Source organism: Trifolium pratense, linkage group LG7 (assembly GCF_020283565.1).
Source record: "Trifolium pratense cultivar HEN17-A07 linkage group LG7, ARS_RC_1.1, whole genome shotgun sequence".
Lineage (NCBI taxonomy): Eukaryota > Viridiplantae > Streptophyta > Magnoliopsida > Fabales > Fabaceae > Trifolium > Trifolium pratense.
Window position 1 is genome coordinate 5,120,330 of NC_060065.1, and position 123,122 is coordinate 5,243,451.

The 123,122-nt window shown below is 34.5% G+C and overlaps 11 protein-coding genes and 1 long non-coding RNA gene across 20 annotated transcripts; 7 read left to right on the forward strand and 5 right to left on the reverse strand.

The window, feature by feature from the left end:
- Positions 1-15,187: 15,187 nt before the first annotated feature.
- On the reverse strand, positions 15,188-18,528 carry LOC123899105 (stemmadenine O-acetyltransferase-like). 2 transcript variants are annotated; one of them, XM_045950163.1, is made up of 2 exons: positions 18,332-18,528; positions 15,188-18,143 (listed from the first exon to the last, which is right to left on the reverse strand). In XM_045950163.1, exons 1-2 carry the CDS (start codon positions 18,500-18,502, stop codon positions 16,941-16,943), a joined length of 1,374 nt encoding a protein of 457 aa, XP_045806119.1. In that variant the 5' UTR covers positions 18,503-18,528; the 3' UTR covers positions 15,188-16,940. The 2 variants fall into 2 exon arrangements, with proteins under 2 accessions (XP_045806119.1, XP_045806118.1); XM_045950162.1 differs by having other exon boundaries at positions 15,188-18,148; positions 18,331-18,527.
- Positions 18,529-45,745: 27,217 nt separating this feature from the next.
- LOC123899452 (EG45-like domain containing protein 2) lies at positions 45,746-52,001 on the reverse strand. Of its 7 annotated transcripts, none has more exons than XM_045950585.1 (6): positions 51,927-51,944; positions 51,583-51,676; positions 51,200-51,310; positions 47,137-47,262; positions 46,536-46,836; positions 45,746-46,008 (listed from the first exon to the last, which is right to left on the reverse strand). In XM_045950585.1, exons 3-6 carry the CDS (start codon positions 51,207-51,209, stop codon positions 46,002-46,004), a joined length of 444 nt encoding a protein of 147 aa, XP_045806541.1. In that variant the 5' UTR covers positions 51,210-51,310; positions 51,583-51,676; positions 51,927-51,944; the 3' UTR covers positions 45,746-46,001. The 7 variants fall into 7 exon arrangements, with proteins under 7 accessions (XP_045806541.1, XP_045806538.1, XP_045806542.1 ...); XM_045950582.1 differs by having other exon boundaries at positions 47,137-47,265; XM_045950586.1 differs by lacking the exon at positions 51,583-51,676 and having other exon boundaries at positions 51,927-52,001.
- Positions 52,002-53,466: 1,465 nt separating this feature from the next.
- Positions 53,467-61,134, forward strand: LOC123897658 (probable 1-deoxy-D-xylulose-5-phosphate synthase, chloroplastic). Of its 2 annotated transcripts, XM_045948375.1 has the most exons (10): positions 53,467-53,879; positions 54,542-54,661; positions 54,774-54,938; positions 55,136-55,286; positions 55,537-55,805; positions 56,480-56,762; positions 57,724-58,016; positions 59,784-60,062; positions 60,246-60,530; positions 60,715-61,134. In XM_045948375.1, the coding sequence occupies exons 1-10, from the start codon at positions 53,742-53,744 to the stop codon at positions 60,865-60,867; spliced, it is 2,136 nt and encodes a 711-aa protein (XP_045804331.1). In that variant the 5' UTR covers positions 53,467-53,741; the 3' UTR covers positions 60,868-61,134. The 2 variants fall into 2 exon arrangements, with proteins under 2 accessions (XP_045804331.1, XP_045804332.1); XM_045948376.1 differs by lacking the exon at positions 53,467-53,879 and having other exon boundaries at positions 54,829-54,938.
- Positions 61,135-63,206: 2,072 nt separating this feature from the next.
- On the forward strand, positions 63,207-67,617 carry LOC123895720 (probable boron transporter 7). The gene is made up of 12 exons (XM_045946207.1): positions 63,207-63,586; positions 63,710-63,985; positions 64,086-64,224; positions 64,310-64,475; positions 64,593-64,759; positions 65,039-65,212; positions 65,310-65,405; positions 65,504-65,620; positions 65,733-66,040; positions 66,124-66,388; positions 66,545-66,715; positions 66,984-67,617. The coding sequence occupies exons 1-11, from the start codon at positions 63,492-63,494 to the stop codon at positions 66,713-66,715; spliced, it is 1,974 nt and encodes a 657-aa protein (XP_045802163.1). The 5' UTR covers positions 63,207-63,491; the 3' UTR covers positions 66,984-67,617.
- A 3,057-nt stretch (positions 67,618-70,674) lies between these two features.
- Positions 70,675-75,626, reverse strand: LOC123894612 (potassium channel AKT1-like). Its single transcript, XM_045944659.1, has 12 exons — positions 75,382-75,626; positions 74,819-75,184; positions 74,683-74,740; positions 74,263-74,580; positions 73,737-73,982; positions 73,420-73,518; positions 72,778-72,810; positions 72,515-72,700; positions 71,998-72,192; positions 71,801-71,876; positions 71,047-71,655; positions 70,675-70,943 (listed from the first exon to the last, which is right to left on the reverse strand). The coding sequence occupies exons 1-12, from the start codon at positions 75,624-75,626 to the stop codon at positions 70,675-70,677; spliced, it is 2,700 nt and encodes an 899-aa protein (XP_045800615.1).
- Positions 75,627-76,131: 505 nt separating this feature from the next.
- Positions 76,132-79,442, forward strand: LOC123899008 (GTP-binding nuclear protein Ran/TC4). Its single transcript, XM_045950064.1, has 8 exons — positions 76,132-76,228; positions 76,316-76,385; positions 76,469-76,525; positions 76,627-76,744; positions 77,976-78,065; positions 78,175-78,354; positions 78,439-78,516; positions 79,209-79,442. Exons 1-8 carry the CDS (start codon positions 76,226-76,228, stop codon positions 79,276-79,278), a joined length of 666 nt encoding a protein of 221 aa, XP_045806020.1. The 5' UTR covers positions 76,132-76,225; the 3' UTR covers positions 79,279-79,442.
- A 4,608-nt stretch (positions 79,443-84,050) lies between these two features.
- On the reverse strand, positions 84,051-85,941 carry LOC123899010. Its single transcript, XR_006805490.1, has 2 exons — positions 85,522-85,941; positions 84,051-85,383 (listed from the first exon to the last, which is right to left on the reverse strand). It is a non-coding gene; the product is annotated as an uncharacterized LOC123899010 (long non-coding RNA).
- Positions 85,942-91,722: 5,781 nt separating this feature from the next.
- LOC123899007 (GTP-binding nuclear protein Ran1A) lies at positions 91,723-94,366 on the forward strand. Its single transcript, XM_045950063.1, has 8 exons — positions 91,723-91,880; positions 91,974-92,043; positions 92,145-92,201; positions 92,302-92,419; positions 92,947-93,036; positions 93,152-93,331; positions 93,463-93,540; positions 94,084-94,366. The coding sequence occupies exons 1-8, from the start codon at positions 91,878-91,880 to the stop codon at positions 94,151-94,153; spliced, it is 666 nt and encodes a 221-aa protein (XP_045806019.1). The 5' UTR covers positions 91,723-91,877; the 3' UTR covers positions 94,154-94,366.
- Positions 94,367-99,079: 4,713 nt separating this feature from the next.
- On the forward strand, positions 99,080-101,868 carry LOC123899005 (GTP-binding nuclear protein Ran-3-like). Its single transcript, XM_045950061.1, has 8 exons — positions 99,080-99,242; positions 99,324-99,393; positions 99,477-99,533; positions 99,640-99,757; positions 100,334-100,423; positions 100,542-100,721; positions 100,818-100,895; positions 101,584-101,868. The coding sequence occupies exons 1-8, from the start codon at positions 99,240-99,242 to the stop codon at positions 101,651-101,653; spliced, it is 666 nt and encodes a 221-aa protein (XP_045806017.1). The 5' UTR covers positions 99,080-99,239; the 3' UTR covers positions 101,654-101,868.
- Positions 101,869-102,384: 516 nt separating this feature from the next.
- On the reverse strand, positions 102,385-107,356 carry LOC123894613 (potassium channel AKT1-like). Its single transcript, XM_045944660.1, has 12 exons — positions 107,112-107,356; positions 106,549-106,914; positions 106,413-106,470; positions 105,993-106,310; positions 105,467-105,712; positions 105,150-105,248; positions 104,508-104,540; positions 104,245-104,430; positions 103,728-103,922; positions 103,531-103,606; positions 102,778-103,386; positions 102,385-102,674 (listed from the first exon to the last, which is right to left on the reverse strand). Exons 1-12 carry the CDS (start codon positions 107,354-107,356, stop codon positions 102,385-102,387), a joined length of 2,721 nt encoding a protein of 906 aa, XP_045800616.1.
- A 1,642-nt stretch (positions 107,357-108,998) lies between these two features.
- LOC123899009 (GTP-binding nuclear protein Ran/TC4) lies at positions 108,999-112,342 on the forward strand. The gene is made up of 8 exons (XM_045950065.1): positions 108,999-109,129; positions 109,217-109,286; positions 109,370-109,426; positions 109,528-109,645; positions 110,877-110,966; positions 111,076-111,255; positions 111,340-111,417; positions 112,109-112,342. The coding sequence occupies exons 1-8, from the start codon at positions 109,127-109,129 to the stop codon at positions 112,176-112,178; spliced, it is 666 nt and encodes a 221-aa protein (XP_045806021.1). The 5' UTR covers positions 108,999-109,126; the 3' UTR covers positions 112,179-112,342.
- A 4,849-nt stretch (positions 112,343-117,191) lies between these two features.
- LOC123899006 (GTP-binding nuclear protein Ran1A) lies at positions 117,192-119,844 on the forward strand. The gene is made up of 8 exons (XM_045950062.1): positions 117,192-117,350; positions 117,446-117,515; positions 117,617-117,673; positions 117,774-117,891; positions 118,429-118,518; positions 118,632-118,811; positions 118,941-119,018; positions 119,562-119,844. Exons 1-8 carry the CDS (start codon positions 117,348-117,350, stop codon positions 119,629-119,631), a joined length of 666 nt encoding a protein of 221 aa, XP_045806018.1. The 5' UTR covers positions 117,192-117,347; the 3' UTR covers positions 119,632-119,844.
- The last annotated feature ends 3,278 nt before the right edge of the window (positions 119,845-123,122 follow it).

A 123,122-nucleotide genomic window follows, 5' to 3' on the forward strand; every position in this document is an offset into this window, starting at 1 on the left:
CCTGACAATTCTTATTATTTTTATCTCACCATTTTTTTACGGGAGTTTTTCAGTTTTTCTCCCACCATATTCTTGTATTAAATTAATTAAATTTATCGAGTTGAACTACAAATTGAAAATTAACTTAATTAAATATTGGATTGAAGTCCATAAATCATGTTGAGTGAATCTAAAATAACAAAACATAAACAATAAATGATAAAATTATACTAAAGAAATGGTTGGACTCAAATAAAATATCATAAATAAATGGAAACAACACCATATACCTCTATATTGTAAAAAAAAAAAAAAAACTACATTTGTTGTCTTATTTGGTATAATGCACTTATTACATTGAAATAAAGAATTCCATTGAATCTCTCCTTTTATTTGTACATGAATTTTACTCTCTTATTATAAAAAAGAAAAAAAAATAAACACTTCCCCTTTCTTCTTTTAACTTAACTCATATTGATTATATGTTGGTTTCAAAAATATAACAAATTAATTCATATGGCTTAGTGGTAAATGTAATAAGAAGTGTAACTAAAATGTTAAAGGTTCGAATCCTACTAAGAAATATTTTAGCATTTTTCTACTAACTTTTTTTAATAAAGACACAAAATAACTCTGAATTGATTACGTGTCAAAAAATGAAAAGGGGTAAATTGAGAATTTCATATGTATGTTCTTTTCTTATATAGTAGATAGATAGTACATTTGGCCAACGATCTTATATATTGGGACGGAACGGAAGGAGTATCGACATTCAATTTGAATTGGATACTGAAGGTTATTTGGAATTATTTGCTTCCATTTAAATTGGATACTGAAGGTTATTTGGAATTGGAGGTTTAGCGGTTCCATTGATTTTGATATGTAATCAAATTTTCTAACTGTTGTTTTGTTCAACATGTAGATATTATGATGCTTATATCCACATTGAATTTTGTATGCATTATGTTACATGAATGTAGTAAAAAAAATTGATTAAATGAATATAGTAAATATTGTGTATTTGTATTGTAAGATTTTTTACTTACCTCGCAGCCAAACTCTGGAATATTAGGACGCCTTTTCCATGAGAACAGAGGGTTATAAACAAAAAAAATCAAGTTGTCTTATAATTGTTGGTATGTGACTGACACTATGGATACAAATTTCCTACTATAACTTTGTGGATGTAGTTAGAGTATGAAATCTAAATAGATAGTGGAGATATTTTTATTGTATGTATAATTTAAATTGTCAGATAGTGACTGAAATTAATTATTACGTAAAACTGTGATTTTTATAAAGTTAAAATATCTAACATGAATATTTAAGTTATTGAATGTCAAAATCAAGGGAGAGACGATAAGAACATAATAAGGGTTTAAAAGGTTCCGAGTTCAAGTCTTGGTAAAGGAATAAAATACTAATATTAACAACTAACTACTTTGACGTTTAAAAAAAAAAAGAAAGAAGAAGATTGATGTGATCCTAAAATTCTATCCCTTAACAAGAAGAATTATTTCGGTCATGGAATAAAAAGATCCAAAGTTGAAGATTATCATCCAAGCATGCGATAGTGGAAAATGAAGAGATCCTCCACTAAGCATATGAAAGTGGTGCACCAAGCAATAAAAGAGCACCACTATCTCTTCTTTTATTTTGCATTTTCCTTGTAATAATTCAGCCTCACTATCATGATAGTTAGTAGCTGAAATCCTTTTGTTTTCCTAGGAGTTACTTTTTGCTTATTACATCATTATAAGTCATTCCTATATATAGGAGGCATGTAACTCTTGCTAAAAAAGATTTGGATTGAGTAAAAATATGAGATTTATTCTCTTTGGTTCTCTGAACCTCATTTTTAGCTTATCGGCTTGCCGTGACGGCGAAACTTTCGTATCTTTGATACGAAAATTGAGGCTGAAATTGCGAAATTCCTTCGTTTAGACCACTTTTTATTTTTTTTGAATTTTTCATACATTTAAAAAAATCCCCGGCAACGGCGCCAATTTGATCGCTGTCGTACGAGGTCAAAAATAAGTTTTATAAAATATAGTACAAGGGAGTTAACCTTGGTCGTCTCACAAGGACCTCTAATTTAATAATTAGTAAAAATAAGAACAATGAATAACACAATTAAATATGGGGTTTTGGGTTTGTTGAGATCGAAAGAGTATTAGAAGTTCAATTGATAAAAAGACGATCAATCCATCGGTTTTAGGCAAACTTCGTTATGATTCTATCCTCGGTTCACATAAAATATTGTTTATATATTCATGCCTTGGTTGGTTTATAAGACCGATTATACAAGCGATAAACAGTTTATACGAATTCATTCGATTAAGCAAAGAATGTGTTCAACTAACCATGAGTAGTGAACAAGCGTCACTTAGAACACGGTTTGTATCATGACAGATTTCGACCAACCCTTTTTTGCTAAGCGCGAAAAAACCTATATCAATTCCTATTCGAACTAGTCATACAAGCGATGAATCAATCCGAAAAGTCTCAAAATATATAACTCAAAATAGAGATTAAGCATCACTATATTCGAGTTTCATAAATAAATAAAGAGCATGAATTGATAAGAGAAGACAATAAATAAATAAACTGAATTACTATTAAGAATTGAACCTCAAGAAGTCATGAACGATGTTCCCGTATACCAATGGATCAACCTAGGGTTGCTAGTTCTCCATGAGAATGTAGCAGCCTTTCTTTTCTCTTTTTTTTTGCGTGAAATCAGAATCCCCGAAACCCTAGTTGTGTTTTTGCTTAAGTACTCAGAGAAAATTGGGCTTAAAAAGCTACGGGTCGAAAAACATAAGTTTGACCCGAAATTACATTATTTTCATAAAGTCTGGAACATAAACGTAAATATTTGACACACTTGCGCTCCGAACTGGGTTTTGGCCTCAACATAAAAGTTGTAGCTCTTGATCTCAGCTTTCCAACGCATCTTCCGGCGCCTCAATCCGATATTCGTAGCTCCAGTTATGACCTGCGGACTGGAAGGGTGTCAAAGTGCTATTTATTCATAAATTAAGTGCGAAAATAAAATAAAGTTAGAAATAAACTTAAATATAAAAACACATTAAAATAGTAAAAATAGTAAATTAAACCATAGGAATACACTAGTACAATAGTAAAAGAATGTGCATTAAAATGCACTGATCAAATTTGATCGCTGTCGTTTCGCGATCAAAATAAGTTTTAATTAAGAAAAGTAGTAACAAGGTAGTTAACCTTGGTCGTCTCACAAGGACCTCTAATTTAATAATTAGTAAAAATAAGAACAATGAATAACACAATTAAATATGGGGTTTTGGGTTTGTTTAGATCGAAAGAGTAGTATTAGAAATTCAATTGATAAAAAGACGATCAATCCATTGGTTTTAGGAAAACTTCGTTATGATTCTATCCTCGGTTCACATAAAATATTGTTTATATATTCATGCCTTGGTTGGTTTATAAGACCGATTATACAAGCGATAAACAGTTTATACGAATTCATTCGATTAAGCAAAGAATGTGTTCAACTAACCATGAGTAGTGAACAAGCGTCACTTAGAACACGGTTTGTATCATGACAGATTTCGACCAACCCTTTTTTGCTAAGCGCGAAAAAAACCTATATCAATTCCTATTCGAACTAGTCATACAAGCGATGAATCAATCCGAAAAGTCTCATAATATATAACTCAAAATAGAGATTAAGCATCACTATATTCGAGTTTCATAAATAAATAAAGAGCATGAATTGATAAGAGAAGACAATAAATAAATAAACTGAATTACTATTAAGAATTGAACCTCAAGAAGTCATGAACGATGTTCCCGTATACCAATGGATCAACCTAGGGTTGCTAGTTCTCCATGAGAATGTAGCAGCCTTTCTTTTCTATTTTTTTGCGTGAAATCAGAATTCCCAAACCCTAGCTGCGTTTTTTGCTTAAGTACTCATAGAAAATTGGGCTTAAAAAGCTACGGGTCGAAAAACATAAGTTTGACCCGAAATTACATTATTTTCATAAAGTCTGGAACATAAACGTAAATATTTGACACACTTGCGCTCCGAACTGGGTTTTGGCCTCAACATGAAAGTTGTAGCTCTTGATCTCAGCTTTCCAACGCATCTTCCGGCGCCTCAATCCGATATTCGTAGCTCCAGTTATGACCTGCGGACTGGAAGGGTGTCAAAGTGCTATTTATTCATAAATTAAGTGCGAAAATAAAATAAAGTTAGAAATAAACTTAAATATAAAAACACATTAAAATAGTAAAAATAGTAAATTAAACCATAGGAATACACTAGTACAATAGTAAAAGAATGTGCATTAAAATGCACTGATCAGTGACGCTAATCTTTGACTTATCAACCGGAGCCTCCATAGCCGGTTGTGGCGTCCTCACGACTTATCAATCGGTTTTTCCATCCCGATTGTGGTGTCTTTCCACCACCTCTATCATCACAACTCTTGTTTTGTTCCAACCGCTCCACGATTCTCATCATTTGGTAATCAGAGCTCAGGTTCAAATCAGGTGTTATCTATCCTTTTCAATTTTGTTGTTGGTTTTATTTTCGTTTTTCATAGTTTGAAAAAAAAAGTGAAAAAAAACCGGAAAAAAAAAAAGATGGATGAAGAAATGCTGCAAGTCTTCACCAATGATTTAGAGAAGTTATTTCATAGTGAGTTTTAAAAAATTCATGAAAAGTTAGACCGCATAGAGAGGAAATATAGAAGAAATTATGATAAAAGAGATAGAGAAAAGGAAAGAGAAGATAGAAGAAAGAAAAGTGAGGAACAAATATAAAAAGTCATATGGCAAGTTTTGAAGTATTGTGGGAGGATCTCCTCAAAAATCTAGAGAAGAAGGATAAAGAAAATGAAGAAAAAAAAAGGTGTAAGGAGATACTTGAAAGTGAGGTGAAAGAAAAAGAGATAATTGTGAAAGAGGTGAACAATAAAGAAATTCATGAAGAAGAAGAGCAGATGGAAAATAAAGAAAAAATAGAGATCAATGAGAGGGAGAAAGAGAAAAGTGTTGAGAAGTTATGGCATGCAACTACACTAGTCCCTTCTTCTAAGTTGGTTTGTATGATTAAGTGTTGGGACTCTTCTAATCATATTGATTTGTCTAACATTTCTCGTTTATGTCATGAAGAGAACAAAGTAAATGAAGAAGAATTTCCTCAACCAGTGGAAACAAATTACAAGTCTTGGAAAGATCATTTTGTCTGTGAATCACAGTGTATAAAAGGGCAAACATATCTTTTAAATCAAAATGAAAACTTATCAAAGGTGAAAGTTATATGTGATGGATTCTTTAGATTTATTTTTGACCCAGGAGGTATTCAAGCTACAAATTCGAGGTCGAATTCTCTTGAAGAGGGAGGGAATGATGTGATCCTAAAATTCTATCCCTTAACAAGAAGAATTATTTCGGTCATGGAATAAAAAGATCCAAAGTTGAAGATTATCATCCAAGCATGCGATAGTGGAAAATGAAGAGATCCTCCACTAAGCATATGAAAGTGGTGCACCAAGCAATAAAAGAGCACCACTATCTCTTCTTTTATTTTGCATTTTCCTTGTAATAATTCAGCCTCACTATCATGATAGTTAGTAGCTGAAATCCTTTTGTTTTCTTAGGAGTTACTTTTTGCTTATTACATCATTATAAGTCATTCCTATATATAGGAGGCATGTAACTCTTGCTAAAAAAGATTTGGATTGAGTAAAAATATGAGATTTATTCTCTTTGGTTCTCTGAACCTCATTTTTAGCTTATCGGCTTGCCGTGACGCTAATCTTTGACTTATCAACCGGAGCCTCCATAGCCGGTTGTGGCGTCCTCACGACTTATCAATCGGTTTTTCCATCCCGATTGTGGCGTCTTTCCACCACCTCTATCATCACAACTCTTGTTTTGTTCCAACCGCTCCACGATTCTCATCAAAGATGATATACATTCTTGAGGGAGCCCTAAAATCCTAACCCAACATTATTATGAATATGTTTTAAAATTAAAGCAATCGCCGGTTGGTTCAGTGGTGATTGACGCTGAATTTAGTAGGGAGGACCATAATTTGATCCCCGCAACTGCGATCGAGAGGGAACTGGAACCACTTGATGTCAGAACTGACCCTTGAATCAGATTAAACTTATGGTGAAAAAAAAAACATTCATGATAACGTTCCTTTTTTTTTCTTAATTTTTTGGTGAAATCATAACATTCCATTTTAGACGGGTTAATTGAATGCAATAATGTATTACGATTTTTTTTTTTTACTAAATAAAAAATATTTATTCATTCAAATTGATAAGAGTACATCAATGCAATATAAATTCAAAATCACTAAAAACAAAAATGATCAATTTGCGAACAAACACGGACGAATTATATTGTTTTGTTTCCTTCAATTATTTTACATTGTCCGTTTGTGGACAAACAAAACAAGAGCAAATATGCAGGGGCTGAAGTTCGAATCCGATCATCTCATTTATCCAACTTAAGGGTAAAACTTCTAGCCAATGGACTAAAAAACAAGAGCCAATGCAATTATTGTTGTGAACTATTATAGCTAGCAATAATGTATTACGACTAATGTTAACAAATTTTCTTCAGTTTATGCGTTTGATACTCAATTGTTAGATGGTTTTGTAGGAGTGCAAGTGTTTAAGTCATTTTAAATTTTAATTAATGATTTGCAATTTTGAGAAGCTATAGTCACAAGAAAGGGCCATTAAAATTTCCTACCATTATTGGTATGAGTTATATATTATATATATTCTCTAGAGAAAGAAAAACATAAAAATATTTGTATGTAGAATATTTTTCTCTAACTCAATTAGTTTACTTCTCAATAAATAAACAAGAAAGTGGAAGCAAATTAATGTTCTTTTATTTTTTTTTAAACACAGGAAAAAAACATTTAATGTACTTATATATATATATATATATATATATATATATATATATATATATATATGGGGAGGGATCAAATTACACCGGTGTAACATTTGAGTAATGTAACACCGCTCAATAACGTTTTAATGAATACAAATTTTACAAAATCCACCGTTTGATTGAAAGTTTATATCTTATAGACCGTCCATGTTAAATTTTACAAAAATCTAAAATCGTTTGATATGTTATTGAGATCGATGAAGATTAATGATTTATGCGATTTTATTGAATACCGTTAATCTTGATCTATCTTAAAAATATATCAAACGATTTTAGATTTTTATACAATTCAACATGAATGATCTATACGATATAAGTTTTTCATCCAACGGTGGATTTTGTAAAATTTGTATTCGTTAAAGCGTTATTGAGCGGTGTAATATTACTCAAATGTTTCACTGGTTTAATTTGATCCATTCCCTATATATATATATATATATATATATATATATATGGGGTTTTCTAACTTAGACCCTAGTTAGGTCTAAGTTAGCAAGGTGCACCTTTTCAATTGAACCAAAATACTCATTCTTTTTAATTAATTAACCAAAATACCCATTAGTAGACGCAGATCCAGTGTCGCGCGCGTACCGAAGGACCATGGTTACAGACCATTGATTTCCATCAGACAGCCAAGATCTGATCTCATCAAGACTGTCTGATCAATCAGACAGCCCAGATCATCCTGATCCATCAGATTCCAGCGCCTGCGCCACACTGGATTACAACCTGGAGAGAGAAAAATTTGCTTTTTAAAAGTAGGACACGTGTCACACAATGGTTGGCTGGGCGTGATTTTTGTTCATTTAATACTTTGAACTCAATTATTTCGTTGTAAATTAATTTTTTATTTTTTTATTTTTATACCAAAATTCATAATTTTTTTTTGTCTACAAATAGAGACTTGGTTCGTTTGATTTGGACACCAAAAAAAAAACGCAATTTTTCACTACCTTAATCTCATTTTTTGTCTACTAAATACGTTACTTGTGTGTTGTAATTTAACACGCACCACTCAACCAACTCACTGAAACCATTATACCAGGAAAATAATAGATAATATTCTGGAAGTTTTGGTATATTTTATGAAATTTTTGGAGACCTGAAACTATTTTTAGTTAATTAAATGAGATAAAACGGTAATTAAAAACTAATGTTTGCTTCTGAAACCATTTTACTGGTAGAATGGTTGCACATAGTTATATTCTGAAACCATTTTACTGGTAGAATGGTTTCAATGAGTAATTTGTTAATTATGTTTGCTTCTGAAACCATTTATCTGGTACAATGGTTTCAGAGAGTTGTAATCTGAAACCATTTTGCTGGTAGAATGGTTTCAGTAAGTTGATTATTAGTTATTTGCTTCTGAAACCATTTAGCTTGTAGAATGGTTGCACATAGTTGTATTCTGAAACCATTTTACTGGTAGAATGGTTTCAGTGAGTAATTTATTAATTGTGTTTGCTTCTGAAACCATTTATCTGGTACAATGGTTTCAGAGAGTTGTAATCTGAAACCATTTTGCTGGTAGAATGGTTTCAGTGAGTTGATGTAAGGTAGTGAAAAATGAGATTAAGGTAGTGAAAAATTGGGTTTTTTTTTCTGTGTCCAAATCAAACGAACCAAGTCTCTATTTGTAGAGAAAAAAAAATTATGAATTTTGGTATAAAAAAAATAAATAAAAAATTAATTTACAACGAAATAATTGAGTTCAAAATATTAAATGGAAAAAAATCACGCCCAGCCAATCAGACAGCGACACGTGTCCTGCTTTTAAAAAGTAGATTCTTCTCTCCAGGGTGTAATCCAGTGTGGTGCACGCGCTGGAATCTGATGGATTCGGATGATCTGGGATGTCTGATTGATCAGACAGTCTTGATGAGATCAGATCTTGGCTGTCTGATGGAAATCAACAGCCTGTAACCATGGTACTGCGGTACGCGCGCGACACTGGATCCGCGTCCATTGATGGTAATTTGGTTAATTAATTAAAAAGAATGGGTATTTTGGTCCAACTGAAAAGGTGCACCTTGCTAACTTAGACCCAACTGGGTCTAAGTTAGCAGCCCCCTATATATATATATATATATATATATATATATATATATATATATATATATATATATATATATATATATATATATATATATATATATATATATATTTAAAATAATTAAAGAGTGATGAAGAAAATATGTGTGGTTGTGGAAGAGGGTGATGTTTTGCTTTGTATGCCATGCCTTGCTTTCACAAAGAGGGCATTGTTGTTGCAGGCTGGAATCTGGAAGGATAAGAGAAGATAAGAGAAGTTATATGGAATCTGGAATTGTTGTAGTACATCCCAAGATCATTGAATTTTTTTAATTTAATGGTCATTTTCATTATGGACCAATACACCCATTACGAATTATATTGTTTTGTTTTCTTCCAGTTTTGTTTCCTTCAATTATTATACATTACCCTTTTGAGGATTATATCTATATATATAAATCCTAGATAGTTGTCCAATTGTCTATCTAAACCCTAATCCACAAACCAATCAAAACCTTTCATTTAGCCACATCACTTACATCCATTTAATGTGTGGTACTAATTATAATTATAATTATAATAATAATAATTATTATTATTATTATTATTATTATTATTATTATTATTATTATTATTATTATTATTATTATTATTATTATTATTATTATTATTATTGTTTTGGGTTTTTATCCATTTTAATTTTTTTTAATTTTATTATTTTGTGTATTTTATTGTTTTTTGTTCAAAATAGTTAATGTTCAAAATTTGTCTATTCTTTGTGTATATAAGGAGTTGGTCGATTGTTAGGACTACTTCCTAATGTTAGTAAAAAAAAAATACTAATGGTTGGTATGCACCGCATGATTTTTATCATATTCGATTTTGAGTATGAGTTAAGTTGGTTTATCGTTGCTCCAACGAGTTTCAAATTAATATAAATGACAAATTCAATAATAAAGTAGTTTATCCAACTCATAATCATGCCTTATTCAACGTCAATTGTTTTTCATGGTCAATTATATGTTGTCATTTCCAAAGTTATTTTAAAGAATGAGTTAAAGATATTGCTAATCAATGTTAACGAAGAAAATACCAAAGTAACTTCAAATGTGATGTATAAATAAATAAGTTTTTTAAATGTATAAACACATATTTAACATCTATATCACATTTAGATAACTTTTATTGTTACTATTATTTTGATAATACCAATTATTTCAATTTTAAATTACTACTTATACAAATAATTTTTTGACATTATAATATAAAATAGAGCATAAGACCCGTGCATTGCACGGGTAAGCGTCTAGTTTATATGGTATATAGTGTACATCAGTAGATCATTGAATCTTTTTAATTTAATGGTTATGACACATTTGTTCATTCGAAAAACGGACCATATAATTGTTTTGTTTCCTTCAAATAAAACAAGAGTGCATGCAAGGCACCAACCACCACTTCAAAGCTGAAAACACAGATCCTTATATAATTGTATGGGAAATGCTAAGCAGCACCTTTAAAATATATTTGATAAGCATATTAATAAAAAAGAAATTATCTTCAAATTTATGCATTTTTTTTTGGTATAGTATCTTGAAATTTATACATTTAATATCTTAAAAATATAAAAATTCTTTCCTCAACATTAATTTTATTTTTAATTGTATTTTTTTGTATGTTTAACAAGTATTATAAAACGCCATTTAGCATGATCCTAAATATATTTAACAAAAGATTTTGTGCTTGATGTATAGTGTATACAAGTCTATGTTCTTTTATTAAATTTTAAATTAGACAAGATAATATCTGATTTTAGTTGACACTTTTTATTTATTTTTGACTAATGTTAGTTGACACTTGACAATTTAGATTTTTTTATAAATAAAAAATAATAATTGTTATAAATATAATAATATCATATAGTTAATTGATAGATATTAAAATAGCTTATTTAATTCTTCTTCAATGTATTATTGGTCAAAAAAGAATAAGAAAATATGAGAAGTTTTCTAATTTAAAATTTTATGCATTATTATTGCATATAATTGTATGAAGCCTTTTTAGAGGCGGCACATCAACAAAATCGAGACATAAGAGCAATTTAGAGTTCGCTTATAGAAATGTCGTAAAATAAATTATAACCTTTAACTTCTAAACTTTTGCATAGGTCATGTACATTCAAATTATTTCTAATGTAGTTGAAACATACATCTTTTTTTTTACAAAACATACCAAATCCATGGTTTAAATAGAAGGAAAACTTCCGATCAAATTGACGTGTTCCACAATCATCACACTGCAATGACCACATTTATTCCATAAAGCAATCTTTAAACTTCAATCCTTAAAAAGGTGAAAAATGGATATTGAAAATAGAATAACATTCGTATATATACTTAAAAAGATAAATATATATATAGTGGCTGACTTAATTACTTGTTGAGAATATATATACACATAATTTGCTAAAATATCTATATATAGAAAACATACAAAATAATTTAAATACAAAAAATGAGAGAGCATAACTAAACAAAAAGTATGTGATACGGGTGAATAGATATTAGTTATATAAGGATCAGTGTTACATTAAGAAACATTCCAACAGTCATAAGATTTAATTGTAATGAGTGTAATTAGTTATCATTGCATTATATTTTTACAAATTAACTATGCAAAGGTTAATTCATATCATAAGAAATTAGAACTCTTTATGCAAAAACTACAATAACACATGGAGTTTTATTCTTTTCATTTTAGTGTGCCGTTTCTTTTGCAGATAATCAAAAATCACATTGTATTACGATCAACTTGGAGTTGGAGGCTTTTGCTTGGTTGCCGATCTCCGCAGCCACATAGCATTGTATTATTTTATAGAAGTAGTATTCTCTCCGATCCTTATTATAAGGAATACTTTAAAAAAATTACACAGATCAAGAAAGCACATTTAACATAGTTATTTTCGTTTAATACTCTTATATATTTAAATTTATTTCATGTATACCCTTATTTAATTACTCTTTATTCGATTAACTTACTTATTTTTAAATTCTCTCTCATAATAAATAAGGGCATACGTGATATTGAACATTTAAAACATTTGAAAATTGGTCAAAATTTCTTATAAAAAAAACCAATTTTTTTTTTCTTTCAAAGTGTTCCTTATAAAAAGGACCAGAGGGAGTATATGAAAAAGAAAAGACAAGAGGAGGAATACCTAATGATCGGAGTCTGGGACGAGTTGCATACACAGACATGCAACTGTTGTGTGAATATATGCCTTGACAGGAACACTGTGGTTTTGATGATTGACAAAAGAAGTGTAAGAATGACAAGGATGCAAAAAGCGGAAAAGAGAATCTAGCTTTCAAGACTTGGTTTATAGAACTATTGGATTATGTAATCCATATTTTTTTAAGATCCTTATGTGAGTAGTAAAAATAGCTCTCAAAATAATATATCACACACTCACTATAATTTTTATTTAAATGTGATTTTGAATAAAAATATTTTTGCATAAATTGTGTTTTGGAAATTGCATATTTTTTTATCTCGTTAAATATTTTAGAACATGCTTTTGAACAAGGTCATAATTATATTTTAGCAATGGACTTGCTCTTTTAGCTTGTCAATTATATTTATGCATTCAACTTGTTTCAGTATGATCTCTTTCTAGGCTTTGGCTAACATGGAAGACTTATTAGAATTTTAGAGGCCTATACTCAACCACAAAAGCTAGCTTGAGAGTTGAGGTTTGCACTACATTTATAAAGACTATCTTTGCCATATCTCTAGCCAATGTGGGACTTCTAACACACCCCCTCACGTCCAGAACTGAACAAGCTGGAACGTGGGATCAACAACAACGGGTGGCCCAAATATGGGAGGTCTCCACAACAAACAACAAATGGATCTAGGATAGGCTCTGATACCATATTAGAATTTTAGAGGCCTATACTCAACCACAAAAGCTAGCTTGAGAGTTGAGGTTTGCACTACATTTATAAAGACTATCTTTGCCATATCTCTAGCCAATGTGGGACTTCTAACAAGACTTCATCAAGTCTTCCATGGTGCACAAGTTGCCCATATTATTATAACGAATACGAATTTTACAAAATCGATCGTTGGATTGAAAGTTTATATGCAACATGTCTTTTTCATTGAAATACATTGTTGAAATTACTATTTTCATTTTATAACTTTTGTACTTAGTGATAAATATCGAGGTGTATTGAATTGGGATTTCGATGGATTATTTTAGTAAAAAAATCTTGAAGATTTTAAAAGATTTTGTGGGATTGTATTGACTTTGTGGGATTTTAATGACATTTTCAACAATCACGATTTTCAACAATCAAGACTTTAAAGAATTTATTACACAGATTTTCTAGATTTCAGAGTACTTTATAGATTTTTATGATTTCAAATAATTCAGTGATTTGTTTTCTAAAAAAAAAGTTATTGATTTCCTAAAATAACATACAATAATAATAACAATTAATCAATATAACAAAATAAAACCAATGAATCAAGAAAACAAAACAAATAAAAAAAAATTACGTTAAATTGTTACAAAAAAAAAAGTTATGTTGAAGAATTTGAAAAAAAAAAAACATAACAGATGGAAAAAAAAATTATGTTAAATTGTTACAAGAAAAAAAGTTATGTTGAAGAATTTTGAGAGTGGTATATGTATGATGATGATTGAACAATACACCAAATTTTTTTTTCATGGCATACGTTGAGGAAATTTTTGATCCGACGCATATATAATTCATTCCACTTGTAAGAGAAGAAACTCTGTAAAATTATATTAGATGTTTATAATTACATGTATGGACAATATAGCAAGTTGTAAGAGAAGAACATATTTTGAACTGATGAGTTCCGACGGCAGTGGAGAAAAAAAAGTCGGTGGGAGAGCATGAACAATCTCAGGGTTTGGAGTGGGATTGTTTGAGGAGTGTGGTATTTATACTTTCAACTAAAAAGTCTCATGAAATCCATCAAAATCGGTAGGCTTTTGAATACCAATTGACATTCTATAAATGACAAGAAATCTCAATTGAATACCAACGAATTTTATTGCCCTAAAAAAAATCGTAATTATCTTAATTGAATACCACAAGATTTACTTAACTTTTGTAAAAGTCTTTATTGAATACCACAAAACTTTTTTATAATAAAAAAGTTTTTTAAAATCCTTTAAAATATCAATCCAATACATCCTCTGAGAGTCTGTTTGATATGGTCAAAACAAAGTAAGAGGAAAAAAATTACTCAAATAAATACCATCAATTTTGTCATAAACCTCTGTCTTTTCATTTATTATTTATTATTAAATAAATGAAAATAAATTTTAAAGATGGGTCCACTTGCATATACAAAGGCAACTTATTAGATTTTTTAGATAAGTGTAATCACCCATCACTGTCACACTGCTCGTGGTTCAATTTGGTTTTGGATGACTACATAAAAAAATATGATCCAATCCAATCTAATTTTGTGCGGTTTAATTTGAATCGATTTTTTGCAAAGTGTTTGTTTCGGATATTAAGAAAATATATGAACTTCTAAAAATATACGGATATTAAGAAAAGTCGTTTAGTAATAACTTTGTTTGACTTGTGTGAGATTATTACTAATTTACCCTTTATATTTAATGCATTAAATGTTGTTTTTTCATATTCGAATGTAACTTAGTGGTATTAATGAATGATATATTTCGGGAAAAAAAAAATTGCATCTAAAAATTTGTAGAGGGTCTTATATTTAGGGACACTTTTCAAAGATTAAATAAAAAATGACCATTGATCAAGGGCTAAGACTTTGATGACCACCAAACAACCAAAAAATACTTGAAGTTCTAAAATTTGAACGAATTATTTAAGATTTTTTTAGGGGACGGAAATCTTGGGTGGAAAAAATATACACTTTAGAATGACTATTAAAGTAGAGTTTTTTTTTTTTTTTTGTCTCCGTCGCGCGCCCATACATACAGAGCCTAATAAGGTTTGGCTTGAAGAAACACACCCGCAACTTGTAATAATATTCAGTTTACTTTAAAAAAATGTACCTTAGACAACTTTTTGTATTTTTACATGAAATTATAAAAATTAAACCTGTTAGTTTCCACACTTTTTGTATTATTAAGCAAAAATGATGGTGAATAACAACAATGAGAGCTGGTAATTAACTAAGAATATTATCAATAAAACAAATGGAAAATTCTAATTACTAATTTGCGTAGAAATAAAATCTCAAAGTTAACTTGGTATATACTATAATACTAGCATCGTTCCTTGTTGACCATGAAGTAGATGAATTAAAGCCACTAAGTTCCACTAAAAAGGAGCCACCGAACATAACAATTCACATCAAACACACATCATTTGATATTTCTGAAGGAAAAATTAGGCATGACTTGAAACAAATAAGTAACAAAGACAAACAGCAATTTCGAAAATTCAGTTGGACACAATGAAAAAAGAGAAATGATATTCGAACATCTAATTTTTTGACAACATTTGACAACAATAATAAAAAAGTATTATTTTCACATGACAACAGGTTAATTTTGTAATTTTTGTATGTTGGCAAGGGTAACTTGATAATTTCAAGGACAAAATATTCTCTCTCTCTTATCTCTTCACAACCCATCGTCTTCCTCCTTCTTTTCTTCACCATTGTCGCACTGCTCTCTCTCATTCCATAAAAATCGGACACACATCAATATTGAAGAAACTGACTGTGAACATGATATATCCGACCATGTTCTGTTTTGTTGAAGACGACAACGATGACAGTGGCGGCCGGAAGAGAATGTATGTTTCACAACGGCGACCGACGGGGGCTTCGGTGACAGTGATGCTCTGATCTGAATGAGAGGGAAACAAAACCCATTGTTCCTCAACAACAACAATCCAGAGATGTGTTTCCTCAATCATAGTACAAATTTTGATGGGGCTTATTTCAATATTTCAATTGAAGAGTAAGTGAATTTGGGAGGAGTCATTATGCTTTCAATGTTGCTCACTGCTATTGTTATATTCTTTTGTGTTGGTGTTGGGTTGTGTTTTAATTTTGTTGAATCTTGCTTATTTGGATGTCATTATGCAGGTTCACTTAGGAAATGGAAGAACAATGACATTTGTCAAAGGAAAGTATTAGTATGTGCATCATAAGTGAAGAATGTTTGGATTGGTTTTGATTCACATAGCTTGATAATCTTCTGCATAATTTTTAACAGACCAAGATTTCACAAGACAAAAGAGATATGCTTTGACACCACTATGAAGAATTTGAAGTTCTTTCATTGGCAAAGGACAAATACACCACTATGGAGCATTTGAAGTTTTCCCATTGGCAAATGACAAATTTTGAAATTAGTTCATTGTGTTTAAGATTGTTAGGGAAGCAAGATAAATATATGGCAGGAACCATGGCTAAGACATTGACACAAATACAATGATTCATATACAATACTAACCTCTTGCATCAAAGTTACACTTCAAGTCTTCAACATCTTCAATATGCTAACATCAACTGAGATTTTTCACTCAACATAGTTCTTCACTAAAAGCTATAGGTGAATAGAGTGGAACATAGTTGACAGATCTATGAGAGATGAGTTAAATGAGAGAGCAAAGAGCTGATTAGGAAAGGGGAAAAATGGGTGAGCGGGAACAAAGAGAGGGAATGCTTAACACATTGGGATTTTTTTACTTAAAGAAAATGAAAACTCAAACAAAAAAATGAGAGAGAAAATAATATTTTTTATTATTGTTGTCCAATGTTGTTCAAAAAATGTTGTCCATATATCATTTCTCATGAAAAAATTACTTAACTATCCAACATTTTAAACTATATAAAATAGTAAAGAGAGATTACTTTTGTCAAATCAGAAAAGATGCGCATTACTAATTTGAGCCATCAAGTTTTTAATATACTTATAAATATTATAGCTTTGAAGTTGAAATAAGAGTTGTTGTAGGATTAAGCACAGCATAGTGAAGCAGCTCCTGATTTTGTTGAAACAATTTCATCTCATCTTCAACAAGAGTAACGAAAGCTTCAATTCCACCACCATTTTTTGTATCCATCAAATAAATAAAATTACTCGCCAAATTAATATGCACACTACAACACCACACAGGTTTCCCCCACCCAAAATCAAACTCAAGCACTGGAAATTTACACCAACTCGAACTGTTGTAAATTACCAAACTACCCTCATTCTCATTGTTCCTTTTCAAAATCTCAACCCTCTCTTTCAAATTCTCCACCACAACCTTAAACCCACCTTCTTCTTTAAACCTCTCTACTTTATTCTCTATAAAGTCCATTACACCCTTCCTCATTCTTTTCACCATCTCATCTAATGCCACGTGGCTTTCTTCTTCAACCGTCACCCAAAACGGCCAAGCTAAGGTCCCAACTACATTCTCTGGTATGTTCATCCGTGTACGGAGGTTCATTGCTTGGAACAAAATCGACGACGTCGTTTTGGAACCAGAAACTGCTGTTGATGCCGAAAGAGCACATTTCCAAATCAGAGCTAGAACAACCTCTACCCTAGAAGGATGAAATTCAAATTTGTTTTTGATTTTTATCTTTAGTTCTTCTATTTTGGATGCTTTGAAAATGAATCTTCTAGTAGTGAATTTTGCATCGGAAGTTTTAACGGAACCAGAAGACATGCCGGGAATTTCTCTCGGAGGAAAAAGAGCAGCGGCGACGGTTAAATCAGGGAGTGGAACAATTTCATTTCCGGTGGTGATTGCTGTCCAAGTGTTGAGAAAACTGATTACTGTGTTGGTGTCAGCGATCCTGTGTGTGATGGAGATGGTAATTGCGGTGGAACCGCAACTGAACAAGGTGAATCGGAGTAGTAACAACATATTTTGTTTCTCCTCAGTGGTTGGGGGGAAGCATTCTAGTGTTTTGAAATTAGGATTGGTGAGAATTTCGAAGAGAGTGGTGGTTGTTTGTGATTCGATGAAGAAAACGCCGTTGTCGTTACAGTGAATGGTGGTGTCGTCATGTAGACGGCCGGCGAAAGGGTAAAAATGGGATAATGTTTGAGAAAGTGAGTTTTGAAGAATTTTTGATTTATTGGAAAAATCAGAAAAATGGTGGTTATGATTATTGTTATTGTTATTGTTATTTGGGTCATGCTAACCGGTGCCCCGGGGCACTGGTTAAGGAAACAAAAATTAGAAAGTTTTGAAAAGTAAATAACACTTTTTAACCTTTTGAGAAGTTGACTGCACAAACTCCAATGCCAAATTACTATTTTTGCATCCTTAACTAGTGTCCGGGGGCACTGTTTAGCATTTTCCTTGTTATTTGGGTAGAAGAAAGTGCCGTTGATATGATTATTAGGACAAACTTGATCTAGTAATGAGACTTTGAAAGTTTGAAGATGTGATGGTGTAGGTTTTGAGGGTTTTATGAGTATTGTGTTTAATTTCTCGAGCTTAATCTCCATTGTTTTGTTTTGTGTTGAAGCATCATTCATCTTGCTTTGGTTTGGAGCACTGTCGCTTGGGAATTAAAAACTATAAAATATAGGACATGCAATCTAGTAAGTTGGATGGATTCAATGGTCAAGATTTTCTGAACTGTGTGTTACTGCGGCAATATATTACAGCAGTTAATCTAAATCCCAATAATTGGGACTGTTGTAATGGATACTATATTACTATTTAACTAGAACTTTGACTCAAGCGGTGCATGGAACCGCATGAGTCTAATTAGGTGTAATATGTAACACTAAAAAATAAAATACAAAAATTCCAAGAGCATTTTCAACAAGAGTAGTATAGGGAATTTCATGGACTAATTATTCTATATTTGTTTATGTGCTTATTTTATATTTTATATATTTTTTAAATAATTTTGGAACCTCATCGTTTTGTTTACTTATTAAAAAAAAGAGAAGTGCTATATGGTGCGAAACCATATTTGACGAATATTCACGAACTTTGCTATACCATTCATATAAACGTCAATTTAGTAGCTCATGTTTTAAAAATCATTATTAATTAAACTTTTTCAAGTAACTCATGTTTGCCACAAACTTCATTCCTTTTTATCTGTCATAATTTGACACTCACCGCTTCATCAGTATCAAACCCATTGACTCAGTAAATGAAAGAACGAGAATCAAATGTTTTTGTTGATTTTAATTTGTATACTAAGAGGGTGAAAAGTGTACTCCAACAAAAGCACCGTCACATGAAGCATGAGATTGATGTGGCAGAAAACTGAAAAATTGTAGCCAAAAATGTCATTCGTAGGGTTTTCGCGAAATTGAATTCTCGTACCATATAGCATTTTTCTAAAAAAAATTGTTGATAACTAAAGGTTAAAAAATTGATGATAATTAAAGGTTAAAAAAAAAATTAAAGACATAATCAAGAACATTGTTCTGGACTGGGCCAAGGGCTGGCCCTATCCCTTCTGCCCGACATTTGGGGCACGGCCCAATAAGGGGAGACTTCCCCGACACGTCAGCCAATGACGTGTCCTGCTCGACATAATGGGTAAGCAGCACGTTTAACTCGTGCTCACCTATCCATGCATGTCGATCATTCCACCGTAGCTTAACAGCTAAGCAGCACGTTTAGCACGTGCTCCTTTATCCAGCCACAGCTGTCACGGAGCTTATCCCTTACCCGCGAATAGCGGAACAGCTCCAACCAAGATAGAGGCAAATAACGGCCTTCCCCTACGATACAGGGATTATCTTGGCAGTTGAGTCTATTGGGCCGGTTATCCCGGCCCATTAGACCAACCTTTGGCCCAGCGCTGGGGGCACTATATAAGCTCTCCTAGACAGGAGAGCCAGGTATTCTGATTCATTCTCACTATACTTTCTTTCTCTTCTTTTGTATCTCCCTTGTTCTCTTTGCTGACTTAGGCATCGGAGCACCTGCAGGTACAAACCCCCCCTTCGGTGTGGAAGCTTGCTCAACGGACCGGCCTCAACCTTTCTGATCAACAGGTTAGATCAGTGGCGCCGTCTGTGGGGACTGAGTTCCTCCCCTTCTTTAATCTTTCCTAAAGAAACAAAGATCAAAACCGATTCTCTCAACAACTTTCACCATGGCTAGTTCATCACAGCAACTCAACACCGATACCGGCGACGAGAACGTGCTCAACGTTCCACCCTCTCCGCCGCCGCAGCATAACACCGTCCTATCACCGGTGCGTGACGATACCACCGTACCACGCGGTCCAGAAACCGATCCCCGCGACGGACGGGAAACCTCACTCTCATCCGATGAAGAAGACGTCGAGGTCCTAACCGATCGTCGAATGGGCAAACGCCCGCAATTCAAACAAGAAACTCCGGCAAACAACGCTGGACAGCCCGCCATCTTGGCCAATTCCGAGATCACGGCCTTGATCGCTGCTCTGAAACAAACAACGGAGGCCATGCAGGCTCAAGGCCGTCGACTAGACGAACAAAGTGAAAGAATCACCGCGCTGGAAAGAAGCCGGCGCCGTAAAAAGACCAACTCTCCCCCGCGGAGACACCAGGCCGATCCTTCCCCTCCCCGTCCGGCCACCGTCAAACATCGACGCCCCGACCTAGAGAGGGTAGAAGTTACTCCTCGGAAGAAAGATCGTACTCCTCCTCATCGCGAGGGTAGGTCCCCTCCGGGCAAGAAAGGGAAGCATGAAGCCCCGCGCCGCCATTCACCTCAAGGGTTGGCGCAGATGTCCAAGCAAGGCGCGTCGGGCAGCTACCATCCCCGCAACTACAAATCTCGTAGTCCGACGCTGATGCCTGGCGATTATTCTCCCCGGTCTTCCGAGGACCATTCTCCCAACGGGAGTGACGAGGGTGATCCCCGATGCCCCCTGTCCACAAACATTCTGAGGAAGCGTGTTCCAAAGGGCTTCGAGAGACCTCCTACGCTCCCCGCGTACGATGGTTTGACCGACCCCGACGATCACATAGCTAATGTCAACGCTAACCTGGATTTCAGGAACATTAGCGGTGCCATCAGGTGCAGAATTTTCCCGACCACGCTGAGGAAGGGAGCGATGGCATGGTACCAAAGCCTGCCCCCTCAATCTATCGACTCGTGGAAGGATCTTACAGACCAGTTCTGTAGACACTTCACTGCTTCCCGCAAGCACCCAAAAACTGTGCACGCCTTAGAGGCCATCTACCAGTCCGAGGAAGAAACTCTCCGCAATTTCGTCGAGAGGTTCAATAAGGAGGCTGTGCAGGTCGAAACAACCGACGATATGAAGAAGTATTTGCTGCAGAGGGGCCTTCGCCCGGGCAGCGATTTTGCCAAGGCTGTTGGCATAGAAAAACCACCCACCTGGGACGACCTCCTCCTAAAAGCTCAAAAGTACATTGAGTACGAGGAAGTCCAGGCAGCTGATGTCGCCCGTCTTGCCCGACCTGGAAGCAGCCACCCTGCCCGCGAGTCCTCCCATAGGAACGATGACAGGGGTGGCGACAGGGGAAGCGATAGAGGCGGCGACAGGGGTGGCGAGAGGGGCAGAGACAGAAGGAGGGGCGAAAGACGAGAGCCTCGTGGCCCTCCAAGCGCATTCAGCACCTACACCCCCCTCGTCAAATCTCGGGGAGAAATATTTGCTGAAGTTCACATCTCCGAGTTTAACAGAGCAGGTGTGAAGCAACCAAAGCCAACCCCTCTGAAGCCTGGCCAAGACAAGAATAGGTATTGCAGATACCACAAGAGTTATGGTCACAGGACCGACGACTGCATCCAGCTGAAGGATGCTATTGAAATAATGATAAGGAGTGGACACCTGAGAGAGTTCATCAAAAGAAACAATGACCCTCGACCAGAGGTCGCGGAGACACGCGCAGTCGAGGAGGTACCTCCACAACCAGCCGGGCAGAACAACGCCAAGCAGATAGCTATGAGCGTATCCCGGCCAGAAGATTTTGCTATCCCCAGCGATTTTGGGGACACCTATACTGGTCCTACGCTTAGCACGTGGGACTATTTCACAGACTCATTCGTCATATCCGGTGGTCATATGGACAAGCACACCGTCGGATCAATAAAAAGAAAATTCGAGGATCTCATCAACACGTCCTCGAATATGAACGCAACACTGGACAAGGCGAAGGGGCGGTCAATGCCTTTAGCCTTCTATCGCGAGGAGCTGCCCGGTGGGTCAGCCAATTTCCAAATTCCCCTCCTCGTCCGGGCAGACATGGCCAACATGGACGTTCGTCGGGTCCTCATCGATCCGGGGAGCTCCTGCGACATTATGTACGCCAGTTTGTTCAGGACCTTACAGCTGGACGAGACACACCTCACCCCGTACTTGGGCTCAGATCTCACAGGATTCAACGGGGCAACCACTAGGCCTTGGGGCTATGTCGACCTCATAGTCACTTTTGGCTCCGAGGAAACTGCCAAGTCGATCAGGGTCAAATTCTTGGTCGTAGACTGCCCCTGCCTCTACCAGTGCATCATCGGCAGGACGGCCACAGCAGACCTGATCGCTGTCCCTTCCACCGCCCACCTGAAGATGAAGTATTACACTCATAAGGGGCAGGTTGCTACTTTACACGGGGACATTGAAGCCGCAAGGAGGTGCTTTGACGCAGCATCCAAAGGCAACAATTTCATTGGCAAAGCGCCTGAACTAAAGAAGCCAAAGCCTTCCTCGGAAACACCACCAAAGCCGTCCCCGGAAGCACAACCAAGTATGCCCGGCCCAAATGTGAGTTCTGTGGATCTTGATAGCCGCACCTCCAAGAAAGAACACAAGGAGGAGAAAAAACTGAAGAAGGAGGAGAAGGAGGACGACGAGGCGAGCAAAGAGCATTATCGCCCCATTCCAGATGGCGACTTTGAGATAGTCCAGTTTGGCGAGGATCCAGAAAAAGGAGTCAAGATTGGGACAGGGCTCCCCGAGTTGGCGAGGAAGCAGCTGAAAGCCTGCCTTAGAGAAAATGCTGACTTGTTTGCATGGCACGCTGCCGACATGCCCGGGCTGGATCCAAACATCGCTTGTCATCAACTTACTGTCGACTCACTTGCTAGTGCCGTAGTGCAACGTAGGCGTAGGCAGTCTCCCGAAAAAGCGGAGGCTGCTGAAAAAGCTGTAAAAGACCTCCTAGAGGCAAATTTTATTTCTGAAGCCAGATACACTACCTGGTTGTCTAACGTTGTACTTGTGAAAAAATCTAATGGAAAATGGAGAATGTGTGTTGATTATACCGATCTCAATAGGGCTTGCCCTAAAGATTCTTATCCTTTACCTTGCATTGATAAATTAGTCGATAATTCTTCTGGCTTTAAATTATTGTCTTTTATGGATGCATATTCAGGATACAATCAAATCCCAATGGCTGTGGCCGACAGGGGAAAAACAGCTTTCATGACCGAGTCGGGCAACTATTACTACAACGTAATGCCCTTCGGTCTAAAAAACGCTGGTGCTACATACCAGCGGATGATGAACAAAGTATTCCGGGGAGAAATAGGCGACATGCTCGAAGTCTACATGGACGACATGATCGTAAAATCCCATGAGGAAATCGACCATACCGCCCACTTACGTAAGGTCTTCGAGCAGGCCAGAAAACACAACATGCGATTCAACCCAGAAAAGTGCACCTTCGGGGTACGAGCAGGAAAGTTCCTCGGATTCTACCTAACAGGACGAGTGCGAGCAGGCCCTCCAACATCTAAAGAAGGCCCTGTCCGAACCCCCAGTCCTCTCGCGCCCGGATGTCGAGGAAGTGTTATACATCTACCTCTCCGTCGCATCTGAAGCCGTCAGCGCAGCCCTTGTCCGTGAAACAACGGAAGGACAAAAACCAGTATACTTTACAAGCAAGGCTCTCCAGGGGCCCGAACTCAGATATACACAAATCGAGAAGGTGGCCCTTGCCTTGATCAACGCAGCAAGAAGACTACGTCACTACTTTCTAGCACACACAATCGTAGTCCGAACCGACCAACCAATCAAGTCATTGCTTGGTCGGCCAGATATGGCGGGCAGGATGCTCAAATGGTCCCTCGAGCTTTCCGAATTCGACATTCGTTACGAAAGCAGAAAAGCACTAAAATCACAAGTCTTAGCAGACTTCGTGGCCGAAATGACGAGTCCATCCTCCACGACAAGCGAGGCAGACAAATGGACAATATTCGTCGACGGAGCATCAAGCGCCACGGGAGCAGGAGCAGGAATCATCCTGGAAAACAAGAACGGGATCATCATCGAGGTATCCCTAGCACTATCCTTCCCGACATCGAACAACCAGGCAGAATACGAAGCCTTCCTAGCAGGACTACGGTTGGCCGAGGACATGGAGGCAAAAGAAATTAAAATCTTCACAGATTCACAACTTGTTGCCTCACAAGTATTAGGAGAGTATCAAGCCAAAAATGATAACCTCTCCGAGTATTTAGCATTAGTGAAGGAAAAAATCACTAAGTTCGAGTCCGTGGAAGTGCAACACGTTCCACGCGAGCATAACAAACGGGCAGACATACTGTCCAAACTGGCGAGCACAAAAAAGAAAGGCGGAAACAAGTCCGTCATTCAAGAAATACTCCCTCGACCAAGCATCGAGAAGACGACCAACGTCCTCGACATAAATGTCATTGGCAACAAAAATTGATGGATGACCCCCGTTTACAACTTCCTCGCAAATGGAACTCTCCCTGACAATCAGAAAGAAGCTGCAATAATAAGACGTCGAGCACGCGCATATGTCATCCTCGACGGAAAGTTATACAGACGAGGGTTCTCAATCCCACTCCTAAAATGCGTCGACGAAGAAACAGTCGACTACATCCTGCGCGAGGTACACGAGGGGATCAACGCCCAGCACCTGGGAGGAAGATCGCTGGCCAGGAAAGCTCTTCGAGCAGGATACTACTGGCCCACCATGCAGCAAGACGCAAAGGACCATGTGAAAAAATGCGACAAATGTCAACGACATGGGGACATGCACCTAGCTCCTCCCCACGAACTCAAATCTCTGTCGTCGCCATGGCCCTTCGCTTGGTGGGGCATGGACATACTTGGCCCCTTCACAAAGGGACTCCATCAAAACAAATTCTTAATAGTTGCCGTGGACTACTTCACCAAATGGGTAGAGGCTGAACCCCTCTCCGACATAACGTCGTTCAGGATACTCCGTTTCTTCAAACACGACGTACTCTGCCGATTTGGAATACCACAAGCCGTCGTCACAGACAACGGGACACAATTCACGGACAAAGGATTCCAAGACTTCCTCGCTGCCCTAGGGACCAAGCAACATTTCACTTCCGTGGAACATCCCCAAACTAACGGGCAAGCCGAGGCCGCCAACAGAGTAATCCTGCGCGGCCTACGACGAAGATTGGACCAAAATAAAAAGAAATGGGTCGAGGAGCTCGAAAGCGTCCTTTGGGCCTATCGCACAACACCACACTCCACAACCGGGGAGACTCCATTTAGAATGGTATATGGAACAGAAGCAGTCATCCCCGTGGAGGTGGGCGAGCCATCTCGCCGAACCGAGCAACCGCTCGAAGAGGAAATGAACGACGAAGCTCTCCGTGAAGAGCTTGATCTCGTCGAAGAGATCCGCACGGGGGCATCCCTTCGGGAAGCCACCCTTAAACAAAAAATAGCTGCCCGACATAACGTCAAAGTCATCAAAAGAGAATTTGAAGTGGGCAGCCTCGTCTTAAGACGAAATGCTAAGGACTCCCAGGATGGTAAACTGGCGGCCAACTGGGAAGGACCATATCGCGTCATCAACAAAACAGAAAATGGCGCGTATTATCTCGAGGATCTTCGAGGAAAGAATCTTCCTCGACCTTGGAACGCCCAAAAATTAAAACAATATTATAGCTAAGTTATTGCCAAAGTAAAAAACACTTCTAAAAGGCTGCTCGGATCCTCTAGCAACGAGCCCGACACCTCGACAACGGAAAGCACGCAGGCACACGTGCTCGATCCAATAATTGAAAAGGAGATACTCTGGCTCAGGAAGGGCAGAGCGTCTCCCCGACGAGGATGACCTTTGAGACAAGGTCCTCGTCTTCGTGCCAAGGCTTAACGCTCAGCTCGCGATGGGAAGTTCAAGCCGCGGGGGCGGGCACAACAACGTGTCGGCCTCCGTATTAGCCTCAGAAACAACTCTAGGCGCTTAGACAGTTCCCTAAACTGTCTAAGTTAAATCCGAGGACGACCTCCTCGACGAAACGCGCTCGAAAGAAAAAACTGGCAAATAAAGAAAATGGTTTTGTCGAGCAGGCATAAAACAATGTCGAGCAAGTACACAAACACCAAAACCAAAAATTTGTTAAGTGAAAAACGAGCAAGCATAAAGACATGCATAACACATTTCGAACAGGCATAACTTAGCAAAAACAAAGAGCAATAATTTAAACATACACACGAGGAGAATGAGATAGACGAGCAGGATTAATAAAACGAGCACTGTCATAAAAATACCGGGCATAAAAATCCACTCGTTCAAATATTACAAAACCGGGCACGCAGGCCCCCAAATATTGTTCAAAACAAAACAAAGAAAATTACAAGTTAACGGCGCGCAGGCCCAAACAAAAGAGTCGAGGAGGATCAGGTGCTCTCATCGTGACCCTCTGGGTTATCCTCTGGTGCCTTCTCCTCCCCGACGGCTTCCTCCTCAACGTCCTCCTCCTCCTCATTATCATCATCACCATCCTCATCATACTTCTCCTCCTCAAGTTCCATCTGCTTGTAATCTTCAGGAATAATAATCTGCCCATTCTCAACCCGTTTGAGCTTATGAATGCCATCAGTTATCAAGCCATGCTCGGCATTCACAACCTTGAGCTGGGCGATCGCATTCTTCCACTCATGCACCATGCTCGCCAACATCAAGCCTCCCAGCCTCTTGATTTCCTTAACCAGGTCTGCTCGACTTACCAGCCTGGAAGTTTCAACGGCCTCGTCGGCGGCTGGAGCAAGCTTGGACTGCAGGTCAGCTATCACCGCTTCCAAGTTCTTCTTCTCCTCGGCTCCCCGGGTCTCCACCTCCTCGAGCCTTTTCTTAGCAAGTTCCAGCTCGTCCCGGCTTACCCTAACATCTTCCAGCAGCTGGCCATAATTCTCTTGCTTCCCCCTCAGATCGATCAGCTCACCCTCCATCAGCACAATTTTTCCCTCCAGCTTGGCATTCCGGGTAGCCAGCTTTTCCACCTCATGAGTTGGCCCCCCTTCATTTAACACCAAGGCTGTCTCCGCCAGCCGGATGACAGCAGCAACATCCTCGTTGAGCTGGTTCTGTCGGGCAGATGAAGAAGAGCCCAGGATATAAGCCTTCTCAGACGCAGGCACCTGGAGGGGATTCTTATCAAAGAACTTCCGATTGCTCAAACACGCAGGGAGGACAAAGCCACCTTCCCCCTCCGACAAGTCGACGATAGGCGTCATCTGTTCCTCCCTCTGCCTCTTCACCCGGCCAGAACCGGTCCCAGCCGAGCTTCCCACTGGAGAAGATTGGGTAATGCTCCCCGAAGCAGTCTGCTCGGCAACTGAAAGGCTAGGCTTGGACTTCCTCGCCTTTTTCTTTGATTTCTCCCCCTTATGCTCAGCAGCTATTCTCATTAGCTCGGAAGCAAGATCAGCAATTCTACCTGCAAAGTCAGAAACGTGGTCAGAAATACGGGGAGAAATTCAAAACATCAAAAATGCTGAATATAGAACAAGTAAAAAACGGGCAGGAATTAAAATAGATACCCAACAAAGTGTCCTCGGCAGAGACAGTCTTGCACGACAATAATAATTTGGTATTAACATAACGAGGTTCGATCCTCGGTTTACCGTGCTTATCTAAAGCAACCTCCCCTAAACTAGTTACAACCTTACACGGCTTAAAGCCATCCACGTAGGCCTTAAGCTTCTCAAAGCCTGCCATCTCCGCCGGGGTCAGGTCCTCGACAGCCGTCAGATACTCGTCGGTTCGCAGTACAAAATGTTCCGACGACCACGACAGTGGGAATCGAAGAACCCACTCCATTACTTGCTCCCCTTCCTCGTCCAACTGAGGAGACCCATCCTCGAGGAACACGGGCTTTTCCATGTGCAGAGAGTCCAAAGCAAACTCCGTCACCGGCTTCACCACGTAGTACCTCTCCTTGAAACCCCGAGCAGACTCGACAAACATCTTAAAAATTTTGCTCGACTGGTGCTTCAAGGAAATCCAACCCTGTCGGTCCCCGACTTTCTGTCGTTGGATTTGGAAGATGTAGAAAAATAAGGCAACAGTAGCTTCCACCTCCAGATACCGACAAAGGATCCGGTACGCCCGGATGAACGCCAACGAGTTCGGGTGAAGCTGGGAAGGAGCCACCTTTAACCGGCCAAAAATCCCAGCTTCAAGGTTGTTGAAGGGCAGCCGAAATCCCAACTCCTTAAATGTCATCTCGTACATAGCAAATCTACCTCCTGTATATGACGAGCAAACCCGCTCCCCTTCGGCAGGTGCATGAACCTCCCAGTTTTCCGAACCAACCTCCTCGACGACAGTAAAGAGCCGCGGATCTTGGGCGGTAATCGTTGAAGCAATTCCCCGAGGCTCGGGCGCAACCCATGCCAGCTCTGGGTCAGTAATGGTGTCGACCAGCTTGTGTTTCGATGTTGCTTGGCTCCCCGTCACTTCCTCTACGTCGGACATTTTGAAAACCTGAAAAGCAGCGAAAAGACAGTGAATTCGACAGTTATCAAATCCACCCTTTCACCGCAATTCAAGTGAAAGGGCGTGAAAAAGGGCGAGGACGCTGTCCCCGACCAAAAGCCCTTATCAAAATGGCAAAACAAAGACAGAGGAAACGGGGAGAACCATTTAACAAAGCCTAAAAACGGGGAGAAGGTCCCCGACACAAGCTCAAAATGTTGCTCGACGCCTAGAAGCAAACTTAGTTTTGCATAAAAACCTAAAGTTAAAAACGGGGAGAAGCTCCCCGACACAGAGTTTCTATAAACTCATTTATCTACAGAAATTTCCCAGCGAAATAACGGGGAGAAGGTCCCCGACACAGAGTTTTTACAAACTCAACGAAAAAGCGGGGAAAAGGTCCCCGACATTTATACAATTCATAAAGACATTCGCGAAGGCGAAAACGGGGAGAAGGTCCCCGACACAAGGTTCAACTAACCTAGCTTTTTGCTACAATAAACGGGGAGAGGAAACAACATTCCCCCTCCCCGACACAAAACTCATAGAATTCCAGAAATCTATGAGTGTTCTTCGCGAAAACCCAGAAGATTCGTCATCTTCATCGCATCGTTCATCATTTTTCCAGAAGTAAAATCAAAGTTAATCAAAGTTCATCAAAGTTCTTCATTTTTCCAGAAAATGAAAACATCCGCAATCATAGCATAAAACCAAACGCTAAACACTCGATAGAAATGGAAACATAAACCCAAAAATGCTTAAAGGCACACGATGGCAGAGTTTGGCGTTGATTGAAACACCAAACCACATCAAAACCATGGAAACGCAGAGGAAATGGGTAAGTAAAAATCCAACACTCAAAACCCATAAAAGGGTAAGAATCTAGTAAACAAAGCAAAACTACAAACCCAGACACATTCAAAGGCAAAACAAAAGTTGAAATAGAGTAAAACACATTACCTGACTCAAGAAAAAGATGAGCCTTTGAGTGAAGAGGAAGATTGGAAAGAAGAACTCTGAAGATGGAGCAAATCTAGAGCAGCAGCAGTAACAACAAAGGAGAGAGGAAGTGAAAAGTTTAAAATGATCCTTCCTCCTCTATTTATAGACTTTTCCAATCCGGCACCTGCACCACGAGATGTTGCGCCCCATCACTTCGTAATCGTTGATCAAAATCCAACTGTTGCAATCAAGATCCATCTAAGGGCTCTGATTAAATCTCCCAAGAATCCAAGGGACGCGTTGATCCAACGGCCAAGAAGCCCCCTCGTAAAACGAGGCAGCTGCTGCCTGTTCCCAATGCCATCATTACTCTTTCCATCAACTCGCACACGTGTCAAGATCAGACGAAACGTCTGTCTTTTCACATCCCATCGAACAGACCACACGCCTCTCGAGGGGCTCATCGTTATCACCAACGTAATTATCTCCTCGACACCGCGATCAGGCGAAAATCACGGGCAATTGAAGCAATCTTCATAAATAGGCATGCCCGCAAAAACAGGCAGCATCAACTAGATGCAACATACACAATACTTCCTCGACAATTAGGCGAGGAACTAAAAAGCCAGTGACTTTCGGAAGTAAAATCTCTTCCCCGTAAGTTCCTCCTCGAACATCGTGGCACGCGCTACGGGTAAAGGGAAACTTCTCCCTTGGAAAATCTTCCTCGTCATACTACTGAGGAATTTATGAGCAACATACAAATGCGCTCCTCGCGCAAACAAGCAACAATCATAATCAATGAATTATGAACCCCTCCTAGGATTGACGGGGAAAACAACTCCTCGACATGCGGGCCTGGACCTTAAGTCATTACTCCTATGCCTAGGAGCAACGACTTGGGGGGCTCCTGTTCTGGACTGGGCCAAGGGCTGGCCCTATCCCTTCTGCCCGACATTTGGGGCACATCCCAATAAGGGGAGACTTCCCCGACACGTCAGCCAATGACGTGTCCTGCTCGACATAATGGGTAAGCAGCACGTTTAACTCGTGCTCACCTATCCATGCACGTCGATCATTCCACCGTAGCTTAACAGCTAAGCAGCACGTTTAGCACGTGCTCCTTTATCCAGCCACAGCTGTCACGGAGCTTATCCCTTACCCGCGAATAGCGGAACAGCTCCAACCAAGATAGAGGCAAATAACGGCCTTCCCCTACGATACAGGGATTATCTTGGCAGTTGAGTCTATTGGGCCGGTTATCCCGGCCCATTAGACCAACCTTTGGCCCAGCGCTGGGGGCACTATATAAGCTCTCCTAGACAGGAGAGCCAGGTATTCTGATTCATTCTCACTATACTTTCTTTCTCTTCTTTTGTATCTCCCTTGTTCTCTTTGCTGACTTAGGCATCGGAGCACCTGCAGGTACAAACCCCCCCTTCGGTGTGGAAGCTTGCTCAACGGACCGGCCTCAACCTTTCTGATCAACAGGTTAGATCAAACATAAACTTAAGTAGACATCCATAAATAAATAAAAATTGTGATTAATTCCGCCGTTCAAATTTATTGAAAACAGGGTTAACATATTAGGATTCCTAAATTCTTTCATAATTGAAGCACATGTTTTAGCGGTTAAAAGATTTTATTGTAAGTAAGGGATGCAGGTTCGATGACAAATCTGTATTTTTTTTTAATATAAAGCTGCAATAAAAAGAAAGAGAATATGAGAGGGGAAAAAATTTGGTTTAGGGTTAGCTTATGTTAGCAAGCTTATAATATAAGATATTATCGGTTTTTAATTGTTTAAATTGTGCAATAAAAATTGATGGTGCTTAATTGTCGTATGAAATCTTTCATATGAAAGTTGATGGAGCTTAACACTTTGTGGACATAATTTAAATCACAATTGGTCTGCTAGTGCATATTGTATCAATTGATCATTGGTTAATATTAAATCTGCAATGTTAAAATCAAAATAATGAATGTGATTAGTGACATGACTATGATTGTGTTTGGTTGTATTGCAAAAAAAAATTGATTTAGCAAAATTGAGTTTGATAATAACTTTACAAATTACACGTGATAATAACTTTTCAAATCTCACATGATAATTATTCTCTAAATTTATGACCCGGTAGAAAAAAAATCATTGATCAGGAAAGACATAAAAAATTTTCGTGATGAATAATATAGTCAACAATAATTTTGATATGATATACTTTTAAAATTGATGGTGCTTATCAATTATTGCACATAATTTTAATTACAATTGGTATACTTGCCATAGTGGTTGGAAATATTGCTTTGCACTGAAGGGTTGCGGGTTCGAATCCTGTTCAAGACAAAATTGTATTATTTTTTAATAAAAATTGCAAGATAAAATGGAGGGAAAACAAATTAGAGTTTAAAGTTTGCTTGTGTATACAAACTTATAATATAAAAGATGTTGTTTGTTAGTTTGAGTATGAATTATTCATTTAGAGCATCCACAATGGAGCATTCTAACTTTTAATAATAGTATCTAATATATATTCAATCCTTTTAATGAAGCATTTCTTAAAAAGTTCTAAAATAGGTCCATCAATAATTCCACATCATTACAATAACTTATTATTTAATTATATATTTTATAATATAAATTGATTGAATGATAAAATTACAAAATTAGTATGTACTATTTTTTTTATAATTCGAAAAATAATTAAAATTCAAAATTTAATTTAAAATAATATTGCCTAATTTTAAGAATTACATAATTAAAAAATAATTTAAAATAACATTACATAATTTTAAAAACAATTAATTTTGTTGATCATCATGCCCAAAACGTTGCCAAATATGCTCGACAAGATCATGTTGAAGTTGAAGATGAGCTCGCCTATCTTGAATTTGTACTCTTCTTTGAAGGTATGGTGCGAAATTTGGATGAGGACCATTATGTGTGTCACTTGTTGAAACATCATTGTTGGGGGCTGATCATAAGAATAATTAAAATGACCAGCATATGTGTGTCGTTCGTCTTCCACAATCATGCTATGCAATATAATGCATGCATATAATATATGTTTAATTGTATCCATATGCCAATTACGCACCGGGCCACATACAATTGCGAATCGAGATTGAAGCACTCCAAATGCACGCTCCACGTCCTTTCTTGTTGCTTCTTGATGTTGGGCAAACAATTTTCTTTTATCTCCTTGTGGCATTGGAATTGTCTTGACAAGTGTAGCCCATTGTGGATAAATATCATCGGCTAAATAATACCCCATATTATATTGGGTTCTATTTACCGAATATTGCACCAACGTCTATATGGTTGACATTAATTTGTTTTAGAGGCATGCCAATTCAAAAATTGTGTTTTTGTGATGTTGTTGGGCATAAATTTGGTATTTATTTATTAAATTCAAGTGGTGGGTCCAACAATTGTTCGAATGCTAAGTTATTATGCAATTAGCATTTGAATTACTTCGAAGTCTAAGCGTGTCGATTGAAAGGAGGATTCGAAAGAGGTTTCGAAGCAGCGTTAGTTGTATGTGTCAGAAAGTGTTTCGAAAGACTGATTGGATCAACAGGGTTAGCAAGTTTCGGCCCAAAGAACCAAGAAAAGGCCCAATAGAGGATTGGCGCTCTGAAGGAAGAAGATTCGAACGTGGAGAACGTGGGTATACGTGGCAAAGCATGGAGCGTTCAGATCATCTAGAGCGGTTATTGTTTAGTCATAGTATATATAGCAGTTCTTCATTAGAAATCAGGGTCACAAAATCTTATACAAAACTTCAAAAAAACATTAATTCAAATTGAATATATAAAATAAAGTGGGCCTATGAAAAGAATATTTTAATGAAAAAACGGTGGGTCAAAGAGAAGAGATATGGTTTTTATTTTAGAAGTAGTACCTAATAGGTATTTAAATGGGTGGTACTCCAATGATAATACCTAATAAGTACCATAAGTACCTAATAGGTACTACACCATTAGAGATATTCTCAGCTCATACTTTTATTTGTTCTTTCTTGTTTGGGCAAATATTTTCTTTTGATTTTTGTATTTAGATTTAACTTTTATGGTTTAAAACAATTCGATTTTAGGTTTAATCCTGTGCGAAGCACGGGTCACTCCCTAGTAATTAGTGCAAAGGGGGTTCAATGCATAAAATTGAGAGGGTTTTACATAAGCATTGCATTGCACATGTAGGAGTAAATTTAGAAATCCCTTCGCCAGGAGCTTATCATCAACTCTCAAGATTTTCCAAGGATGTCCAAGTTTAATTGGCTAATTAAGTTGCTTGATTATTGTCCCAAACTTCAAAGTCTTATCATTGATGAGGTTAGTAATGTTAGTTTTTTTTTTTTTTAATTCTACTTCACATGTAGAAATAAATTAAATTCATTCAACTGTGTATTGTTGTCAGGATACTATGCTCAACAAATTATGGGAAGAAGATTGGGAGGAACCACAAATTGTTTCAAAATGCCTTTTATCTCATCTAACAACATGTTCGCTTAGAAATTACAAAGGCATGAAATGTGAGCTTCACTTTGCAAAATATATTATGATGAATTTAAGAGTACTTAGCGCCATGACCATTCAAAGTTCCAAATTCGTAGATGCTGATACAAAGCTTCAAATGTCAAGGAAATTATCTTTGTGTTCAAAGAATTCACCAACTTGTAAACTTTTATTTATTTGAGTGATAGTAGATGTATATAGTTCCTAATCTTTAGAGAGACATATTGCACCATGATCATAAAGAAACAGATGATGCATAAACTAGCTCCTTTGAGTTACTTGCTATGCAAGCTATTAATTAGATCTTAGATTAGTTAGTTTTATTATCCTATATTGATGCCATAACACCATAAGGTCTTGTATAAATACAACTTAGATCTTCTTTGATCATTAATGAAAATGTATTGCTTTCACTCAAAAAAAAATTGTATACAATTCTGATTGCTTTCACTCAATTTTACTTAGTTCATAATCAGACATGTACTTTGTATCTTCTTTTAGTAGAATAGTCATAATTATGAGTTATTTATAAACAAGTGTTTCAATTCTTTTAGTAGATAGTCGTCTAACTTTCAATTCTTGATTTCAATTTTTTATTTCAATTTTTAACTTTATGAAATTTGCCGTTTATTCCGATAATACCAATGAAGAAGAGGTATCAAATGACATTAGTGTAGAAAATAATCGGTTCTCTAACTTAATCGGTTCTTTCATGCTGCTCATATGTGTTAGTCAAGTGACTCCAAACGACACAAGAGGGGGGTGAATTGTGTACTCAAAAAATGATTAAAATTAAGCACTTAAAATATTTTAACCAAATAAAAATAACTTGTAGCGAGAAATAAAAGAGATGAAAGGGTAATAAGAAAAACACAAAGAAATTATCCTGCTTCGGCCAAAAACAAAGGGCCTACTCCAGTCCCCAAGGAAAGCACCTTGAGATTTCACTAAACCAAGCTTTTATAACAGGATAAGCTAATAACCTTTACAATCGAGAACTCTCAACACAAACAATGGGATATCACCTCCCTTAATGCAAGAGCCTTTAAACCAAGAGATATCACCTCTCTTGAAAACCTTGGGATCACACCCAATACAAGTGGAATAAATTGAGTTACAAGATATTACACCATATGTGTAGATAAAACAAATTGAAGTACAAGTATTACAAGTAAACTATGTAGTATAAAAAAGCTCTCAAGTAGCAAGTGTAAAAATAATGAGAGTGATGAGTATTATTTGAAATAGTATTTTGATGCAAAATTTCGGTTCTTGTTTGAGCTGCCACAAAGCACCCATTTATATAGAAAAATATGAGTGAGGTGCAATGAAAAATAATTTAGCCGTTGGCCAATTAAATTTAGAAAATAGCCGTTAAAAAATCAATGCACAATTAGCAGGTGTGAACAATGTGATAATCCATTGCATGATCACTGAATATCATTGAAAACGAATTTCCATCCAATATGCCATATAAAAAATACATGCCTAAATAATATAATGCACAACGGCTAGAATTTGTTTAATGCAGATCATGGATTAATGCCATATACTATTTCCTCATTTGCTGATCATAATAATCAATTAGCATTAAAAGGAAAACGTTGAAACAAAGATTGGCTAATTGATTATTTTCATAAATGTTTTTGTAGCAAGGAAATTAAATCATGATCACGTTTATTAACAAGCTAGCAATTCCTTTGCTGTAATATAATTATGGCCTTGTTCAAAAACATGCTTAAAAATATTTTTAAAGAGATAAAAAGATATGCAATTTCCAAAGACAATTTATGCAAAATTAATTGTATGCAAAATCACAATTAAGTAAAAATTACTGTGAGTGTGTGTTATATTTTCATGAGAGCTATTTTTACTACTCACACAAGGATCCTAAAAATATCTGGATTACACTCAATAAGTCTATGACCGAAGTCATGAAAGCTTGATCCTCTATTCCGCTTTTTGCATCATTGTCATTATTCTTAGACTTCTTTTGTCAATCATCAAAACCACAATGTTCCTGTCAAGACATATATTCACAATATGGCTTGTTGTTGTGTGGGTTGTGTGGACCGAAAGAAACCACAGATTGTTCAGAGGTTCAGCAAACTCAGTACATCACATGTTGGACAAGATCAAGACTTTTTCGTATAGGTGGTTGAAAGCGACAAGTAGTACTTTAGCTTTGAATTGCCATAGCTGGTGGTCTAGTCCTTTGCTTTGTTTGGACCTTGTTTAGTTCCTTTCGGTTCATGTATCTTGACTTTTTGTAACCTTTCTTAGTCTTTTCAGGCACGTCTTGTGCTGAAAGAATGATTTGTTCATATTTACTTATATATATATATATATATATATATATATATATATATATATATATATATATATATATATATATATATATATATATATATATATATATATATATATATATATATATATATATATATCATTTTGCCTTGTTCAAAAAAAAAAACAAATTTTGAGTTGTTAGGTCAATTTTGAACCGACTTAACAAAAACACTTGTTAAACCGGTTCATAAAAAAGTCATGGTTAACAAAGAAATATAAACTTATTTGTTAAATCATTAAATGATGTACTAGTAATACTTTTGCAAATGGGCCGGTGCTATTATGCACATGTTACTTAAGTCTTTCATGGTGTACAAGTTATCAATATTATTGTAACGAATACGAATTTTATAAAATCGACCGTTGAATTGAAGTTTATATCGTATAAATGATCCATATTTTTTTAAAAAAAAATCGAAAGTCATTTGATATGTTATTGAGACCCATCAAAATTAACGGTTTATGGGTTTTTATTTAATACCGTTAATCTTGATTGATCTCAATAACCTATCAAATGATTCCCGATTTTTTTAAAAAAAAAATTATGGATAATCTAAACGATATAAATTTTCAATCCAACGGTCGATTTTATAAAATTCGTATTCGTTATAATAATATCGACAACTTATGCACCATGGAAGACTTGGTGAAGTCTTCCATGTCAGCCAAAGCCTTGCAAATGTGACCAAAAAGTGGGTCACAAGAATTATTCATAAGGTTTTTTTTTTTTTTAGGTAATTAAACCCTTAAAATCTTACACGTCACAACTCAAACATCATGAAAATGTTGGATAGTCAACTTAACTAAGTACTTTATCATATAAAAACTTATATATAAGTTGTTACTACAGTCTACAAGTATCAAACTTGCATATACGCTCTAGTGGGAGCTGCTTCATACTTTGAGTCATGTACTCATGATGAGATTTCTATCGTTCCTCTTTCTTTAGCCAATTCAATTTAAATACAAGCACAAGTAAATTTCAAATCCTCCTAAAATCAAAGGATGGATGGATTGGACCAAATTAAAGTCAAACCTTATGTAAAAATTACACACTTCAGAAACATAGAAGAGAACTTAAATAAAAACATAAGATCTGGTAACATCATGCACAGAAACATAGTATTCTTCAAAGTTATGGTCAATTGGCATCCTCTCATATCCAAATGTGGCGGTTCAGCTATGAATAGCGCTGGAAGTAGAATGAACGTCCACTCCAATTGGCTTTAGACGATTCTCGCTTTAGACAATTCTCCAACTCTTTCATCAGAAGTCCATGTGTTCCCTCTCTTCCGTCTGGATTTCACAGTCGTAATAAAAGCAACTTTTGCTATGTCACGGTGTATTATAGCATTATAGAATCCTCTATAAGGTTCCAAGCCATTGACAACTCTATATATACAGGCCACTTCACGGATCAAGGATCAAGTGAACTCTATTTTTTAGGATCAAGTGAGATGACCAACTGCTGCATTAATTTATATTGGCTTGTTTAACAATTAGCGAAGCAAAAAATGCAAGTTGGCACATATTATAGTCAAAACCAGTCATGCGCTGGTCTTCTAACATCAACACGATATGTATATGCTATATTTTTTTTTTAGGAAAATGTTGAAAGGCACGAGAGTTGTTGTCATGAAAATCCCGCGAGTGACTTGGCATCCTGATGGGGCCACTCTCTTAAATTCATCTTTAGACAAAATGCCCAAATTAACCCTAAATTGTTTGTCGAAAATACTCCTCTGCGTCCCTTCACCCTCCTTCCTTACCTTCAACTACGCCATGCCATCATTCCACAATCGTGAGGATCAAATCGAAATCGGAAATTGAAACCAAAGATTTCTGCAGAAGAGCAGATGACGAACACCAAAAAATCGCTTCTCAATCTCACCGTCGATGGCAAACATTCCACCGGAATTATTCACCGACATACTCTCCCTCTTACCAGTTCCATCTCTTCTCCGAGTCCAATCAACTTCAAAATCACTTCGTTCCTTAATCGATTGCATCAACTTCATCAACCTTCATCTCAAAAACTCTTTCAATTTCAATTTCAGCTTAATCCTCTGTCACAATTCCAATCTCTACCAAATCGATTTCCCTAACCTAACCACCGCCATTCAACTCAACCACCCTCTCATGTGTTACAGTAAGTAACCGTATAACTCTCTTCGGTTCAGTAACATTATATTACTCTCTTCTTTTTGTTTGCCTTTGATATTCTCTGATTTTTGTAGGTGATGGAGTTCGTCTATAAGTCAGTTGCTGCAAAACTCATTGTTGGCACTTGGCATTGTAAGCTAAATTGAACTTGGTGTGTTGGATTAAGTGTTAGATTAGATTTTGTGAAACAGGTTTTTTTTCTTCCTAATAACTTTCTTTTTAGGATCTTGTTAGAAGTGCTTGTCTAGCTTAGTTGGTTGCTTGAGAGTTGTTGTTCTTGGTTGGTTTTTTTCCAAGTGTGTGTGTTTGGATTCTGTTTTGTTACTCCTGCTGTATTATGCAGGTTCTGTTTGTTGCCTTGCCTTTATACTCAAGGTTTTATTCTAATAAAGTTTGTTGTTTCCGGATAAAAAAAAAATGTAAATATAGTTATAATAAGCTTGGTTGTTTTGCAATGTGCAGTAGGGTAAATGTGTGAAAGGGAAACAATGGAGATAGAGATAAAAGAACAATAATAACAACGAAGGCAACAATAGAGATTAAACGGCCACAATAGATATTAAGAATCGATGACACTGATGAATTAGTGTTTACTGTTGACAATGGTTGCTGTTTTGTAGCATGTATGGTTGTGTTTTGCAGGTTTTCTATGAATAGCAGTCTAGTACTTTAGCAGGATAAAATTGCAAGGGAAGGAGTTAAATAGGTAGCTACCATTAATAAACTACATCTCAAGATCAAAATAGTGCACAATGCTGAACAAAGACGGGGTGCTATGCTGATATGTGCGACTAGAGAGTCAACTGCAGAACAATTTCGGTTAAAATACTTCATCAACAAGGAATTGGCATTGAAGGCAGATAGAGTGAATCACAATTTAGATGCAAGTGATGTACGTAGAGGCATAATTGTAAAAAGTTATATTACATTGTTAATGTATGTACATTGTTGTAATATTTGAATATTGAATATATTGGAAGATTGATACTTTCGGAAATCAAGTTTCAATATGATTGGTAATCTGTGTTTGAAAATCAATTACATAAAAATGATCGAAATTAAAAAACCTATTGTATTAAAGCCAAAATGCTAGTTCAAGTATTGAAAAAGGAAAATTCTATGGTGCAGTCCTTATTTGGACTGTTTTGGTGTAGTCGTAATTTGGCCAATGAAAATGTAATGTTGACTCACTTTAAATTATATGGTACAAACCACTTATATGGTACTTGCCATGTATCTTTATATCTATTAATATTTCAACTAAATCCCTACCATATTAAAAGTTACAAAATTATTCCAATGTTTAAATTATTTTTAATTTTAATTGTGATTGTAAATCAATTAAAACAAAATTATAACTAAAATTAAAACAAAAAACAACAAAGTCACAAAATCAAAGCTCATCACACCAGAAGCTCATTATCATGTGATAATGGCGATCTAGTGTACAATTCAATATTTCAAGATCCCTCAATTTTTTATTAATGGTGAAATGTGATACAATTTATCGCTAGTAAATCAAGCTCTTGGCTTCTCTAGAAAGTATGTTTTTTAGTTTTTGCTTAGCCATGGTAAAAGCTAGATCCAGGCACTGTTTGGTAAGTCCAATAAGCTAGTTTATAGCTTATTGAACTAGCTTATAAGCTTGTTTGAAAAAAATGTGAAGTGTTTGGTAATGAGCTTCTCTGACTAGCTTATAGCGTTTTTTGATATGCTATTTCAAGTAGCGTATGAGTTTACAGCTTATAGTTTTTTCATTTTATTCCATATTTACCTTCATTAATTTTATTTATTTATTTTTTAAAAATTATAATAACTCCCCACTAACACTTAAAAAAAAAAAAAAACTACTCACTAACCATGTATTTTTATGTCATTTTGTACTTACAATAACTAAATTTGTCAAACACTTTAATTTTATTCTACTAGCTTTTCAGATATAAGCTACCAGAAATCAGCTATCAGCTATAAGCTAGTTTTTCAGCTATAAGTTAGCTTATCAGCTATCAGCTAGCTTATAACTTATTTTTACCAAACAGAGCTCCAATGTTCTTAAATTGGGTTCATTGAACGCTGAGTAGTTATTCATAGATCTATGTAGCACCAAACTTCATATCGAAGGCATGTTCTTAATTTTTAGGCTCACACGATGGAGAGGAAGAATAGGTGAAATTTGGGATTGAGGGTTTTCAATTTTATTTTTAATTTGGTCAAATAAAAAATATTATAAATTATATTGTCTGATTTGTATTAAATTGAAATAAAATATGTTTTTTGTTTGTAATCTGTAAATGAATATTTACTTGATGGGAGACTCATATGCAATAAATAAAAGTTTGTTAAAAAAAAAAACTCACCATAAACTTACGCTGATGTGACAATTAAATTGAATTCTATTATTAAAAAAAACTGCACCAAAACAATCCAAAAAAAATTACACCATAGAATCTCCCATGAAAAATTACAAAATTACAAAATGCTTAAAAACATAAATGACGTCTAGTAACATTAAAGCCAAAATGATATCAAAATCAAAACCAAACCATTCAATAATAAAGCTACACAAGCAGTTCATCCTGACAAACTCAGCCACAGCCCCGCAACTTACATACTGCCCCACAACAGAGAAGATGCAAATATGCAGGAAAATTACACAGTTGAAATAGTAGGACTTCCCCTACATTATGAATTCAAATTTTACCCTTTTCACACATGCTTGGGAGCACCCCCACATGAATAAAACTCATACATCTCCACTGCATCATGATAATGGGTGATCATTTATATGATATTGTGCCTGCAAAAAGAACACGTGAATGAAATAATTAGTGACTTATATTAAAACTTAAATAGTAGTATATTAAAACTTGACTATATTGGCAAAAAAAAAAATAATCAATACCCGTAAAAGTTCTGAATACGAAATATTACTGTTTATGCTTTGAGAATAGTTTGGAGCCTAAAACAATAAGTGAAGGCAACAAGATTATTGTAGCTAGTAATATAAGGAAAAAAGTAGTAAAGATAAATTATACTCACTGTTGAATTGAAAGAAATGCAGAGTAGTTGCAGTGGGTATGGAGAGGTTATTATGTGGCGAGAACCACAATGATGACAACAACGAGAACGACGACAACGGTGTCGGAGGCTACAATCGAGAGAACCAGAATGAAGATAGACAGCAATAATAACAACGAAGACGACAACCGCCACAATCGATATATCGAGTCGATGTCAGTGAGTTAAACTGTCAAAAATGGTTGCTGGCGGCAAGTCCTAACTGCGCGCGCTTTGGATTGATATAGGATTAGTGGGTAGTTTACATTCTTGAACATAATCACACTGACGCGCGCATGCCCGGTTTTGGGCCAGGGCAAGCAGGGCCCGAGCCTAGGGCCTCCAAAAAACTAGGGCTCAATTATTTTTTTTTGGCCTATCATGTTAAAATTAATTGGTTAAGTATTTGTGCTGAGATTTTGTACATGTGAAGTTATTGTAGCTCAGTTGGTTAGCATGCGGTTTTTTTGTATTGTGCGAATCTGGTGGGAGTGGGTTCAATTCTCAGCTTTGGCAGTTTTTGGTCGGCAATTTTTTGTTTGTTTTACTTAAATAGACCAGCTTTCAACAAATCACAATCAATACCACCATAAAAATTATAAATCAAACTAATTCAAAAATTATTTCATGATTTTTTCTATAAATAAAATAGGTGGATTCTAAGGTGAGGGCTCAATTAAGTCCCTCACCGGTGTACCATTAGTTTTGACCGTTAGATTAAAAAAAACCTACATGATCGTATTACTCATTACCGCACTGAATTTTTGTCTCTTGCATCCACAACCAAATTTCATCTCTTTCGCAGGTTTTGCCATGGAAAATAGTTTTTCTCATGAATTTTTTTTACACTGTCCATATGTAAATCGTTGTGTTATTATTCTTTCTTCTTCTCTCTTTTAATTCTTGTATACTTTACTCCATTAAAGGTAAGTTATTGGATCTAACTTCTTAATAAATTTCTCTCTGAAAATATCATATAGAAGTTAAATTATAAATAATCAAAGCTGTCACTTGATTAAAGGTTAATTACACAAATTGTAACAAAGAGATTGTCTAAGGAAAGTTCACGTAGGCCATGGAATTGTTTTGGACTTTTGGTGGTGGTTGAGATAATTAATTAAAGAACCCTAACTTTGTAATCATAATCTACATCATGGATGCTTCTAATATTTTCAATGTTTTAAGTGACAAAACACGAGAGGAAGAGAATCAAGAAGTCATTTCAACAAAATACAGAGATGGGTGTTAAGTGTTAACAAAAAAAAAAATAGAGATCGGTTCCTGGGAAGTGAGAAAGAAGTAGATGCATAAAGAGAGATACAATCTAGTGTGACATAGACTAATGAGATCATATAGACTTTTTTAATTCAATGGTATGATTTAATGGTACACCGGTGAGGGGCTTGATAGAGCCCCCACCCTAGAAGTCACCAATAAAATAACTTTATAACTCATAAATAAATTTACTACTTTATCTATATAAAAAAAAAAAACCACATTTTGTTATTTCTTTGAAAAATTTCTATGAAAATAGAGAATTAATTTATAAAATTAAATTGTATTTTTTATGAAAAAACACTATCAATTTTTTTTAGATCATCAAAACACTGTCAATTTTTTTAGATCATCAAGACACTATCAATTTTGTTATTTATTTTATTTGTTGTGTAAATGTTAATTTTATTTATTAATAATCGGTTAATCTTTTATTTATCGTTTCAATTTCAATGTTGCAGAATATAACTTTTTTTTATGTCAGTTACACATATAAATAATTATTTTTTATGTTATTAACATTATTTACAATTTAAACAAATGATGTTCTTTTTATAAAAAAAAAAATTGCATTTTTTATTATGGGTCATTTTTATTATTTGTCCCGGACCTCCAAAATCTCGGAGCCGGCCCTGGACGCGCGTGCAAAATTTTCTCTTCAATATTTTTTTATTTTATTTTTATATTAATATTAATAAAGGATAGCTATAACAAAAAATAAATGGGTGACAATGCACGTGTTCATGCAATTTCGTGGGATGCTTATCGCACCATATAGCACAGCTATTTTTTTTATTTAACACATATTTGAGTTGTATTTTATTACTATTATTTTACATTTTTTGACTGATTGGGTTCATACTTATGCGGTATTGGAAATTAGAGACTCCTTATATTCCAATTTAGTCACCTAGAAAAAAAGATTATAAATGGACGAATTGGGTATATTATTAAAAGTAAAATAAGGTGAGAGGTCCACGATTCAAACTCGACAAGAAAAAAAATACTAAAAATTATTTGTGTTTAAAATTATAAAATTAGGATATATATTATTTATCTTGTATATTTGAATTTTGTTATAGAATAAAACTCCATATACTGGAGATAAAAGAATTCTAAAAGCTATTTGTGCAGACAAAAATTGGTATTTTACTTTTTTGAATTTTCATTGTTTTTTCTTTGGTTTTTATTAGGGGATTACCCAATTCTTACCACCCTTCGTGTGTTAAACCTGACAAAATCTTACTTTAAGCTAAACAAAATTTGAATTGGGGTGTAGACCAAAAAATCTTGAACTGTTATATCGATGAGTTTCGTTATTTGAAATCTCTATTATTGTTGTCTTCATCATAGCTTTTTTTTTGTTTTTATATGAATAAACTATCAATTTAGTTTATGAATTATCACTCTTTCACCAATTTAATCCCTAAATTATTAAAATCAACTAAAAAAACATCACTATATTGTCCTCGTTCAATTTATAGACCCTAAACTACTATAATCAATTAAAATGACCCTAAATTGTTCATCTATTTGAGCGTTAAGTTGACCGTTAATAATCCGTAAACTATACAAATTTATTAACTTAGTCTATAAATTATCATAAAAAGCTAGCAATTAGTCCATAAACCTTCACTTTTGTTTTAAAACTATGAAAATATATTAACTGCATGCATCCATCACTTATTATAGAACCATATAACAAAAAAAAATTACAAGTACTAAGAAAGGTTGTTGAGTAATAGTTTTACATATTTACCCTTATAATTATTAATATTATAATAGATATACCAATATATTTACACTTTTCAGTGGTAAATTAAATAAGGAGATTTTTGTAAAGAAGTCATTAATGGGTATGAAGTTTTATAAATGATATTATATTAAGAGACAATAAAATTAAAGTTGAAAGTGGAGACAAAGGGAATATATAAATGTAATATATGGTTAGAATTCACCTTTTTTATTGTACAAGATTATTTTATATTTTTAACATATAATATATTTATTATCATGCATGACTTCAAGAGACATATAATATATGAAAAACAAATAATGAATTCTTCTTTTTTTTTTTTTTGACAAAAAGAATGAATGAATGAATGAATTCTTTTAGTATATTGATGGTATTTTACATGTAGGTGTTTGGTGGTGTTGTTGATCATCGATATGTATGACTTCAATGATCATATTTAATTTATTTTAAAAAAAAAATTAGTTCATACCACCAGAATATCACAAACACAACTACAAGATTTTTATAATACGGGTGAAAGTGTTATGTTTAACAATATGACTCTAAAAAATCATATTATATACATAAAAATAAAGAAAAATTAATTGCATATGATTTATTAATATTCAATTTTTTTATTTTTTTTTAATTTAAAATTCATAATACATTTGTGGTATCATGAATGAAGTTAGTAAGTGGTGTTGTTAGTGATCGGTATGCATGATTTTAACAGGCATAACCTTACATAAATACTATGGACAACTTGACAAAAAAGAGACTACGGACAGCCCTGTTTTATATTGCTTTTAGAAATTTTTATTTGCACCGTAATTTCGCAATAAGCGGCATCAATCATGATTTAGGATATTCAAATCAATAATTGCACAATAATTGATCTATTAGCATAAGCTTGGTTTAATATTGAAAAACTCACCAAACATAGTTTTCCAATACGAATCCAAACATAATTTTGCACTGATCGTGCTTACATTAATATAGACTATAGTATTCGGTTAGAACATGCACATAGTTAGTATTAGTCAATGTAATTAAAAAATAATGGCTAACTTTTTTTACTCAAAGGAAAAAAAAATAATGGTCAATCTGGAGAAGAGAGGAACAAAATCCACACATACAAATATTCATGATATACCATAACATGTTGGAAATTAAAATACCGATGCAAATTCCACTGCACCGATCACCACAGAAATTAATTTCTCAGCAATGCATTTGCTATGCTACAATTCCTATCTTCCCTTTGTATAACGCCATCTAAGGCTATTTGCACATTTCAAAATTTCAAACCCTGCATACAAAAAATCACCACATTTTAGTATTTAGCTACAAAAATATTTTAGTTTTCATAAACTCGTGAAGTGTCTGCAGTTAAATAATGACTGCAGTTGAATCTCAACTATTAAATCAGATCAATACATTTTACTGTGTTAAATTTGTGTTACATTTGTATCATTTGATTTCAATCAAAATGTGTATAATGTACTGATTGCATGACTGCATCATGTCTTGACTGCATGAAATCCATATCCGTCATTTTCACTCATAAATATAAACAGTTAATCATTGCATTATTTTATTTTTCAGCCAAAAAAAAAAGTCACAAGCCATTCAATTCAACATTTGAATTTTCAACAACTAACTAACCAACTTGATTTATTAATTATTAGTACCAATAGCTCACCGAAACAAAACCAACACGGAAAATAAGCAATAAATTAGTACTAGTATACTTGTATTCTATAAGAAAAAGTAAACTTAAATTAATTAGTCATTAAAAATAATCTATTAATTAATCATATATGGATGATAACTTACTGCTGGAATTCAATGTTAATCAAAGATGCAGAAACATTTGCAATGATCTGAAAGGCAGTAGTGGAGAGGACCATAGAAGTATCACTTGAAGAAGGCCTAGAAACAGAGGATTGTGCCCTATCAACAATCTTAATCTGAATTGTTTGACCTGGAATGCAAGTTCTAGGTACAGCTGCACTTATACATCTCACCTCATATAGCCTCCCACATGCTGCACCATTGTCCCATATACCTTCTCCTGCTGAACCAAACATGTTGCTCGACGGAAATTGTGATGCATCTCCCCCAAAACACGCCGTCGCTGTCTTGTCACAAAACAATAATTTTATTAATCAACCGTCACATTTCATGAGCTACATAAGTTACGAACATATTCAAATCAGTACAATAATTGTGTGAATGGTCCCCACAACTGTTGGGGCATACAACTATATTGTAGTGTATTAGACTCACATCATTTGTAACGGTTACATCAATTATGGGAACGATTAGATTCAGAGAGAGCAATTCTTTCTTTAAAATCTAACCGTTTGTATTATTGATGCGGCAGTTGCAGATGATGTGGAGATTGTTATTGTTGAGGTGGAGGAGGGGCACTTACGTAAAAAGGGAGGGCCATAATGGGAAGCAGTGCCAACGTCAGCTTGAGAGAAGTGGATGAACAGTGTTGAGAGGAGGATGATGATTAGGAATTGGAAGAAAAGATATTGAGACTTGGATATCATTGCTGCTGCATAAAGTAGTACAAATTAACAAGGCAAAATTAGTTTATTTATTAGCATAGTGTTTATGTAAAGTCAACGCAGAAAAATCTTTGGTCTGCTGGTGCCAACCTTGCTTTTATTTCTAGGGAAGAACTATCACACATGTCTATCGATATTATTCTGTCGACTTTTTCTAGTATTGTATGGGTGTAGAAGTTTATTAAAAATTCATTGAATATTGTATTAATTTTACGCTAATATCTAATTAAAATAGTTCATTCTTATTATTAAAATGAAGTAAAAATTAGAAAAATTAATTTATACATTACAGACGGGAAGATATCCTATTTACTACATCCAAAATAAAACTTCTGTTCACCAAAAGTATGACACAAGTGATAGATATTTGGATTCTTAACTATTTGGTCATGAGTTTGATCTGACCAGTGCCTGTGAAAAACATGTGTTGGGAGAGATCAATAACCTAAATGGATCTCAGTTATTTCGAGAGAATTAGTCTCTATAATTACGCGCGAAAGATACATTTATTTAAAAAATAAAAACTTTGTTCACACTTCACATCAAAATAGTCAGTCGTTCCAATTTTCCATAAGGAAATTCCTTGATGCCCTCGTCGGCGGTGGAATCAAACTAAATTGTCTTGTTATGCAACAGTGACAAAAATACTGAACACAAAAAGACAGGCAAGGGTCCAAATTATGGGTCTCAGTCTCAGATGCTGGCCACCGTCGTTGGTGGTTACTGGTTAGCACGTAGGATAGAAGTTAGCAACTCCATTTTAAGATTATAACTAATATTCAAACCTCTTTTATTGACATAACATATATTCAAACCTTATCATCAAAACAGAAAAATAAAATGAAATCTTCTAGAACAAATAATAATAATAATAATAAGGTTTAATTACTCTATTGGTCCCTTAAAGATATTTTAGGTCTCATAATGGTCCCTTAAAAAAAAACAGTCTAGATTGGTCCCTTATTAATATCACTGTTGCCACATTGGTCCTTTCCATCCATTTTTTCTTGAAGACGTTAACTATTGACAGGTGGCATTGGAGTTGAGATCCACTACAGTCATATATGCTTCATTTTTCCAATTGTTTTGATGGATGAGTGACACGTGGAATATAAACTAATCAACGGTTGAAATTAAAAAATGAAAACTAGATTGAAAGATCTATTCCCCTTCTTCTCACTTTGTTACTTTCTCCCTGTGATCTTCCTCTTCTCCATTGAAACTCAGTTACCTCTTCATCTCTATGTCACCACTTCAGATCTCCTTATGTGTCTCCCAAAGCCACGTTGTCTCATCTGTATCGACACTTTCCCCTTTCAGTTTGAAGATGGGTTGATTGAAATCGAAGATTGTCATTGAAGATGGAAGTTTGTTTGATAGAAATTGAAGATTATTTCAATTTTATGCTATAAATTTAGATTGTAATCTTCCCCTTTTGATTATTTTGAATCGTCTGAAATTTTTTATGCAGAAATAAAATTTGTACCAAATTTGTGTTATGTTGTAACCTTTCCACCTTTTGTGTTTTTTGTAACAATCTTGTACCTAGTGGTGATGGCGAATCTGAGATATGTGGTGGTGGTGTTGATGAATAACATGAAATTGGTGGTGGTGGTGGTGAAGAAGAAGAAGAATATGAAATTGGGTATTGATTTGAGATTTTTTGGGTATTGTTTGAAGGAGTGAAATGAAAGGGAAGGATTTGTGTTATTTGAAGGATCTTTGTTGAATTGGCAACTATGACAATTTTTTTTAAGATTTGGATATTTAGGAATTTATGAAGAAGATGATGAAGGATTTGATGAAGATGATGAGGAAAATTAGGGTTTTTGTTTCAACATTTTGGGATTTTGTGATAAGTTAAAATTTAGAAAGTTTAATTTTTTTCTTCTGGGTTTGTTTGAAGATGAAAGAAAATTCAGAAATGATTGATGAATATATGAATAATACGAAGATGAATGGAAGAAGAAGAAGAAATAGAAAAATAATTTAGTTGGTAATGGTACACCATTAGATCTCATGGAGATGCAAAATCCAATGGTTTCAATTTTTACAATAAGATCAAATGGTTACAATTAAAAGATTGATTGAGGTATATGGTGAACCGCCTATAATGTTGGTCCACTTAATACATTTTGGGTTAAAAATTTAACGGAAGGACCTTTTCGACTAACAGAGCTATCAATAAGGGACCAATCTGAACCTTTTTTTCTTTAAGGGACCAATATGAAACCAAAAATGTCTTTAAGGGATCATTTTACTAATTAAGCCTAATAATAATAATAATAATAATAATAATAATAATAAGTCAAATGTTTTAAATATCACACCGTTACCTAAAAAAATAGACATAAATTGATTATTTTTTTTTATCAAATAAATTGAAGGCTTAATTATTTTATTGGTCCATTAAAGACATTTTAAGTTTCGTAATGGTCCCTTAAAGAAAAAAGAGTCTGGATTGGTCCCTTATTAATATCACCGTTTGCCACATTGGTCCCTTTCGTTAATTTATTAACATCAAATATATTAGGTGAACCAACATTGTAGGTGGTCCACCATATACCTCAATACATTTTTTAATCCTAACCATCAAATCTTTTTGAAGAAAAATAAACCATTAGATTTTGTATGTCCACCGGATCTAACAGGGCACCATCATGTTCTTCATCTTTCATCATTTCTTCATCTTCTTCCTCTTATCCTTCTTCATCTTCAACGCCATTTTCACGACCTTCATAAAAAACTCAGATTTTTTCTTCAAAACCCAATTTTTTCTCATTCATCAACTTCATAACAATAATAAAAACACATAATTTTTTCTTCACTCTTCTTCCCTCAAACTCAGAAAATTAAAATCCAAACACACATAAATCAGAATAATTCAGATCTTTCGTGAAATTAAAATTCAAACACACATAAATCCAAACCCATATTTTTTTTCTTCTTCTTTTCACATAATAAAATCCAAACTCTCACAGAATAACGAATCTGGCTCAGATTTATGGCTTTGTAAAGTACTTCACGGTTTACATCTCAACCACTAAGTTATTGTAATTGATAACATCTCTCCTTTAGAAGCTTTCAAAATAATTTTTTCTTCTTCACATCACAGATCCGAAATTCACCACCATCACTCACTTGAGCAACCAAACAAACACAATTTCCATTGTTCTTTGAAAAAGAATTTCAAACACACAGAACATAATCAAAATAACAGATTGAGGAGTAGTGGTAGTATTGTTGATCAAGGTTTGATTTTGGTTCAGATCTGATTTTGATGATGAAGTGTCATGTTGTTGTTGTTGATTTTATTTATTTTTCCTGAAACTGATAATGTTGAAACGATGATGAAGAATGAGGGGAGGTAGAAGATGAAGCAAATCAGTTTGTGGTGATTCACACGGATAGATACAATGGACCTTCAAGATCTAACGGTGTCCTTTGTGACAAAAAGATCAAACGGTTAAAATTAAAATATAAAAGAGGTCTACGGTGGATCACTGTATATATTGGCTCACCGTAGATAGTCACAGTGCCACGTGTCAATGGTTAACGTTTTTTTGGAAAAAATGGACGGAGAGGACTATTATAGGTAACAGTGATATCAATAAGGGACCAATCTAGACCTTTTTTTTTCTTTAAGGGACCATTATGAAACCTAAAATATTTTTAAGTGACTATTTTACTAATTAAGCCTAAATTGAATTAGTTAGAGTTTTCTTTTTGAGTTTAATAGTTTTTTTTTTTTAATTAAAGAAATACAATCATTGTTACAAGTAAATATCTAAAACGATTAAGAGAATTAAAGAAAAATGATGAAGAGCATGTAAGATAAATTCAATTGATCTTATATTCCTGATAATAAATAAAGAACAAGATCAATAAATCAAATGCGGAAAATAAAGATTATGTAATTACCTCCAACCATTGTTTCAAAGTGAATTGCTCTTTGAGTCTTCCAAGCTCTTACTCTCTACCTGGGGCGTCTCCGAGTTTTAGGAGGCTCTGTGCAAAATATAAAAGTGGCACCTAAATAAAAAAAAAAAATTATCGATTTAAATTGCATATAATATAAAAAAAAACATTCTTGTAAACATATAAATTAAAAAGAACATCATAATCTAAGATTAAAATGGACTAGAACTATATTTACGAGTATAGATAACTAATATATTGATACTCATGTGATATTTATGAACATTAACAATATATAACTATTATTTTAGGGCCTAAAAATTAATCTATTAATATACATCTGATATTTTATAGGTATAAATAATATATAAGTAATATTATAGGACCTCAAAATTTTGAGTTGAGGCACTATGCCGTCGCACACCTCGCACATACCTCCAAGCCGCCTCTGCTCTCTACTATATAGATGGTGTATATTTTCTGAATAGTGAATTGAGAGAGTTTAGGATTAGGAACCAAAGACTACTTTATATGCTTGATTCTACCATCAAGAAATCATGAGTCATTACCACCCAAATAATGAGCATTAAAAACTGATAATGACCATTAAAAATTGAGATCTGTAAAATCATAACTCCTAAAACCTAGGAATCATACTTAATGTGGATTTTTTACTAATAATTAAAATATAAAAAAACGTTATGGTCTTACAGAGCATATATGGACGTACCTGATATGATGGTGGTGTTTAAATTGCAGAGAATTAAGAATGAGTACTACTAGCTAGCAACGATTGGCAGATAAATAACAATTGATCAAGAAGCGGATTAAGTAATTGAAAAGTGAAGCAATTGACTCCATTTATTATTTTCGTCATTGTTTATACGTCACTTTACATTGTGATTGTTTATACGTTACTTTACATTGTGGTTTTATTTATTGGCCAATTTTTTTAAGTAGGTTAGTGACTAAAAATTCTACTTTTAAGGTGAATAAGTAAAATGATCGAGGTTCAAACTTCATCTCCTACATATATAATATATTGTCTCTGCCAACTGATTAAACTTTACCTTGTGTTTTTTTTTTTTACTAATACATTGTGGTTTTGTTTAGTGTATTTTACATCAAATTATTTCTATTTTCTTGCTTCTACATGAATTTATTGATTTTTTCGCCAAGTAGTAGCTACTAGCTAGAAATTTGTGAATAACTAGTGGTCGTGGCTCAAACCTCAACTTTTATATATATAATGATTTTTTCACCAAGTAGTAGTTAGAAATTTGTGAATAAATAGTTTATGTGGCTCGAACCTCAATTTTTTTTTATCTATAATAATATATAATACAATGTTTTTATCAAACTAAGTTAAACTCTCGAAGATTACAAGATAAAAAATGGACAAAAATTGTAAAAAAAAAGGACAAAAGTATGCGATCTTTGTCAATACGGCATGCAAGAGATGTGTAAAAAGGGTTATATGTTGTTTGCTTGCACGAGATGAGTTGCTTGATTGAAAATTTGTTTGAGATCTTATCATAAATTTGGTTATTTAACTTTTCTTAATGCACTTTGTAAAATAAATATTTAATACATTTAAAAATTAGTTAAATTTTTTTATAGAATGAATAAAAAAGCAAATTTTCACTTTTAGATTTATTGAAAACTAATGTATTTGGTCTATAATTCATGGTCCAATACATTAGTTATTTAATTAATATAAAAAGTAAAAATTTACTTATAATTAAGGTCGGAGAAAATATGATATAAGTTAATCTAAAGAAAAATTGACAAAAGTTAATCTACAATATAAAATTTGCACTTTGTTGATTTTTTTTAAAATTTGAAAAATGTTAACTAGTGCGCACTAACTAAGATAACAAAAAATTATAAAATTATCTTAAAATTTGTGCATCAACATCTTAAAATTCTAAATTTTAATTTATTTATTTTTTCAAAATTATTATTTTATTTCTCTTTTTAGTTTTTTAACTAATGTCGGCACCCGTTAACAATACCCTTTTATTTTTTTTTGGCTTTCACCACCAGTTGAATCTGGTTCGGGGGTCAGTTCTTGCATCAAGTGGTTTCAGCCCCCTCCCGATCGTAGTTGCGGGGGATCGAACCGCGGTCCTCCCTACCAAGTTCAGCACCAATTACCACTGAACCAACTAACGATTGGTGTTAACAATACCCTTTTAATCCCACACCACTTTTCCGTTAATTTGAGGGGCTTTTTCGTCTTTATATTTCTTTCCTTTTCACTTTCTGTCATTGTTCCAAACGATGGAAAAGAATCTCCTTCCACCATCTTTCTCTCTGTCGTTAGTTTCTCTCCTTCCCTTTTCTTCTAAACCAAACACAATGTTAACGAGAGATGGCTTTAGCAAGAACGAGTGATCAGATTCTGGGTAATTTGTCGTGTCTACCGTTACTCCTGTCTCTTGCTCCATTTTCTAACAATTCAATTTATATTCGTAAATCATCATAATCATAATCAAAATTTAATCTTTTTTTATGAAGTTTGAAGATTTCAGTAACAATCTCAATGGGTACTGTTTCTGCTAGATACCCATTTCGAATCCCTTTCCATTCCCAATCCCTAAATCGCAGATTGGAATGTTCAATCTCCCAATTTCCCCTTCACTTCAACCTTTCCAGAATCACCTTATATTCTGCTTCTGAGGTACCTTTACATAATAACTCACTTAATATGGTTAATTTTAGACACATAAGTGATTATTAATTGCAAGTTTTAATGCCTTATACTTCTATGTCTTGTTTAGTAACTAAAATTTGAAAGGCCTTTTACTAGTTAGTAGTAATGTAGATTGGAATTAAAGGGTAGCTAGACGTTGATTTGTCTCGTAAGTATAGCTCAATTGGTAGCTGCAGGACGTTGATATGTAGGGGTCTGAGTTTGAACCTGGAATTTATAATTTCTGAACATTTAGCGCGTGTGAGTCTAGCTACTAGGCTACTCGACTAAAAAAATATAAAAGGAATTGATGACACATTTTGGAATGATAATAAGACACTAAGGAGTTGTATTGGATTGAGATTTTAAAAGACAACGTAAGAATTTAATGACCGATAAATTTTTGTAAAAGTCTTTTCTAATCAAGATTTTGTAGTTTGAATTTGAATGGATTTATCTCATAAGATTTCTTAGGATTTGAAATGGCTCCATGGATTCCTGATAGATCTTATTTTTACTATGTTATGTTATTTACTACCCTAGTGGAATGTTATATACAATAGAAGCTGATATGCAGTTCATTGCTGGATGACTGATGAGAGATATGTAGGCACTAGGTAGTATCTAATATATCATGATCATGGATGCAGGGATTAATTCATCGAATTTGTGCACGACCTGATATTGATGATTTCTACTGGGAGAAAGTTCCAACGCCTATTCTTGATACGGTTGAAAGCCCTCTTTGCTTGAAGAACTTATCTCTGAGGGTTAGTTGTAAACTCTTTAGCATTATTTTTAATCATATATTCTGTTTGCTTTCACCTCATTTGGAATTTGCAATCTTGGATTATCTCATTCGCTAACTAATTGTCTTTGCAGGAGTTGAAACAACTCGCTGCTGAAATCCGTTTAGATTTGTCTTCTATTATGTCAGGTACACCAATCTCACTAAATCCAAGTATGGCTGTGGTGGAGCTGACAGTTGCAATACATCATGTTTTTCATGCTCCAGTAGACAAGATATTGTGGGATGTCGGTGATCAAGTAAGATTTTACATATAAACAAAAATGGCAGTGCCCCCTTCTCATTTTAAACTTTCCTCTTTCAAGCAGAAAGTTGTTAACATGGTTCCACATTTTGCAACAAACCAATGAATGTTCCCTTTTCATGGAGTTCATTTTCTAAGAATTCAAAGAAAAACCTATTTCAGCTTATGTAACTATTCGTTATTTGTTTGCAGACATACGCTCATAAGATACTTACAGGAAGGAGATCACTCATGAAGACAATCAGACAAAAGAACGGCCTTTCTGGTTTTACTTCTCGATTTGAGAGTGAATATGACGCATTTGGTGCAGGTCATGGATGCAACAGCATATCTGCTGGACTTGGTAGTTTATATTTTTCTTCCTTGTTTCATCATTTTATATTTGTTTCTTGGAGGATTATTAAGGCTTTGCTAATGTTATTTTGATTGTCATTTACAGTTCTGACTCTTCTGAGTTCATATATGTGGGTTGAGACTTTCTTTCCGTAATAAATATGGCCACTTTACATTTTCCCTCTTAAAAGAACTTATGGAATTTTGATAGGTGAAATCTGAAATGTTCTCAAAGTCATACGGAGTATATTTTATTTCAGGAATGGCAGTTGCACGGGATATTAAAGGGAGACGAGAACGTGTAGTTGCAGTTATCAGCAATTGGACAACTATGTCTGGTCAGGTGTATGAAGCAATGAGCAATGCAGGATATTTGGACTCAAACATGGTGGTAATTTTGAATGATAGCCGCCACTCTTTACTCCCAAAAATTGAGGAGGGACAGAAAACCTCTGTCAATGCCCTATCTAGTACCCTTAGCAGGCTCCAATCCAGTAAATCTTTCCGGCGGTTTAGAGAAGCTGCTAAGGTATGCAGTATGAATTTTTTTTCTTTTCCTTTGCAGAAAAAAAATGCCAGATAGCTGTCAATTAGCAGGCAGTGTTTGTTGCTAGCATGCAGGGTCCATACGACAATGCCACATCATTGAACTTTATGAGTTTTCTATTAAAAGAAAGTCTGCATGCTATATAATGTACTACAAAACGGATACATGACGAGCATTATGAAATGATTTGAGGCCTGTCAAAAATATTTGCTGCTTTCCTTTTTAATTTAATAATGTGACTACTCAACCCTGTCTATGTGCGCATTAGGAAATACCCCCTCTGGTCAATTATAAGAGAATTTTTGAAGAATTTTCAGTCTTATTTATAAGTAAAGGTTACAAATTTTAAAGTATATTATTGCTTAAACGGCATGTCTACCCTCGTTTAAAATGACTTTTTGATTTTTCTTCTTATAATTGGGACTAGAGATGGTATAAATGTGGAAATCCCCCTCTCCCACCCAACCCAAAAAAATGCTTGGTTCTATATGCATCTTTGTTGTAAGTGTTTCCATGTTATGTCATTCAAAGTAATTGATCTGTCTAAAACGTATAACGGTTATCCTTCTTTGGCCTCCAGTCTCTATATCTTAATGCTTCATACTTCATATTCAAATTATATTTAAATGAGTGGCAAATTTTATGTTTTATCATAGGGTGTTACAAAACGTATAGGCATGGGCATGCATGAATTGGCAGCTAAAGTTGATGAATATGCTCGTGGTATGATGGGGCCACCAGGTTCTACTCTATTTGAAGAGCTTGGGTTGTATTACATAGGTCCAGTGGATGGACACAATATTGAAGATCTAATAAGTGTTCTTCAAGAAGTAGCTTCTCTGGATTCGATGGGTCCTGTCTTGGTTCATGTGATAACTGATGAAAATCAGGTTGATGAACAGAATAAAATAAGTTATATAACAGACAAGCAGATGGAAGGTATTACTTTAGCTATTCTGTTATAAGTGTATCATATGTTTTGTTCCGCTGCATGTTACTTCTTGTTGTAAAATGGCTTATCTTGTAAATAAAATGAGATTACAATTTTGGAGTCTGTTGATTTGCTTAAAAACTAGGAACTAGACAAGACAAGAATTTTTTGTATACCTGATTTTAAAATGGCCATGAGACAGAAGCAAGAAACTATGGGACACCTTTTTGTCTCAATGGCAACACTATGTCACAACCTAAAAGACAAAAATATTCATTTACTCCTCTCTATATACATTGCAATGTTTAGCACGACATAAATATTGTACAATATAAAGCATGTTGTAGTAAATTTTGGCTTATTTTGTTTGTATTGTTTATTTACCACCAAGCCATATACATGATGTTGACCTGTGCTTTGACTCAAGTGTCTGTTCTACCTGTAATGTGCTAGAGTCATCAAATGCGCCCTAGGTTTCCCCCATTGTCGTGTTTATTTCAGATGCTTAAGCCTTTCCGAAAATTAAATTAATCACTTCATTTATTGATTAGCTTATAAATAAACTATATACATGAACTTCATTTATTGATTAGCCTACTGGTTGGAGTCGACTGTATGGATAAATAAATGGGCACTGTTTTCAAAACACCAAATTTTAGTAAAACCATTTACACTAGTTATTTTTGAAAGTTTTCTCCTGACGTTTTCTTAGGTTTTTCTCTATCCATTTTTTTTAAAAAATCCCAAGCCTTTTCCTGATATGATATGAAACCAACACTGAATTTATTTGTCTTCTTATCTGGATTTTGATAGATATAAATAATATTTCCGGTAGGTGTAATCCCATGCTTTTGAGTCCCAGGAAATTATAGCTTAGCTTCTTTATGGCTCGACTTTCTCATTATTTTGAAAATTTGAATATGTTATTTCCCAATCATTTCTAATTAGTTCTGTATGTTAACTTTTCAGAATCTTTTAGTTCTGATTTGTTAGGCAATGCTGGTCGGCCTCAAACATATGGTGATTACTTTGTGGAGACCTTGGTTGCCGAAGCTGAGAAAGACAAAGATATTGTGGTTGTTCATGCAGGATTCACAACGGAGCCATCACTTGAACTGTTTCGGGAAAAATTTCCAGATAGGATTTTTAATGTGGGAATTGCTGAGCAACACGCAGTGACGTTTGCTTCTGGTTTGTCATGTGGTGGATTGAAGCCATTTTGCATTATACCTTCTTCTTTTCTACAGAGAGCCTATGACCAGGTCCAAACTTATTTCAGCTTAAGCTATCATGATAACCACTGTGTTGTAAATAAGAATTTCTCAGAGAACAGCATATCTTGAGTCAGGGCATAGCATAAAGCTCCTACAGCTTTTGTTTTAGGCCCCCACTTCATATATAAAAATTGTTCATTTTGTTAAGATTTTTTCTCTAAGAAATAGGCCTTTCATCTCATAATAAAAACCACTCGTTTATTTTAATTAGGTTTAGAAAGATCTATTTTAAAGTTTGTTTTAGGCCTAGATATGTATTGGGCCTAGGGGTGGCAAAGTGGGCATGCCCGCCCCGTTTAGGCCCGCCCCGTTTAAGCCCGCCCAAAAGCGGGGCGGGGCGGGGCGGGGCAACTTAGGTGTCCGGGCTCAACAACTCAGGCCCGCCCGTTTATTGGCTGGTTGGCGGGTTGGCGGGCCGGCCCGCCAAATACTTTTTTTTTTTTTTTAACTATTTGAATTATAACTTCACAATTCTTACCTCCTAGTTGATGTTAAAAAAAATACTACAAGAAACGTTAATAAGTAATTTCTTACAATTACCCTTAATTAAACTAATAGAAACATCAACTAAGTTAATAAATAATTCATTACAATATAAGATAAAAGGATAAATACTAGCAAGTGATAATTCCCATTTGAAACAAGCAAACAGCCTGTGATGCATCCAGTTCCACCAAAACATGGCTCAAAAAATTACAACTATGTCAATACCAAAAAGCCAAAGACCACAACATAGTTAAGGAAATTCAGGGACACAAAACATAAAAAACTAGCAGCAATTAATCAATCTCAAAAGCTCTCCATCACAAACACTTCATCAATTATCTTCATCATCATCTATGTCATAAACATATGATGCTTCAGTTGATGTCGTAGTGACAGAAGGGAGAAGGAAGAAGAACATAACAAAAGCGGTGGCTTGATGGAATAGAACGACGGTGGAGTGGATTGAGTATCACGGGGCGAAGTGGAAGAAGGGAGAAAACGGCGGATGAAATGAATGAAACCTAATTTTGGAAGAAGGGAGCATACGGTGGAAGTGAAATTTTATATGAGAGAACATTGGATTGAGATTTGGGCTTTCATTCCAAGCCCAATTTTCAATTAAAGCAAAAAATTATAAAAAAATTAAAAAGCCCGCGGGCTAACCCGCCCCGCCCCACCCCGCCCCGTTTTTTAGGCGGGTTAGGCGGGGGCGGGCCACCTTAAGGTAGCGAGCCGAAAACCTCAGCCCGGCCCACCAAAAAAGGCGGGTCAAACGGGTCGGCCCGGCGGGCCTGACCCGTTTTGCCACCCCTAATTGGGCCTACCCTGTTTATAGTGAAAATGAAGGAAAGTGGTAAAAATTCTACATACTCCCTCTAGTTTTAAATATAAGCAAAAAATAATTATAATAATGAATCTGGTCTATATTATAGACCAGATTCATTGATTATTCAATGAATCTGAAAAGTTATTTTTTGCTTATATTTGAAACCGGAGGGAGTATCTGATTAATACCTTAACTGCCAAATTGTAAGGGTTGAGAAGGATTGTACTTTAAAAACCTTAAGGGAGTCTGGGACTTGAGGATATCTGATGCTTTCATGAGAAAGTAATTAAGTATCTAATATCAATCATTTCGTGTTATTTAAATTTTCAATGTGAGTTGGTGGAAATGTGCCTACCTACTTTGTATACAGAATAGATAATTAGTGCACATTACATAATGGTTAAAGTAATTACGAATTCAAACATGTTATGTGTCATGTCTAGGTGGTTCATGATGTTGATCAACAGAAAATTCCAGTGCGTTTTGTCATTACAAGTGCAGGATTGGTGGGTTCTGATGGTCCCCTCCAGTGTGGAGCATTTGACATAACGTTCATGTCATGCCTACCAAACATGATTGTCATGGCACCATCTGATGAGGTTGAACTTGTGCACATGGTGGCTACTGCTGCTCGTATCAATGACCGTCCAGTTTGCTTTCGGTATCCTAGGGGTGCCTTGGTTGGGGAAGATCACACTATACATGATGGAATCCCGATTGAGGTAATTGGGCAATATTGTTTTCTTGATAATTTTGAGTTATGCTGCCACCTATTACTTTGAAAAGGGTAAACTAATTTCAAACTTAAGGAAGAGTCCTTCATTTTTTACCTTCCCCAAAAATTTGTCATAGTATTGTATCTCCCTTCTCTAATTTTAGAGAGATTGTAATTTATTCACTCACAGATTGGAAAGGGAAGAATTCTTGTTGAAGGTAAAGATGTTGCCTTACTGGGATATGGATCAATGGTTCAGAACTGTCTAAAGGCCCGTTCACTTCTTGCAAAACTTGGAGTTGAGGTGACTGTTGCTGATGCAAGGTTCTGCAAGCCCCTTGATATCAAGCTTCTAAGGCAGCTTTGTAAACATCATTCTTTTCTAATTACTGTCGAGGAAGGATCTATTGGAGGGTTTGGTTCCCATGTTGCTCAATTTATTGCTCTTGATGGACTTCTCGACGGAAGAATTAAGGTAATTAGTTTACGCTATGTGGCAAGGTTATACCTATGTTATGCTTTCAAGAATATTTGGGTTTTATGAATGTGTTATTGGTAATCATCGACATAACTTGTCTTGCAAGGTATATCTAAATTTTGTTTTTCTAGTGAGCGAGTTTCTGATATTTTGTTTCATTTTTCTGCATCAAATCTTCCAGTGGCGACCAATTGTCTTACCAGACAGTTATATTGAACATGCATCACCAAATCAACAGCTTGACCAAGCAGGGTTGACCGGACATCACATTGCTGCAGCAACATTGAGTTTGCTGGGCCGTACCCGTGAAGCTTTATCGTTTATGTGTTTGTGACGAAGACGCTTCATGTGTTGCAATCTTATGTAGTTTTGTTTTACATTTCTGGTGTAAAAAGAGATCATGGATGCCATTTTAATTTTAACTGTATATATTGTACAGAAATGAGTTATGAGTGTCAAATAGAAGGGAGGAAAAAGCTAATATAAACTGTGATAGTCTAACAAATCATGAGTATGAATGTGGATCTGGCAGCTCTGTTCAACTTATCTTGCTATGAGTCAGAGGAGTTAGAATCTTGCAATTTAAAAATTGTTTATCCAATTACGAAGTTGTTGTTTCTATAATAATAATTAGCGTCAAAGTAAATAGCTTCTTCTAGTTATTTGTCATTTTCTCATCTAAGGTTCCTAAGGTGGAAGAGTTAGTAGATTCAATCAAAAATATCTACTACTAATTTTCATGTTCACCTAATATAATTTCGGTTTTCGATTAAAAACAAGTCTCGCATGAACATGATATGTAAAAAGACATATTTTAGTGAAAAATAATGGTGGTCCTATAGAAAGACATAATGCTTAAAGTAGAATGTCAATATCTTACTTGATCACTTAAGCTAAGTCAAAACTATATCTATATTGTCATTTTAACCAGGTGTTACGAATGGAAGCACGATGCATTATTATGGGACATATATTATTGATATTCTTAATTTGAATAAATTATTAAATTAAAATATAAAAAGCTCCTAGTTTTCGCGTGACGGTGACACTCATTGCATGCAATGCAACGAATGTTTATTTCTACCATCTCAATTCTCAGAATTGAACTAATATAATGTAGTATAAGGGGTAGATATTTGAGTCTGTTAACTATTTAGTGTTGGGTTCGATCTCCGATCAGTGCGTATGGAGAAACATTTGTTGGAGAAGTCAACCCTTTAAATGAATTTCTGTTGCCTCGAGAGGATTAATCTCTGCAATTGCACGTGGATGATACATTTGATTTATAAAAAAAAAACTCTTAGAATTGAGCATTAATCTACCAAAAAATCAATAATAATGTTATAATATGCACGTTAAACACAAAAATAAAAAGACAATATAAGCTTTCCTAAAATAAAAAGACAAAAGTGATTTTCCATTGAGCAATGGTCATGGTCATTTCACTCATTTGACCTACCCTTTCCTTCCTTCCTTCCTATAGATTAGGAAAATGTAATGGATCTCCCTAAGTTTAGAATTATTATACCCCACAAATATCGGTTATTGTTTCCTAATTTTTGCATGCAACTAATGACACCCTAACCCTTCCCTCTCATTCATTCCTCCATCCTTTCTCTCTGTCTCTCTTAACACACACTCACCAACATATCTATCTAGAGAGAGATAGAGAGAAAGAAATAACATCACACAACACAACCCCCTCATTCTCTCCTCTCGAGGGGGTTCACCCGTCCGTGTGGTCCCTTTTTTTTTTCTTTTCCATTTTCAATTACACCATAATAACATAAACACAACATTATTTTTTTTTCTATATTATTATAAAAAATAAATAAAGTTATCACGGTTTGATTTTGGCACATTCAAGTGCATTCATTCTGCTGCTGCTGCTGCGTGAATAGCCAGCTTCTTTAGTGGTGCCTTTCCGTTTCCTCTGAAATGTAAGCACCTTTTTTGTATTTTTAATTATTACTGTATCTTTTCCTAGATTTGTTTCTTACAATAAAACACTAATTTCATTCCCAATATTTCCTACTACAGTATATTTTATTCCAGATTTAAATATGTTTCTTTTCCTGCAAATATAGTAGTACATAATTTGTTGTTTTGCTTTTAGTTACATTACAGTAAAAATATATATATATTTTTTTTATAATAAAAGGGGCATAAGCCCAACTAAAAGAAAATTACAGGGTGATTAAACGGGGGAGAGATACACCTCGACAATCATCAGCAAAAACCTGAATCAACTCTGTAGGAGGATGATCATAAATTATAGAGTCCACGGGGGACATACAGCCTATATTCGCTAAAATATCCACACACCGATTTGCTTCTCGATATATATGAATAATCTTAACATTCCACGAGTAATTCAACAATTCATTGATAATACAACCTATTCTTTTATTGTTTCTTCCTAATTTACCTTTTAATAATTTGGGAGTATTTATCAACCAATAAAACCAATTATATGCACGTCAAATAAAATTTGGTTATAAGTTAGTCGTGGGTATCACCTGCCCAAATGAATGAAATCTAAAAAACAATTTAAATGTTTCACTGTTTCTTCTTGGCTGTATACACACCAGTAACTCCACAAATCAAATAATGCATTTTGAAGATCACATGCATCCAACTGTTTTAAAGTGTCAATCTTGTCCCTTATGATTTGTTTTTACTTTTTTTCTATCAAACTTCATCAACGCGTTTTCATTCATTTCGTCCTTTCTTGTGAGAATAGTTCACTGATATATCTACGTACAAACAAATCTAATCTTGTCCCTTATGTATATGCTATTCTATGCATGCAAATCCACTTCATTATTAGTATAAAAGTGTAGTGTTCCTCTCTTTACACATTACATTTTCTGAGAATAGTTCACTGATATATCTAATCTCTGTATAATATACAATTTCCTCCTTCAGCTGTGGGAGGAAAAGGAAAAGGAAATAAACATGGGGGCACCGTTTGAAGGAATCACTGAAGATGTCAAAGGAAGAGCTAAATGCTATAAACAAGATTGGGTTTGCGGATTCTGTTCCGGCTTTAGGTAATTCACTCATGTTCATTTTCACACTGTCTAAGACTATATAATGTTTGTTTGTGTGTTGAATTCATCGCCAACATTTCTGATTGATATATGCTTCTTTTGATTGATTAATAATGATGACAGCATATTGGCTCCAACTTTCTACATTTTCTTTGCTTCCGCTCTTCCTGTTATTGCTTTTGGAGAGCAACTTAGTAGGGATACAGATGGAAGCTTGAGCACAGTAGAAACATTAGCATCTACCGCCATTTGTGGAATTATCCACTCAATTATAGGTGGCCAACCTTTGTTGATTTTAGGAGTTGCAGAACCAACTGTTATAATGTACACTTATCTCTACAGTTTCTGCAAAAGTACACCTGATTTGGGTCCCAAGCTCTTTCTAGCTTGGGCTGGTTGGTAAGCTCTTTCAGCATTATATGAATTTCTGTTTCTAGGGGTTTTTACATTTCCTGAATGACAAGTAAATCTAAGTTTCATGTTCATATCTGTGTTGCAGGGTTTGTGTTTGGACAGCACTCTTTTTAATTTTGCTTGCAATTTTTAATGCTTGCGATGTTATCTCTAGATTTACAAGAATTGCAGAAGAGTTATTCGGCATGCTGATCACTGTTCTTTTCTTTCAAGAGGCTATTAAGGTGTTTCATTGTTTCCTCTTTCAAGCAAACACAAAATAGACTGTGATTTTGGCAATCAAACTGACAAAAATTGTTTGAACCTCAGGGACTGATAGGCGAGTTCGGCACTCCCAAGGCTGAAAAACCTTCCTCAGAGGAACTTCAACCCCAATGGCGGTTTACAAATGGATTACTTGCAATCATTTTCGCTTTTGGACTAATTGTCACTGCACGAAAAAGCAGAACAGCAAGATCATGGCAATATGGAACAAGTAAATGATTCCAAATATCTCATACCGCATTAGACCTTAAGCAGATGGGTTTTTGTGTCGTTTACACTTGATTTATCTTATCACTCCATTGATCTTTATTCTTGAATTTCAATTCAGGGAAGCTACGAGGCTTTATTGCAGATTATGGTGTTGCAGTGATGGTAGTGTTGTGGACTGCAGTATCTTATTTAATGCCATCCTACGTTCCAGATAGTGTTCCTAGAAGGCTGTTTTGTCCACTTCCCTGGGAACCTGCTTCTCTTTATCACTGGACAGTAATGAAGGTACTGTTTGTTATTATACTCGTATTACAAAATTTTCCATCCAAAGTGCATTCTTTTGATGCCTAGTTGGCTCAGCAAGCTTCGCAATGTAAATTGTTTTCATAGTTTTGTCAATTTTGTCCATGTAATCTACACCTCTGTAGTGCCGACACTTCAATTCAAGGCGTATCCGGGGTTCGACATGTATCAGTGTTCAACACTGTGAACTATAACCTGTCATCATTTAATTTAGGCAAGTCCTAATATCCACATAAGTCTAACAGCTACTGCAAACTGCAGGATATGTCGAAGGTACCCTCGGTTTATATATATGTGGCAATTATTCCAGCTTTGATGATAGCAGGTTTATACTTTTTCGATCATAGTGTGGCTTCTAAGATGGCACAACAGAAAGAATTCAACCTTCAAAATCCATCTGCATACCATTATGATATTTTCCTACTTGGAATAATGGTATGCTATTTTGTTTTCTTCCTAGAATTTGGATTTATTTTATTCTATGTTGTTGATAAATTTGCTTGACATAATTATCTCTATGGTGAGTCGTTAGACTCTGATTTGTGGTCTCCTTGGCCTTCCTCCTTCAAATGGAGTCCTTCCACAGTCCCCCATGCATACGAAGAGTTTGGCGGTTCTTAAGAAGCAGGTAAGCATCAGCATATTTTCCATCAAGACTCTTGATTATTAATTTCTTCTTAAATTTCAACTCAACTTAGATCCTTGTGTTACCCCATTGATTTACAGCTAATCCGAAAGAGGGTTGTGCAAAGCGCCACAGAATGCATTCAACAACAGGGTACCAGCTCTGAATTATACGGAAAAATGCAAGCTGTGTTCCTTGAAATGAATGCAGCCCCTACTGTATGTATTGTTGGGCTGATAGCTTTGTTTTTGTGTTTTTGTGCATGCAGACATGAGACATGTTCAAGAGTGATGCTAATACATCTAGTGTTGGTTTTTAAAATTGTAACAGGATAAAGAATTAGAGAATTTGAGAGAAGTTGTAATGAGATCTAATACCAAGGCTCGTGCAATGGAACATTTTGATCCTGAGAAATACGTAGAGGCTTCTTTACCAGTCCGGGTTAATGAACAAAGACTGTCCAACTTATTGCAGTCCCTCCTGGTTGGTGTATCAATAGTAGGCATCTCCGTTATAAAAAAGATTCCAACTTCACTTTTATGGGGATATTTTGCATACATGGCAATTGATAGTCTTCCAGGGAACCAGTTCTGGGAAAGGATATTGCTCCTCTTCATTGCCCCAAGCCGCCGTTACAAGTAATTACACAACCTTGTGCATAAACTTGTTTTTTCAATGTAGAAGCTAGTTCACTATTAATTGTTGTTATTGTCTTGTGTAGAATTTTGCAAGGTTCACATGCCTCATTCGTGGAGTCAGTACCATTCAAGACCATCGCTGGATTTACAGCCATACAGTTGGCATATTTTCTGTTCTGTTTCGGGGTCACATGGATACCTGTTGGTGGAATATTGTTTCCGCTACCATTCTTCTTTCTCATAGTTCTAAGAGAGCACGTGCTACCAAAGCTATTCGATTATGACCATCTTCAGGAACTAGATGCTTCTGAGTACGAGGAAATTGTCGGTGCTCCACATCTTCTAGGGGTATGGATTATTATGACTATTCATATCTTGTTACGAGTGTATTGCAGAGAAAAGAGACCAAATATATATTTAAGCATTTATTCTTTCTTTGTACTTTTTGTTAAGTAGTAGTATATTCCAAGCTTTCCAACTTATGATCCGAATATGCTTGATCAGGGTAACCAGCCATCTGATGGTGATACCGATGGAAGCTCAGATGATTACTATGATGCAGAGTTATTGGATGAGATGACAACCAGCAGAGGAGAGTTGAAACTTAGAACTCTAACCATCAAGAATCCTCAAAACCGAAGTAACAGCTTACACATTAACAGCTTACGCATTTAAGTAAGTTACTTGTTGAATAAGTTTTTAGATTCATTTCAATTTACAATAGAGTTAAATATGTTTTTAGTCCCTACAAAATCACGAGCTTTTAAGTTTAGTCCCTAAAAAACATTATTCACTTTTAGTGTTTTATAGGGACTAATTCGAGGGACTAAAAATATCCATTTTTTGTTTTAAAAAAAAATGATCTTGTAGAGACTAAAAACATATTTAACCCTTTAGAATACACAATTTATATTTATTATGCTTGTCTTTTGAACTTGGACAGGTTTGACCTGAAGACCGAAAATTACAATTTTTTAGGATGCAAAAAGGGTTTGATTTGATTTAATAGTATGATCCTCTGAAGAGGATTGCTCTCATGATTCTTTTGTGACGAGTTAAGCTTGAAGATGATCTTCTTTGGAACAAGAAAGGATTCAATTGGTGAAAGAGAAGAATGGTCAATTACATCTTAGTTGTCTACAAAGTTAACAACAAAAAAAAATAGTCAGGTTGGGGTGGAAAAAAATAGTATGAGTGGGGCCGGCCCAGAGCATGTACAACCAGCTCTATGGTGCTGGGCCTCAAAAATTTGGGGCCCAATTCTCTTATTTTGAGGGCCAAATTTTTAGTAATAGCTATTAAATATTTGATAATACAATAATATTAATTATGAATGCAATGTCCGATTTTTCCATGAATATCTATACACCTGTAATTTCTTTAAGGAAAAAATTATGAGCCTGTAATAATTTTTCTGTTTCCAATTACCATAATCCCTATCAAGATAGAAGATGATATTGATAAGAATAGAACCTAAGCCTAACCTCGTCATTTGTCGATGTAGATTTAAGGGAAAAATTGGTTTTGTAAGTTAGAGTTTGAGTATTAAAAATAAGTAAAATAAGATCGAGAATTATCACAATCTAACTAGAGCATTTGTATTTCGGTCTAGTCCCACTACTTTTTAACATCCTCCAAGTTGTATTTCTTCTATTATCATTGATGAAATGAAATGAGTTTAGCTTGCTTCAAAACAAAAAAAAAGGATGGAACTTAAATATTATTCAAATGAATCCCAGATGCGATGTGGATATAGATTTTTATTCTTTCAAAAAAAATTATCAAGATATTTTCGAATAAAAAAAATCAAGATATAACATGACTTAAATATGTTAATTTTTTTTTTACTAAGTTCTTATATAGATGTTAACTTCTTTTTTTCTTCCTCAAAATATATAAAATAAGGGTCTTGCTAACGAGTGCCCCCGGGGCACTCTTTAAGCATTCCATTTAAAGAAACTTTTTATTCAAAAAGTTAAATACTACAATTTTCAATGCGTTGACTTTACGCATTCCGATAAAAATACTATAAAAAACTTACTATTTAAGGACTTAAAGAGTGCCCGGGGGCACTATTTAGCATTTGCCATAAAATATATATATCAACTCTTTCACCATCACTGATAACACTTCTTGATTGTAATGAACAAGGAAAGCAGAAGAGTGAATAAATTTACTCTCATCCTATGTTCAGCGAATGAAGGGATTACGGAGAAAAAAAACCAGTTACAATAGCGTAGAACCTGCTATTTATACATACACCTAACAAGAGTAAAGTAGTTATCTAGTTTTTCACACGATTGCTAAACAAAGTTTAAGACACTAAATTGACAGACACGTGTGATAATATAAACTTCTCTATTTTTTATTAGTCAAATTCCCTAAGAGTGTGTTTGGATGAGAGATTATAGAAATTCAAAGGATTTTAAATACCAGAGAATTCAATTCAATTGAATTCCCTTGATTTTTAAATTCTATTGTTTGGATAAAGTGGTGAAATTCCATCAATTGTAAAATTCTTTGTTTGGGTAATGTAATTAAATTTTTTTCACTTAATTATAAATTGACCCTAAACCCAAAAAAAGCGGCCAAAAACCTAAAATTAACCGCAAACCCTAAAACCACCTGAAACTCAAAAAATTGGCCGAAAACCCAAAAAATCGGCCCAAAACCTAAAATCGACCTGAAACTCCAAAAATCGGGCGCAAACCAAAAAATCGGCTCAAAACCTAAAATCCACTGTAAACACAAAAAATCAACAAAAAACCCTAAAATCGACAATAAACTCTAAAATCGGCCGAAAATCCAAAAAATCGACCCTAAACCCAAAAAATCGGCCGAAAAACCTAAAATCGGCCGAAAACCCAAAAAATGACTTTGGGTTTTTTCGGTATTTTTTTGGTGTTTCGGCCGATTTTATGTTTTCCGGCCGATTTTAGGGTTTATAGTCGACTTTTGGGATTTTGGCCGATTTTAGGTTTTCGGCCGAGTTTTTTGGGTTTAGGGTCGACTGTGGGTTTTTCGGCATATTTTTGGTTTTTCGGTCGTTTTTTGGGTTTTCGGTCGATTTTTTGGGTTTATGGCCAATTTTTGGATTTTCGGCCAATTTTTTGGGTTTATAGTCGATTTTAGACTTTATAGTCGATTTTTGGGATTTTGGCCGATTTTAGGTTTTTCTGCCGATTTTTTGGGTTTTCGGCCGATTTTAGGGTATATAGTCGATTTTTGGATTTTTGGCCGATTTTAGGTTTTTCGGCCGATTTTTTGGGTTTCGGCCGAGTTTAGGGTTTATACTAGTAAATTTTTGGAATTTTTGCTGATTTTTTGGGTTTTCGGCCGATTTTTGGGTTTATAGTCGATTTTAGGTTTTTTCTGCCGATTTTTTGGATTTTCGGCTGATTTTAGCGTTTATCGTCGATTTTAAGTTTTTCGGCCGTTTGTTTGGGTTTTCGGCCGATTTTTTGAGTTTTCGGCCGATTTTAGGGTTTATAGTCAATTTTGGGATTTTGGCCGATTTTTGGTTTTTCTGTCGATTTTTTGGGTTTTCGGCCGATTTTAGGTTTTTTCTGCCAAGTTTTTGGATTTTCGGCCGATTTTAGCGTTTATCGTTGATTTTAAGTTTTTCGTCTAATTTTAGGTTTTTCGATCGATTAGTAATTTTTAAAAGTTTGTAGAGAAGAATAAATTTTAAATTCTTTGGTTTTAGGTATCATTTTGAAATTCTCTAAATTTAACTTGAACAAAATATTTCATAAATTTCCATCATTTTAAAAATTCTTCAAATTTTCATCCAAACAATGGAATTCACCTCAAATCATTTGAATCCCCTCAAAACATTACTTTACCTCAAAAAATTCTCCATCCAAACACACTCTAATTTTATGGATTCTTCTCTTTCTTGTAAATATTTTTTACTAACCTATTGATTCCTAAACTACTATCACCGACTCGAGTGTTGGAGTCTATGACACCATCTCTCTCCGGGGAAGGACAACCACAATCCGCCGCAATGCACCCACACTAGTTTCAAATCAGATCCTCGTTCGAATCATTGATGTCATTTCTAGAAATCAAACATACATTAGCATTGATCGGGAGACTACTGTTCTAGTATACTTAAAAATTGTCACATTATTTGGAAAGCGATATTATGAGTAGTTTATAAACAACACTCCCACTTTTAAATCCAACTGGGCACCTATTGTAAAGGACAAAGTCGTGAAAAACTTATTACACTCAAAGCGGACAATATCTCGAAAGATGGTGTAACAAACTTTAAGTTGGAACAATTTTAAAATAATTAGAAAAATTGAAGATTTCTATTATGATACATGGACCAAGCTATACATAGTATTCATTTATTATTACAGTAAAATAAACACAAATTGTGTTTCCTATAAAATATACAACAAAAAATGCAAAGAATTGTGTTCTTATTGTGTTTCTATACTTTTCCTCTATACATACACTAATCTTACCTATGTCATTTTACAAGTATCTTTTTAACTAATAAGAAACTAAGATTGTGGGAAGAGGTTAAGAGGTGAGAATGTAAGACATCACTGCACAAAAATGGATACACGCGACGCGAAAAAGAAAAGTTTGACGAATAATTACTGTTTCCCTTTTCCTCTTCAGTCAGTGGCAATAATAAGGTGATCACCATCTCTTATAAGATCTATATCATCAATTTCAGCTCCTTCTTTGGTCAAAACTTTGGTGGGTGAGAAATCAAACATTTTGGCACCAATGTCTAGCAGTTCTTCAAGGGACTCAGGCACAAAAGTAAGCTTTCCACCATGTTTACCTATTTGAGGACAACTAAGTGTCACTCTAGCTATTAATCTTTTCATGTCTGCAGCTTTATCGGTGTTTCTTTCGTACGCCTCACGATCTTTTTTATCTGCATAGTTAAGATCAAAACACAACTGGTCAACCAGATAGCCAAAGAAAAAAAAAGTAGAATTTTATCCCAAGATGAATAATGAATGTGATATACTACTTACTACGATTAGCAGCAGAGATCATCCCGAAAATTGAATTATGATAGGTGTTGGCTCTTCGTCTTTGATGATCATCTAAACATGGCAACTCGTCTTGAATATGTGGTTGTAGCAAGCTTTCTTGGGATTGAAATCCAACAATATCAGGTATAACATGTTCACTATCAAAATTTCCTGTGTAAGGCACATCAGGCTTACCATTATCTGGTATTGGAATAGTAGATTCTTTTTGTTTGTTCTCTTTAATTTTCTGAAATATATTTTTAATTTCTTCGTGATCTTGTTGTTCGGCTAAATGCCTTGGACTCCAACCAGAATTATCTAGCTTATCAACTTCAGCTCCTAGGTCTACAAGTAGCTTCACAATCTCTACATTTCCTTCACTTACTGCTGTATGCAGGGCAGTGGTTCCACTTTTATCGGATTTTGTCACATCCACACCAAATTCTACGAGTTCCATGAGCAATTCAGTGTTATTTTTCTGAGCTGCAACACATGCTAAACGCGTTACATCAGTACAGAATATGTTTGCTCCATTGTCTATGAGAATTTTCTTGACAAATTGATGTCCCCCGCTCATTGCTTCCCATAATGGGATACTGCCTTTCAAATCTGTACAAATAAATGCATTGAATGGATAAAGCTGTTATTCACATGGTTTGAAAGGTATGTTGCTTATAAAAAAAAAACACAATTAAACTGTTATGGTTTGGAAGGTATTATCAAACTGTATTAAGTCATCTGTACTGAAAGGTACCTTTTCTATTTGGATCAGCACCAAACTGTAAAAGCAAAGTTACACAATTCTCGTCGCCATTAGAAGCTGCAATATGCTGTAACATTAGAATGTAACGTTGTGTAAGTGTCTAGTGGTATGTCTAATGACACTAAATATATAGATATAGTTATGTATGTTTGTGTATTTGTTCATTCAAGGAAAGAAAATCTACAAACCAATGCTGTCCTTCCAGTTCTGTCTGCTTCATTTGGATCTGAACCTTTCTTCAGCAACCGACGTAACAATATGTTGTCATTTCTGCTTACTGCAAAGCATGTGCTGATAGGCAGATCTGTTTTACCTTGAGCCAACATGGCCATTATTTCTGCAAAAATAGCATCCATCCCTTGAATATCGGAAGTTTCCAAATGCTGCAAAATAGTAGAAAACGCAAAAATCTTCCGCGAGTAAGTATGCAGTTTTTTTATCCGAAAAATAATGTTTCTTATCAATGATGATGATGACGATGATACAATTACAGTTCCAAAAGAAAACAATTATGAAGATATATCCTAAAAATGTAAAACTCACTAAGTTGAGATTTAGTATCTTAAGTCTTCATCAAATGTAAGAATAAGGAAATGTGAGGTTCTATGAACAAAATATTATGTGTGAGAAACTAAAATGTATTCAAATACCAAAATCACTTTTGGAAGAAAACACAAATCATAATTGCACAAAAAGAATATATACATTGAGAAAATTATTCATGATTATTGCCCCATCTCCAACACTTGAACGAACAAGGTTTAGAAATGCAGTACGCTCCAAGCGCAAAATTTGACTCAATCGATTAGTTCGAGATGAATATGGCTGCGGTATGTAACCTAGAACTCCTACTTCGCCAACTAACTGTCTTGCACTTATCTTACCAACGACCTGCAATTATAAGGCACATGTTTTGTTAATCATCATTTTGGTCAAAACAGGTTTCATGTTTAAGTTGTTAGACTTACCTGTTCTACTCCATTCACTTGTTTGATAAGTTCCTGTTAGTCAGAATAAAGTTAAGGTTCAGTTTAAATTTTCCCGCGCGCGTGTGTGTAGGACATTTGAGAAATACAAATTGCATATATAGTTGAAGGAGAATTAGACAGAAAAACAATCACAATATAATACAAATTTGTAAAATTGCATACATCTTTAACTTCATTTGCAACATGATATCAGTCCTTTCTTTTTCCCTCAAAGTTCAAAAGTCGCATTAAGATTTGACTAACTGAAGTCGATTCGGGGGGATTTGGTAACTGCTTTTTTCATTCACATAACTCAAACTAACTTGAGACATCATTACTTAAGAAAATTAACATAGAACTTCTGAAATATTGAAATGCATAAGCTAATATTAAACTGTTACTTTAAACACTTATAGTCATTCATTACACAATGTTCTTAATAATTCTATTTCCACAATTATTTGTGGAAAAGGCATTAAGAACTGAAGTTTGATGTTGGTGAAGTCTACAACAGTGATATGGAAACTACTTTAACTAAATTGAAAGTGATTTTCAAAGGAAAACAAATCAACAAGAGATTGTAGTAATGAATGATCTATAAAACAACATATATTCACAAATAAATGGGGTATAGTTTCTTACTGCACCACCGGTGACAAAGATATAAAAGTCCGTTGGTGCTTCATTCTCCAAAACAACATCTTCCTTCGGAGGAAAATACTCCGCCTTCACCTCCGTGACCTTCAAATTTCGATATATATGCACATTATAAATGATATCTTCATCATCTAATAGACAAAAAACTGACAACAATCATATCTACAACAAAATAGACATGTGGAGAAAGAATATCTCTCTTTTTTCTTTCTTTTTGGCTTCTCTTGAAACTTATTGATTACCACATACAATCTTATGCTTTGTTGAACCAAATCATAGGATAAGCTAAGAGAAAATATTACCAATTGAAAAATGAGGTCTGTTGACACTCCCGTAAACAAGTAAACTTTGTTCATCATTGGATAGAATAAGCAGTAGTAGACACTAGATCGAATCGCTTTTGGAAGGGAATCAATAATATCTTGGTGTTGCACTCCTTCTAAATCAGTTCTATACTTCATAAGCAACTGAGCAAGCATCTGTTCTTCCAACCGGGTAGGTATTTGATTTCGATGAGCAAATTTTGAGGCAGCTTTCACTGTTTCCCTCTGATATGCCACAAATCCAAGAATAAAGAAAAACTCCAAATATTAAGGTACCTCTTTGAAAGAAATGAAACACCAAATATAGAACTTAGTAACGCAATTAAGTGCATTGTTTTCTCAAACTTGCAATAATGCTGAGGAACATGGACATAAGTATATATGAACTTTACATGCTAGTATTTAGATTTGAAACTTTAAAGTAAGAATGAAAAAAGTTGACTTTGGGAAAAGAAAACTTATGAAATAAAGTTAGTTAGGAAGGTTTAAAGATGATTGTACTCACATATTTCCTAGTTCTGCTTGTGGATTGAACAACTAAATTTGTCATGTTTCCGATGACGTATGATGTAAGTGCCACATTAAAGAGGATATAGAAAATCACAAATACCATCTCCCTTGTATTTACAGCATGTAGATCACCATAACCAACTGTTGCTAGTGTGATTATTGCCCAGTATACTGATGTTACGTAGAGAGACATGATATTCTTGTCATCCACATCAGTAATAAGCCCAAGCCACGTTGTACTTCGGTCTTCGACAAAACGGTTGCCAAGAAAGAAGAAAATACAGGCACCGAAATGAATGTCAAATAGAGTAACCTACAAATTAAACACAAGAAAATGCTTGTTATAAAATCTTCCAGCCCCACCAGGAAATTAAGTATGCAAAACTAACTAGCATTTGTAATGTTGAATACTCACACACGTAAGCTTTGCACACCGCAACAAGAAGTAGTTATAAGTTTTGTCCTTTTCTAATCTGAACATTGAAATATTGATGAAGAAGAGTTATTTCCATGTTAACAAAAAATATAACAAGTTAATTAATCATGCTGACCTTGCAAACAAGGCACTGACTCTATGAAGACGCCAAAGGCGAAGCATACCGAAGTAGCCATAAATTTGGACGTCATGAGGCAATATTTGATGGACAAGTTCATAAGGAATCGTGGAAATGACGTCAAGCATAAACCATGATTTCAGATAACTCCTCGCAATTTGCCCACGATTATCCACAAGCACGCATGTAGAGTTGTCATAATACGCAACAAAGAAGGTTAAAACGATGTCAATGCAAAATAAAAAATTCACAGCATTATCAATAATCGAAAGAGGTAACAAAGGTTCATCCAAGAACCCAAATTCAAATGGTGACATCCATGCACTGTAGAAAACTAACAGCGCCAGAAGCAGCTGCCACGACCTGCATACAAAAAAAAATTAACTAACTAATCTCCCTAAAAAAGAAAACTAATTAGTAGCGTAGTGATTAGTCTTAACAGTTCCACACAAAGATACATTGTGATCGATAAATTAACGAAATGTTTAGTATCAATTAGTCTATACATTTTGATGCAGATATAAAAAAAATAAAGGGAAAGAGTGTGATTGATCATATACCTATAATGAGGGTTATGGGGGGAGATAACATTCCTGTGGAGTCTATTCCTCCTCCTGGTGGTTGGTGTGTAGGGGAAGGGAGGATAGGTAAAATCGGTGAGGCTGAATTGGCTGCAATTGTCCTGATCCACGGCAAAAACATTGCGCCGATCCGAGAGAAAACTATCTTCATTATCATTTTGCATCATGTTTAGAAGGATTCTGTCATCATCACCTAAGGCATTGTAGTTGCTTTCAGACATCATGTTTTTTGCACGTTTCAATGCAATTCTTCTTACACTTTCTTAATGTCACCTATCTAACTGTGATCGATCTCAATGTGATTAACCATCTTTTATTAATTCTATGAAAATTGAATCTCTCGTGTATCTGTACAAAAATAGAATCTGCCATGTAGTATTTTTCTTCTCTTTGACATTAATCAATAAGCTCCACAAAATTAATCGTTGCTTGAGGTTGTGTATTGATGATTTATCGATCATTTAAGTAATTAAAATATATCAAAGAAAATATGTACAGATTGATACGTGTCATCTGTGATCTGTGTGCTCAATCACACGATTACCAAACCTTTTATTTATATTATGAAATTAATTTTCAAATTAAAGATTTTTGTATAAGCAAAACGACACTTTTACCAATCGGCGAAAGAAGGTATTTATTGCGTGTGACTCGGCGTAGTGATTGAACGCGTGTGATTTATTTAATCGAAGGGCGGAGAAAGCTGCGTTAAAATGACGCTAGAAGAGGATTCACTCAAATTTGAAAACCCTTGAAATATAAACCCTCGTTCTCTTTCTTTTTCACTCTTCACTTTCTCTCATCAACTCAACGCGACGAAACCATGGTACGTTTTTTCTTCATCGTCTTCAATTTCTTCACGTTTCATCTTGATTTCAGAATTCGATGTAAATTGATTTTTCTTTTGGTGTAGGCTTTGCCAAATCAGCAAACCGTTGATTACCCGAGCTTCAAGCTTGTCATCGTCGGCGATGGTGGAACAGGTTTCAATTTCTTCTTCCTTTGTGTGAAATCTGTAACATATGAACACCGATTCGATACGATCTGATTTATCGATCATTTGCAGGAAAGACAACATTCGTCAAGAGGCATCTTACTGGAGAGTTTGAGAAGAAATATGAACGTGAGATTCATTTTTAATCTAATTTAGGGTTTTAAGTTCTTCTTGTTAATTAATAAGCGTTTAAGTGATTTATCTGTTGATTTGATTTGATTGTTAAACAGCAACCATTGGTGTGGAAGTGCATCCATTGGATTTCTTCACAAACTGTGGAAAGATTAGGTTCTACTGTTGGGATACTGCTGGACAAGAGAAGTTTGGTGGCCTCAGAGATGGATATTAGTAAGTAGCATTCTCATTTGTTTATTTTGCTCTCAATTTTTGTGTGTGATCTTTTACTAATTTGGTAATTAGGTTAATTTTATGTGCAACATTTTGTTTATAGAAGCAATTTCTGTTTACGCATCTATAGTTTTGGGTTCTCTGGTTGTCGGCGTTCATTGGTAATTTTGTAAAGAATTGAAAAATGGGAGTTTTTTGTTCTTTTATCATATTGTAATCTTGGCTCATAAACTGTTCATTGGCCTTGATGACCTGGGTTTAATTCAGAGTACTGTAGTTTTGCACGTCTTTTTTTTTTGTAGTTTTTATTCTTGTGGGAATGAGTTATTTAAGTAAGTGAGAATTCCAGTGTTAAAGAAAGGAATGAAAGATAAAGAATGTAACGAGTTATTTAGCTTGTGTGGTTTATTTAACACCTAAATCAAATTTGAAGTATTTGAGTAGTCTTGCGCTTTCACGTCAACTATGAACTATGTTGGTCATCAGTCATCCATGCCTGTTTTCTTATAGGATGACTTCCACACGAGACTGAGTTTATTCATCATATACACAAGACTGAGTTTATTCATCATATACACGAGTCCGAGTTTATTTATCATATTACTGCTCTGACAATAATATGAATTTGTACTGAGCATCTGCAATGCATGTGGGTGTTAAATGTAGAACGTGTTGCATGTCAATAAGCATAGGCTGTGTAGCTGTTTCTTGGTTGGTAACCTGTTTAATCAAATATCATGTATGGTTTATTTGACTCTTAAATCAAATTTAAAGTTTTTGAGTAGTCTTCTGTTTGCATGTTGTGAAATTTCATTTCAACTATGAATTAAATTGTTCATCAGTCATCTGTACCTGTTTTTTATGCCTATATTATAGGATGACTTGCACTCCAAACACTTCCTTTGTCATGTTGTGTTGACAACAAATGACTTTGCTCTGTTTATCTACAATAACTTTGTTGCATGTTAATAAGTGTAGGCTGTGTAGCTGTTTGTTGGTTATGTGTAGCTTGTTTGTTGGTTATGATACCTCTTAGTTTATCAGTATTGTAGGTATTGAATGTCAATTACTATCTTCTTTAGTCTTTATACCTGCGGGGCTGTCTTTTCTCTAGATGTAGGAACTCTAGCATTTTGCTAGTTTTTTTTTATGCTGTGATAAAAATAACCTTACTCTAGTTTATGTTATACTTGCTATGTATTGCTTTTAACCTGTCATATTTATATTGCAGCATCCACGGCCAATGTGCTATTATAATGTTTGATGTTACTGCTCGACTGACATACAAAAATGTTCCTACTTGGCACCGTGATCTTTGTCGGTTAGTAAATGAAGACTTTGAAACCTTTTTTAACACTTTGTTTGTAGTTATTCAGTACCATGTTCCTTATATTGTTTTATGGACACTTACTCTTGCAACTGACTTTCAGGGTCTGTGAAAACATCCCAATTGTTCTCTGCGGTAACAAGGTTGATGTAAAGAACAGGCAAGTGAAGGCAAAGCAGGTTACTTTCCACAGGAAGAAGAATTTGCAGTACTACGAGATATCAGCTAAGAGCAACTATAACTTTGAGAAGCCTTTCCTGTACCTTGCCAGGAAACTTGCAGGGTATGTGTCTACTTCTAGTTTCTACACAGACAAGAAGAATACATTGAAGTTTATTAATTATTTTTAACTTTTGTCAATTTGCAGCGATCCCAATCTGCACTTTGTTGAATCTCCTGCATTGGCTCCACCAGAAGTCCAAATTGATTTAGCGGCACAACAACTGTAAGCTATCTGGTGTCAACTTATTTAATTGTTTATCCTATGACCGTCATCATTGTCATGATAAAATATGTAGATTGTAATGTTGCCGAGTTGTGGTTTTGCAGTTTAAAATGTTTTTCTAAAATTAAGTTTTGTAGTTTAAAATGGTTTTCTAAAATTAAGTTGTCACAGTCATCATGGATATGAGAGCAGTATCAATATGTAGTTTTATTGGTCTTCATTAAACAACTATTTATCATACAAGAACTAATGTATAAACTGTTTTTATGGTCAAAGAGCTTATGGGTTTAAATGCTGCACATGCTCTGTATAAATTGTTTCTATATGCTGTTTTTAGGAGTTTATGAAAATATGGTGAAATTAACTTCATGGATGGCATGTCATTTAGCTATACATCATTGATTTTGTTTTTTTAGTTCAAATAAGCTCTTCATGCTGCCACTATACTTGTGTATGTGATTGTGTTTATAAAATATATTCAAACATTTGGAAATTATTATTTCATGCGCATCATCACTTTCCCTTCTCTTCACTATCATTTCCCTTTCCCTTTATCTGCATCACTTAGGAATATGGAATAGTATATACTATAAGACCATAATTTCCATTAGATTTTTATTTTTTTTGCAGTAATCTGTAATACTCTTCACGTTCATTTATCCTGAATTTCTCTTGTGTTGGTTCTTTTGCAGACATGAGAATGAGCTTGAACAAGCTGCTAATCAGCCACTTCCTGATGACGATGATGATGCATTTGAGTAGAACTTGTGTGTTTGGCGACCATCTAGGGTGTTTGCTTATTGCGTGTTTTTCAGCAGTTGTATTTCATATTTTTGGATTTTTGGATGTGAATTTGAGGATCTGAGTTCAACCAGTATGAAATGTTTTACTTGAATTGAAATTCTTATATATCCTGAATTTGAGTATCTGAATTCCCGCAGGAATTAAATCTACTATCATAGTCCTGTTTCATATTACTTATTTTGCATTTGATAATATGTCATTCACTTTTGTCTGCCTAATTTGGTGATTAAAAAAGTGTTGTTAGTTAAAGCAGTAAATGCAATAGGAAATTTCAGAAACCAAGATTACCAGTTTTTTTTAAAAAAATAATAAAAAATCAACTTGAAAGTTAGACAAAATGAACTAATGTTTCCACTTTTTCGATTATTTGCAAAAAATTGTTCATCTCAATTATAGAGCAACTCAACATGCCATAGAGCAGCTCTATCCCTTGATATTTTGGCAAGTCCGTAAGGAGAATGGATTTTCTCAATTTTTTGTCTCTTTATTTCTCTTAATTTTCATTTTTCAATCGTTGATCAATTTTACACTATTTCTTTTAAAATATGATAAATTATTGTTTATCCAAACTACTGTTCATCTTTGGCATGATAAAATATGTAGATTGTAACATACTAACATTGCAAAGTTGTGGTTTAGTAGTTTAAAATTATCTATAGTTAAGTTGTCACAACCATCATGGGTATTTGGGCAGTATACATTTTTATTTATGGGTTATTCTATGCTCAAAGAGCTAATGGGATTAATGTTGCATTTCCTCTGTAAGATATTTTGAGGAATTTATGAAAAGAAGTTTGTAAACAGCTTAAGAAGGCATACCATTAGCTATATCATTGGTTTAAGGTGTTCCTAAGTTCAAACAATCTTTTCAAGCTGTCACCATGAAAAATATTTATAAAAGAAAATACAAACATCATGAAAAATAATTTTGCGTTCATTATCCCTGTCATATCTTCCCGTCACTTCCTTTCAAGGTTGTCAGAATCGAGTTTTTACGTCAACTCATTTTGTCTAGGTGGAATTGAAACGTAAACTCGACTCGTACGTCATATATATCTCTGATATTAAGAATTTTATTTTTAGTCTAAAAATTTAAGTGTGGTGAATATTAATTAAAGAAAATATAAAAAATTAATATATTATTTATTTTCAATTAAAAAAAAATTAATTTTGAATATTAGATAATTCACATTCAATTGATTTTCTCTTATTTTCATGAATTAATTATGAATATAGTCATGTATTTCAATATTAAATATTGTTGGTGTTGGTTGAAAATATACGTGTAGAAAAATCCTGATTTTCTCAATAAATAGCACTAACAACTATGTACGCATCAATATCTCTTTCATTTTTTTTTCATGTACTACCTCCGTCCCTAATTATAAGACTTTGTTTGACAAAAATATATTATTCATTTGCCTTGTTTTGATCGTATTTTTTTAATAATATATAAATGTAAATATTAGCATATAAGATCTTGTTCAATATATTTTGATGAGTATTTTCAAAATATTAAATTTTTATAATTTTTACTAATGGACAATTAAAGATATTAGTGATCAAAATTGTGAATTGGCATACCTGCAGTGATCAAACAATGTCTTATAATTAGGGACGAATGTAGTATTAAATATGACTTTAAATCATGCATGTCATGTAAGAATGGGTGTGGTTAATATGCATGGTGCATAAGCCAGCCCAGCCCAGCCCACTAAAAAGAGCAGCCCAAAAATCACGCACCCCCCTTCGTGCATCCCCCATGCTACGTACACCCTACCACATTTCGTCCTGCACCCCTCCTCAAACCCAATATAATTGCTTTATACACCTCCACTCATTTCGTCCTGCACCCCTCCTCAAACCTAATATAATTGCTTTATACACCTCCACTCATTTCGTCCTACACCCCCCCCAAACCCAACATAATTGCTTCGTACACCCATCCCATTTCGTCCTACACCTCCCAAACCCAACATAATTTCTTCGTACACCCCATCCCATTTCGTCATACACCCCACAAGCCAACATAATTGCTTAGTAAACAAACATGAAGAGTTGGTGCTAATATGAATTTTGTTAATAATTTAACTTTTTTTTCTAACTTTACACTTCATTTTTTCATTTTTTTCTAACCTTACACTTCATACTTTCATACGTATTTATGGTTAACTTAGTTGTTACAAAAAATATGTAATTGTAAACTCTTCGTAAGTTTTACTATATTGTAAAGCAGACTCTGATACCTCTTAGAATTGAGAGTTATACCTAACCTTACAAAACTGGCTTATAATTGAAAACTAATTAAGAGTATTTTGAATCTTCGATAAAATATTTGAACACACTGAGTTTCTATCCAACAAAGCTAAAATAAAAAACCAGATTAACGGTAATTTAAACAGAGTAACACGTGACTAAGTTATATTGAAATGCAATGAGAAAAAAAGTATGCAAACATCATCACAAAAATGGTTGCCATTTTTAGAAATGAAATGATAAGAATAATAATAATCTTGATTAATATTGTTAACTAATTAATTAATTACCTCTGAAACAACTACCAGCAGCAACAATTAAACATCAACTCAATGGTTTCAGAGTACAACTCTCTGAAACCATTCTACCAGCTAAATGGTTTAGGAAGCAACAATTAATAATCAACTCACTGAAATCATTCTACCAGTAAAATGGTTTCAGAGTACAACTCTCTGAAACCATTCTACCAGCTAAATGGTTTAGGAAGTAACAATTAATAATCAACTCACCGAAACCATTCTACCAGTAAAATAGTTTCAGAGTACAACTCTCTGAAACCATTCTACCAGTAAAATGGTTTTTGAAGCAACAATTAAACATCAACTCTCTGAAACCATTCTACCAGCAAAATGGTTTCAGAGTACAACTCTCTGAAACCATTCTACCAGCTAAATCGTTTAGGAAACAACAATTAAGAATCAACTCATTGAAACCATTTTAAATGGTTTCAGAGTGCAAGTCTCTGAAACCATTCTACCAGCAAAATGGTTTTTGAAGCAACAATTAAACATCGACTTTCTGAAACCAATCTACCAACAAAATGGTTTCATAGATTAACTCTCTGAAACTCAATTAGTCATTCACTCCTCTTAAACAAAAGCCTACTACTCCTCTTATCCATACCCCAAGCTAATTAACTTGATTTAATTTAACAACAAAAGTACATATTCCTAAGAGGATATAAAATCGAAGAGAGTGAGGTATCTCCAACCGTTCCAAATAATTCAAAATACCCTAAATAAAATTCTGGAAATGTTTTATTAAAACTTGATATTTATAAAAGCATATTTACCTCATTTAATTAACTAAAAATAGTTCAAAGTCTCATAAAAATACCTAACGGGTCTCAAAATTCCCAGAAAATTATTCTCTACTTTTTATATAACAACGTGAAAAAATTGGAGCCTCCCTGATGCCACACGCGCCGAAGCTGCGACTGGGCGTAGCTGGAAGACACTGTTCATCTTCCTCACCCGTTTTTTCAAAACGGGTCGCGCGACCAGCGACCTAACCCGGTTCGTTCTCTCTCATTTCTCAACGAAAATCGATGTTCTTTATACTGTTTTGATCGTTATTCGATTTTGTAAAATGGTTATATGATGTTTTACTTAATAACAATGGTTTCAATGTATAACATCTTGGCACTAATGCCCATATGAAACCATTTAACTAAAATAATGGTTTCAGTGTATAACGCTATGAAACCATTTAACTAGACTAATGGTTTCAGTGTATAACATCTTGAAACCAAATAACAAGACTAATGGTTTCAGTGTATAACGCTATGAAACCATTTAACTAGAATAATGGTTTCAGTGTATAACAGTATGAAACCATTTAACTAGACAAATGGTTTCAGTGTATAACATCTTGAAACCAATTAAAAGGACTAGTGGTTTCAATGTATAACATTTTGACACTAATGCTCATATAAAACCATTTAACTATAATAATGGTTTCAGTGTATAACAGTATCAAACCATTTAACTAGACAAATGGTTTCAGTGTATAACATCTTGAAACCAATTAACAAGACTAATGGTTTCAGTGTATAACATCTTGACACTAATGCTCATATAAAACCATTTAACTATAATAATGGTTTCGGTGTATAACGCCATGAAACCATTTAACTAGACTAATGGTTTCAGTGTATAACGGTATGAAACCATTTTTACTGTGGAATGGTTTCAAAGAGTTGTTCTCCAAAAACATATTTAACCCTTAATAAAAATTGTGAAATAAATTTAAATTTTTAAGACGATATAAAACCGAAGAGAGTGAGGTATCCCCAACTGTGAATTCATGTGGAGAAGTATGATAATCCAAATTAAAAGCAAATAAGAACCATCAATTTCTATTTATCTACTAAAACCAATTTTTTTATAAAAGAATTACTGTCATTAACTAATTAAAATGTGCAACTAGAAAACTGATTTATGCAAAAATTGCGGCACCCTAAAATCAATTGAAGTAGCAGGAGAAGATTCAAATGGAACATGAGTATCTGTTTTCATTCATTCCATGAATATGTTGTTTAAATCTTGCAATTGAAGTTCTATGAGTAGAAAGTAATTGAGTGTCATACTTCATCTGTTATAGCAAGGCAATTTCGGCTGCAGCATGCTCCGGCAATAGTCTCAAGATCATCTTTTGTGAAAACTTTGCCAGTTGGATTGTGAGGAATGTTTAAATTCTTTGTTAGTATTTTGCAATTCAATAAATGAGACTATCTCTTTCAAACATTTTGACGCTCAACAACAAAATTTATACTAAATGGTTGTTATATAACATAATCACTTCATGCATCCAATCCAAAACAATTAAACAAGGTAAAAACAGCAATGAGACACCAAACTTCTCCCAAGGATTGCAAGGCATATGAGTAGCTGCCCTTTGGGAATACTTTGACAGCATAATACACATAATGGATAAACAGAAACTCTTGTGACATTCATAATTTGAACCAATGATGAGCTTAAACCATAACTTGATAGCACCAGTATTTCTTATTAACATGTTTTCATCAACATTGCACTTGAGCCATCCAAATTTTGGTTGTTTCCACTGTGTATTATGCTAATGTACTTGCGGTCTGCTGTTGTTCCTGTCGCGAATTTGCTGAACCGCGTCCCATTCATTCCACAAATGCATCGCTTTACCGCATAGTTGTTGCCCCGAATCTTTCACATTATTCCAAACCCAATTGTTTCTATTATTCCACAAGACCCACACTAGCATAGCGAATTTCCCAGCTGTATATGTTTGCCCTCATAATGACAAATATTCATAATAACATCTTTTGGCGCATTGTAGTGTTGAAACCGCGCCGAAATCATCACATCGAGTCCAGCAGCTTGCCACACTGTTTTGCTGTTATTACAGTAAAAAAACTAGGGCCTCTAAAAGAACTAGGGCCTCTGCTTCAAGAATTGAGTAAGCACTACTTATCCAATATGTTCCTGCACGCCTAAACAGTCCGCCGTCATCTCGGATGCACCATATACACTTTTTCAGCCATACAGTGTGTAGACCAGATAATACAACAAATCAATTTCCAACACATACAACTAAGAATTAATTTACCAAGAGATTTGCAGAGCTTAAAGTGGTGGATGTGATGAGATTCTGAAAATACCAAGCGTTTGATCATTCGAGAGATGAGCGGATACTGTAACTAACAGAACCACTAACATAGCTAAAGATCAAAGTCATGAACCTCTAAAACTAAACCCATATACAAAAAATTGAAAATAAATTTGTTAACCCCATCTGCAAAATCAAGTTTCAAGTAACAATTCATTCATTCGTTTATTCATCCTCAGCAGCAGCTTTAGAGGAAGGACCAGTATTCTTTGGAAGCAACAAGTTATGAATATTAGGCATAACACCACCATTAGCAATGGTAACATCACCAAGAAGCTTGCTCAATTATTCATCATTCCTAACAGCCAATTGAATAATATGACTTAGCAAAGTTCTACTTTTCTTGTTGTCCCTTGCAGCATTTCCAGCCAACTCCAAAACCTAGTCAAACTCAAATTAAACCAAATTCAAAATCAAATCCAAATTCAAACGAAATCGCATGTGAATTAGTAATTAGAATTTATTCAAGAACATGAATTTGATCTAAATTTGGGGAAAAACGAAAACTAATTGAATTACCTAGATCTTGATCCTGATACAACATGTATATGAAATTGAAGAGAATGAGAGGAATTGAACGGAAATTGATCTTGATCTTGATACACCTACGAGTACTTCATCTTCCTCATATTACAACCATCGCCGCCACCCTTTTTATCAAACTACTCATAACTAAAAAGAAGAACAGAACAAGAAAGAAAAGCGAGGACCACCGTCGAGAATCCACCGTACACCACCGATTACGAAGGGAGAAGACGACGGCGAGATTCAGAGAGAATCGCGATGTTGAGACCTTGAGAGAGCTTGAGACTGTGATCCTGTGTGACTCAGGGTCAGAGGTGAGACCTTCAGATCAATACACGTGTCATCACTATAATCATGATCGGATGGCTGTCATCACCTTATGCACTGTGCATAAAAATACCCTTATGGATATTAACTTTTGCCAAGATTCTCTAACCAATAATCACTCAACAATTATAAAAAAAAAAAAAAAATTAATCACTCTACTTTGTCTCCATTCAGCAAAAACACAAATATTTTATCACTAAAAAAAACCTCATCACAAAAAGAAAAACCAAGCTACCCAATTCGATTCTAATTCATACGTTTTTCATTGCCGTTCAAATTCGATTCTGAGACAAAAAAAAAAGCCTAGAAATCTAAAAAAAAAAAAAACCTGGGGGGTGCGCTAGAAATTGGGGGGCTAGAAAATGGGGGGGGCGCGTAGCAATTGGGGGGCGCGCGTAGCAATATGGGCTTTCAGGCCTAGTAGGCTAAAAATAAAAACAAAACGTGTGCATCAGCAGAAAGGGGGTGGGGATAGCGAGCCTTTGGGGGGGCTGGGGGGCGCGCGCGAGAAATTTCTGGGGGGCGCGCGAGTAATTCTGGGCTTATGCACCATGCATAAACATCCCCTTATGCATATTAACTTTTGCCGAGAATCTTGAGATGTTAATTTTGTTCAGTAATAGTAATAATAATGAAGGAATATTATTTCAATAATACAATAAATTCAATATTAAAAACACAATATTGATTTCAATAAACACATAAAACCATTTTATAATACAAATGGTTTCACTTTTTAACTCTCTGAAACCATTTAACCAGCATAATGGTTTCCAGGATTTTTAAAACCATAAAAACACAATATTGATTTCAATAAACACATAAAACCATTTTATAATACAAATGGTTTCACTTTTTAACTCTCTGAAACCATTTAACCAGCATAATGGTTTCCAGGATTTTTAAAACCATAAAAACACAATATTGATTTCAATAAACACATAAAACCAATTTATAATACAAATGGTTTCACTTTTTAACTCTCTGAAACCATTTAACCAGCATAATGGTTTCCAGGATTTTTAAAACCATAAAAACACAATATTGATTTCAATAAACACATAAAACCATTTTATAATACAAATGGTTTCACTTTTTAACTCTCTGAAACCATTTAACCAGCACAATGGTTTCCAGAATAATTGTAACAAAAATTCACTGTTCATCTTCTCTTACGCGAAACAGTGAAAACGTGATCACTGTTCATCCGCGATCACTGTTCATCTTCTTCACCATCTCTCACGAACTCACACCTTCTCTCACGAACTCCGATTCCAATTCATCTCAGAAATTGCAAAACTCCGATTCCGATTCCGATTCATCTCAGAAATTGCAATTCGTTCTCGTTTTCGTTCGATTCAAGAGAATCGATTTGTAAGATTCCGATTGGAAAACGAAGATAGCGAGAGCGAAGAAGATTGAAGAGCTTGCAGCGGTTACAGCGATGATGGTTTGGCATGATTTTAGTTTAAAACTAACTACTAAAATAATTAACCATACATAATACTCTGAAATTTATCCCTAATCAATAAAATAAAATTCAATCAATCAAAATTAAAAGCGTGATAAAAAAAATCTGAGGGGTGCGCTAGAAATCTAAAAAAAAAAAAAAAACCTAGGGGGGTGCGCTAGAAATTGGGGGGCTAGAAAATGGGGGGGGGGGGCGTAGCAATTGGGGGCGCGCGTAGCAATATGGGGGGCGCGCTAGAAATTGGGGCTAGAAAATGGGGGGGCGCGTAGCAGTTGGGGGGCGCGCGTAGCAATATGGGGGGTGCGCATAGCAATTATGCATGGTGCATAAGCTTGGGCTTATGCACCTTAACCGGACCCTGTAAGAATGACTATTATATATGATAGAAATATAAAGTGATTGTATTTTAAATTTTAACCTCCGTTATTTTATTTTACGAAACTCCTGTTATATTTATGTATCTATTATTTATTATAGGCTTAAATGCAGTTTTGGCCCCCCATGTTTTACAATTGCTTGATTTTGGTCCCCCACATTTTAATTGCTTGATTTTAACCCCCTAAGTTTCACAATTGCTTGATTTTAGCCCTCCAAGTTTCAATTGCTCGATTTTAGCCCCCCAAGTTTACCCCCTTTTGCATTTTCTAGCCCCCCGTTGAATATTTTGATTAAAAATTGGTTATGTGGCATTTTAAAATTAAATAAGTATTTAAAAATAAATAAATAAATTACAAATTGTTTTTTACAAACTAAATTATAATTTTTATTTTATTATATGTAGTTTGTAAAATAATTTTGTTATATAAAAAAGTAAAAAAAACATTTTATGAATTATTTTTTAAAAACTTTGTAAACTTTTTTTTAAATAAAAAATAATTATTAAACTTTTTATTAAAAAAACAATTTTTAATACATTTTTATAAAAGCAAATATTATTATTTTTTAATTTAAACATATTTTTAATTTTTTTTAAAATGTCACATAAGCAATTTATAGTCAAAAAAGTCAACGGGGGGCTAGCAAATGCAAAAGGGGGTAAACTTGGAGGGCCAAAATCGAGCAATTGAAACTTGGAGGGCTAAAATCAAGCAATTGTGAAACTTAGAGGGTTAAAATCAAGCAATTGAAATGTGGGGGGCCAAAATCAAGCAATTGTGAAACTTGAGGGGCCAAAACTGCATTTAAGCCTTTATTATATTTAGATTGCACAAAATTTTGTAATATTCTATTATTTTATCAAAATATAATTACTTATGTTTCGTGTGTCACATGTTTTCATATATTCTTTTGTATTTTGTTCAATTTCTTATTTTGGCACATACATAAAAATAAGACATATTTGTTGGAAACACACAAGTACTAAAAATTCTTATTTTTCTAACGTACTCCCTCCATTCCCTGCTATAAGTGAAAATTCACTTTTAGAATAATTGATGTATAATATAGACCATATACATTAATGGTTATTCATTGAACGAAAAAAACAGATGAAATATATTATTATTATAAAAATTAAAGTCTTTTGAGATTTTGAATCATTCAAGTAGGTAAAAACATGCGAATTTAAATAATTTTATTGTAGGTGAAAACGTGTGAGTTTAAATGATTTTACCGATTTTATACAGAGTGAAATTGTAAACTCGTTTTGACTTGTGATTTTACTCAAAACGAGTTTAACTTTGATTTAACACGCAGGTCATACATAAAAACGTAAAATCGATAGAATTTACATTTTAAAACGAGATTTTAGCAACATTTCTTCCTTTCTTCCTCTATTTGTTCCCTCAATCAGGAACATACAATAATATACTTAAAGACTATGACATTCTTGAGATTGCTCCCAGTTGTACACTTCTCATTGAATTGAAAGTGTTTCTTTTGAATTTCTTATGTTTTGGTGCTTTTGCGGGCATGAGAATGAGCTTCTTGAAGCTGCCAACCAACCCCTTTCATGATGATGCATTTGTGTAGGACCCTTCCATATGACCTTTTTCTTGAGTTTGTGTTGTGTATGCTATATTGTGTGTTTGATGTTGTACCATTGACATTTTTGGTTATGGACTTGGTGTTATGAATTTAATCATCTTGAGATTAAGATGTTTTCCTGTAACGCCTTACTTTATTTTAATAAAAATTGAATTAATAGTTTAATTGGTAATAATATTATATTTTATATGTAGGGTCAGAGCTCGAATTAAGGATTTTCCACTTACAGTTTATATGTAACTATTTTTCTTTTTAAAACGATGAAAAAATCCCTCGGTTGACGTCTCTATGATGTTCAAACAATCCAATTAGGACTTAGGAGATAACTCATTTATTACTCATCAAAAAGTTTTTAATTGAGAGGATTTTGTCTTAGGTTTTGAAGGTTGAATGTAATTCTCATAAGAATAAACATTTCGCCAAAGATGTGTTGGCTTCTCTTGTATTCGCCAATCAATAAAGAGTGTTGGTTTCTCCTCAGGTTGTGAGGTTTTTTTTTTTACAATGAGTTGTGGATCGAACCTAGTACCTATAACATACTACTCAAATCTCTCACCACTAGACCAAACCTAGTGGCTTAGGCCGTGAGCTTTTTTGTCTTGGCTTAATTTTACTAATATTATTGCTTTGTGTTAAAATAACACATATTTGCACACCCCGACTGCAATTAAGATGTGTCATATGAATTCTGATAATCACTATTGATGATGCTTGCCCAGGTCTTCCTATGTTTGGGATGCATTATGTTGCTTGATATTTGTAGGCGGTTTGTAGATCATACACCATGGAAATTGTGTAAAAAAATAAAACCTCGGTGAAATAATGCTACAAAATTTGGTTATTGAAATGTCATACAAAAATAATACCTTGGTGAAATGCTACAAAATTTGGTGTATACATCGTATGTATTATTATTAACCAAGTGTCTCTTCAAAGGGTAGATCATGTAGAAAAAGTGACACAAATGTTTCTTCTAATCTTCTTATTACTCTTACCCTCTTTACTGACCCTCTTGCATAATATTGCACGAGACCTTCTGAATTTGGATGGACCCTTGGACGTGATATGATAACTTTGATGGAGTTCATATCAGTGTGGCTTCTTTGCAAGGTGGTGGGTGAGGATCTACCTTATAGAGATGAGCTTGGCGAGAGGATATAAGTTCCTTATAGCTTAAGTAAATGTCCTGAATTCAATAATTGACTTAGAAAAGTAGCAAATTAAAACTCTTAACGGAGAAATTGCCATCCGGTTTAGGGATGATAAAAAAACCCAAATCCGAGAGACCCACCCGAACTCAAACTCAAGTCAACGAGCGAAATCCGATTTGACTGGGTTTGGGTTTGGGTTCGGGTGACACCCGATAATATGGGTGTGAGTTTGATATCAGTCAAACCCACACCCGAAACTCATACACCCACCCGAAATATTTTATAATTACCTAATTACCCCCATAGTCTCCCTCAATTTCCTTAGAAGACCTTAATTTTAGTTGTAATTTAATTTCTTGAAAGTCTATGTTGTAATTTCTTGAAAGTCTATGTTTGAATTTTCTTGGAAGACCTTAATTTTAGTTTTAATTTAATTCAAAGTCTATGTTGGATTTTAATATCTTAAATTTGTAAATTATTTTCAAATGTGTTGCGGGTTTGGGTTTGGGTGGAAAAAACCCGAACCCAATGGGTGTGGGCGTGGGTGTTGTTTTGCCACCCGAACAGCCTTTGGGTTTGGGTGATGATTTCGGGTGTGAGTTTGGTAAGTGTCAAACTCGCACCCATGGGCGCCCGTTGTCATCCCTAATCCGGTTAGGCTCTACCAGGCTCGAGCTGCAGTTGAGCGAGTACAAAGATACCAGGCTTAAAAATAAAATCAAGCTGCAGTTGAGCGAGCACAAAGATACCGAGAATTTTTTTTTTTTTTGAAAAAACTAAATTAACCCATTCAAATTGACATTAGAGAAAATCGAACATAAAACCTTAAGGGGCAGCACACTCCCAAGTCCCAAGTGGGTTTACAAAGATACCGAGATTAAAAAATAAAATAAACATATTGAGAAGATTATCATTTCGGTGTTACTCTGGTCTGGCGGTTCATTGGTTATTATCAAAGAAGAATACAAATCAAACCAATTGTTAGCTGTTTCAGTGATGATTGACGATGTACTTAGTAGTAAGGACCACAGTTTGATCCCCACAATTGTAATTGAGAGACGACTGGAATCATTTAGTGTTAGAACTATCCTCCTAACCAGATGAAACTGGTGGTGAAAGAAAAAAAAATACAAATCAAGAATGAGAACATGTTGACAATGACAAATGACACGAGAATATAGGGAAAAAAAAGTAATTAAAAAATCTAGAACATATTGGGTGGATGGGCTTTTTACATTGTGGCTTGTATGGAGCCCAATTAGACAGACACGTAATCGAAAGGCAAAAGAGCCGCGTCAGTTTCACGCTTTCAAAATCAAAACCCTTTCTAATATAAAAACCCTAATTCCCTTCGTTTATATTCACTCTCTCACACACACATCGCTCTTCTTCTTTCAAACAACGCTACTTTCTTTATGGTATGATCTCATTCTCATTCCGTTGATTTCACTTTTCTTTCTCATGTTCGATTAGCAATTCATCGTTTTTTTGTTCTCTCTCTCTCTCTATAGGCTTTGCCCAATCAGCAAACCGTTGATTACCCTAGCTTCAAGCTTGTCATCGTCGGAGATGGTGGAACAGGTCTGTTTTTCTTTCATCGCTTCTTTTTTCTTACTTTTTAGTCAATTTCTGAGAAATTTGAAGTTCGGTTAGATAGGATCTGATTTATCGATCATTTACAGGAAAGACAACATTTGTGAAGAGGCATCTTACTGGAGAATTTGAGAAGAAATATGAACGTGAGATTCATTTTTAATTTTATTTAGGGTTTTAAGCTATTCTTGTTAATTAATAAGGGTTTAAGTAATTTATCTGTTGATTTGATTTGATTGTAAACAGCAACCATTGGTGTGGAAGTGCATCCATTGGATTTCTTCACAAACTGTGGCAAAATTAGGTTCTACTGTTGGGATACTGCTGGACAAGAGAAGTTTGGTGGTCTCAGAGATGGATATTAGTAAGTATCATTCTCATTTCTTTGAATGTCAAATACTGTGACTGTAATTAGTAGAAGATTGAAAGTAACATTTACGGTGTCATATATATATTGTTGTAACCTGATAATTAAAATGTATACTTTTTTAATTAGTAGAATCGATTTATGTTTACTTCTGCTTGCATGTTGTGAGCTGCTACTCATTGACAGTTTGGTTGTTGCTGTTTATGATACCATTATGCTGTAAAGATTTGAAACATGAGATTATAGTTCTTTTTAGCATACTGTGTTATTGACTCAAACTGATTCTTAGACTTGTTGCCCTGGGATTAATTAGTACTAACTTTGCATGTAGTTTTTGTAGTCTTTATTCCTGATGGTTTTGTTAATTAAGTGGGAATTCTAGCAATAAAAATGTAATGATATGTTCTTTTTGATTATTGAAACAGTTTGTGAGTTTGGTCTATACCAGTTTCCTTCACTTTTGTTTGTTTGTCTGCATTTCCCCCTTTCTAATTGCTTTTAAAATGCTCTTTTTAATTTTGCAGTATCCATGGGCAGTGTGCAATTATAATGTTTGATGTTACTGCCCGACTAACATACAAGAATGTCCCTACCTGGCACCGTGATCTTTGTCGGTGTGTAATTCAAGTCCTTGAAACTTTTTAGTTTTTCTGTTGCTAAACACTCAATATTCATGACCAAGCTGTTTATCTTACTGTGGTGTTTTTTGTTTTGGACAATTGTTTTCAGGGTTTGTGAAAACATCCCAATTGTTCTTTGCGGTAATAAGGTTGATGTGAAGAACAGGCAAGTGAAGGCAAAGCAGGTTACTTTCCACAGGAAGAAGAATTTGCAGTACTACGAGATTTCAGCTAAGAGCAACTATAACTTTGAGAAGCCTTTTCTTTATCTTGCCAGGAAACTTGCTGGGTAGGTGTCTATTTTCTAATTTCTACAGCCAGCAAGAACACATTTAAATGTTACATGCATATTATCAACTAATTTTTTTGGGTACATAAATGCATATCAACTAATTATTTCTAACTTGTGTCAATTTGCAGTGATCCTAACCTGCACTTTGTAGAATCTCCTGCTTTGGCTCCACCAGAAGTCCAAATTGATTTAGTTGCACAACAACAGTAAGCTTTCTGTTGTCAACTTATTTAATTGTTTATCCTATGACCGTCATCATTGTCATGATAAAATATGTAGATTGTAACATTGCCAAGTTTTTGGTTTTGTAGTTTAAAATGATCTTCTAAAATAAAGTTTAGTAATTTAAAATGATTTTCTAAAATTAAGTTGTCACAGTCACAGCCATCATGGATATGAGGGCAGTATTCAATTTTATTTATCTTCATTAAACAACTCTTTATCATACAAGAACTAATGTATAAACTGTTTTTATGGTCCAAAAAGCTTATGGTTTAAATTCTGCACATGCTCTGTATAAGTCGTTTCTATGTGCTGTTTTTATGAAATTATGGTGATAATAACTTCATGGAGGGCATATCATTAGCTATATATCATGTCCCTTTCCCTTTGTCCACATCACTTAGGAATATGGAATAGTATATACTAGGAGACCATAACTTCCATTAGATTTTTATTTTTTTGCAGTAATCTGTTATACTCTTCTCATTCATTTATCCTGAATTTCTCTTGTATTGGTGCTTTTGCAGACATGAGAATGAGCTTGAAAAAGCTGCTAATCAGCCACTTCCTGATGACGATGATGATGCATTTGACTAGAACTTGTGCGTTTGGGGACCATCTTCTAGTAGTGTTTGCTTATTACGTGTGTTTCAGCAGTTGTATTATTCATATTTTTGGGTGAAAATTGGAGGATCTGAATTCAACCAGTATGAAATGTTTTACTTGAATTGAAATTCTCATATATCCTGAATTTGAGAATCTGAATTCCCGCAGGAATTAAATCTACTATCATAGTCCTGTTTGATATTACTTATTTTGCATTTGATAATATGTCATTCAGTGTTATCTGGCTAATTTGGTGATCGAAAAAATGTTGGTAGTTAAACCAGTAAATGCAATAGGAAACTTCAGAAGCCAAAACTACACCAGTTATTTATTTATTTAAAATCAACTTGAAAGTGAGACAAAATGAACTAATGTTTCCACTTTTACCATTATTTAAATTTTTTTTATCATCCTATCGGACACTCACCAACATCACTTCAAGCACACCTTACCATGCGCGTTTCTATTGCTGCTGCTGCTGCATGTTATGAATAATCCCGACTTGCGTCTCTTGTCATTGCTATGATTCTCCATACAAAAAATTGAAACTATCTTCTTTCTGGTAATAGCCGAAGTCGAGGAAATAAACTTCCAATGTTAGGAGGTATTTGAAGAGAATAACTTAAGTCAATTATAAAAACTCAAGTCTTTTTTTTTTACCCATGGAGATTGATCTTACACGATGTTTTTAGAGAGTTAGGACAGAATATCTGATTTTTTCTACGTGAGAAGGTACATATAATTCCTATCGCAGAGCCAAGGCCATTAAATGAGGATAGATGTCAGATACTGCATCCTCATCCACCGTTATGGAAGGCCGCTTCCCTTGACCGTTGGACAGGAGAAGGCATTTTTGGGCCTTTATGTGATTTGGGTCGAGTACGGTGCAGTGGTTGGGTCTTAGGCTTAGTTTAGAACAGAAATCATTTGGTTAAAAAAGTTCTATTTGGTAACTATTTTTTAAAAAGAGAGCATATAGTTTAGGGAAAGTGCTAGAAAATATGGTGATCCAGAATAGCCCAATCTTCCAAATAGATCATCTGAGTAAAAAAGTTTCCATTAAGAACTTACTATGGAAGCTGAACGTAAAGCCAATATAACCAAATCCACAACACAGTAAGGATAAAATCAAAACAAAAAATACAACACACTAAGTTCAGCACATGTAGCTAAGGATCGTACTTGGTCCTTCAGGATGGATATTAGCTTGAAATGTTGCTTCAGCATCTGTAACTCTGTTCTTTTGGCTATTACAGATTCCTTTAGTTTGGATGTAGCTACCCAAGCATCATAGAGGTTTTTCTGATACAATAAATAATAGTTAGGAAAAAATAAATATATAAAAAAATAAACTAGCCAAGCAACCAAAATGGAAAACAAAAAACATATATTAGTTGTATTGATTTGATAAAAATAATTAAGATCCTATATATGAAATGATCTTAACTACAATGTAACACAAAAAACTACCATGTAACTAAAATGAGAATCATCACAAATACATTCACTATTTTGTTACACTAATCAATTTGTACCGTCGTCGTCGCAGAGAGTGTAGCCTTAGCCTACTCCAAAGGATCATAAAATATGTTTACACTTGTAATATGGAACATTTTCCGTCTTGCTTCTTTAAATGTCACTTTAACGTCTCTTAATCTTTTTGGTTCTATATACAATACATTTTTTAATCAGAAACCGATATTTTCAAATTTTCTGAATTTGCCAGTGTTAACGAGCTTGTCTTTAAAGTACTTTGCCTTTGCTCCAAGTGAATACATTTTTGGTTGTGTCACTGTCGACCCCTTTTCTGTATTTAAAATGTTGAATACTTTGATCATTGACTGTCGTATAGTGTTAAACGCACAACACCTTTGCATATCAAGTGCCTTTTTGATTAAAAACTCACCCTCGGCAAAGGTCGACATCATGCATTTATAAAGGTGAAATGTGCATCTTGATATAAACTAGGTTGAATTAACTTCTAGCTCATTGATGTAAAAGTTGTTTGAATTAACTTATAGCTTGTAGTTGTAGATGCTTCACAACTTTCAGATAAGCTCTAGCTCCTAACTTGTGAAAAAGCTTCCAGCTCATTGTAATGTGTGCATCTTGAATCACAAGACAAAGGACTTGCGCACAAAATAAATCACATGTGCTTAAAACAACCAATGCCTCATGTTATGATATTTTTTTTTGGGTTCATTTTTACATATGCTGGAAGGTCTTGCAAGGCATGGTGGTGTGAAGCATGTCAGTGGCTTAATATATGACGAAACTCGCGGTGTTTTGAAGATCTTTCTTGAGAATGTTATTTGTGATGCAGTTACTTATACTGAGCATGCTCGTTGTAAAACTATTACTGTGATGGATGTAATTGTTTGGCTCTCAAGAGGCAGGGGAGGACACTTCACGGTTTATAAGTGTAAAGTGTTTATAAATTAAGCACTACAAATTTAACTCATTCCATTCGTAATACAAAGGTCAATACAAAATGGTATTTGATCAAAGAGTTGAGAACTAGCATAAGACAGCTTATTAACAAATGAACGATGTTGTTTGATTGTCTTCGAATATAATTTATCTGAAAGTTAAGAAAATGATGTAATGAAGCTTTACAAATAGATACAATGTGACCAAAATCGGAATGAGTATTGGGATTACCCGCAATACCTTCTAGTCTTCTACCACTTGCTTACAGTCAAGTTCAATAGACACAGTAGTGATGATGCCCCTTCCTTCAAGCCAAATTTCCGCTCACTTAGACCCCAAGCTTCCGCCTCATTTGGTTGAGGAATTCCTAGAAACCATGATGTTTTTGGCGCTGTAAACTCTCCTTTATCACCTCTTAAGCACATGCCTACACTAAAGATGTTATGCTCTTGGTTTTGTCAACATTGCACTCGATCTTACCCGCGTCCAGTTTGCACTAAACCGTTTGCTGCAGGCCAAGACTCCCCCTGCTGAGCTCTGTTTGGTCTGCTACCATGAGAGAAAACAATCACGCGAAAGCTGAAAAGAGATGCGGCAGCAACTCTTGGTCTATGTGACACATAATTCAATAGAATTGTTTGTACTCTTGTTAGTAAATATAATACGACGTGGGATAATCACTTATGTTGGTTATGCTTGCCAAGTCTTCCTATGTTTGGTTAGGCACTGTGTTCCATGACATTTGTGGGCGATTTGCAGATCAAACACATTCAAAATTTTGTAAAAATTAAAAACTTTTGTGAATGCTGCAAAACTTGGTGAAGACGTTATGTATATCATTAAGCAAATGTCTTCAGAGGATACATTGTGATGAAGAAGTGACTCAATTTATTTTTACTCCTGAAGCGACACAAATCTCAAACATATCCTTAATGTAACTAAAATTATACTCTATTAGGCATTGTACTTATCTTGTGTGTTTTATTATAATCTAGTATAACTCTGGTTATTTTGTTGACAAACAAAAAATTGTAAATTATATGTTTTTGTTATGCGTTTCTAAAAACTTGAAGAGGTAACAAAATCAAGTTTTTACCTCTTCCATGTCCTAATTACTTACGAATTATGTCTTTGTTATGCATTTCTAATCTAGTTGACAAACATAATAACAAATGTAGGTCAAACACAACATTACTCAATAGTATAACCCTGATTATGAAATATTGATGAAGTCAAAGGCCTATTTTTTAATGATATAGCTATTTTCTTACTTTTAATGAAAATTGATTTTGTGTGGCACTAATTTTTTTTCTACCTTACAAGTCACTGATATGCATTAAGGAGAAGCATGCGAGGAAAATCATTTTTTCTTAACCTTTGGTTTTCAAACTGTTAAAAGACGGTGTGATCCTAGACTTGAAACCTTGGAGTGTGATCATCTCAAGTTCGATACCTCTAGTGTTAATTTTGGCGGGTTAGTCCATACAAAATAAAAAAATTATAAATCGATGGCTTTAAATGGACTCCCACAAGTAGACAGTGAGATTGATCCCCTCAAATTAGTCGGTCATTGTTTAAAAAAATATTAAAAAAATTTACTTTGGGAAAGAATGACGAGGTTTCTACATTGCACAAAAACTTTGTGACCGATAGATCGTCAAAATTGGAGCACCTGATTTGTGTCATGATGTTGCTTTACATCACATTGCTTGACTAATCTATGCAATTATTATTTTTATTTTAAATACTTTTACACAAAATTTGCCTTTTTTTTGTATCAGACACTTTGGCCTTTCACCACCGGTTTAATCTAGTTCAGGGGTCAGTTCTTGCATCAAGTGGTTCCAGCCCCCTCCCGATCACAGTTGCGGGGGATCGAACCGCAGTCCTTCCTACCAAGTTCAACGTCAATCACCACCGAATCAACTAACGATTGGTGTATTAGACATTTTCATCAAAACTATATTTTGAATATTTTTAAATGGCAAATTAATTATTATTAATAATAATAATCAATTTTTGCACAAGACGAGCAGAGACCAAGAAAAGTGAAAAATTAAACAAACTATATTTTGAATTAATAAATTTGTGTTTAATTTTGGTTTGCAAATTCTTATTAAATCAAATTGAATATTTTCTTGCTTAAAAAAAATTGAATATTTTCTAAAACTCCGTGCAAGGTCAAAGTGTAGTTAAAAAAAATAAAAATAGAATTATTTGGTACAGGTGTGACACAAGTGATAGATATTTGAGTCCCTTAATAATTTAGTCTTGGGTTCGATCCCCGACCGGTGCGTATGAAGAAGTATTTATTGGGAGAGGTCAACCCCTTAAATAGATCTCAATTACCTCGAGTGGATTAATTTCTGCAGTTGCGCGTCGATGATTAGTTTACAAAATGAAAAAAAATGAAAAAAGAATCTTTTGGGTTGATGATGGGCTTACCTACATACAGGATACAGCTGTGTGGAGGAGCCCAATTGAAGAGAAAGAGCGGAAGATCTGCGTCAGTTTCACGCACTCTTTCTTTCAAACTCCAAATCTTTTTCTAATATAAAAACCCTAACTAACTCATTCTTTCACTACTCATTCACTCTCACACAACTCTTCTTCGTTCAAACTACGCTAACTTCTTCGCTCAAACCCTATGGTATGTTGAATTTTCTCTAACCTTTCACTTTTCTTTTCGTTGTTTCAATTATTAAGATTTGATCGTCTTTTTCTGTTGTAGGCTTTGCCCAATCAGCAAACCGTTGATTATCCGAGCTTCAAGCTTGTCATCGTCGGCGATGGTGGAACAGGTTTCAGTTTCTTCTTCCTTTGTGAGAAATCTGTAACATATGAACACCGATTCAATAGGATCTGATTTATCGATCATTTGCAGGAAAGACGACATTTGTGAAGAGGCATCTTACCGGAGAATTTGAGAAGAAATATGAACGTGAGATTCGTTTTTAATCTAATTTAGGGTTTTAAGCTATTCTTATTAATTAATAAGCTTTTAAGTAATTTATTTGTTGATTTGATTTGATTTGATTGTTAAACAGCAACCATTGGTGTGGAAGTGCATCCATTGGATTTCTTCACAAACTGTGGAAAGATTAGGTTCTACTGTTGGGATACCGCTGGTCAAGAGAAGTTTGGTGGTCTCAGAGATGGATATTAGTAAGTATCGTTCTCATTTCTTTGAAGATAAATAATTCTTAATGTCAAATATTGTATACTTTTGTTTTTATGCGTATTTTTTAAGTGACTGTAATTAGTAGAAGATTAGAATGTATATTGTTTAATTCTTAGAATCAAGTTCCGTTTACATCTGCTTTGCATGTTTTGAGCTGATGCTCATTTACAGCATTACTTGTTGGGTTGCTTGTTTTATTTATATTACATGTATATATCCTGTAAAGATTTGAAGCGTGTGGTTTTAGTTCTTTTAGCATACTGTGTTATTGTCTCATATACTGTTTCTTAGCCTTGATGCCCTGGGATTAATTAGTAACAGAGTACTGTAGCTTTGCATGTCCTTTTTGTAGTCCTTATTCCTGCGGGGTTGAGTTAATTAAGTCGGAATTCTATTTCTAGTTATAAAAAATGTAATGAAATGCTTTTTTTTTATTTTATTAGAACAGTTTGTGTGAGTTTGGTCTGCAATGATACAAGTTCCCTTCACTTTTGTTTGTGTGTCTGCATTTTCCCCTTTCTAATCTAATTGATTTTAACATGCTCTTTTTTATTTTACAGTATCCATGGCCAGTGTGCGATTATAATGTTTGATGTTACTGCCAGACTAACATACAAGAATGTCCCTACCTGGCACCGTGATCTTTGCCGGTATGTAAATCAAGTCCTTGAAACTTTTTAATTTTTCTGTTGCTGAACACCTAATATTCATGACCAAGCCGTTTATCTTACTCTGGTATTTTTTTTTGTTTTGGACAATTGTTTTCAGGGTTTGTGAAAACATCCCAATTGTGCTTTGCGGTAATAAGGTTGATGTGAAGAACAGACAAGTGAAGGCAAAGCAGGTTACCTTCCACAGGAAAAAGAATTTGCAGTACTATGAGATTTCAGCTAAGAGCAACTATAACTTTGAGAAGCCTTTTCTTTATCTTGCTAGGAAACTTGCTGGGTTGGTGTCTATTTTCTAATTTCTAGAGTCATCAAGAACACATTTAAATGTTAAATGCAAATCAACTAATTATTTCTAACTTTTGTCAATTTGCAGTGATCCTAACCTGCACTTTGTAGAATCTCCTGCTTTGGCTCCACCAGAAGTCCAAATTGATTTAGTTGCACAACAACAGTAAGCTATCTTTTGTCAACTTATTTAATTGTTTATCCTACGTCAGTCGTCATTGTCATGATAAAATATGTAGATTGTAACATTGCCAAGCTGTGGTTTTGTAGTTTAAAATGATCTTCTAAAATAAAGTTTAGTAATTTAAAATGATTTTCTAAAATTAAGTTGTCACATCCATCATGGATATGAGGGCAGTATTCAGTTTTATTTATCTTCATTAAACAACTCTTTATCATACAAGAACTAATGTATAAACTGTTTTTATGGTCCAAAGAGCTTATGGGTTTAAATGCTGTACATGCGCTGTATAAATCATTTCTACGTGCTGTTTTTACGAGTTTATGAAAATATTGTGAAAATAACTTCATGGAGGGCATATCATTAGCTGTATATCATTGATTGTGTTTTTAAGTTCAAATAAGTTCTTCATGCTGCCACCGTACTTGTGTATGTGATTGTGTTTATAAAATATATTCAAACATTTGGAAATTATTATTTCAAGTGCATCATCACTTTCCCTTCTCTTCACTATCATTTCCCTTTCCCTTTCCCTTTATCCACATCACTTAGGAATATGGAATACTATATACTATGAGCCATAACTTCCATTGGATTTTTTTTTTTTGCAGTAATCTGTAATAATCTTTTCATTCATTTATCCTGAATTTCTCTTTGTATTGGTGCTTTGCAGACATGAGAATGAGCTTGAAAAAGCTTCTCATCAGCCACTTCCTGATGACGATGATGATGCATTTGAGTAGAACTTCTGCATAATGGGACAATCTTCTAGGGTGTTTGTTTACTTACTGTGTGTTTGGGAGGATGTACTACTCATATTTTTGGATGTGAATTTGAGGATCTGAATTCAACCAGTATGAACTGTTCGAATCAGATCCTCACTAGTTTCAAATCAGATCCTCGTTCGAATCATTGATGTCATTTCTAGAAATCAAACATACATTAGCATTGATTGGGAGACTACTGTTCTAGTATACTTAAAAATTGTCACATTATTTGGAAAGCGATATTATGAGTAGTTTATAAACAACACTCCCACTTTTAAATCCAACTGGGCACCTATTGTAAAGGACAAAGTCGTGAAAAACTTATTACACTCAAAGCGGACAATATCTCGAAAGATGGTGTAACAAACTTTAAGTCGGAACAATTTTAAAATAATTAGAAAAATTGAAGATTTCTATTATGATACATGGACCAAGCTATACATAGTATTCATTTATTATTACAGTAAAATAAACACAAATTGTGTTTCCTATAAAATATACAACAAAAAATGCAAAGAATTGTGTTCTTATTGTGTTTCTATACTTTTCCTCTATACATACACTAATCTTACCTATGTCATTTTACAAGTATCTTTTTAACTAATAAGAAACTAAGATTGTGGGAAGAGGTTAAGAGGTGAGAATGTAAGACATCACTGCACAAAAATGGATACACGCGACGCGAAAAAGAAAAGTTTGACGAATAATTACTGTTTCCCTTTTCCTCTCCAGTCAGTGGCAATAATAAGGTGATCACCATCTCTTATAAGATCTATATCATCAATTTCAGCTCCTTCTTTGGTCAAAACTTTGGTGGGTGAGAAATCAAACATTTTGGCACCAATGTCTAGCAGTTCTTCAAGGGACTCAGGCACAAAAGTAAGCTTTCCACCATGTTTACCTATTTGAGGACAACTAAGTGTCACTCTAGCTATTAATCTTTTCATGTCTGCAGCTTTATCGGTGTTTCTTTCGTACGCCTCACGATCTTTTTTATCTACATAGTTAAGATCAAAACACAACTGGTCAACCAGATAGCCAAAGAAAAAAAAAGTAGAATTTTATCCCAAGATGAATAATGAATGTGATATACTACTTACTACGATTAGCAGCAGAGATCATCCCGAAAATTGAATTATGATAGGTGTTGGCTCTTCGTCTTTGATGATCATCTAAACATGGCAACTCGTCTTGAATATGTGGTTGTAGCAAGCTTTCTTGGGATTGAAATCCAACAATATCAGGTATAACATGTTCACTTTCAAAATTTCCTGTGTAAGGCACATCAGGCTTACCATTATCTGGTATTGGAATAGTAGATTCTTTTTGTTTGTTCTTTTTAATTTTCTGAAATATATTTTTAATTTCTTCGTGATCTTGTTGTTCGGCTAAATGCCTTGGACTCCAACCAGAATTATCTAGCTTATCAACTTCAGCTCCTAGGTCTACAAGTAGCTTCACAATCTCTACATTTCCTTCACTTACTGCTGTATGCAGGGCAGTGGTTCCACTTTTATCGGATTTTGTCACATCCACACCAAATTCTACGAGTTCCATGAGCAATTCAGTGTTATTTTTCTGAGCTGCAACACATGCTAAACGCGTTACATCAGTACAGAATATGTTTGCTCCATTGTCTATGAGAATTTTCTTGACAAATTGATGTCCCCCGCTCATTGCTTCCCATAATGGGATACTGCCTTTCAAATCTGTACAAATAAATGCATTGAATGGATAAAGCTGTTATTCACATGGTTTGAAAGGTATGTTGCTTATAAAAAAAAACACAATTAAACTGTTATGGTTTGGAAGGTATTATCAAACTGTATTAAGTCATCTGTACTGAAAGGTACCTTTTCTATTTGGATCAGCACCAAACTGTAAAAGCAAAGTTACACAATTCTCGTCGCCATTAGAAGCTGCAATATGCTGTAACATTAGAATGTAACGTTGTGTAAGTGTCTAGTGGTATGTCTAATGACACTAAATATATAGATATAGTTATGTATGTTTGTGTATTTGTTCATTCAAGGAAAGAAAATCTACAAACCAATGCTGTCCTTCCAGTTCTGTCTGCTTCATTTGGATCTGAACCTTTCTTCAGCAACCGACGTAACAATATGTTGTCATTTCTGCTTACTGCAAAGCATGTGCTGATAGGCAGATCTGTTTTACCTTGAGCCAACATGGCCATTATTTCTGCAAAAATAGCATCCATCCCTTGAATATCGGAAGTTTCCAAATGCTGCAAAATAGTAGAAAACGCAAAAATCTTCCGCGAGTAAGTATGCAGTTTTTTTATCCGAAAAATAATGTTTCTTATCAATGATGATGATGACGATGATACAATTACAGTTCCAAAAGAAAACAATTATGAAGATATATCCTAAAAATGTAAAACTCACTAAGTTGAGATTTAGTATCTTAAGTCTTCATCAAATGTAAGAATAAGGAAATGTGAGGTTCTATGAACAAAATATTATGTGTGAGAAACTAAAATGTATTCAAATACCAAAATCACTTTTGGAAGAAAACACAAATCATAATTGCACAAAAAGAATATATACATTGAGAAAATTATTCATGATTATTGCCCCATCTCCAACACTTGAACGAACAAGGTTTAGAAATGCAGTACGCTCCAAGCGCAAAATTTGACTCAATCGATTAGTTCGAGATGAATATGGCTGCGGTATGTAACCTAGAACTCCTACTTCGCCAACTAACTGTCCTGCACTTATCTTACCAACGACCTGCAATTATAAGGCACATGTTTTGTTAATCATCATTTTGGTCAAAACAGGTTTCACGTTTAAGTTGTTAGGCTTACCTGTTCTACTCCATTCACTTGTTTGATAAGTTCCTGTTAGTCAGAATAAAGTTAAGGTTCAGTTTAAATTTTCCCGCGCGCGTGTGTGTAGGACATTTGAGAAATACAAATTGCATATATAGTTGAAGGAGAATTAGACAGAAAAACAATCACAATATAATACAAATTTGTAAAATTGCATACATCTTTAACTTCATTTGCAACATGATATCAGTCCTTTCTTTTTCCCTCAAAGTTCAAAAGTCGCATTAAGATTTGACTAACTGAAGTCGATTCGGGGGGATTTGGTAACTGCTTTTTTCATTCACATAACTCAAACTAACTTGAGACATCATTACTTAAGAAAATTAACATAGAACTTCTGAAATATTGAAATGCATAAGCTAATATTAAACTGTTACTTTAAACACTTATAGTCATTCATTACACAATGTTCTTAATAATTCTATTTCCACAATTATTTGTGGAAAAGGCATTAAGAACTGAAGTTTGATGTTGGTGAAGTCTACAACAGTGATATGGAAACTACTTTAACTAAATTGAAAGTGATTTTCAAAGGAAAACAAATCAACAAGAGATTGTAGTAATGAATGATCTATAAAACAACATATATTCACAAATAAATGGGGTATAGTTTCTTACTGCACCACCGGTGACAAAGATATAAAAGTCCGTTGGTGCTTCATTCTCCAAAACAACATCTTCCTTCGGAGGAAAATACTCCGCCTTCACCTCCGTGACCTTCAAATTTTGATATATATGCACATTATAAATGATATCTTCATCATCTAATAGACAAAAAACTGACAACAATCATATCTACAACAAAATAGACATGTGGAGAAAGAATATCTCTCTTTTTTCTTTCTTTTTGGCTTCTCTTGAAACTTATTGATTACCACATACAATCTTATGCTTTGTTGAACCAAATCATAGGATAAGCTAAGAGAAAATATTACCAATTGAAAAATGAGGTCTGTTGACACTCCCGTAAACAAGTAAACTTTGTTCATCATTGGATAGAATAAGCAGTAGTAGACACTAGATCGAATCGCTTTTGGAAGGGAATCAATAATATCTTGGTGTTGCACTCCTTCTAAATCAGTTCTATACTTCATAAGCAACTGAGCAAGCATCTGTTCTTCCAACCGGGTAGGTATTTGATTTCGATGAGCAAATTTTGAGGCAGCTTTCACTGTTTCCCTCTGATATGCCACAAATCCAAGAATAAAGAAAAACTCCAAATATTAAGGTACCTCTTTGAAAGAAATGAAACACCAAATATAGAACTTAGTAACGCAATTAAGTGCATTGTTTTCTCAAACTTGCAATAATGCTGAGGAACATGGACATAAGTATATATGAACTTTACATGCTAGTATTTAGATTTGAAACTTTAAAGTAAGAATGAAAAAAGTTGACTTTGGGAAAAGAAAACTTATGAAATAAAGTTAGTTAGGAAGGTTTAAAGATGATTGTACTCACATATTTCCTAGTTCTGCTTGTGGATTGAACAACTAAATTTGTCATGTTTCCGATGACGTATGATGTAAGTGCCACATTAAAGAGGATATAGAAAATCACAAATACCATCTCCCTTGTATTTACAGCATGTAGATCACCATAACCAACTGTTGCTAGTGTGATTATTGCCCAGTATACTGATGTTACGTAGAGAGACATGATATTCTTGTCATCCACATCAGTAATAAGCCCAAGCCACGTTGTACTTCGGTCTTCGACAAAACGGTTGCCAAGAAAGAAGAAAATACAGGCACCGAAATGAATGTCAAATAGAGTAACCTACAAATTAAACACAAGAAAATGCTTGTTATAAAATCTTCCAGCCCCACCAGGAAATTAAGTATGCAAAACTAACTAGCATTTGTAATGTTGAATACTCACACACGTAAGCTTTGCACACCGCAACAAGAAGTAGTTATAAGTTTTGTCCTTTTCTAATCTGAACATTGAAATATTGATGAAGAAGAGTTATTTCCATGTTAACCAAAAATATAACAAGTTAATTAATCATGCTGACCTTGCAAACAAGGCACTGACTCTATGAAGACGCCAAAGGCGAAGCATACCGAAGTAGCCATAAATTTGGACGTCATGAGGCAATATTTGATGGACAAGTTCATAAGGAATCGTGGAAATGACGTCAAGCATAAACCATGATTTCAGATAACTCCTCGCAATTTGCCCACGATTATCCACAAGCACGCATGTAGAGTTGTCATAATACGCAACAAAGAAGGTTAAAACGATGTCAATGCAAAATAAAAAATTCACAGCATTATCAATAATCGAAAGAGGTAACAAAGGTTCATCCAAGAACCCAAATTCAAATGGTGACATCCATGCACTGTAGAAAACTAACAGCGCCAGAAGCAGCTGCCACGACCTGCATACAAAAAAAAATTAACTAACTAATCTCCCTAAAAAAGAAAACTAATTAGTAGCGTAGTGATTAGTCTTAACAGTTCCACACAAAGATACATTGTGATCGATAAATTAACGAAATGTTTAGTATCAATTAGTCTATACATTTTGATGCAGATATAAAAAAAATAAAGGGAAAGAGTGTGATTGATCATATACCTGTAATGAGGGTTATGGGGGGAGATAACATTCCTGTGGAGTCTATTCCTCCTCCTGGTGGTTGGTGTGTAGGGGAAGGGAGGATAGGTAAAATCGGTGAGGCTGAATTGGCTGCAATTGTCCTGATCCACGGCAAAAACATTGCGCCGATCCGAGAGAAAACTATCTTCATTATCATTTTGCATTATGTTTAGAAGGATTCTGTCATCATCACCTAAGGCATTGTAGTTGCTTTCAGACATCATGTTTTTTGCACGTTTCAATGCAATTCTTCTTACACTTTCTTAATGTCACCTATCTAACTGTGATCGATCTCAATGTGATTAACCATCTTTTATTAATTCTATGAAAATTGAATCTCTCGTGTATTTGTACAAAAATAGAATCTGCCATGTAGTATTTTTCTTCTCTTTGACATTAATCAATAAGCTCCACAAAATTAATCGTTGCTTGAGGTTGTGTATTGATGATTTATCGATCATTTAAGTAATTAAAATATATCAAAGAAAATATGTACAGATTGATACGTGTCATTTGTGATCTGTGTGCTCAATCACACGATTACCAAACCTTTTATTTATATTATGAAATTAATTTTTCAAATTAAAGATTTTTGTATAAGCAAAACGACACTTTTACCAATCGGCGAAAGAAGGTATTTATTGCGTGTGACTCTGATCAAAATAAGTTTTAATTAAGAAAAGTAGTAACAAGGTAGTTAACCTTGGTCGTCTCACAAGGACCTATAATTTAATAATTAGTAAAAATAAGAACAATGAATAACACAATTAAATATGGGGTTTTGGGTTTGTTTAGATCGAAAGAGTAGTATTAGAAATTCAATTGATAAAAAGACGATCAATCCATTGGTTTTAGGAAAACTTCGTTATGATTCTATCCTCGGTTCACATAAAATATTGTTTATATATTCATGCCTTGGTTGGTTTATAAGACCGATTATACAAGCGATAAACAGTTTATACGAATTCATTCGATTAAGCAAAGAATGTGTTCAACTAACCATGAGTAGTGAACAAGCGTCACTTAGAACACGGTTTGTATCATGACAGATTTCGACCAACCCTTTTTTGCTAAGCGCGAAAAAACCTATATCAATTCCTATTCGAACTAGTCATACAAGCGATGAATCAATCCGAAAAGTCTCACAATATATAACTCAAAATAGAGATTAAGCATCACTATATTCGAGTTTCATAAATAAATAAAGAGCATGAATTGATAAGAGAAGACAATAAATAAATAAACTGAATTACTATTAAGAATTGAACCTCAAGAAGTCATGAACGATGTTCCCGTATACCAATGGATCAACCTAGGGTTGCTAGTTCTCCATGAGAATGTAGCAGCCTTTCTTTTCTATTTTTTTTGCGTGAAATCAGAATTGTATATTGAACCCTAGGCTGCGTTTTTTGGCTTTTATAATACATGGGAAACGGGCTCTAAAAGTATCGGGCCGAAAATTAGAAGTTTAACCCGAAATTACATTATTATCACTAAGTCTGGAACATAAATGTGAATAAACGACTCCTTTTCGCTCTGAACTGGATTTCGACATCAACATGAAAGTTGTAGCTCTTTATCTTAGCTTTCCAACACATCTTCCCGCGCCTCAATCAGATATCCGTAGCTCAAGTTATGGTCTGCGCAATGAGAATGTGTCAATATGTCATTAAATACGAAAATTGGTCAAATAAATTCATTAAGGCTCAATTGTGACCCAAAACTTAGAAACATAATAAAAACTCGATATTATTGTAGAAAGACTACTAATATGCTAAATTATAATACTAGAAAATATGTGCCAAAATGCACTGATCAGACTCGGCGTAGTGATTGAACGCGTGTGATTTATTTAATCGAAGGGCGGAGAAAGCTGCGTTAAAATGACGCTTAGAAGAGGATTCACTCAAATTTGAAAACCCTTGAAATATAAACCCTCGTTCTCTTTCTTTTTCACTCTTCACTTTCTCTCATCAACTCAACGCGACGAAACCATGGTATGTTTTTTCTTCATCGTCTTCAATTTCTTCACGTTTCATCTTGATTTCAGAATTCGATGTAAATTGATTTTTCTTTTGGTGTAGGCTTTGCCAAATCAGCAAACCGTTGATTACCCGAGCTTCAAGCTTGTCATCGTCGGCGATGGTGGAACAGGTTTCAATTTCTTCTTCCTTTGTGTGAAATCTGTAACATATGAACACCGATTCGATACGATCTGATTTATCGATCATTTGCAGGAAAGACAACATTCGTCAAGAGGCATCTTACTGGAGAGTTTGAGAAGAAATATGAACGTGAGATTCATTTTTAATCTAATTTAGGGTTTTAAGTTCTTCTTGTTAATTAATAAGCGTTTAAGTGATTTATCTGTTGATTTGATTTGATTGTTAAACAGCAACCATTGGTGTGGAAGTGCATCCATTGGATTTCTTCACAAACTGTGGAAAGATTAGGTTCTACTGTTGGGATACTGCTGGACAAGAGAAGTTTGGTGGCCTCAGAGATGGATATTACTAAGTAGCATTCTCATTTGTTTATTTTGCTCTCAATTTTTGTGTGTGATCTTTTACTAATTTGGTAATTAGGTTAATTTTATGTGCAACATTTTGTTTATAGAAGCAATTTCTGTTTACGCATCTATAGTTTTGGGTTCTCTGGTTGTCGGCGTTCATTGGTAATTTTGTAAAGAATTGAAAAATGGGATTTTTTTGTTCTTTTATCATATTGTAATCTTGGCTCATAAACTGTTCATTGGCCTTGATGACCTGGGTTTAATTCAGAGTACTGTAGTTTTGCACGTCTTTTTTTTTTGTAGTTTTTATTCTTGTGGGAATGAGTTATTGAAGTAAGTGAGAATTCCAGTGTTAAAGAAAGGAATGAAAGATAAAGAATGTAACGAGTTATTTAGCTTGTGTGGTTTATTTAACACCTAAATCAAATTTGAAGTATTTGAGTAGTCTTGCGCTTTCACGTCAACTATGAACTATGTTGGTCATCAGTCATCCATGCCTGTTTTCTTATAGGATGACTTCCACACGAGACTGAGTTTATTCATCATATACACAAGACTGAGTTTATTCATCATATACACGAGTCCGAGTTTATTTATCATATTACTGCTCTGACAATAATATGAATTTGTACTGAGCATCTGCAATGCATGTGGGTGTTAAATGTAGAACGTGTTGCATGTCAATAAGCATAGGCTGTGTAGCTGTTTCTTGGTTGGTAACCTGTTTAATCAAATATCATGTATGGTTTATTTGACTCTTAAATCAAATTTAAAGTTTTTGAGTAGTCTTCTGTTTGCATGTTGTGAAATTTCATTTCAACTATGAATTAAATTGTTCATCAGTCATCTGTACCTGTTTTTTATGCCTATATTATAGGATGACTTGCACTCCAGACACTTCATTTGTCATGTTGTGTTGACAACAAATGACTTTGCTCTGTTTATCTACAATAACTTTGTTGCATGTTAATAAGTGTAGGCTGTGTAGCTGTTTGTTGGTTATGTGTAGCTTGTTTGTTGGTTATGATACCTCTTAGTTTATCAGTATTGTAGGTATTGAATGTCAATTACTATCTTCTTTAGTCTTTATACCTGCGGGGCTGTCTTTTCTCTAGATGTAGGAACTCTAGCATTTTGCTAGTTTTTTTTTATGCTGTGATAAAAATAACCTTACTCTAGTTTATGTTATACTTGCTATGTATTGCTTTTAACCTGTCATATTTATATTGCAGCATCCACGGCCAATGTGCTATTATAATGTTTGATGTTACTGCTCGACTGACATACAAAAATGTTCCTACTTGGCACCGTGATCTTTGTCGGTTAGTAAATGAAGACTTTGAAACCTTTTTTAACACTTTGTTTGTAGTTATTCAGTACCATGTTCCTTATATTGTTTTATGGACACTTACTCTTGCAACTGACTTTCAGGGTCTGTGAAAACATCCCAATTGTTCTCTGTGGTAACAAGGTTGATGTAAAGAACAGGCAAGTGAAGGCAAAGCAGGTTACTTTCCACAGGAAGAAGAATTTGCAGTACTACGAGATATCAGCTAAGAGCAACTATAACTTTGAGAAGCCTTTCCTGTACCTTGCCAGGAAACTTGCAGGGTATGTGTCTACTTCTAGTTTCTACACAGACAAGAAGAATACATTGAAGTTTATTAATTATTTTTAATTTTTGTCAATTTGCAGCGATCCCAATCTGCACTTTGTTGAATCTCCTGCATTGGCTCCACCAGAAGTCCAAATTGATTTAGCGGCACAACAACTGTAAGCTATCTGGTGTCAACTTATTTAATTGTTTATCCTATGACCGTCATCATTGTCATGATAAAATATGTAGATTGTAATGTTGCCGAGTTGTGGTTTTGCAGTTTAAAATGTTTTTCTAAAATTAAGTTTTGTAGTTTAAAATGGTTTTCTAAAATTAAGTTGTCACAGTCATCATGGATATGAGAGCAGTATCAGTATGTAGTTTTATTGGTCTTCATTAAACAACAATTTATCATACAAGAACTAATGTATAAACTGTTTTTATGGTCAAAGAGCTTATGGGTTTAAATGCTGCACATGCTATGTATAAATTGTTTCTATATGCTGTTTTTAGGAGTTTATGAAAATATGGTGAAATTAACTTCATGGATGGCATGTCATTTGCTATACATCATTGATTTTGTTTTTTTAGTTCAAATAAGCTCTTCATGCTGCCACTATACTTGTGTATGTGATTGTGTTTATAAAATATATTCAAACATTTGGAAATTATTATTTCATGCGCATCATCACTTTCCCTTCTCTTCACTATCATTTCCCTTTCCCTTTATCTGCATCACTTAGGAATATGGAATAGTATATACTATAAGACCATAATTTCCATTAGATTTTTATTTTTTTTGCAGTAATCTGTAATACTCTTCACGTTCATTTATCCTGAATTTCTCTTGTGTTGGTTCTTTTGCAGACATGAGAATGAGCTTGAACAAGCTGCTAATCAGCCACTTCCTGATGACGATGATGATGCATTTGAGTAGAACTTGTGTGTTTGGCGACCATCTAGGGTGTTTGCTTATTGCGTGTTTTTCAGCAGTTGTATTTCATATTTTTGGATTTTTGGATGTGAATTTGAGGATCTGAGTTCAACCAGTATGAAATGTTTTACTTGAATTGAAATTCTTATATATCCTGAATTTGAGTATCTGAATTCCCGCAGGAATTAAATCTACTATCATAGTCCTGTTTCATATTACTTATTTTGCATTTGATAATATGTCATTCACTTTTGTCTGCCTAATTTGGTGATTAAAAAAGTGTTGTTAGTTAAAGCAGTAAATGCAATAGGAAATTTCAGAAACCAAGATTACCAGTTTTTTTTAAAAAAAAAAAAAAATCAACTTGAAAGTTAGACAAAATGAACTAATGTTTCCACTTTTTCGATTATTTGCAAAAAATTGTTCATCTAAATTATAGAGCAACTCAACATGCCATAGAGCAGCTCTATCCCTTGATATTTTGGCAAGTCCGTAAGGAGAATGGATTTTCTCAATTTTTTGTCTCTTTATTTCTCTTAATTTTCATTTTTCAATCGTTGATCAATTTTACACTATTTCTTTTAAAATATGATAAATTATTGTTTATCCAAACTACTGTTCATCTTTGGCATGATAAAATATGTAGATTGTAACATACTAACATTGCAAAGTTGTGGTTTAGTAGTTTAAAATTATCTATAGTTAAGTTGTCACAACCATCATGGATATTTGGGCAGTATACATTTTTATTTATGGGTTATTCTATGCTCAAAGAGCTAATGGGATTAATGTTGCATTTCCTCTGTAAGATATTTTGAGGAATTTATGAAAAGAAGTTTGTAAACAGCTTAAGAAGGCATACCATTAGCTATATATCATTGGTTTAAGGTGTTCCTAAGTTCAAACAATCTTTTCAAGCTGTCACCATGAAAAATATTTATAAAAGAAAATACAAACATCATGAAAAATAATTTTGCGTTCATTATCCCTGTCATATCTTCCGGTCACTTCCTTTCAAGGTTGTCAGAATCGAGTTTTTACGTCAACTCATTTTGTCTAGGTGGAATTGAAACGTAAACTCGACTCGTACGTCATATATATCTCTGATATTAAGAATTTTATTTTTAGTCTAAAAATTTAAGTGTGGTGAATATTAATTAAAGAAAATATAAAAAATTAATATATTATTTATTTTCAATTAAAAAAAATTAATTTTGAATATTAGATAATTCACATTCAATTGATTTTCTCTTATTCTCATGAATTAATTATGAATATAGTCATGTATTTCAATATTAAATATTGTTGGTGTTGGTTGAAAATATACGCGTAGAAAAATCCTGATTTTCTCAATAAATAGCACTAACAACTATGTACGCATCAATATCTCTTTCATTTTTTTTTCATGTACTACCTCCGTCCCTAATTATAAGACTTTGTTTGACAAAAATGTATTATTCATTTGCCTTGTTTTGATCGTATTTTTTTAATAATATATAAATGTAAATATTAGCATATAAGATCTTGTTCAATATGTTTTGATGAGTATTTTCAAAATATTAAATTTTTATAATTTTTACTAATGGACAATTAAAGATATTAGTGATCAAAATTGTGAATTGGCATACCTGCAGTGATCAAACAATGTCTTATAATTAGGGACGAAAGTAGTATTAAATATGACTTTAAATCATGCATGTCATGTAAGAATGACTATTATATATGATAGAAATATAAAGTGATTGTATTTTAAATTTTAACCCCCGTTATTTTATTTTACGAAACTCCTGTTATATTTATGTATCTATTATTTATTATATTTAGATTGCACAAAATTTTGTAATATTCTATTATTTTATCAAAATATAATTACTTATGTTTCGTGTGTCACGTGTTTTCATATATTCTTTTGTATTTTGTTCAATTTCTTATTTTGGCACATACATAAAAATAAGACATATTTGTTGGAAACACACAAGTACTAAAAATTCTTATTTTTCTAACGTACTCCCTCCATTCCCTGCTATAAGTGAAAATTCACTTTTAGAATAATTGATGTATAATATAGACCATATACATTAATGGTTATTCATTGAACGAAAAAAACAGATGAAATATATTATTATTATAAAAATTAAAGTCTTTTGAGATTTTGAATCATTCAAGTAGGTAAAAACATGCGAATTTAAATAATTTTATTGTAGGTGAAAACGTGTGAGTTTAAATGATTTTACCGATTTTATACAGAGTGAAATTGTAAACTCGTTTTGACTTGTGATTTTACTCAAAACGAGTTTAACTTTGATTTAACACGCAGGTCATACATAAAAACGTAAAATCGATAGAATTTACATTTTAAAACGAGATTTTAGCAACATTTCTTCCTTTCTTCCTCTATTTGTTCCCTCAATCAGGAACATACAATAATATACTTAAAGACTATGACATTCTTGAGATTGCTCCCAGTTGTACACTTATCATTGAATTGAAAGTGTTTCTTTTGAATTTCTTATGTTTTGGTGCTTTTGCGGGCATGAGAATGAGCTTCTTAAAGCTGCCAACCAACCCCTTTCATGATGATGCGTTTGTGTAGGACCCTTCCGTATGACCTTTTTCTTGAGTTTGTGTTGTGTATGCTATATTGTGTGTTTGATGTTGTACCATTGACATTTTTGGTTATGGACTTGGTGTTATGAATTTAATCATCTTGAGATTAAGATGTTTTCCTGTAACGCCTTACTTTATTTTAATAAAAATTGAATTAATAGTTTAATTGGTAATAATATTATATTTTATATGTAGGGTCAGAGCTCGAATTTAGGATTTTCCACTTACAGTTTATATGTAACTATTTTTCTTTTTAAAACGATGAAAAAATCCCTCGGTTGACGTCTCTATGATGTTCAAACAATCCAATTAGGACTTAGGAGATAACTCATTTATTACTCATCAAAAAGTTTTTAATTGAGAGGATTTTGTCTTAGGTTTTGAAGGTTGAATGTAATTCTCATAAGAATAAACATTTCGCCAAAGATGTGTTGGCTTCTCTTGTATTCGCCAATCAATAAAGAGTGTTGGTTTCTCCTCAGGTTGTGAGGTTTTTTTTTTTTACAATGAGTTGTGGATCGAACCTAGTACCTATAACATATTACTCAAATCTCTCACCACTAGACCAAACCTAGTGGCTTAGGCCGTGAGCTTTTTTGTCTTGGCTTAATTTTACTAATATTATTGCTTTGTGTTAAAATAACACATATTTGCACACCCCGACTGCAATTAAGATGTGTCATATGAATTCTGATAATCACTATTGATGATGCTTGCCCAGGTCTTCCTATGTTTGGGATGCATTATGTTGCTTGATATTTGTAGGCGGTTTGTAGATCATACACCATGGAAATTGTGTAAAAAAATAAAACCTCGGTGAAATAATGCTACAAAATTTGGTTATTGAAATGTCATACAAAAATAATACCTTGGTGAAATGCTACAAAATTTGGTGTATACATCGTATGTATTATTATTAACCAAGTGTCTCTTCAAAGGGTAGATCATGTAGAAAAAGTGACACAAATGTTTCTTCTAATCTTCTTATTACTCTTACCCTCTTTACTGACCCTCTTGCATAATATTGCACGAGACCTTCTGAATTTGGATGGACCCTTGGACGTGATATGATAACTTTGATGGAGTTCATATCAGTGTGGCTTCTTTGCAAGGTGGTGGGTGAGGATCTACCTTATAGAGATGAGCTTGGCGAGAGGATATAAGTTCCTTATAGCTTAAGTAAATGTCCTGAATTCAATAATTGACTTAGAAAAGTAGCAAATTAAAACTCTTAACGGAGAAATTGCCATCCGGTTTAGGGATGGCAAAAAAACCCAAATCCGAGAGACCCACCCGAACTCAAACTCAAGTCAACGAGCGAAATTCGATTTGACTGGGTTTGGGTTTGGGTTCGGGTGACATCCGATAATATGGGTGTGGGTTTGATATCAGTCAAACCCACACCCGAAACTCATACACCCACCCGAAATATTTTATAATTACCTAATTACCCTCATAGTCTCCCTCAATTTCCTTAGAAGACCTTAATTTTAGTTGTAATTTAATTTCTTGAAAGTCTATGTTGTAATTTCTTGAAAGTCTATGTTTGAATTTTCTTGGAAGACCTTAATTTTAGTTTTAATTTAATTCAAAGTCTATGTTGGATTTTAATATATTAAATTTGTAAATTATTTTCAAATGTGTTGCGGGTTTGAGTTTGGGTGGAAAAAACCCGAACCCAATGGGTGTGGGCGTGTGTGTTGTTTTGCCACCCGAACAACCTTTGGGTTTGGGTGATGATTTCGGGTGTGAGTTTGGTAAGTGTCAAACCCGCACCCATGGGCGCCCGTTGTCATCCCTAATCCGGTTAGGCTCTACCAGGCTCGAGCTGCAGTTGAGCGAGTACAAAGATACCAGGCTTAAAAATAAAATCAAGCTGCAGTTGAGCGAGCACAAAGATACCGAGATTTTTTTTTTTTGAAAAAACTAAATTAACCCATTCAAATTGACATTAGAGAAAATCGAACATAAAACCTTAAGGGGGAGCACACTCCCAAGTCCCAAGTGGGTTTACAAAGATACCGAGATTAAAAAATAAAATAAACATATTGAGAAGATTATCATTTCGGTGTTACTCTGGTCTGGCGGTTCATTGGTTATTATCAAAGAAGAATACAAATCAAACCAATTGTTAGCTGTTTCAGTGATGATTGACGATGTACTTAGTAGTAAGGACCACAGTTTGATCCCCACAACTGTAATTGAGAGACGACTGGAACCATTTGGTGTTAGAACTATCCTCCTAACCAGATAAAACTGGTGGTGAAAGAAAAAAAAATACAAATCAAGAATGAGAACATGTTGACGATGACAAATGACACGAGAATATACGGAAAAAAAAGTAATTAAAAAATCTAGAACATATTGGGTGGATGGGCTTTTTACATTGTGGCTTGTATGGAGCCCAATTAGACAGACACGTAATCGAAAGGCAAAAGAGCCGCGTCAGTTTCACGCTTTCAAAATCAAAACCCTTTCTAATATAAAAACCCTAATTCCCTTCGTTTATATTCACTCTCTCACACACACATCGCTCTTCTTCTTTCAAACAACGCTACTTTCTTTATGGTATGATCTCATTCTCATTCCGGTGATTTCACTTTTCTTTCTCATGTTCGATTAGCAATTCATCGTTTTTTTGTTCTCTCTCTCTCTCTCTATAGGCTTTGCCCAATCAGCAAACCGTTGATTACCCTAGCTTCAAGCTTGTCATCGTCGGAGATGGTGGAACAGGTCTGTTTTTCTTTCATCGCTTCTTTTTTCTTACTTTTTAGTCAATTTCTGAGAAATTTGAAGTTCGGTTAGATAGGATCTGATTTATCGATCATTTACAGGAAAGACAACATTTGTGAAGAGGCATCTTACTGGAGAATTTGAGAAGAAATATGAACGTGAGATTCATTTTTAATTTTATTTAGGGTTTTAAGCTATTCTTGTTAATTAATAAGGGTTTAAGTAATTTATCTGTTGATTTGATTTGATTGTAAACAGCAACCATTGGTGTGGAAGTGCATCCATTGGATTTCTTCACAAACTGTGGCAAAATTAGGTTCTACTGTTGGGATACTGCTGGACAAGAGAAGTTTGGTGGTCTCAGAGATGGATATTAGTAAGTATCATTCTCATTTCTTTGAATGTCAAATACTGTGACTGTAATTAGTAGAAGATTGAAAGTAACATTTACGGTGTCATATATATATATTGTTGTAACCTGATAATTAAAATGTATACTTTTTTAATTAGTAGAATCGATTTATGTTTACTTCTGCTTGCATGTTGTGAGCTGCTACTCATTGACAGTTTGGTTGTTGCTGTTTATGATACCATTATGCTGTAAAGATTTGAAACATGAGATTATAGTTCTTTTTAGCATACTGTGTTATTGACTCAAACTGATTCTTAGACTTGTTGCCCTGGGATTAATTAGTACTAACTTTGCATGTAGTTTTTGTAGTCTTTATTCCTGATGGTTTTGTTAATTAAGTGGGAATTCTAGCAATAAAAATGTAATGATATGTTCTTTTTGATTATTGAAACAGTTTGTGTGAGTTTGGTCTGCAATGATACCAGTTTCCTTCACTTTTGTTTGTTTGTCTGCATTTCCCCCTTTCTAATTGCTTTTAAAATGCTCTTTTTAATTTTGCAGTATCCATGGGCAGTGTGCAATTATAATGTTTGATGTTACTGCCCGACTAACATACAAGAATGTCCCTACCTGGCACCGTGATCTTTGTCGGTGGGTAAATCAAGTCCTTGAAACTTTAATTTTTCTGTTGCTAAATACTCAATATTCATGACCAAGCTGTTTATCTTACTGTGGTGTTTTTTGTTTTGGACAATTGTTTTCAGGGTTTGTGAAAACATCCCAATTGTTCTTTGCGGTAATAAGGTTGATGTGAAGAACAGGCAAGTGAAGGCAAAGCAGGTTACTTTCCACAGGAAGAAGAATTTGCAGTACTACGAGATTTCAGCTAAGAGCAACTATAACTTTGAGAAGCCTTTTCTTTATCTTGCCAGGAAACTTGCTGGGTAGGTGTCTATTTTCTAATTTCTACAGCCAGCAAGAACACATTTAAATGTTACATGCATATCAACTATTTTTTTTTGGGTACATAAATGCATATCAACTAATTATTTCTAACTTGTGTCAATTTGCAGTGATCCTAACCTGCACTTTGTAGAATCTCCTGCTTTGGCTCCACCAGAAGTCCAAATTGATTTAGTTGCACAACAACAGTAAGCTTTCTGTTGTCAACTTATTTAATTGTTTATCCTATGACCGTCATCATTGTCATGATAAAATATGTAGATTGTAACATTGCCAAGTTTTTGGTTTTGTAGTTTAAAATGATCTTCTAAAATAAAGTTTAGTAATTTAAAATGATTTTCTAAAATTAAGTTGTCACAGTCACAGCCATCATGGATATGAGGGCAGTATTCAGTTTTATTTATCTTCATTAAACAACTCTTTATCATACAAGAACTAATGTATAAACTGTTTTTATGGTCCAAAAAGCTTATGGTTTAAATGCTGCACATGCTCTGTATAAGTCGTTTCTATGTGCTGTTTTTATGAAATTATGGTGATAATAACTTCATGGAGGGCATATCATTAGCTATATATCATGTCCCTTTCCCTTTGTCCACATCACTTAGGAATATGGAATAGTATATACTAGGAGACCATAACTTCCATTAGATTTTTATTTTTTTGCAGTAATCTGTTATACTCTTCTCATTCATTTATCCTGAATTTCTCTTGTATTGGTGCTTTTGCAGACATGAGAATGAGCTTGAAAAAGCTGCTAATCAGCCACTTCCTGATGACGATGATGATGCATTTGACTAGAACTTGTGCGTTTGGGGACCATCTTCTAGTAGTGTTTGCTTATTACGTGTGTTTCAGCAGTTGTATTATTCATATTTTTGGGTGAAAATTGGAGGATCTGAATTCAACCAGTATGAAATGTTTTACTTGAATTGAAATTCTCATATATCCTGAATTTGAGAATCTGAATTCCCGCAGGAATTAAATCTACTATCATAGTCCTGTTTGATATTACTTATTTTGCATTTGATAATATGTCATTCAGTGTTATCTGGCTAATTTGGTGATCGAAAAAATGTTGGTAGTTAAACCAGTAAATGCAATAGGAAACTTCAGAAGCCAAAACTACATCAGTTATTTATTTATTTAAAATCAACTTGAAAGTGAGACAAAATGAACTAATGTTTCCACTTTTACCATTATTTAAATTTTTTTTATCATCCTATCGGACACTCACCAACATCACTTCAAGCACACCTTACCATGCGTTTCTGTTGCTGCTGCTGCATGTTATGAATAATCCCGACTTGCGTCTCTTGTCATTGCTATGATTCTCCATACAAAAAATTGAAACTATCTTCTTTCTGGTAATAGCCGAAGTCGAAGAAATAAACTTCCAATGTTAGGAGGTATTTGAAGAGAATAACTTAAGTCAATTATAAAAACTCAAGTCTTTTTTTTTTTTACCCATGGAGATTGATCTTACACGATGTTTTTAGAGAGTTAGGACAGAATATCTGATTTTTCTACGTGAGAAGGTACATATAATTCCTATCGCAGAGCCAAGGCCATTAAATGAGGATAGATGTCAGATACTGCATCCTCATCCACCGTTATGGAAGGCCGCTTCCCTTGACCGTTGGACAGGAGAAGGCATTTTTGGGCCTTTATGTGATTTGGGTCGAGTACGGTGCAGTGGTTGGGTCTTAGGCTTAGTTTAGAACAGAAATCATTTGGTTAAAAAAGTTCTATTTGGTAACTATTTTTTAAAAAGAGAGCATATAGTTTAGGGAAAGTGCTAGAAAATATGGTGATCCAGAATAGCCCAATCTTCCAAATAGATCATCTGAGTAAAAAAGTTTCCATTAAGAACTTACTATGGAAGCTGAACGTAAAGCCAATATAACCAAATCCACAACACAGTAAGGATAAAATCAAAACAAAAAATACAACACACTAAGTTCAGCACATGTAGCTAAGGATCGTACTTGGTCCTTCAGGATGGATATTAGCTTGAAATGTTGCTTCAGCATCTGTAACTCTGTTCTTTTGGCTATTACAGATTCCTTTAGTTTGGATGTAGCTACCCAAGCATCATAGAGGTTTTTCTGATACAATAAATAATAGTTAGGAAAAAATAAATATATAAAAAAATAAACTAGCCAAGCAACCAAAATGGAAAACAAAAAACATATATTAGTTGTATTGATTTGATAAAAATAATTAAGATCCTATATATGAAATGATCTTAACTACCATGTAACTAAAATGAGAATCATCACAAATACATTCACTATTTTGTTACACTAATCAATTTGTACCGTCGTCGCAGAGAGTGTAGCCTTAGCCTACTCCAAAGGATCATAAAATATGTTTACACTTGTAATATGAAACATTTTCCGTCTTGCTTCTTTAAATGTCACTTTAACGTCTCTTAATCTTTTTGGTTCTATATACAATACATTTTTTAATCAGAAACCGATATTTTCAAATTCTCTGAATTTGCTAGCGTTAACGAGCTTGTCTTTGACGAGCTTGTCCATTCGTAATACAAAGGTCAATACAAAATGGTATTTGATCAAAGAGTTGAGAACTAGCATAAGACAGCTTATTAACAAATGAACGATGTTGTTTGGTTGTCTTCGAATATAATTTATCTGAAAGTTAAGAAAATGATGTAATGAAGCTTTACAAATAGATATAATGTGACCAAAATCAGAATGAGTATTGGGATTACCCGCGATACCTTCTACCACTTGCTTACAGTCAAGTTCAATAGACACCGTAGTGATGCCCCTTCCTTCAAGCCAAATTTCCGCTCACTTAGACCCCAAGCTTCCGCCTCATTTGGTTGAGGAATTCCTAGAAACCATGATGTTTTTGGCGCTGTAAACTCTCCTTTAGAATAATGCTAGCAACACACTCTTTAACAAACACACTCCAACACACTCTCTTTTATTGGTTGAAATTCACATGTGCCCCATAAAAAAATGTGGACCCATATAACTTTTATGGGACCCATATAAATTTTAACCAATAGAAGAGTGTGTGATAGAGTGTGTTTATTAAAGAGTGTGTTGCTAGCACTCCTCCTCTCCTTTATCACCTCTTAAGCACATGCCTACACTAAAGATGTTATGCTCTTGGTTTTGTCAACATTGCACTCGATCTTACCCGCGTCCAGTTTGCACTAAACCGTTTGCTGCAGGCCAAGACTCCCCCTGCTGAGCTCTGTTTGGTCTGCTACCATGAGAGAAAACAATCACGCGAAAGCTGAAAAGAGGTGCGGCAGCAACTCTTGGTCTATGTGACACATAATTCAATAGAATTGTTTGTACTCTTGTTAGTAAATATAATACGACGTGGGATAATCACTTATGTTGGTTATGCTTGCCAAGTCTTCCTATGTTTGGTTAGGCACTGTGTTCCATGACATTTGTGGGCGATTTGCAGATCAAACACATTCAAAATTTTGTAAAAATTAAAAACTTTTGTGAATGCTGCAAAACTTGGTGAAGACGTTATGTATATCATTAAGCAAATGTCTTCAGAGGATACATTGTGATGAAGAAGTGACTCAATTTATTTTTACTCCTGAAGCGACACAAATCTCAAACATATCCTTAATGTAACTAAAATTATACTCTATTAGGCATTGTACTTATCTTGTGTGTTTTATTATAATCTAGTATAACTCTGGTTATTTTGTTGACAAACAAAAAATTGTAAATTATATGTTTTTGTTATGCGTTTCTAAAAACTTGAAGAGGTAACAAAATCAAGTTTTTACCTCTTCCATGTCCTAATTACTTACGAATTATGTCTTTGTTATGCATTTCTAATCTAGTTGACAAACATAATAACAAATGTAGGTCAAACACAACATTACTCAATAGTATAACCCTGATTATGAAATATTGATGAAGTCAAAGGCCTATTTTTTAATGATATAGCTATTTTCTTACTTTTAATGAAAATTGATTTTGTGTGGCACTAATTTTTTTTCTACCTTACAAGTCACTGATATGCATTAAGGAGAAGCATGCGAGGAAAATCATTTTTTCTTAACCTTTGGTTTTCAAACTGTTAAAAGACGGTGTGATCCTAGACTTGAAACCTTGGAGTGTGATCATCTCAAGTTCGATACCTCTAGTGTTAATTTTGGCGGGTTAGTCCATACAAAATAAAAAATTTATAAATCGATGGCTTTAAATGGACTCCCACAAGTAGACAGTGAGATTGATCCCCTCAAATTAGTCGGTCATTGTTTAAAAAAATATTTAAAAAATTTA

Excerpts from the sequence above, each read along its gene's own strand:
- LOC123894612 (XM_045944659.1), bottom strand. The coding sequence starts at position 75,626 with ATGATGTCTGAAAGCAACTACAATGCCTTAGGTGATGATGACAGAATC. Across the intron at positions 72,701-72,777 it reads AAGTGAATGGAGTAGAACAG|GTCGTTGGTAAGATAAGTGC; the intron begins GTAAGTCTAACA and ends TTATAATTGCAG. Across the intron at positions 71,877-71,997 it reads GAACTGGAAGGACAGCATTG|CATATTGCAGCTTCTAATGG; the intron begins GTTTGTAGATTT and ends CTAATGTTACAG.
- LOC123899007 (XM_045950063.1), top strand. Across the intron at positions 92,044-92,144 it reads CGTCGGAGATGGTGGAACAG|GAAAGACAACATTTGTGAAG; the intron begins GTCTGTTTTTCT and ends GATCATTTACAG. Across the intron at positions 93,332-93,462 it reads CTTGCCAGGAAACTTGCTGG|TGATCCTAACCTGCACTTTG; the intron begins GTAGGTGTCTAT and ends GTCAATTTGCAG.
- LOC123897658 (XM_045948375.1), top strand. The coding sequence starts at position 53,742 with ATGGGTACTGTTTCTGCTAGATACCCATTTCGAATCCCTTTCCATTCC. Across the intron at positions 58,017-59,783 it reads TACAGAGAGCCTATGACCAG|GTGGTTCATGATGTTGATCA; the intron begins GTCCAAACTTAT and ends TGTCATGTCTAG. Across the intron at positions 60,531-60,714 it reads TTCTCGACGGAAGAATTAAG|TGGCGACCAATTGTCTTACC; the intron begins GTAATTAGTTTA and ends CAAATCTTCCAG.
- LOC123899006 (XM_045950062.1), top strand. Across the intron at positions 117,674-117,773 it reads ATTTGAGAAGAAATATGAAC|CAACCATTGGTGTGGAAGTG; the intron begins GTGAGATTCATT and ends GATTGTAAACAG. Across the intron at positions 118,519-118,631 it reads TGGCACCGTGATCTTTGTCG|GGTTTGTGAAAACATCCCAA; the intron begins GTGGGTAAATCA and ends AATTGTTTTCAG.
- LOC123894613 (XM_045944660.1), bottom strand. The coding sequence starts at position 107,356 with ATGATGTCTGAAAGCAACTACAATGCCTTAGGTGATGATGACAGAATC. Across the intron at positions 103,387-103,530 it reads TGCTGATCCAAATAGAAAAG|ATTTGAAAGGCAGTATCCCA; the intron begins GTACCTTTCAGT and ends TTATTTGTACAG. Across the intron at positions 102,675-102,777 it reads GATCTCTGCTGCTAATCGTA|ATAAAAAAGATCGTGAGGCG; the intron begins GTAAGTAGTATA and ends TTAACTATGTAG.
- LOC123899005 (XM_045950061.1), top strand. Across the intron at positions 99,534-99,639 it reads ATTTGAGAAGAAATATGAAC|CAACCATTGGTGTGGAAGTG; the intron begins GTGAGATTCGTT and ends ATTGTTAAACAG. Across the intron at positions 100,722-100,817 it reads CTTGCTAGGAAACTTGCTGG|TGATCCTAACCTGCACTTTG; the intron begins GTTGGTGTCTAT and ends GTCAATTTGCAG.
- LOC123899009 (XM_045950065.1), top strand. Across the intron at positions 109,427-109,527 it reads GTTTGAGAAGAAATATGAAC|CAACCATTGGTGTGGAAGTG; the intron begins GTGAGATTCATT and ends ATTGTTAAACAG. Across the intron at positions 109,646-110,876 it reads GGCCTCAGAGATGGATATTA|CATCCACGGCCAATGTGCTA; the intron begins CTAAGTAGCATT and ends TTTATATTGCAG.
- LOC123899452 (XM_045950583.1), bottom strand. Across the intron at positions 46,837-47,136 it reads TTATGGCCCTCCCTTTTTAC|CGACGGCGTGTTTTGGGGGA; the intron begins GTAAGTGCCCCT and ends GTGACAAGACAG.
- LOC123895720 (XM_045946207.1), top strand. The coding sequence starts at position 63,492 with ATGGGGGCACCGTTTGAAGGAATCACTGAAGATGTCAAAGGAAGAGCT. Across the intron at positions 65,213-65,309 it reads TTTTCCTACTTGGAATAATG|ACTCTGATTTGTGGTCTCCT; the intron begins GTATGCTATTTT and ends GTGAGTCGTTAG. Across the intron at positions 66,389-66,544 it reads GTGCTCCACATCTTCTAGGG|GGTAACCAGCCATCTGATGG; the intron begins GTATGGATTATT and ends ATGCTTGATCAG.
- LOC123899105 (XM_045950162.1), bottom strand. The coding sequence starts at position 18,502 with ATGAATGATGCTTCAACACAAAACAAAACAATGGAGATTAAGCTCGAG. Across the intron at positions 18,149-18,330 it reads CGGCACTTTCTTCTACCCAA|ATAACAATAACAATAACAAT; the intron begins ATAACAAGGAAA and ends AGCATGACCCAA.
- LOC123899008 (XM_045950064.1), top strand. Across the intron at positions 76,526-76,626 it reads GTTTGAGAAGAAATATGAAC|CAACCATTGGTGTGGAAGTG; the intron begins GTGAGATTCATT and ends ATTGTTAAACAG. Across the intron at positions 76,745-77,975 it reads GGCCTCAGAGATGGATATTA|CATCCACGGCCAATGTGCTA; the intron begins GTAAGTAGCATT and ends TTTATATTGCAG.